The 144,179-nt window shown below is 41.3% G+C and overlaps 2 protein-coding genes across 14 annotated transcripts; one reads left to right on the top strand and one right to left on the bottom strand.

Moving 5' to 3' along the window:
* The first annotated feature begins 39,866 nt into the window (after positions 1-39,866).
* Positions 39,867-105,170, top strand: Fn1 (fibronectin 1). 12 transcript variants are annotated; one of them, XM_051190423.1, is made up of 46 exons: positions 39,867-40,253; positions 41,252-41,380; positions 42,262-42,399; positions 43,616-43,747; positions 44,765-44,902; positions 47,287-47,442; positions 49,758-49,949; positions 50,632-50,811; positions 51,401-51,577; positions 52,622-52,774; positions 53,729-53,857; positions 54,923-55,066; positions 59,523-59,644; positions 62,051-62,228; positions 62,429-62,605; positions 62,958-63,086; positions 63,299-63,388; positions 64,027-64,221; positions 65,102-65,374; positions 66,779-67,045; positions 71,235-71,329; positions 72,578-72,746; positions 73,486-73,572; positions 76,788-76,979; positions 78,226-78,498; positions 79,602-79,784; positions 81,347-81,436; positions 82,844-83,113; positions 84,345-84,461; positions 85,377-85,541; positions 86,153-86,308; positions 87,289-87,402; positions 88,241-88,510; positions 89,665-89,852; positions 91,058-91,145; positions 91,901-92,077; positions 92,830-92,919; positions 93,112-93,291; positions 94,062-94,151; positions 94,785-95,176; positions 96,113-96,251; positions 99,094-99,258; positions 100,655-100,780; positions 101,188-101,294; positions 103,288-103,398; positions 104,416-105,170. In XM_051190423.1, the coding sequence occupies exons 1-46, from the start codon at positions 40,118-40,120 to the stop codon at positions 104,485-104,487; spliced, it is 7,341 nt and encodes a 2,446-aa protein (XP_051046380.1). In that variant the 5' UTR covers positions 39,867-40,117; the 3' UTR covers positions 104,488-105,170. The 12 variants fall into 12 exon arrangements, with proteins under 12 accessions (XP_051046380.1, XP_051046385.1, XP_051046379.1 ...); XM_051190428.1 differs by having other exon boundaries at positions 39,868-40,253; positions 95,070-95,176; XM_051190422.1 differs by having other exon boundaries at positions 39,868-40,253; positions 94,710-95,176.
* An 8,131-nt stretch (positions 105,171-113,301) lies between these two features.
* Positions 113,302-132,036, bottom strand: Atic (5-aminoimidazole-4-carboxamide ribonucleotide formyltransferase/IMP cyclohydrolase). Of its 2 annotated transcripts, XM_051190421.1 has the most exons (16): positions 131,868-132,036; positions 131,542-131,668; positions 129,370-129,446; positions 127,760-127,826; positions 124,751-124,839; positions 124,194-124,345; positions 123,725-123,881; positions 123,177-123,302; positions 122,000-122,107; positions 121,143-121,228; positions 120,125-120,214; positions 118,816-118,944; positions 116,186-116,278; positions 115,334-115,516; positions 114,129-114,284; positions 113,302-113,506 (listed from the first exon to the last, which is right to left on the bottom strand). In XM_051190421.1, the coding sequence occupies exons 1-16, from the start codon at positions 131,884-131,886 to the stop codon at positions 113,387-113,389; spliced, it is 1,779 nt and encodes a 592-aa protein (XP_051046378.1). In that variant the 5' UTR covers positions 131,887-132,036; the 3' UTR covers positions 113,302-113,386. The 2 variants fall into 2 exon arrangements, with proteins under 2 accessions (XP_051046378.1, XP_051046377.1); XM_051190420.1 differs by lacking the exon at positions 131,868-132,036 and having other exon boundaries at positions 131,542-131,756.
* Positions 132,037-144,179: the final 12,143 nt, after the last annotated feature.

Below are 144,179 nucleotides of genomic sequence, written 5' to 3'. Positions count from 1 at the left end.
ATGAGTGTGTGTGAGTGTGTGTGGTGTGTGTGTATGTGTGTTTGTGTATGTGTAGTGTGTGTGTGTGAGTGTGGATGTATGTGTGTATATGTGTGTGTGTGATGTGTGTGTGTGTGTGTGTGAGTGTGTGTGTATGTGTGTATATGGGTGTGTGTGAGTGTGTGTGAGTGTGTGTGGTGTGTGTGTATGTGTGTTTGTGTATGTGTAGTGTGTGTGTGTGAGTGTGGATGTATGTGTGTATATGTGTGTGTGTGATGTGTGTGTGTGTGTGTGTGTGTGTGTGTGTGTGTGTGTGTGTGTGTGGTGTGCTAACAGTAATTGTAAGAAGGTGTTCGATGCCCTGGAGCTAGAGTGACAGATGGTTGGGTTTGTTTGATGTTGTATGTGAGTGCTGGGTGTTGAACTCTGGCCTTCTAGAAAACCAGCAGTGGTCTTCACTGCTGAACTACGTCTCTCCCCACCCCTACCCCCCCCCACACACACACGTTTCTGTCTCTCTCTCTCTCTTTTTTTATTTATTTACTGAGAAACATCTTGAGACCCGTGTGCCTCACTTTATAATAATCTGTGCTAACAAGAAATAATCCAGTCAGAGGAAGTCTGAGCCTCTGCAGACCCCAGGACAACATCTGACCATTCATGTAGGTGGCACCCTGTGACCTCATTAGCTCTCCCCAGGCCCTGGCTTTTAAACTACCTACCACACAGTAGGGATCATGCTTCTCACACATGACACTTGGGTAATGAATCACATTCAAGCTATATTGGCTTTTAATAATTTAGTAGTATAGAAATGCCTTCCTTTTACCCATTTTTCTGTATAATGCTAGATAATTATTAAAATAAACATTTTCTATCATATTTGGGAAATGTCTTTCTTTTTCTTTCTCTCTCTTTTTTAAAGGCAGGGTCTTACTGCAGCCTGGTTAGCCTGGAACTTGTTATGCAGAACAAGTTGGCCTTGAACTCTCAGAGATTTATCTGCCTCTGCTTTCCAAACTGCTGGAATTAAAGACCAGAATCCCAACTCCTGGCTGGGAAGTGCCCCTCTATTATTGTTAGGAGCCCCAGTCTTCTCTCTCTTCCTTCCTCCCTCCCTCCATCCCTCCCTCCCTCCCTCTCTCTCTCTGTCCTTCTCTCTCTCTAACAATTTGTATATTTTCCATCATCAAATACACTTTCCAAATTCCATTGCTATCTAGTATCAAAGACTTTATTCTTTTTATTTGCTGAAAATAATATGAAAAACATATTATTGAAATATGTTTACATTTTAGAAGAAGTTGTACCTTGTCATGGCATATTGCTACTTTACACAATACTAAATGAAAGCTACTATTATTTTAAACTTTTGTATCATGTTTAAATTGAGATCGGCTTGCAAAGCTTTGACATGCAAGGATGAGACAGTTCTTAAAGTGAAGTGGGGTACTTTAGATCTTTTCCTGCTCTGTAAACATCTTAAGTAAAATGAAAATTACTCATCTCTTCATAGAGTGTCAAGAACTCATCCATGAAACTGTTTTGACCCTGTGCCTTTCTTTTTATTTTTCTTTGCTTTTTTAATAAGCTCTCTGAGGAACAATATTTATTTTTAATAATTATATGAGAACATGTCCATTTATGCTCATTTATGGAAAAATTAAAGAATATACCACCATAAAGGTTATGAAATCATCTTATTACCGCTTTGAACAGTGTGTGTTAGCTTATGGCCTATTAGGCATTTGCATGGTGATTTTCCGTGTGTATCTGTCATTGCAAACCCTCAGTCCAGACTCCCCAACACAGAGTGCACGTTTGGTTCTCTCTCTCTCTCTCGTGTGTGTGTGTGTGTGTGTGTGTGTGTGTGTGTGTGTTTCCCTCTCCACCCCTTCTCCTTCATTTCTCTTGCTTTCTCTTTTCTCAGACTTAGTAATCTATCTTGATTTTTTTTTCATGTTTCCAATATTATCTTTCAATGGCCAACGCATTTTATTGTAGTTATATCTAATTCTATTTAATCAATTGCGGACAGCCATCACACTTTTTATAATCACAGATGTCTCGTCTCCGAATGTCCCGTTGCTCTCGAAGCCTGAGCTTTCTTCTCTACCCTGTGACCTATGTCTCACTGCTTATCCTTGTTTAAGGAGATAGGAGCTTGCCCAATGTGGTTAAAATGTTTGTCTGGGCCTCAGAACAAGACTCTGTCTCAAGAATACAAAAAGAAGGAAAGAAAAGGAAGGAGGGAGGAAGAAGAGAGAAGAAAGGAAATCACAAGTCCCTCTGATCAGTTTCGGCTGAGCCAACAACAAACTTGAAAAAGAAAGGCCAGACTGGTGACTCCCTCATTATCGGTGTCCACAACGGAAGTTCGTCCATATCCTTAACAGCTAACTTCTAGTTGCAAAAATTCTTTTTCTCCTTTGTTGTGGCAGCTAGCTAACCATCTAAACAACCATCACATTAGGGCCCAGCTAAGGAAATCTTGGCTCTTTGCCAGGGACCAGCCACTATGAGGTCACTTGAAAAGCCACAGGAGGAAACCTGCTGTGTGAGTCATTGACCACTGTCGTAGGTATGTCCACCTTTAAGACCTCCCAGAAATCTCTCATTCCTTCACCTGCTACCCTCAGGGACAAAGAGTGCTGGTGGGATTCATTATCTGCTTGTCTGTCCAGCTTCTGCAGTAAACTGCTAGTCATTTATCTATCACTCAACCCAGTCCCTCTGCTCAATATCCCTCATGACCGCTGCTGGTTTTGCCAGGTGGATGAACCGATTTCCTGGCCTCCCAAAGATTCAGAGCATTCCCAGTTTTTCCGGAGAACAAGGTAAAATAAAGTGTTCAATGTCTGACATTTGGCACCATAAAAGCTGAGGAGAAGATATTAATTAGACCAAAAGCACAAGATAGTCAGAGATTGTTTTCACAGCCTTGGAAATTTCCAAATAGTGGGTATCTATCTACATAATACCATCTTTTAGGAAATACAAACCCACTATAAACACGAACTCTCAGCATCTCTGGATAGCTCCACTGGGTCTGCACAAGGCTGGAGCCATCAAGCTAGGCGACAGTAGCACATGCCTTTAGTCCCAGCACTTGGGAGGCAGAGGCAGGCAGATCTCTGCGAGTTTGAGATCAATCTGGTCTACAGAGCAAGTTACAGGACAAGCTCCAAAGCTACACAGAAAAACCCTGTCTCAAAAAACAAAACCCAAAGAATGGAGCCTTCGATTGATGTCTTCTATATATACGTTTCTCTTATTGGTTGATAAATAAAACATTGTGGCCAATGAGGCAGGAAGTATAGGTAGAGCTAGGAGACAAGGAGAATTCTGGGAAGTGTAGGCAGACTGCAGACACCATGTGAGCCTGGGAAGGTAGGACATGCCAGGTGTTCTCCAGTAAGATAAGACTATATGGAAATACATAGATTAACAGAAATGTGTTAATGATTAAGACAGAGTGAGCCAATAAGAAGCCCTAGTAATTGGCCAACAGTTACATGATTAACTTAGCATCTATGTGTTTATTTGGGGTTCAAGGGTGGTGAGGCCCTGATGGGCCAGAAAACATCATAGCCAGACAAATATTCAGGAGAAGCTTAGGGGTCCTAGCCCTCACTGTTGAACTATTTCCTTTAAACAGACTATGAAAATGGAGAAGGCATTGCCTTCTGTTGTATACCTACTGGTAACAACAGCAGGTTCCAATGAAGAGTCCCAGTCTAGTGGTTACACACATGACCCTAATTAAACTAAACCAAAACTTGTGAATCTGGGAGGGAAACAAGTAGGGGGAGAGGGATAGGGGTCAGGAGATAGGAGAGGGTAGGAGGAAAGAATAACCAGAATTCAATATATATACATATATGTATGTATGTATGTATGTATGTAACTGTCAAAGAACTGACTCAGCAACAACAATAAAAGGTAAATAAATTTTCTAAAGTTACCTGAAGGAATATCTATAACAACAGCTGCTTTAGCGCCGAACAGCAGGCAAAATCCAAGACTAGGCGGGGGAGAGGGAGTGATACACTGTATGGACCAGACAGCAAGCGGAGTACCAGAAGCCCAACCACGGATGCCGATCATGAAGTGAAAACACATCATGGCCGATTCATAAAATCCAGTAAACAGTATGTTTTATCATGTTCTCAATTTGAAGAGAGGAGACTATGTGGTAGCAGAGAGCAAGACAAAAGGAGGGGGCATTCTGGAAGGGTTTATGTTCCCTAAATCTATAAGAAACATACTTTAGAATTCTCACCAGAAGGCTTTTGGTCCTTGCTTTCAAAGTTATGTGACTTCAGGAAGTTGCTGCTTAGCCAGGAATTTAAAGATTGCTTTCTTTATTAGGTAATGCCATAATGTTTGAATTTACTAATGCTTTTGGAATGCTAGTAGCTTTTGAAAATCTAAAACGTGAAATACTTTTCTTTTCCCATTTGAAGACATTTAAAACATGGGGGGGGTTTGAGTGAAACTGCTAATTCATCTGTATTAACTTTGTGCAATAAGATATAGAACACTGCCAACAGTCTCACATGTGGAAGTGCAGAAGAAACCCCTTAATATTAGGAAGAACAATTCCCCCATTTTTTATTATTTATTAATTTTTTTGAGGCTGAGTCTTATATAACTAAGGCCAGCAGAAGACTTGCAGTATCATCCATCCTCAAACTCACTAACTCCCTTCCTTAGCCTCCCCAGTGCTGGGATTAGGTGTGTGCCACCATGAGTAAACCTCAAAACCTTTAAAACATTTCATAAAATTAAAGAGAGCTCCAACCATGATATATTGCTGTTGATGGAAGGCAAATACATCCGCCATTAGGCAAATACATCCGCCATTAGGCAAATACATTTTGTGAATCTAGCATCCTGTAGGATGTTCTAATGTTGGAGGGTCTAATGACAAATAAAATACTTCCTGCTCTTATGAAGTTGACCTTTTACTAGGTAGAGGCAGAAAGTTAAAGGAATGGATGGGTAAAATCATGAATGTGTCATCTGAGAACAGTAAGGAAAGTAACCAGGCCAGAGGGTTGGGGGGCAGAGGTAGGCATTGCATTAGTTTCTATATTAGCTTACATTGTTTGTTTTTTCTTTTTACAATTTTCATAAACCTGACATAAGGCAAATTTTTCTTCTTACGTGTCTACAGGTTGTAAGTATAAAATGAGTCTCACTGGGTTGCAGTCAAGGTGTCAACACGATAAGTTCTTTTGGAAGGCTTGGAGGGGGCAACTATATTTTGCTGCCCTTTGCAGCTTCGAGAGGCTGCCCACATTTCTTGATGCATGGCCTCATCCCACTTCTGCCTCTGTTATTTGCTTTCTCTGAACTTCAACTTTCTTCTATAAGAAACGTTGCCATGATGCTCTTGAGTATGCTTAAGTTTTCCAGAGATATCTCCTCATTTTTTTGCAATGCATGACATAATCATAGGTTTGGGGGGGTAGGATATGAGCATCTCTGGAAACCAATTATTCTATCTACTACTGGGGGAAACTGCAATTATAATCAGAGTGATCAAAGGTGGGTTCACCAAAATGGTAACATCCGAGCAAAGACCAAGCAGGCCAATCAAGAAGATTTCTGGAGATAGGCGGTGGTGGCCCACACCTTAATCCCAGCACTTGGGAGGCAGAGGCTGGCAGATTTGGCTGTCCTGGGACTCATTATATAGACCAGGCTAAGATCCACCTGCCTCTGCCTCCCAAATGCTGGGATTAAAGGCATCTGCCACCACCACCCATCAAGAACTGACTATTTCTTTATTCCTTTTTAGTTAAACTCACACCGGGCCCGAGTTCCTATCTTGCCCATCAAGAATTGATTGTTTCTTTATTCTTTTTTAGTCAAACTCACACCAGGCCTATGCTCCTATCTTGCTTGGCTGGGGTCTTTTCCTACATAGATACAGGTCATCTGAGGACCAGCTGGGATGAAAGCGCACCGTTAGGGACTTCAAAACATTGGAGGGAGAATGTCTGTCCTATAAACCGCCAGGCAATTGAGCCTTGGGTAATTCAGAGTCCTTAAAGGTTTTACATGCAAGGTGTTTGCTTAGGAGTATGTGTTTAGCTGGGGATTTCTCTAGATCTTACCATTTGTGCCATCCTGTGGCCTCAGAAAGATGACACTGGGTAACTGTGGGCATCTTGTGGGTTAGGAAATAGACTAGGAAGTGAGTGTTCAAACCCTGGACACAAACATGTTGAAAGTGGTACCTCAGAGCTTTCTAGGTACCAACTGCAGTGTTCACTGGAGGTTCACAAGGATCCTCAGTGGAGTGGTGGCTAGTGTAGGTGGCCTCTAAAAGGAAGCAGTGAACTGTCCTTGAAGGGAGGGGCCCTCATCCATGGCTGCCCATGGTTTCAAAGATGAAATGGTTAATTTACTGTGCTAAGGTATAGCAAACAAAGACACACTCAGAAACTTAGACCCATGCCACTTATAGCTTCAACAGATGTGACAGCTCTGGATTTTTTTTTCACCTTCTACCCAGTCCTCAGGCAAGAGTGACTTATCTAATTGGTAAACAATAACTTGGGCACCTTCGCTTAGCCAAGCTGCTTAAACACATCCCTTTAGAGGCTTAATCCAGTATAGAACGACCTGGGTCCCTGAGTGAGCAGAGGGTCTGCCTACTTCTATGGTTCATACTGGGAAACCCATGTGGGGCCAGCTGATGCCTATGACAGATGGAGATTGCATCAGTCTCAAAGGTGGTATTCGAACCTGTGGTTGTTTTTCCTAGTTCTCAACTGGCTCTCAATTGACTTAGAATCTACATAGAAAATACTGTTACTATTTATTCAGCACATCAACAGGGAAAACAGGGTTTTCCCTACTGAAGCATCTAAATTAGCAGAGCAGCTGGAGCAGCTGGCAGACAAGTTTTCATTCTGCGTATCTGATAGTAAAGGAGTCCTGCCTGAAAACAAGCCAGTGCAAAGAAGGCGGTGCAGGGAGTTACCCAATCAAACATCTGTATCCAGATGTGTCTGACTTCTGTGTGCTTTTCAGTTACAGGAACTGACACATTTCCCCCTCTTTTAAAGAGAGATTTAGAGATTTATTTAGTTTTTCAACGTGTGTGTGTGTGTGTGTGTGTGTGTGTGTGTGTGGTTGTTCATGTGTGTGAGTGCAGGTGACCTCAGAATCCAGAAGGTGTCAGGAGTTGTGAGCTGCCTGATAAGAGTACTGGGAACTGAACTTGGGTCCTCAGCAAGTGTAGAGTTAGACTTAGAGATTTGCCAAACTGAAAGAGATCTGACCAATGCTGATCAGGGGTGAGCTGTTTCTCTTGAATCTCCGTCTTGGAAACAGCTACTTTTAAAAAAAAATTGCATCTCATTGGCATAAGAAACAAAAGGAAAGTTGCAAGACATTAACATGAGGTTATAAATTAGTTTCCAGGCAGTGGTGGGGAATGCTTTTAATCGCTGCAATCAGAGGCTGAAGCAGAAGAAGAGGCAGGCGGATCTCTTGAGTTTGAGGCCATCTTGGTCTACACAGTGAATTCCAGCACAGCCAGGGCTACACAAAAAAACCCTATGTTGAAAAAAAAAAAAAAAAAGAAAGTTAGTATCATTAGCCTGGAAAACTTACTAGCTCTTTCTATCTTGGCTGTCTTCAGAGATGTTCCTGCTATAAACAGGACAAGGTGTTGGTGTGGCTTAGGAACAGAATGTTACTTTTCCAAATAATGGAAGAGTGATTTGGTAATTAACTATATTATATTACTCACACCCTATCTCCACCCACCCCTACTGAGCTTTTGATAGTATCTTGGTTTATACTATCAAAACACAGACTGAGTAATTAACAGATTTATATCTCACAACTCTAGAGGCTGGGGATCCTAAGACCAATTTCAAGCAGCCAAGGAATTCTTCTGGCTGTACCAGCCCATGGCAGAAAGACCAAAAATAGCGAAACAGCAAATGCTGTTTATATCTTACCCACTCCCTTAACAATCGGCCCCCTTGTGTAATAAGGCATTAATCCACCTATTGGGGTAGAGTCAGGAAAACCTAGACACCTCCCACTGGGCCCTGTTCTTTTGTGATGTTAAATTAGATTTCCAATGTCTGAACTTTGGTGGACACCTTTAAACAAGAGAAGTAACACATTGGTTTTCTTCATGTTTGAATATATATATTTGACTTAAAATCTTTTTTTTAAAGGCTTTAACACTTATTTATCTGTGGGTGGAATGGGGAAGAATTTGTGCCATGGTGTACATGAAGAGTCAGAGGACAGCTTGCTGGAGTCTGTTCTTTCCCTTCAACCACATCAGCTCCAGGGACTGAACTTAGGCTACACGGACTTTACCAGCAGAGCCATCTCACTGGCCTCTTCACTTAGAAATCTTGCAATAATTCTAGTAGTTCATAATTGTAATTTTAGAAAGAATGGCTCCTTTTTTGGAGGAAGTCAATAGGAAATGAAAGATCATTATTTTGAAACAATTAAGTTTGGATCCGTGAAGGAGGTGTTAGAAGCAAAGCTGTGCTCATTAGAACTTAGAGACACATTGGCTGGCATGTTAATGGCCCTGTTCATGATCCCCAGCATAGGTTAAAAAAAAAAAAAAAAAAAAAAAAGAAGCAGGAAACAAAGGAGGAAGAGGAAGAATAGGAATTAATTACAGCATCGGGAATTGGGGAGCAGTTGGGGGTGTCAAGGTCATCACAACGGAACCCACAGAAACAACTAGGCCCTCTACAAATGTGTGATAATTGTGTAGCTTGGTCTATTTGTGGCACTCTTAGCAATGGGACCAGGACCTGTCCCTAAGGGTGCCTGGGATGGCTTTTGGGAACCTGTTCCCCATACTGGATTAATACAAAGGGAGGAGCTTAGTCTTACCTCAACTCAATGTGCCATGCTCTGTTGACACCATGGGAGGCCTGCCCCTTTCTGAACAGAAACAGAGGATTGGATGGGGGTACAGAGGGGAGGTGTGGGGCAGGAAGAGAGGAGGGAGGGGGAAGATGTGGTCAGTATGTAAAATAAATGAAAAAAATTGTAATTAATAAAAAGAAAAAAAAACTTAATTCACATTTGTCTCATTACCACCGGGCAGACCCTAAACATACCTGTCATTGCTGAATAATTTCTCAAAGATTCCCTCTCAAGACTCAATTGTAACACTGGGACAAGTCCTGAAGGGCAAAAGAGTCATGTGGACTGGTGGGGAAGGTGGAAATTCTAAGACTATTGTTCACAGATCAGAGCCACCAGCCCCCATCCCTGAAATAGGATGCCCACTGTGTAAACGATGTGGCCCACACAAGGGAAGAAGATAGCATTTAAGCGAACAACAGGAAACCTAAACACAGGTGACTAGCTTATCTACGAAACTGGCTGCTTAATGGCTGGGATGTCTAGACTAAGCCCGTAGGCAATCATGCATGGGAACAGCCACAATTTACAAAATATCATTGAAACAAGTTACTGGTGTCTGAATAGAGGATAAGAAACCAAGTGTAAACTAGATGACTCTGAGAGTCCACATTTCTTTATTTGCTTTTGTTTGTTTCCTTGTCTTAGGTTTTTTGTTTTTCTAACCTGGGAAGGAGTTTATTTCAGCTTACAAGTTACAGTCCAGGAATTCAATAGGAGCCTGGAGGCAGGAACTAAAGAGCAAACCTATTTGGTCTTAATAATAAAAACCCAGAGCCAGACATCAGAGTAAAAGGTCAGCGAAACAAAGGAGCAAGACACAGCTGCCTCTTTTTTTTAAATGATTTTTTTATATTTAATATTTTTTTTCTTATTTTACATATCGATTCCAGTTCCCTCTCCCTCCCATTTTCCCATGCTCTCCACAGAGTCCCCCATCCCATCCTCTGTTCGCTCCCCAGGGAGGGTGAAGCCTTTCAGGAGGGATCATCAAAATCTGTCAAGTCATTTGGGATAGGGTCTAGACCCTCCCTTGTGTCTCTAGGTTAAGGGAGTATCCCTCCATGGGGAATGTGCTCCCGAAGTCCGTTCGTGCACCAGGGATACATCCTGGTCCCGTTGTCAGAGGTCCCATAGACTGCCCTGGCCTTCTGAGACCCACATTCAGGGAATCTGGGCCAGTCCTGTGCTGGTTTCCCAGCTACCAGTCTGGGGTCCATGAGCTCCCCCTTGTTCAGGTCAGCTGTCTCTGTGTGTTTCTGTAGCCTGGTCTTGACCCCTTTGCTCATCATTCCTCCCTTTCTGCACCTGGATTCCAGGAGTTGGGCTGTGTCTGCTTCTGCTTCCATCAGCTACTAGATGAAGGCTCTAGGATGGCATATAAGGTAGTCATCAATCTCATTATCAGGAAGGTCATTGCTTGGATTGTTAGTTGGGGTAATTTCTCCCCAGAGTGTAGCTACTTTGTGCTTGATCCATGCCTATCAAATGTAAAGCTTTAGGTTTTCACTTTAAGATTTAGGTTCCTTCATGAGCTAATTATTTTCCTGTTGTTAAGAGAAAACATTCTGGCCAAAAGCAACTTGAGGGAGAGAGTATATCTACTTACAGGTCCATCTCTAAGGGAAGCTAGATAGAGGAGCTCATACAGGAACCTGGAGGCAGGAACTGAAGGCTAGACCATAATGAGTGTTGCTTACTGGCTTTTTCAGCGAACTATTTGATACAGAGCAGGCCACCTGCCCAGGAATGTACTGCCTATGGTTGTCTGGGCCCACTACATGAATTATCAGTCAAGAAAATGTCCCATAGGCATGGTCACAAGCCAATCTGATGACGTCAGTTCTTCACCTGAGGCTCCCTCTTTCTAGATGTATCAAGTTGACAATTAAGATTAGCTACCACATTAGCAGATGCAGAAAAACTTTTTTGTTGGCTATTCAAGTGAGACAAGGACAAGTAAGATGCCTCAGTGGGTACAGGCTCTTGCTGCCAAGTCTGATAATCTGAAATTCATTCCTGGGACCTACATGATGGAAGCCAATAACAGAAACCAAGAGTACCAGGGTCCTTCCCTTCCCCCATGCAAAGGCATCTCCTACTTAAAACCTACCACCATGGCTCCCCATTACCTTTAGCGTAGTCAAGTCAATTCAACAAAGCATCTTGGACCTTGGATAACCTTGAATGTGTCTCTTACACCAACTTTTTCCTTCCCTCTCACCACTATTACCCAATCCTTTCTAGTCTGACTCCTCTCTAATCATCAACACCCTCCTGCTCCCCATGCCAATTGATTTCTTGAATACTAAACTAGAGTTTTCTAACTAGTTGTCAAAACACCAAGACCTTTGGGGTGGCTGGAGGTAGAGCTGGTCAGTAAGCCCAAATTAGCAGTGAGAACAGAAGTATGAGGGAGTGCTATTCTTGTCATGCTGACCTGCAAAGCTCTCACCCTCTGCTCTGCTACTGGCCTCTCATTCAAGACACTACCCAGAATTCCCTGCTCAGCTCTTTACCTGCTTAGTGGCTGAGACTCAAATCTTCTCCAGTTCTTCTAGATCCTAGAATCAAAGAGGTCTCCTGTGACTTTCTCTATTTGGTTAATGCACCTAGCTCCACAAATTTCACTGCACCATTTGAAACAACTGTGGGCTTTGCAATCATTCTCCATGGTACCCATCTCTTCCTCTACATACCAAGTAGAGAAGCTACTAAAACTGCCTCATCCTTAGTCTCCAGTGTTGAGAACAATGCTGGCATATAAAGAATATTTGGCACATTTTTGTTGTTGAGTAATTATTGCCAATCGTGAATCCTCAGATTTAGATAATAAAAATAACAATAATTATTATATGTATGTACTCATTTTAAAAAAGTAAATAAACCCTTTCTTATTTGGAAATAAAGTTAAACACTGAAAACAAAAATCTGTAATTCAGAAAAAAAATGGCTCAGATCATAATGAGATTGCTGGTAACAATTCATGGCTGTAAATCCAGCACTAGAGAGGCTGAGGCAGGAGGATAAAGAGTTTGAGATCAGAGAGAGGGGGAGACAGAGACATAGATACAGTTAGAGACAGGGACAGAGACAGACAGAAGTCTGACTGACTGACTTCCCAATCTTTCCTCTTAATAGGATTTATGTTCTGTAGGAAGAGTAGGCTTCCACTCCCCCCGCCCGAAAACTCAGGCCAGCAGCATCAAAGGCAGACTTTGAGGTGGTGTTCAGTGCTGACCTAGCCCACTGCTGTGATCCCCACACACTTACATCATAGCCTGCTGATCACATATTAGAGGCGCTGTAGCCATGAAGCTTCTTGTTATCTGTCATGTATCCATTCTGTGCTTTGATGTAAAATTGCACAGAAAATGACAAAAGGAAGAGTTTTTAAAAATATGCCAGGGTAACAAAAGAATTATTTTTATTGCAAGTTTTTGAAATGTCTAAATCTCTTCCTGAGATTTTTTTTTCTATGACAACTCCACACAATTTACAGATATAACTGAAGAGAAGGGAATTGCTTCTGTTAAGAAACAGGAGGAGGCAAATGTACCAGCCTGTATAATTCTAATTTCTTGTTCGGGGCATCATGTGACATCGCTGATTATAAATCAATGGCGGACAAGCCTTGGTGTGCAAACTTCCCAGTTATGTAACACAGACCTGTTCTTGGTAATCATGTGCTGGGTAGAAACTGTGAGGCCCTGACTGGAGCGTGAACTATCTGTTCTATTTTGTGTAAATCTTCAAAGCATAAATTAAAACCAGAGGGTGTGCTTTATGGTTTCAAGATCTAAGAGCCTCAGCCACACTCTGTAAATCTGCCTGTAGTGTGAAGGGCAGCCTATTCGGTCGGCCATCCTTATCAATTCTCTTTGCCGTTATTCCACTCTGCGGTGACTGGGTGTTAAAGAAAAATGCACCCTGAAATGACTATTCCTGTCTCTAAATACGCAGCCCAAACCCTGAGGCCAGATGGAGTCTATTTTAGTGTCTGTTCGCAGTACCCTCTGTGGTACATCATGTTGAAAGTTTTCTTATTCAGAAAGGATTTCAATCTTTCATGGTTTGCAGGGCCTATATGAAAAAGGACTCGCTACACATAGAAACGATCTCTCAGATAGCACTTGAAATGTATTTATTTTCTTTTCATATTGCCTGAATAATTTATGTGGTATATTTTGCTAGTTACTGAGAGGAGGAACTTAAAAATCCATTTTCTCTTTTTTTAGTTCAGAAAGCTTCTCTTCTTCCATAAACATCACGCCAGCACTCAGAATGTCTTTAGGAACAGTACAGTAAATAAAGTATAGTTAATGTATAAGTAGAAAGACACACACACACACACACACACACACACACACACTATTTCCCTAGACCTTAATGAACTGAAATGGAAAGACAGCAAAAGCTCTCACGGGGGATATTCCCACTAACCCCAAATTCATGAATTATTTCTACCCTTGTATACTAGCAGGGGAAACCAAAAAGTGTATTTTAGACATGGAAAGTAGGAAGCAATTTCAAATAGCTCATGGGAAAGTGATAATGTGGAATAGGAAGGATTTAAACACTACCATTTCTCCCTTCCCTGCCCATGACCCAGTGAGTGCTGGTATACCCTTCTGTAGGCGCGTAAGGATATTCTCCAGGCTAACAAAAGCCTCAAAGCCTTCCTCATACCCATTACATAGTTCAAAAACTCTCAGTGCTTACTTTTTGAAGATAAATACTCAAGTGTTCATCAGTGAATGGAGACACAGACATCCATGGTGTGGGGTTTTGTTCTACAGTTTTTCTTACAGTGCTGGGGATCAAAGACATGATCCTGCTAGGCAAGTGTCTACCAGTGTGTGCTATAATCAGCCCAATGATATCACAGCCAGATTTTCTTTAAAATGATCTGGGGGGGCTGGGATGGGGAGGTGAGGATGGAAAGAGGGGTAACATGGACGGAAGAAGATTGGACATGCATTGATCATCATATGGGAGCTATATAAGATTATTGATTTTCTTCTCTCTCTCTGCTTTCTGTGTGTTTTACAAAGTTAAGAAAACAAAATAACCCTTTAAATCAGCTTTCATATCCTGCCTATATGCAAACAGGTAGCATGGATTGGATTCAGTGGATTAAAAAAATAAAATCAGCCCGTCAACACAAGAAGGATTTGAAGTTGGGAGGGGAATGTGATGGGGTTCTGGGGGTAGGTTGGAGAGGGGAGGATGGAGGGGGAGGGGTGGGTGTGATGAAGGTACATTGCACACATGTGTGACTTTTCCAAATAATTTTTAAAAAATGGAAATAAACGGAGTTCCAGTAACACCTGTAGCTGGGCATAGTGGTGCTTACCTGCACTCCTGTCATGCAGAAGGCTGAAGCACCTCAAGATGAAGATGGCTGGGGTCACAAGATGACATCCTGTTCTCAAAAGAGTAGAGGAAAGGCCATGTAATTTGAACTTAATAATTTACCTTCCAACTTTATGTCAACTTACAAACACTCTAAGTCACATCCAGATTTCATCCTTGGGTTTGTCTTTTCGTAACTCAATGCTTCTGTTGAAGCTATTTTTCCTCAATGGAATATTATGCCTCATCTTTGTGGACCCCGCTTTGTGCCATTTTCTGGGTCTGAGTTCACTGTGCTATACAATAATGGCTTTGGGTTGAATAACTTTCCAGACCCCTGGCAGCCTATAATTACTAAGGCCTTGGCCACTTATTTCTGAAGGCAAAGCTCTACTTGCCAACACTCTGTGAGCCAGAGAGCTTGACCACAGTCCGAGCAAAGATTGATAAGTGCCTACAATATCAAGTTGTTTTGTGGAGTTCTGCTAAAATTAGGTCCCACCTTTTTTATATTTCACTATTCGTGGCTTCTTGGAACCTTCTGTCAAATGAAAACTGATTTAAACAATCTGTACAGCCCACTTAGTGACTTTTCATTGGAAAAGTGTACCTTGGGGAGAGGTAGAAACTGAGAGCAGATTCGGGACTGATTGAAGGAATTTGGCTGAAGTGTTCTGAGTCTGGGAAGATAAATGACCAAATGCTTTTGGCTCTCTATACCACCCAAACACTATTCTCTGTTGTTTCAAATGACTACAGTAAATACTTTTGTTGCCTGGATTTCCATTATTCAATGTTAACTAAAGCTATTTGAAAAAACAAAGAAATCTTTTGGATATCACTGGATTTGACAAGAGTAACTGTTTCTTCCTTTTAAGAAAAAATGCCCTTATTCCCTGATGCTAAAAGTCAAATACATGAAGAAATTTGATGCAAGTGACTTTCAGTCTGCACCCCTGTCCCCTCCTTGCCCATTCACCATAGCAAGCCCCAACAATAGGCATGCTACACTCTGTGAGCCTCTGATACTAAATATAGTTGTTTGAATCAGGGTGGTGATTCTTGCAGGGCTCTACAGCTTGCATAAAAATCAATTAATCTGATGGCTAAAGTGAGATTAAACCCAAGGGTCTGTAGACTGACTTCATTAGAACTCTCTTGGTTGACAAAAGAAATGCAAACTCAATTGTGCTTGAACAAAATATAATGATTTGTTAAGTCGTTAAGTTAGAAGTCCAGAGAATGATGTTTCCAACTGGCTGACCATAGAACTCAGAGGCTAAATTCAGACTTGAGAATCTCTAGTTTCCAGTTGATTTTGTCTAGACTGTTTTCATTCTTATGCTAGGCTCTTTGCACACAGAAGCAAAGTATCTCCCAGTAGCCTGCCCCTAAATTACTTCATTTTACCAACCCCACATGGGAGTCACCTTATTTTTTAAATTTCATAAAAATCCCCAGGAAACATTTTTCACTGACCTAGTTTGGATTTGAGCCCATGTGTGATCTAATGACAAGAACTGCAAAGCTCTGATGGCCCAGCCTGAATCAAAATCCCACCCTTCCTTAGGTCAATGATGTCTGAGTTCATGTACCAAAAGAGAAGAATGAACGGTTCTTTACAGGGAAATTATGACATTCCTGTTCAGTAGATCATATATTAGAAGGGGAGGTGATAGCTAATTGGTTAATCATTGGCTACATATTTTTTTAAGTTTTTTTTTCTTTGTGCAGGGATTGAACCCAGGCTTTCTGTGTGCTAGGCAAGCATTCTACCACTCTTATATCCCTAGCCTATTACCTATTAATGAATCTGCTGTCTAAGGTCAAGCCTTGAATAGTTCTCCTTAAAGAACAACAAAGACAGTAGCAGAATGGACTCATGGGAACAGGGAGAGCCATAGATTGCCATGGTTGGAGAAGGTAGGCTATAAGGTAGGTGTTCTCATGGCCTATGTCTTGCTCTCACTCCTTTTTCCCTACTCCATGGGTACCATAATGTGAACTGATTTGATTGAACATGCCCTCCCTTGACTCTGATGAACTGTATGTATTCTGAGAAGATGTGAGCCCAGATGAACTATTTCTCCCATAAGTAATTTAAATAGGCTGTTTTGGTCACAATAAAAATAAGCTAACTAATGCAGAAAGTATATGCAGGGTTCCTTCTTACTCTCTATAAATGTTCAAAAACGTTGCCTGTCAGAATCCTGGAGTGAGCCTCATGTTTCAGAAACAAGCCTGCTTGTCTGTTTATCCCCCACAACTGTTGATGCAGCATGGCTTGTTCATCGCTTTGTTCATTTTCTTATCTTTGAAAAGCTGGAACTGTACAAAACACTGGTGTTCGCCAAAGGGAAGAACACATGAATTGTCATTCTCTATTTAAATAAATAAGCAGATGTAATAGGCATCTCATTTCAACAAAATAAAGGTGTTTTATTGTTGAATGTGATATCATTTAGGATAAGTACCTGGGGCTTCCCTGCTTATAAAAATCAATTTGACTTGATCAAACTGAAGCCTCACCTCCTTTATAAACCCTTGCTTCAGTACTCTGCAACAGTTTCCATTTCCTTCCTCTCACGTCCTTTGTTTTTCTCCAGAAATATCATTTCACTTATTGAGTCATTACTATATAGCCACTGTGTTAGCTGTTTCTCATGAGTTATCTTAGTCATTGAACTCTTCAAGTCAGGTCATTAAAAGTGATGCTAAGAAAATTTCCACTGTCGTATAACTAATAAATAAGTGTAGCTTTGAACTGAGTGTGATTCTCGAGCCCTTGCCCTTGGGCATCTTGGTGTACAGTCTCTTGTGGCAGTTTTGACTATGCTTTAGTATGTAGTAAAGGGCTTTTGTGGATGTAACTAATGCTATGACTTCAAGTTCACTACAAAACTGATGTATGGCTAAGTCAATATTATTGCATGATCCCTTAAAAAAAAAAAATGAAAACCTTCCTAAGGTTGGTGAGAAAGGAAAAGTCAAAAACATTCAAAGCACAAAGGTTCAGCATGACCTTTTCTGGCTTGAAGATGGAAGACACCACATGCAAAGGCCTGAGCGCAGCTCCTAGCTTCTCTGAACAAACTCCAACAACAAACAGAAGAAGCTGGGCTCTGCCTACAATCTGAAAGAGCTAAGAGTCAGAAACTTCACTGGAGACCAAGCCTGCCTGGATGTCAGTCTTTCATGACCCTAATCAGAAAACTCAGTGAAGCCTATCTGGACTTCTGACCTACTGAACTGTAAGATTTAAAAAGAAAAAAAGTGCTGTCTTTGCTGTTAAATTTGTAGCAATTTGTCATACAGCAATAGAACATTGATATAAGTCTTTTGCTGTTGAATCTAGAATAAGCCATGGGAAATTTCTAATGTCCACTGCTATGATCTACAAAAACAATTACTTCTTTAAGTTCCACCTCATATTATCAGGAGGTGTCCAATATAATATCGTTTGCTTTAATGCATTCTCCTGGACTTGACATCTTAGGAAGACACTGGACATGTCTGTGGACTACTCAATCCATTGTCCTTTACTCCCAAGAATGTATACACCAACAACTGTGCTGGCAGTTCATCTATCACACAGCAGAGACAGTGCTCTCTTCTCCTGATCCTGTTGCCTATTATGGTTTGGGTTTGTGCCCAAGGATGACTTGATGGTGTCTGAGGTCAGAATCATCAAGATAGCTTTTTTTTTTTTTACAGTAATAAGTAAACATTAACATTTATAATGTTAGTCCTTGGAGTGTATAAGGTTAATATTCATATGTATAAAATCTTATGTTTGATTTTGTTTTAGTATGAGCACTAGAGAGAAAAGGTATTTCTCAGTTTAAACTGTAGATCAAGATTTTAAATTTCTTTACTGTCAAAACTAAAAGAGCATTTGGAAGAAAGGAAAGAAGGAAGGAAGGAAGGAAAAAAAAGAGAAAGAGAGAAAGTGAATGAGTAGTTGAGAAGTATTAAAAAAATTCTCATGCAAAGAAACATGACTTAGTTGATGATGTGGGAATTCAAGTCATCTTTTCAAAACAGCTCACTCTAAACCTCTTTTAGACAAAGAATCTGGGCATGGTGACACACTGCATCATGCCACCACCTAGAAGGCAGAGACAGGCAGATTTCTGAATTCAAGGCCAGCCTGTTTACTTAGCAAATTCCGGGGCAGCTAAGCCCTGGAACAATTCTCATTGACATAAACTCTTAGTTATGTAAGAACCCAGAAGTTGTGCTTGTGTTTTCTTTACAAAACTTTTTTTTTAAGTTTGTTTGTTTTAATTTAACCTTTACAGTGAAGATCAAAAGCTACAAAAGATGAGCTCAATACAAGTTAGGTGCATATCTTGATCCCATGGATGAGGCTCTGATCCCATGGATGAGGCTTTGAGGCAGTCAACACCAAACAGCTCCTCCTAGTTGTCATGGAAGGAATGACACCATCAAATCAAGACTTTCGGTGAGCCTAACTGAAAGATGTTAAGAGCCAATCACCGGTCCTGATCATTGTTGACTGAAGGACTCTGCATGAAGGTCACACCATCCATGCAGATAACCAGAAGTTGTGGTTGGTTTATAAATTATGACCAGCTCACTATGTCCCATCAACTTAGCAGATACGATTATATTTCCTTTTTAATACTAGAGTCTATTCTTGGAGCAACTTTTGTTTACAGGTTTCCTTCAATAAGTTTTAGAAGCATACAAATCTTTTTTACCAACTAAATTTCAACCGAATGTGGTACTGTTTAAAGAGCAACTAGCAAAGGAATATTAACATGATAGTCAGAACACGTATTTTAGAAATACGTATAGAAAAGAGATGGTTGTCAATACTTTTCTTTGTAATAACATCCCAAGTGTTTCACCTCCTTTCTAATATATCTTAAAGGGTTTTCATTTCTTTCTATCATAAGCAGACCCAGCTGCATAGTTTTAGTTTATTCTATTAACTAAGAAGATACAGGAAAAAAATATTTTCAAAATGTTCCCTTTAGTAAGAGATTCTGTTCCTCTTACAGAATATAAGATTTGGAAGTGACATGGAAGTCACCCAGTAAAACCCAAGCATGGATGTGCTCCACTCTGGCAACATCACCAAATGCTTTTATAGCTTTTGTTTAACCTTGATAGTACACTGCAGTCTGAATAGGTCTTAACATTAGAAACTTCAACCTCATATTGAAATAAAATGTCCATTTCTACAATTGCCATCTACTGTCATGAAAGTCAAACTGAAGGGAATTGCTACTTTATTCTTATCATGCCAGTTATTATTTAGTTATAGGTCTTTAGTCACTGAAAATCGTCACTGAGGCTTCTCATTCTATATAATTAACATTCTACATTGCTCATCAGTTTGGATGTCCACAGAAGCAGTCCCTACAGTCAGAATTTTAATTCCCAAATGGGCTCAGTAGCTTCAAAGTTGTAGTGAAGGTAAACATGAATGGTCAACTTGACAGGATCTAGAATTATGTAGGAGATGAGATCTGCCTGTGAGAGATTACCTAAATTAAGTTATTTGAGGTGGGAAGGTGTTGTAAGATATTTTATTACACTGTGTAAAGATGTGTCACTCTGATTGGTTTAATCAAAAAGCTAAATGGCCAATAGCTAGGCAGGGAGAATAGGAGGGACTTCCAGGTAAAGAGAGGAACTGGGGATAAATCCAGGTATAGCAAAGAGATGCCAGGAAACACAGCACAAGTCAGAGGTACAGAATGATAGAAAGGTAAAAAGTCACATGGCAGAATGTAGATTTTTAAATGTGGGTTAATTTAAAATATAGTGCTAGTTAGGGACTGGCAATGGTGGTGCATGCCTTTAATCCTAGTACTCAGGAGGCAGAGATAGAAGGAGGCCAGGCCAGGCTCCAAAGCTACACAAAGAAACCATCTCTTGAAAAAAAGAAGAGAGCTAGTTAGGAACAAGCCTAAGCTATAGGCCCAACTTTCATAATTAATAAGAAGTCTCCGGGTGCTGGCAGGGCAGAGAAAGACTCCTTACAGGAAGGCTCTCCTTGTATATGGGTGACACCATCTCATGGATTGGGATCCCAGACTTCAAACAAAGAAAGTATAAGCATTCATCTCCCCTTGCTTCCTGATTGCAGATGCACTGTGAATGGCTGCCAAAAGCTCCCATTGCCATGATGTGTCCTCCCTGACAGAAAACACCCTGAACCTGGGAAACAAGAAAGAAATCCTTCCTTAAGTTGCCACTGCCAGGGTATTATGTCATAGCAATAAGACAAATAACACAGTTGCTTCTAAAGTTCTTTTTAAAGCAATTTCCATGGACTCAGATTACAGAAATGAGTTACACTATTTTGGAAGTATTTTTTTTTTATTCCTCCAAATATAAATGTAAAACTAAAATGTCAGAGTAAGCAACAGTAATATTAGCACAGTAATACTGCAGGAAAATGTTAAATGCATGCACACACATCTTTGCAAAGAGCACTTTTAGATGTAAAACCAAGAGTGGTTTTGTTATAGAAAAATCTACTTGAAAAGTTATATTAAATCACTTTATGTGAAGTGTCTTGGCATTTTCCTTTTTTAATTTGCAAAAATGTCTTTTTGGAGAATATGGCTAGTAGTGGTTATGACTGTACACTTAGACTCATCCTCTTTCCCTTGCTTCTGATGATTTCCTGTGAGCATGGTCTTGTACTTCTCCTGGCTCATTTTCTCACATTATATGTTCTCTGGGAAAGTGAAGGAATTTACTGGATTTTCTAGAAAGAACTATCGAACAAGACTGTTCAATTACACTGTCTTTTTCCACCTAGGAAGGGAGCTTGTTCACTGGGATCTTTGATGCCTTATTGTTCATCCATGAAGTTGCCCTTGCTAGAATGCCCACATGCTCAATGGAGCCATGACTACTCAAAAAAGGCATGCAACAGGCAGATGGCACTCCCTTGGTCATGCCCATTGATCTGACTTGCTTTATTTCTTCATGAAATCTCTTGGGCCCCACCCTTCCTTAACTTGGAACTCAGCCAAGTACTTGGCTATTTTAGGTGATATACCCTTCAATTCTATGGATATCAAAGTAAGAAAACAATGAAAATATTTTTCATTTACAAAGATGTGGGGTAGAATGGGGGGGGGGAATCAAAGACCTTCTTGCTAAAGATAAAATTTCAGCTAGAAACAAAAGTAAATAAATATAAGATACAAACCATATTCCTTGCTAAGGTATGTGCTCCAAAATATACCTTGCTAAGGTATGTGTAAACTGTGCACATGAGTGTTTAGCAAGAATAAATGTACCTATATTCTATTTTTGAGCATTTAAAAGATAACAAAGATAGGAATTATAATGAATAAGAGTCGGGGTGATTGTTTTGGTTATGGACTTTTGTTTTTTTGAGCTAGGGATTCTCTATATAGCCAGCCCTGACAATCCTGGAACTCATTATGTAGACCAGGTTGGCCTCTAACTCACTAAGTTCAATCTGCCTCCACCTCTGCCTCTTGAGTACTGTGATTATATGTTACGAGCAATTTTCCTGCCAGCCTGGTACCAGAGCCGCATCAGCCCCCAAATAACACACAGAGACGATGTAGTAGATATAAAGCTGTTGTCCAGTTACTAGCATTTCTTATTGGCTAGCTCTGTCTTAAATATTAACCCATTTCTATTAATCTAAGTGTTTCCTCGTGGTCTTATCTTACCGGAGAGAGGGTCCGGACTTCTTCCTCTGAAGTCCCTACATCTTTAATCCTCTCCTACCTATCCCTAAATCCTCCTTGTCTCCTAGTCCCACTTATCGTGTTTTCCTATTGGCCAACAGGGTTTTATTCATTAACCAATAAGAGAAACATATTTACAGAATGACATCTCCCACCTTCTCCTCTTGTCTGTCTAAAATAAAAAGAAGGGTTTTAACTTTAACATAGTAAAATATATAACAAAACAGTTATCAAATAAGAACTATTGTTAACAGTATTTAGTCCATTAACATTTAGCAAGATTTAAAAGAAAATATTTTATCATCTATCTTTGTGAGTCTAAAGTCTTATATGTAACTTATCTTTAATCCTAACTAAGGAAAACTATAACTATAACTATCTGTCTTTAACTACATCAAAGACCACAGAAGGATAATATATAAACTCTAAAAATGACAGAGACATCTCGCTACCTGGTCAGTCACCTGAAGTTCTCCTGTAATGTTCCCTCTTCAGCCTATAGGCCATAGTGTGTCTGGAAGACTCCTCAGCAAAGCAGGAAACTTTAAACTGTCTACCTGTTGTCAGTTTGTCAGTCACTTTTCTCTGTGTCCTGCGGAATGTCTGGCAGACTCTTCCATGAAGCAGGAACTCTGTAACAATGTCCATCTTGAATCAGCAGTTACTTTTCTATGGGTCCTGCATGTCCAGTTTATACAGCATAAAGTCAAACAGTCCAGACAAGAGCAGTATCTTGCCCAAATGGCTAGTTGCATACTGGAAGTAAACTCCATAGCGAGTTTCTTCCATGTCCATCTTCCTTTTTGGCATAGGTGGTGTTGGCAGGAGCAGCTATGCCTCATTGTTAAGAAAAACCCTAAACCATTTTAAATGCCGTATTCTGTAGGTCTTTGAAAGGTTTGAAGAATGCCTATCCATCTCAAATACATCTCTGTATATCTAGGAAACCTAACTAACACTATAAGTTTTGACTATCATAGGTAACTATCTACAATCTATACTTAATTATACATTACATTTTAAAATGAGCTATATAAACAATATACCTAAACAAGAGAAATATACTTATCACAAAATTGACCTCAAATTTGTATCAATAAGTGAAAATCCATTCCAAAACAAAGTATTCATTTTTATATCATAATCTGCTTTTTATCTTAAAAAGAGATTGGTTGTGATTATTAACCATTTATAACTAACCCCATTTAAATGAAAACAAACATTTATAGACAATATTTGGGAATGTGGGCGTGTTCTTTCCAAACTGCTTCCTGCTGGTAGGGGGCACTGGTTGTGGATCCTCAGACGCAGAAATCCTGACTGTAATGGTCTGCAAGGCTGCCTTGTCCCAGCTGTTTTGAATGTTAGATCACCTGCGACACTGCTTCAGGGGGTCTTGCTTGATTAAACCATGTTAGTCTGAAAGGAATCCACAGCTTTTCATTTTCTATGGAAATGAAAATAGAAATTCTTTTCCCCAGTAACCTGTCCTTAGACTTAAATTTGGAAGCTAAAGTATTTTAAAAATATATAAATTGTATTAATTTAGCAGCATTTCTTTTAACAGTTGTTGCTATTTTCTCAGCAGTCAAACAATACAAAGACAACACAATAGCATACAGTATTTCTATTAATCTAAGTGTTTCCTTGTGGTCTTACCTTTCTGGAGAGAAGGTTTGGACTTCTTCTCTTCCCAGTCTCTGCATCTTGAATCCTCTCCTATCTCTTCCCAAATCCTCCTTGTCTCTTAGTCCTGCCTATCTTGCTTTCCTGTTGGCCAACAGGGCTTTATTCATTAACCAATAAGAGAAACATATTTACAGAATGACATCTCCCATCAATTATAGGCATGTGTCACCAAAAAAGCTCTCCTGAGTCCTTTTTTAAGTTTTGCAATTTTTGAGGCCAAGGAATAAGAAATAATCTAATTCATCACATTTGGATTATAGATATAAAGATGGAGCACAAAGAGTTAAGCATAATCGAGTAAACACTAACATATCCCAGCAGAACATGGAACCAGAGTGCCAATTATGTAAGAAAGTCAATTGATGAATGTCATCTAACCCAAAACCACAGTGCCATTTAGCATCTTTGTAGTGTCCTACTGGTGTAAGTAAACCTAATGTAATTCCATTCAGCTTTGACCAAAGCAGGTAGCCACGTTTTCAAGAAGGACTTTTACTATAGTTATAAGGCAAACCAGGAAGATTAAGAAGCAAAGGGATTCCTGCCAGGTCTTCCTACAGGTAGCACATCTTCAGCATTTGATGGCAATGACAGCCCAAAATGTTTCCAAATATTGGGTTAATTTTCAGCCTCCTAACATCTTCCTCTTAGAATAACAAGGCAACTTGGACTTAACTGTACAACTTTTGGGTAGCTAAAAATGAGAATAAAGTGAAAATTATACAAGTTATATGCAACAATGGACGTCCTAAGACAGTCCCTATTATTTTTTGTTGTTAGTATTCTTCCAAGCTTAAGGCAAAGCCACATCTATTTGTGCATGACACACATTTTAGCCTTGGAGTAGGGGACAGCTTAAGGCATGTGCCATGAAATCTGTTCTCTCCTTCCACCATGTGGGTCCCAGGGATTGAATGCCAGTCTTCAGACTTGACAGCTGAAGCACCTTTACCCACTGAGCCATGTTACAAGCCCTGCTGTCACTATTAATGACATCCTTAACCCAGTCTCCAGCAAAGCCCTTGCATCTCATCAAAAATGGAGCCCAATCTGCTCACAACTTCATCTCTGTCTCAAAGATTAATAGTATTTGCCATTTCTGCCCACATTGCATTATGTGCTATGAGGGCCTTTGCCCCCTACAGCCTTCTTTCAAGTCGGCACCTCTTAAAGGTTCCTTTGAATTTTGCTGCCCAAGCCAAAAGTCTATGACTATAGCAGTAGGTGAGAAAACATAAAAATGAATCATGAAAGCTGATGTATCATTTGGGAGTATATTAAACAAAACAAAACAAAACTGAGCAACCCAAATCAAAGCAGAAGGGGGTTGGTGCTTAGGACTGAGGAAATCCTTGTGGGTGACTGATGCCTTGGGAGTCACCTCTGGCTTGTTGAAGCAGCAGCAGCATCCACTCTCAAAAGAGAAGCTTATTGGTATTCCGTGCTTGGGAGATGTACATGAAAGAAATGGAATGTCGAGCCCCACCCCCAGGGATTTCTTCTTTAGCGGAGGAGACAAAAGTGCAAATCCTAAGCAAATCAGACTACAAGCACAATGTCAGATCTCTTCAACAACCACCACTGGCTCTTCTGTCACAATAACTCTCTCTCTCTCTCTCTCTCTCTCTCTCTCTCTCTCTCTCTCTCTGAAATGGATTGATGATGCCTAGTGAGGGCCATCCAAATATGTTCTCAGAGCTGTTCTCAGAGCCTGTTCTCAGAGCTGAGTGATCATCATGAGTCAGTTATGAACTACCAATGTGTCTATCTTAATTTTACTTGATTTTAATTATGTAACTCAGGTCAATATTTTTGAACTTTTGAAATAGAAGTATGAAAAATGATTATTTTATGTGAAAGTCAGTTTGAATTTCTTTAGGAAAATAATAAAAACTATGACACTTAAAATATTACTATTGAATCATATCTTGGCAAGGCAAATATCAAACAGAAAACAATACTACCCGAATTTGAAGGGACGTTTCACTTTGGTGTTCTACACCAAAGGGCCAACAACTGTTCTTAAATGGACATTGTAAATATTTTCAGATTTGTGACCAATATGTCAACATGGATTCTGTCACAACTCTCAATGGTGCCATGAAAGCAAAAAGCCTTTAAATAAAATATTAACATGCATACATGCAGCTTCACCCTCAAGAGGCTGAAGCAGGAGGAGAGCAAGTCTGAGGTCATCCTGGTCTAGTAGAGACCCTTGGAAAGGAGGGGGGCAGGAGGAGAGGAGGGACAGAGAAAGAGAAGCCTGTGTTCATTTACATGGGATAGGGTGATGACTCAGTGGGTAAAGAACTTTCCACACAAATGGAGTCCTGACGGGTAGTGCTAACACAAAAAATGGGGTGGTAGCCTCCCTATAGTTCTAGCATTCAGAAAGTGAAGGCAGGGGATCCCCAGAACAAACTGAGTAGCTAGACTAAATGTATTGGTGAGCTTTGGGTTCAGTCAAGAGATCCTGCCTCAATGAACAAGGTTTAGAGTAATTGGGAAAGACTCCCGACATCAATCTCAGGTCTCTACATACATGGACACACACATACATGAACATCTACACACACACACACACACACACAGAGAGAGAGAGAGAGAGACACTCGCTAACAAAACCTTCATTTATGAACACGGAAATTTGAGTGTCAAACAATCTTCTCATGTAACAAAGTGTTATTCCTTTTTTGTTCCAACATTTAAAAAGTCTAAAATCAGACCTGGGTTTGTTGCGCAGTTGGTAGAATACTTACAAAGTATGCACAAAGCCCTGGGTCTTATCCAAATAAAGTTTGAATGAGAACATCCTCACATCCCCTAATAGGCTCTGGCATCTATCTGAATGTTTGGTTCCCAGTTGGTAGACCTATTTAGGGAGAACTAGGAGGTATGGCCTTGTGGGAAGAATTATGTCACTGGAGGTGGACTTTGAGAGTGTCAAAGCCTCTTGCCATCACTATTGTACTCTCTCTGTTTAGTATTTGAGGTTGAAGATATGCCCTCAGCTTCCTACTCCTTCAGCCATGACTTCATTCCCCAACTCTGGACTCTAACCCTCGGAAATTGTGAGCCCAAATAAACTCTGCCTTCTATAAGTTGCCTTGGTCATCAAAGCCATATACAATTAACTAACATGATTCCAAATAATGTATAAACCAAGAGTGCTGTTGTCTACCTTTAACCCCAACATTTAGGAAGTGGAAGCAGAAAGACTAAAAGTTCCCAGGTTATCCTCAGCTACTTGGCAAAGAAAAGACCAGCTTAAGATACAGGAGATGCATGAGATCCTGTCATTTAAAAAAAATCTAAAAATCTATGAACTGGAGACACACAGACATGTTACATACCTGTGATATACAATGGCATACAGTAAACAGTCTTACTGCAAATGAAAGCAATTAGAAAATAACATGGAAAGGTAGGACCACAGCAAGACTCAAACACTAAATTCTGGCATTCCATCACCAGAATCTGGACACATGATGCCATGATGTGAGCTCCAATGGGTTTGGGTAGAGTCCTACTTTTATGGCTTTGCAGTTTACAACCCATCCAATCTCTGGGTGCACTCTTTGTCTCCAGCTTCATTCAGCATATATTCATTCTCTAGGCATTCCAACACCTTGAAGTCTCTAATGCAGCTTGGGCTCCGTCTTAGTTACAGTTTTTATTGCTATGAAGAGACACCATGGCCATCACAACTCTAAATGAAAACATTTAATTGGAGTGGGTGGCTTGCTTACAGTTCCAGAAGCTTAACCCATTATTGTCATGGTGGGGAGCATGGTGACATGCAGGTATAGTACTAGAGTAGCTGAGAGTACTACATCTTGCAGGCATTGAGAAGTTGACTGAAAATAATACTGAGGGAATCTTGAGCAAAAGAGACCTCAAAAACCCACCCCTTCACCTGCAAACAATTGTCTGTTAGTCCGAATTTCTAGGTGCTAGGACTAAACAAATCCCTGAGAGAGACAACTTAAGGAAAGGAACACCGGCTTTGGCTCACAATTCCATAGTTTTCTAACCATTATGATGGGAGGCACGGCAGGGGCATTTACACCATAGTGCCACGCAGGAAGCAGAGACAGGGTGAGCACCATAGCCTGCTCTTCCTTTCCCCCATTTTGTTCCATGCAGGATCCCAGACTATTAGATGGTCCTGCTCACTCACAGTCAGGGTGAGTTTTCTCCTCTTACTGAATCGGCCCTGAAAATACGTTGTTTTCCTCCCACCCACCTAGCCAGAGTTGTGCTGTGTCCCGTCTACAAATACTTCTCAGTCCAATCGAGTTGGCAATAAAATTGACTTCAGGAAACCCCCTCTATCTCTCTCCAAAAATGACCACATTGAAGATCAGGCTTGAATATATAAAATTGAGAAGATGGCCAAACACAGTCCATTATAACAAATGTCTTCCCACAGTTTTGAACATATATATATATATATATATATATATATGAATGACATCAACACCTTGTAGAAATAACAATTAGCTATCACTTCTGATTTCTGGACTAATAACTATAATTTTCCCACCATCAGAACACATCAGTATATCTGAGCATTGAGGAATAAGTCTTGTTTATTTTCTCTTTTTCAAGCAAGTGAACAATTCTTGTTTGCTTATCACAACTTGGTAGTATAGTTTTCTCATCTGTCCTGGCTTTTCATTGTCCCCTTTAACTCAGAGATGTACCAAAAAGAGAAAAATCACAAAAATCTATCTTAGTTGAAGAATAATTAAGAACATTCAGTTTAAATTAACTATCTTGTAATTCTTGCTTCTCATTATTTTGGTTCTTAGATTTGACTTTTATCAAGAGTATAATAAAGAAAAAAGCTTATGTTTTATATTTAGGAATGATCACAAAATTTCTTCCTGTGCTTAGACATGAAATACCTTTTAATACAAGAGATATATCTTCAAAATAATGAAGACAAAAGCAGTTGTATGGTATAGACATCATGTTTGCTTTATTAAAATTGCTTTGAATCCTGATGCAATGGCCTTACTTTAAGATATTTTGAAGAATTCAGAATTCAAAGTCAAATGGCAGACATTCTTCTAAAAAGGCTTGTGCTCAGCAGTGAGTGTCCTGCTGTAATTACGATTCTACCCGAACTCTACAGGAGGAAGCCCAATCATCTTTATTACATAAACACCAGAAGAGCTGCAGACTACTGCTCCATCTGTCATTCCTGGGGGTGAGGAAAGTATCTTCTATCAGAAAGGGGCTCACTGACAAGTACAGTTCAGTCAGCTTATGGTAACATGTTCCTTTTAACCTGAAAGTTTCTGGATTGTAGTCCTGCCACCTTGTTTGCTAAATTGCATGTAGACCTAAAACATCTACCATGGAATAAAAGGCCAAGTTTCAAGATTCAGAAATTCAAAACAAACAGGCATAATCTTGAGTGCTAAGTAAAGTGATGGGGCATTTAAAAAGATTAATAAAAACATTTACACGGTTTGCAGAAGAACCTGAAGGTGAGAATTACGCTTTGACTATAAAAGGAGTATGCTATCATCAATAAACTTGGTTGCCTCTTCATGAGCAGAGCTGACATCAAAAGCCAATTCTATGGACAGTAATCAGCAGAAAACACAACAGAACAAAATGCATCAATTATTTCTTTTTGAAGATATGAGTACTAAAAATGAGCTCGAAGTTAGAGTTCTTCTTCCATGGTCTTTACTACTCAGTCATCCTGAGATTGAAGGTCCATCCATGAACAAGTGGCTATGAGTGGTGCATCAGAAGAAATGTCCATCACTTTGTTCCCATAACCAGGGAGTCTTCAGCGGCTACCAGCCTAGACTGGTCCATATCTTAGATATGTTATCACAGGTTATACTGAGTAAGTACTTTCTTAATAAGCTCAAACTGGGTACAAGTTTCTGAATTCTAAAGGGCAGAAGTGGTAAGGGTGCAGAGTCATGATCAAAGGTCCCATCTTTTGCAGATGTTGACACCACTGACATTTTGCAATTTGGTATCCATTAGGGGAGAAATTTACTCCACAAGTTTTCTTCAGGTGGCCTTCAAGGATCCTGCTACAAAATCTTGTGTACAGCCTCCAAACTCATTCAAATGAATTCAGGCAGAGTCATCTTGATAAAAGACAATGCCATATATACTTATCCTCTGGCCTTCCTCTTCAGCTGCAAAAATCCTGTAAGTGTCATGAATGAACAGTCATTACAGGTGGCACCTAGGGAACATCTTGATGAGTGACACATTGCTTGGACTTCATACGGTTTGACCTTCACTGTCTGCCACTAATTCACCACTGTCAAGACTTAAAACGGTAATAGAACCGTCATTAGCACAAGTGGCAAGGGCAACACCTTTTTGGGCTAATCTGGCAATGGACTTGGGGAGTAGACAGTTGTGCCTACATTTGTGTTACAGCCTCAAAGACTACAAACATGTCATTGCAACAAAACAGACAGCGCAGTGACAACAGAACAGAGGTTCATCATTGTCAATTTGACTTTAGAAATTACTCAAAGGCCAGAGAAATCTGTCTAGTCCTGGCATCTGAGAGGACCCACCTATTTCAGGGACCTCCTTATGGAGATGGGTGTCTTCCACTTGCGGGGAAAAGCAATCAATCCACACCAAGCCATCTTCACACTGTTTGGTTCTTCCTGGTACCAGGAATTACAGATACTCTTCTTCGAACTTTTTAAATTTCTCATGACCTATTTTTTATTTAGTTTTGTTTTGATTTCTCTTTGAAGCCATTAATACTGACCATTGATTTTTTTTTTCCCTTTGAGCAGAGTCTTCTCTAAGTAGTATTATGGAAGCTGAGTATGACTATGAATGCCTTTAATCTCAAGATCAGGAAGCTAGAGACAGGTGAGTCTCTTTTCTGAGTTCCAGGCCAGCCAGGGATACACAGTGAATTCCAGACCCACCATAACTGAATAGTGAGATTCTGTATCAAAAACCAAGTATTATGGCCTCCTCCAGGCTTAACCTCTTAGTCATCTGTGGAAACATTGACTCCTTCTTTCAAAGTCTGCCCGTACCTCTGTGTGTTACTCCCGCTACCCTATTTGACTTCAAATATGTCTTCTGAGTTTGTGTTACTATTTCCTACTGTAAACCCACCTTTCCCTGAAAATTCCAGACTCTCCTTTAGCCAGACATTCTTTCTCCTTTGTCAAACCTCAGTGTTTGATTTCATCACAGGTGGCATGACTAAGCCACCAGATGCTTTGGCTGTGGTTGTTGTGGAGGCTCGGGTAGCAGCATACTGGGGTCTGGAGTCATGAAGTCCCAGTCACCACCAAGCTGTACACTTCAGATTGCTCACTGCCATTTCTGCCCTTTTCATAAAGACAACAGTCACATAGAGTCAGGGCTAACCTTCATGAACTTGTACCTAAATTACTTCTTTAAAGGCTGTCACCCATTAAGGTCCCAGTGAGAGGTAAAGATTTCAATGGGTGGATCTGAGGGCAGGAAAACCTTTTGGCTTGTTCCAGTGCTCTTAGCAGGGACTTAAAACTAATCAATGGGTAATCTAAATTTACCATTCAGCAGTAAATAGCAAAACATTAGGGGAGTTTGGCATAGAAACTACAATTCTATGTATGTATAAGGAAAGCCAGAAAGAGAGGGCTGTGGTACAGAGGTGTCAACATCAAGGCAAATCTAGCAGATGAAAAGGACATTCCCAAAAGAAGGGAAGCTATGAAGGGCAACCAACAGTCTTCTGTAAAAGCACAACTCTGGGACAGATGCGCCTAGTAACATGGGGACTGCATGAATAAAAAGGATACTTCTGTCTCAGACAATAGTTCCAAACTGAATGACCCAGGTCACTAGTCAAGTTCTGTTCATCAGAGTGTTCCAGAGCCCAAAAATTTCCAAAACATTCTCATCATCTTTACGGTAAATGTTGGATGTCATCCACGCCTGCATTTCTGCTGGTGGGAATGAATGGGAGGAGGCACACTGCTCAATGAAGTTCCCACCCCAGATCTGAAACATGTCACTTCTCACATTCCACTGATGAAGCCAATGTCTACTGCGTATCTAAGCACCAGGGAGGCAGGCTGTAAATGCAGTCTACTGTGAGAAGACTAACCCAGAAGGGAATGCTCTCTGTAGACATCTGGCCGTCCTCACCATCCCCCCTAAAAATCTGCAATGTGAGGAAAAAAGATTTCCTAGTAAGAATGAAGTTAGTGTCCTCCATTAAAGAGAAGACAGTAGTGCTGTGTGGGAGAAAAGCGTCAGTGGAAATTTCAAGAACTACAGTAAGATGGGGCAGACAGGAGGGGAAGTTCATTCCAAGGACCAGAGTACTTGGCCATGGTCTTATCAGTTGTGACCCCATGTCAACCCTTATCAAAGTGTATGTCTCAAATGCAGTTGACATATGAAGGGAATATGCTAGAGAAAACAACAAACCATCTTTTAGAATGTCCTAATGCTCTCATCATGGTGCCTCTCCTCTCTAACATTCAGAATCACAATTTGCTGAACTATCTGAGTTGATTGTTTAAGTGGTAACACTATCTAAGCACTTTTAATTAGTTCAAACTTAAAACAACCAAACAAAACAACCCCCCCCCCCAAAAAAAATCAAGCCACGCTTGGAGAAAGAGCAGCTATAACAAAGATTTGCATTTACTGAAGAAAATTATCTCCCCATTTATGATGTTGCTGGCCTGCTAAAAAATTCAGTCACTTAAGACAAAATCAGAACAGGTGTGCTACCCAGAATTTCATACTGTATTTACTTTGATTCCCTAAGCTGAAGTGGTTTAATCATTTGGGTCCTTAACACTTGCACTGTTTTACTTGAAAGTTTGATGGGTGGAAGAATAGGCAGACAGGCTTACTGTGACAATTGGTGACATTGTGGGAATCTTGTAGAGCACTGTATCAACAGACAGAAACAGGACTGCTTTGTGATAGAGAACACATTATCAAATATCCATGAGATGGACTGCCGAGGAATTACTGCTCACACATAACTATGACATTGCAATTGCTGTTGGATTTCAACCTAACCCCCAACTAAGCAGATTCCGGTAGATAAGTAACAGAGTTGAAAAGTCTCTAGAACACTGAGAAGTTTCAAAGTACTGAAGAAAAGCTATGTTCTTAAACATCACATTGTGTTGTAACTATTGCATGATACAAGCAAAAAACATCCTTCACTTTTATGTGCATGATATCTGTAGATTTGTGAAGCACTTTTTAATTTTGTTTTTATTTTCTGAGACAGGGGTTCTCCATGTAGCTCTGGTTGTCCTGGAACTCGCTCTGTAGACAAGGCTGGCCTCACACACAGAAATCTGACTACCTCTTGCCTTCTGAATGCTAGGGTTAAAGAAAGTCATGTGCCACCACGCCCACCTGCTGATTCCTTCTTTGCATGAACCAAATGACTTGGTGGACACATCACTGTTTATGTTCTGTAGCTGTATCATCACCAGATTAAAACATTCTGCTCTGGGAAAGCTGTAGTGTTAGAGGGTATACCATCAGCAGATATGACAGCTACAAGCAGAAAAACCTATGTCCAGATACTAATTGTTCAGTTTGGAAGAGAATTCATGTGCCTTAAATATATTGCTGCCACATAAGATTAAACCATACATGTTTAGAGCCTGCTAGAATTTGGGTTGCCACTGTTTCCTCAGAACACAGAACTCAATAGGTTTTCATGGAAAGACCTTGAGGAAAGGTATATTACACAGGCTGCCTCAGTGGGTAAATCATCAGTGCTTAAGCCTCCAAGAATTAGCAACTGAGAACTTTTGTCTCAGCTGGAGCAGAAGAGATAGTTCAGCAGTTAGGAGCACATACTGCTCTTCCAGAGGATCAGAGTTCAGTTCCCAGTGCCCCGAGGCCCACACTCAGTGCTCACAGTCATCAGCAACTCCAGCTCAGGGGATTTCTTCTGGCCTCCGAGTGTCAGCACTCGAGTGCACGTTATCTACCCCAACCCCACACAAATATACAGGATTTTAATTCTTTAAAAAAGAGATACAGGAAAATGCTGTCACTCTAGGCCACCACGAGTGAGATGGAGCTCTTGAGGACCGGAGCCTCCTAAGAGAACACCGATGGAAATCTAATGTGGGTTAGAGTTCCCCATCTCTGAATGCCTTCTTGTTTATTATCTTGGACCCGCCCTATCCCCAGAGATAAATTAAATTTGGCTAGAACTCTTAAAGGGATAAATGAGCAACTAAAGATTGTCTTAGAAAAGTTCATTCCATATTCCCTCACCCCACCACCCTGCCCCTACACATATCCCAGAGCCAATCTTCATCATCATGGGGAAATATTGCCCCCCTCTGAAAACACAGGTTCTAGAAAGAGAGGGCTGCTGTCAGAAGGGTGGTGGGTTGGAGGTTAGGGAGAAGTTTCCTGATCTCCTCCATCCTGGCCTCATGCAAGCAGACAACTAGCTGAATAGTCCATAAGGTCAGGCCTTGGGCCCAGAGCAGAGCAAGAGGGTCTGTAGGAAGATTAAAAGGTAATGCCAGAGAGTTGCCCACATTTCTTGTAACTTATGTGGGGCAGAATAACTTCAGGGAAAGCCATGAATGTCTTGGTTAAGATCATGAATTTTATGTCATGGGCCTTAATTTAAATTCCAGCCCTATTTCTCTCACCTTTAAACCCCGAGCCTCAGAGAGTAAAACGAGGCTGTTAATATCTATTTCTGGCATTTGCTTTGAGGGCAAAGTTAAATAACACATGCAAAGTACTGAGTACGGTTCCTGGCTGTGGTCTCCCTGTGAACAGGAAAGTGCTCATCTTAGATTTTTATTTTTACTTTAAAAAAATTTTTTTTTTTTTTTTTTTTTTTTTTTGGTCCTGGAATGGGGCTTTTCAACCAGGCTGGCCTTGAACTCACAGAGATCCTCCTGCCTCTGGCTCTCAAGTGCTGGGCCCATCGTCATAAGCCACTATCACCTAGCTATCATCTAAGATTTTTTTTCTTCACTTCCAAGTACATTTATCAACTATTTACTCCAAGGGCACAATGAGGACAATGCTGAGCCTATAGACGCCAACTATAAAACAGACTGTCCCCATCAAACTTTCACGCATGAAGAGAGTCCTTAGGGACCATCTTTCACATTTGATTCAAAATGCTGAAACTAGGAGCTAGGGGTGTGTGGCTCAGTAGACTATTCTTAGTGTGTTCAAAGCCCTGAGTTAAATCCCATCCCCATCACTGTCTTCCCAGTCAAAAAGTAGTCGTCATTCTGCTACATGATTGAATAGCCCTTATACAACAAGCAGAGACCAGCAGTACAACAGTAACTTTACATGTGATCTCTCTTCGATGAATTAGCCTCATGTGGAAGACAACATCCCCCCAAATCTTGTAGTCAATTGCTTTGCCCATGCTTTTGCTGCAAGAATGAGATTATGAAGTAATACATCATTTCCTCAAGGCTGGTAACTTAGTGTCATTCTAGAGATTTTCTGAGCCATAGGTTCTTATTTGTCAGGATGAGAAGATGGTGGGACTTAGCTATAAGTTCTTGATGGGGACCGGTGCCATAGCTTAGTGGCGGAGCATTTGTTTAGCATACTCCAGGCTCTGTGTTCCATTCCCAGCTCTGCAAAACAAGACAGTTGTTGATAGGCAAGTGAGAAACCAGGTATGCTGTTTGTTAGCAAATCATCTGGCTTAGATTCTTGCTTAGTAAAATCTACTTGAGTAGTTTTTTTTTTTTCTGTTATTGAAATGTCAGGATTCTATGCATGGGAACCATGTCCCATTCCTTTTTCATGTTTAAAAAAAGCCCATTCCATGCTGGCAAACCTTTCATAGATAATAAAAGTATATATTAAATAAATATAGTTATGATTCGACCTAAATTTCAAGAGATGTGTATTTTTCACTTCATTTTTATAATTCAGCTGGATAGGTCCTCAATTTGCTACCACTAACTAGACACAATGAATGACTATTGCCACCTCTATCACAGTAGTCTAACCATTGGTATAGATATTTACATAAATTACAATGTTTGTGGATATTTTTATGCATCTGATTCTACCTTCCTGGCCAATTGCATATGAGAAATCTGAAATATGTCCTGAAAAAAAGAACTGAAAATAATAAATATTTTAAATATGAAAAACCTTTGAAGTTACTTTTTAAATGTCAATCACCCAGAATAGGTTGCCAACATAAAACAACATTGGGCATTAAATCATGCTGCCAATGTAAGATAAAGCCAAACTGGAAGAAGAATCAATGATTTATAGAAATAAAAATTCCCCCGCCGCATCTGCCTGTCTTGGAGAAGCAGAGCTGGGTTGGTGAGGTGGCTCAGCTGCACAGTAGTTCTTTCTGGTTTAAAGTCCACTCCCTTGCAAAGACTTTGGGAGGGGGTTAAGTCATTCTGATGAGAAAGGAGTATTCCCGCTAAGGCTTTTTAAAGTGCTGATTCAACAAACAAACAAACAAAAAGTAACTTTAAATATAAACAAAATGCTTATTAAGTTAAAAACTAGCTAGCTTTTTTTCATGGCGTAATTTAAAACCATTATCAAATACTTTCTCCCTGGTTGCAGCTGCCTGTCAATTGTGGACAAACTGCTCAGACAATCTTCACTCCGGCTGCCCATGGGGCAGTTTATGCTTCTCCGAACCTGTGCTTAATGAGCAGCATTTTTGCAGCCATGGCTGTTTTCAGGAGAAAAATAAGGAGATATTTCATGCAAAAACAAAAACAAAACCACGTGCACACACACACACACACACACACACAAAGACAGCACACAAATACACAGAGACACATATACACAAAGACAGCACACAGACACAGATAGACAGACATACAGACACACACAAAACCCAAAATGAACAAAAATGACTGTAATTTATGGCCACCCAACCTACCTATAGAAAATCAGGAAATTTATGAACATGCTACAGGATCTGGAGACAGTTTCAAGGTCACCCAGCCAAAGGCTTCCCCAGGCAGGACTGAGAGATGAACAGCAGGATAAAGGGCAAAGATTTTCAGGAAAAACAAAAACAAAAACAGCCACTGTCACCCAACTGTATCTTTTGAAGTCCAAGATATTCTTATCAGGGATTCTCCTCCCCCAATAGGCAAGCAATTTGGTCAGTAGGGATACTGCCAGTAATGTTTATTAGTCTTAAACAAACTCACACTTTCACCTGGAAAGTAAAAATTTACCCTCAAAACTTATCCTGCAAATTGTTTTTAATTTCAGTCCTGAATGAATGTGTCTGACAGATTATTTTTGCTCTTCACCCAGCTCCATCTCTGATTTTCAACTTGAAAGAAGTGGATCTTCTTCAGTTCTGTACCACACATGCTCTCATTTATCTCCTTCCAACAGCAAAACACAGATGTACGCATTCCCTTTTCTTTAGTGAAATTTTAAGTTGTCAGAAACACAGGGAAAACCCTGTTACCAGGGCCGTTACAGGAGGAAGCAAGGCCTAGTCCTTCATGGTTGGTTGTGTCTCTTGGCTACATCCAGGACACCAGGACATCACAATCACAGACAGCTAGCACCCTAACAAGCTACTGATGGGAAAGGAAAGCCACCTGTACACAAAAGGCCAACCTCCTTCCAGAAAAACTAAGAAATGAGGTCTCTTTGTGAACCCTGTTGCAACCCAGGATCAAGGTTTTGAAATGAAATCAGGAAATGCTAGAAGTACTACAAACACAGAAATAGTCCTAAAACATACAAATACAACTCCCCACTTTACTGAGGCATCATTTGCCTACTTTTGATGAGAGAGATTCCCTAGATGGTTGTGAGTAGTATGGTAATATAGGTGCTGTTCATGCTCATATGGGTGTTGAAAATGGAATCTGGGTTCTCTAGAGGAGCAGTCAGTGCTAAAGCTATCCCTACAGTTCACCACACCAAGTGTAGTCTTTAAGATTTAACTATCTCTAAATTGGAGATAATTTTGATTGAGGAGGGGTACTGTGGTAATGCAGGTCCATCTTAACTAAGAAAACATCTCCATCTCCCAAAGTAAAAACAAAAGCCAACTTTGAAGCAAAAGTGTGAAGTCCTAAGAATTCCTATAAAATTCAGTCCGATATTATTGTGGTTTTGCTTGTAGGCCACTAGAGATATTTTTATGGAACCAAAAGAGAAAACTTTCTTCTGAAATGTAAAGTGGGCGCCCTGCAAGGCTCTCACAGGTATATTATTCTAAAGTATTTTGAGTTCAGTAAATATCTGAACTATCATAGTTTTGTGACAAAATTTTTTTCTAACCGCTTATTTCCTTTCTCCAGAATCTACATATTTACAGAGAGCCTTTCCTACAGGTTTATCTTGCAAGTATCCCGATTTCCAGGTAGCCTTCCTCGCCCCCTGGAGGGAATGCTTCCCAGAAGTTCACTGTTCTACAAGGAGCCCTTTTATATTTGAAGGAGAAAACTGTTTTGTCAAGGGATGATGAGAAATTCCAAAAAAACTAACCCAGACGGGATTCTAAATTTGGGGCAATCTCTGGCATTCCTTCAACTCTGAGTGTTGGTCAGAAAGATCCCCAAGAGTTATTTTACACCACTTTATAAGAAACTGGTACTCACTGTGGTTTTTTGTTTTTAGTTCTTTACATCAATAAAAATAAATGTTAGTTTTGTATCTTTAATGTGTTGAAGATTTTATAGAGCATACTTTTCAAATTATCCTCATGGCAGTTACCGAAGGCAGAACTTTTGGCGAAAATAAGAACCTGGTAGAAATAACATATTTTGCCGGTAGCTTTAATATATTCTCAAAGCAAACGAGACCTCGTGCCTAACGGAAGGAGAAAGCCAAGTTTGGGGTGAGGGTGTGCTGCTTTGAAAACTGTGGACTTCTCATTTCTGAAGCCCTTCAAAAGCAACTGTGCTTGTGTGGGGGGGGGGGTGGAAGAGAGAGAGAACCAATATTTAGAACTGCTGACTGCAGGACAGAATGTCTCGGATCACCTTTACAACCTCAAGAGTGTAGAGAGTCAGGAGAATTTTCAGTGGAACTTTATACATTCTTGGAGCAAGTAATAATTGAAAAAAAAAAAATCTGGCGGCGGAGTGGGGGGGTAGATAGCGGAATTCTTCCGTGAAGTGAAGTCTACAAAAAAGAAAATGACCACGCAAAGGGATTGTGGGGAAGGATAGAGGAAGGCAAGACATAAAGGCTTTTCTGCCCATCCCCGCCCTAGCTCTTTTACAGAGGCCACCTAGGATTCTGCTCTGGGTGCAAATGGCCCAGTGAACGTGGCATGGACGGGTTCATCAGCCAGTTCAACTACTCCCCTTCTCAAACTGTTCACTCTCCTTCTAAAGGAACTCCATTCCCAGGAGAGGAAAACTTTGCTTCAGGACTTAGAAAAGAAACTGTTGCTTCATCTTTGCAGAGTCTGCCGAGCTCCACGGAGAGGCCCCGGGGCTGTAGACGCTCAGGCAAGGGTCACCTTTGTCACGCGCTCACTCTCTCCCAGCCAGCCCGCTCTTGTTGGAAATCAGGTTAGGTATTGCATGGAGGAGCTGGGGTCTGAGCCCAACAGTGTAAACCAAAGGGGACCCTAGGCGGCGCACAGGAGACCCAGGAAAAGCACCCAGAAGCAGCCGCCCCACCCCGGGGCTGCAAAAGTGAAGTCTGGATTCCTACAGCCACAAGGTGGTGGCCACTTTAGGACTTTTTCACTCCCCACAAAATACACTCCGGTGAGGGCAGACTTTTCTCAGAGGTGACGCAATGTCCTCAAACACCACCACAGCCACCAATTTAAAACAAAACAAAACCAAGAAAAAAAAAGAGAGAGAGAGAAAGAGGGAGCAAGCCTTGCCATCCCAGGCTTCATATAGCTCCAGCTCCTCCCTCCCTTCCCCCCGGGTCTATCTCACTTTACAGTCGTTTCCCATCCCTACCCCCAATCCTTCTCCAAAAAGTTTGACGACCGCAAAGGAAACCAAAGGCGGAAAAAAAAAGTTCTCTAGCCCCAGACCTGGCGGGAGATCAGCATCTCTTTTGTTCGGGGCGAACCCACCGTCCCCCGTGACGTCACTCGGACTCTCGGCCAATCGGAGTGTGGTCGGCGGCGGCTGCGGCGGCAGCAGGGGTGGGGGGAGTCGGGTCAGTCCCTCCTCCCCAGCCCGCAGGGCCTCGTGGGGGGCGGGAGGGGACTGTCCCATATAAGCCCCGGCTCTTGGGGCTCAGCCGCCCGCACCCGCTGCGCTGCACCAGGGGAGGAGAGGGAGCCCCGGGAGTGAGCGGGACCTGCGGCCACAACTTCTGGTCCTCTCCCGTCCTCTTTCCAGCCTCTGTTCCCCATCTTCTTACAGGCGTCCGCACCTCGGGACTTTCCTTCCCCCGCAGGCTGCGAAGGGACCCAGACTTCGAGGCCACTTGCCTCCTGGGGAGGGCGACTCTCCTCCCATCCTCTCAAGATGCTCAGGGGTCCGGGACCCGGGCGGCTGCTGCTGCTGGCCGTCCTGTGCCTGGGGACCGAAGCCGGGAAGAGCAAGAGGCAGACTCAGCAAATCGTGCAGCCTCAGTCCCCGGTGGCTGTCAGTCAAACCAAGCGTGAGTACCGACAGTCTGCCTGAAACCGGCCGGCTGCAGGGATGGGTCAGTCCTCAGCGCCCGCTGAAGTTGTAGCGAAAGTTTTGCGCGCGTGCGTGACTGGGAGAGCGTGTGTGAGTGCGCGCTTTACTGAGAGAAACCAGCTGTGGACACAAAAGGCTTAGGTTTGAACAGGCTGGTTGGGGGTGGAGGGCTCTGGAGAAGAGCCTGCTGTGGAGGTGGGGACCCCCCCCCCCCGTGCGCAAACCAATTCTATTTCCAAATGGGGATGAGGAAAGAATAAATAGGTAGTTTTGACCAGCTTGAAAGAGTTGGCTCAGTGCTGCTGTTGGGCTACCTCAAGATTCTTCACCAAGAACAAGGATTGGAATTTCTCTTGGAGTTTTTCAAAAGACACACCCTTCTTTTACTTTGGGCTAGAGGAAATTTTAAAAGATCCCCCCCCCTCGTTTTTTTTTTTTTTTTTTTTTTTTTTTTTGAGTTAGTCTCACACTGTAGCCTAAGCTCTAAGCTAGCCCGATAGTTTCCTGTGTAGCCCAGGCTTGTGTCCAACTTGGGGTAATTCTCCTGCCTCAGTTTCCACAGAGCTGGGGTTACAGGCATGGTCAGCAGCACACCCAACTTAGAGTTGTCTTGTCTTTTTTTTTTTTTTTTTTTTTTTTTTTTTTTTAACCAGGAGTATTGAAGGCTCTCACATGTTTTAAAAGTAATTTCTATTATTTGCTTATCATGTTTCCACACTGCTGATATAGTTCTCCTGACCAGATGGACATGACATCATTGTATAACTTTTAGCCAAGTTAAAAGATAAGAAAAAAAATTAGTAACTACCCACCTACATAAATAGGTCTTTAGATAGCTAGTTTCTACCTCTGTATTTTAGTGGAATATTGTTTTTAAGAGATGCCAATTCTGTTGTACAAAATTTGGTAATTTTGTACAGGAAATAAAGGAGGAGGGATGAGATTTTAATAACCTTTCCCTTCAATTCTTCACAGCTGGATGTTTTGACAATGGGAAACACTATCAGATAAACCAACAGTGGGAACGCACCTACCTAGGCAATGCCTTGGTTTGTACCTGCTATGGAGGAAGCAGAGGTTTTAACTGTGAGAGTAAACCTGAACGTAAGTGGAAGGCAGTCTGGCTACTGGCAAAAATGATGCTTCCTTATTAAAATTACCTTTCAATAAAAACAATTTGCCTCCTCTCTGCCCCACCCCTGTAGAACTACGGTAATTCCCTCTCTGTCAAACTGCCGGTATTGGCTTTCCACATGCTCTTCTCACCTCTAAAACAAATGTATTCCAAACTGGTTTCCAAAGCCTTCATTTTATTCTCTCAAAGAGTTTGATTAGAAAATGAAGGATTTTTGCCTGTCTTCAAAAAAAAAAAAAAAAAACTTAGAAAAGTTTGCTTATAAAAAGTTTAATTTATTAGAAAGTTATCTCAGATCTTTGGCTCTCACATTATGGGCCAAGAACTGCTTTGAAGCGCCTGTGTTGTAAAGTGATTTGTTAGCTGCAGTTCAATGAGGAACCACCACCACTTCTGAGACTTTGAAGGCCCTTGATATGTTTCTTGTGAATCACAGCAGTCCCTCCAGAGAAGCTGCTCAGGCTACAGGGGAAACAAGCCAGTCAGGCTGACAAAGGCCAGCGCCTGCTGAGAGGAAGGCAACCTTCAAACTGCCTGCCTCCCACGTGGCCCTTGAATTGATTTCCCCAGTTTGAGGTTGGAATTTGAAATCTTTCCTTTGCAGCTCAGCTGGTCCTAGGGTGTGGCTTCTTCCTGAGAATTCTTTACATTGTAAAGAGAGAACAAATTACAGAGCTTGCCAAAGGCCAAGAACTATTAAACTGTGACTTGAAAATTTTAAGTCTCACCTCAGTCACAGGCAGCCATACTGCTTGTGAAAGGGAAGAGGGGTGTCCCCTTCAGACAGATGGGAGGGATAGACACGTTTTTTACTTGTGTGAGGCTAACTCGGGCTTCTTCTTCTCCACAGCTGAAGAGACTTGCTTTGACAAATATACTGGGAACACTTACAAAGTGGGTGACACTTATGAGCGCCCTAAAGATTCCATGATCTGGGACTGTACCTGCATCGGGGCGGGTCGAGGGAGAATCAGCTGTACTATTGCAAGTAAGGAAGGCACTCTGCAATGAGGCGGAGCCCATAGACATATTTCTCTGTCCTGTCCCTGCCATTTTCTGTTGCCCGTGCCTGAATATTTCTTACTTTGGGATTTACCCCAGTGACCATATCCACATGTTTACCCACCTAGTTCTTGTACCTAAGGAGGCAAAGAAGGACCTGAGTAGAGGTGGGATCTCTCCACCCCCCCCCCCCCACTGTGTGTGTGTAGTGTGTACAGTGGAACCAGGTAGATCTCTAGAGTCTTTTCAATAAGGTATGCCCAGGGGATCTATTTACTTTACATGACCTGAGCATCATTAAGCCAGATTGATCATGGGGTCGTCTGTGAACCAGCCACACCCTTGTTCTTTGTCATGCAGTCTTGTTCTCTATGAGGAATAGGTTAGACTTAGGGAACCGATCTTTTTGTTCTCAAATACAACATAGATGATGAGCACGGTGTATTTCCAAGGAACTTGGGTGCTGGGCTTCATCAACTCTGAAGCTAAGGCAATCTTTCCATATGACTCACTGGGTTGCCAGTACTTTCTATTAATAAGGCACTTAAAAAAAAAGAAAAAAAAAAAAAAAAACTAGCTTTTAAATATAAGTCCTATGTCCAAAAGAACCAATCATATACCCAACCAGTATTCCCAACACTTAATGTTAGGGTTTTTCCAAGTTTCTTGGCAAAACCCAAGAGTCAATAGCATATGGTGTTTATAATTCTGTAGACAATTCAGCCATTGGCCTTAACAGCCTGAGAAAATATTGGGGCTTCCATACTTGTGAATATGTGTGCTTGCTTTCCACCAGAGTGGTATTTACATCCTAGAGTAAAATGTAGTCTGTCCCTACCCCAGGAACTGGAATGCTGTGCCCATGTAGACTATTTCCTGTATAAGAGGGGACTATTCCTCCCAGTCCTTTTCTGTCTTGGGAACAAATGATCTGTAATCTCTCTGGGGGAACCATTATTTATGACCCTTTTGCCATTCAGATTTCTCTGTGGCTTCCATTTGTGCTTTAACAATTGACCCAAAGTGAGCAGCTATGTCTTTCGCGTTTCTCCTGTCTCTGACAGGAAAGCTGTTCTCAGGTTGAGGGGGAGTGGTGTCATTTGGGCCCACGTGAGTACTTCTCTCTGGTGGAACACAAGCTCACCACCCCCCTTGATTCTAGGAATCACTTTCTCCTAACATTTGCTTTTTATCTGGAACAGATCGCTGCCACGAAGGGGGTCAGTCCTACAAGATCGGTGACAAATGGAGGCGGCCACATGAGACTGGTGGTTACATGTTAGAATGCTTGTGTCTGGGAAACGGAAAAGGGGAATGGACCTGCAAACCTATAGGTGAGTGGCTTGTAGGCCTGTGGGCAAGGTGGGTGCAGAGCTGTAATGTGTACAACTCAAATCGCTGGGCAAGAATTACAATGGAAGGGTCAGTGAAATGTTAATAGGATCCCCAGCCTTAACGAAATCAGATCCTGAAGTACAAACCATAGGTAAATCTTAATTATGTTTCAAAATCCCAAAACAGAGTTAAAAATATTGTAAGAAGATGTCATTTCTTTTGCTGTCTCCTTGGTGAAGACTTGTTATTTAAAGGGGAAAAATAACACTTAGACACATTTCTCTCTGCTGGAATGCAGAGGACTAACACAACATGGCCTGTGGCTCTGGTCACACCTTGGTAATCCCTTTGAAAACAAAACATTTTCTTTTTTGTGTCAGCCTCATTTGTACTCTGAATCCAGAAGTGTTGGATTCTGTTTCCTAGTTCTCCAAATCATTGTTGTTTTTCAAATTTGGTTTCGTCTTCGAATTTTATAGAGGTCTAAAATTGAAATAGCTTTCTTCTCGTTCTATTTAAAGTCATTTGTGATTCAGATTGGGATTTGGTTTAGGGACATAGCTTAGTGATGGAGAGAGTACTTGCTGAAGCAAACATAAGGTCCTGGGTTCGATCCCTAATACCACATTAATGAATTAAAGATTAAAAAAACAAGATTGGGATTTTGCACGGCATCGTCTCCCACGGGGTACATACATTGATTCTTTCCACTTGAAATGCTAGTGAGAAGCTTGGGAACTGGCAGCAGATGCAGTCTATGTACTCATTAGGGGAACAGAGTTTGCCTGCCAACTGGCCCTGGGCTTCCTTTTGCTTTGGCTACATGCTATGTGCTTAGCTGCAGGGTGTGCCTTCTTTTCTGAACAGAGTGCTACTTAAGGAAAAAAAAATGTGGCTGGATTTTCTGCTTACACGCTACACTTAGAATTACAGGGAGATGCTATAATTTTTAAATAGCTTTTTTTCCCCCTCCCCTTCCCTCTCTTACTCTTTCTGTTTTCTGATTTCTTCTGCAGCTGAGAAATGTTTTGATCATGCTGCTGGGACTTCCTATGTTGTGGGCGAGACCTGGGAAAAGCCCTACCAAGGCTGGATGATGGTGGACTGTACTTGTCTGGGCGAAGGCAGTGGGCGCATCACCTGTACCTCCAGAAGTAGGTTTTGGGTTTTTTTCTATTGAAAATGCGGCCTGCTGTTGGTTTCTGGATTCCTAGAGAGAGTTATAGTGATGTGTCACTTGGAAGAAACCCAACACACAACATGCTTTGGCAACTTTGAGATATCCAGAAAAATTGTAAAAACAACACGTTCTTTTTCAGAGTGCGCTAAATAAGTGGAAAAAGCAATTCTCCATTCAATGCTATCTTAGGCAGTTAGCTAGTAAAAAGAGCCTTACTCAAATGCTGAATGGGTCTTCTTAGACCTGGAGATTATCACAGGTATTTTCCCTAGTATTAAGGACAATGAAATCCCTAAAGTAGCATGAAAATAAATCCTTTGACATGGGGGAGCTATTGACATGGAAATAAAAGGCTCTAAAAGTTCAGATTTCCTCCTATGTTTGAAGTTTAAGGCTTATTTACAAAGCAAAAACCTAGTGAAAGTGAGGAGTGTTCAGTATTATCCTTCTAATAGGAAAGTGGAATCAATTTTTGTGTGTTCACTTACTGGGCTAACAGACTGTTTAAATTATAACCCATCTTTGCTCTTGAGCTACAATGTGACTATTAAGGGTCTCTCACTTCTTTGTGAATTAGATATTGCTGTATATGCTAAGTTAGGAAAAAAAAAAAAAAAAAAAAAAAACCTAACCATTGATGTAGGCAAACACAGCCACACACAAGAACAGAGGTCAAAGGAAGGTCTTTGCTGGTTGGTGCTTTCTGTCAAGACCCCAGCTAACAGTGTTGTCACACCTGTAACTTCCCAGTACTATTATCAGTGTCTTTGTTGACACTCTTCTCCTAATGCTGTGCTTTGTAAGTGACTAAGTATCAACAAACTTTGCCCATTTCTGGAGTTCTCTGGAGGCTGGCCTATTGTCCAGTTCATATTTCCCTCATTTTACCCCCTTATCCAAAGTGAGTGCTTATAAAATTTTCATGGAACAAATGATTTTTCTTTGAGGAACTTCTTAGCTTGCTATCCGAAGAGTTTTAAGTGGTAAGTAAAAGTCTGAATTAGATGCTTTCTAAATTTGCTTATTTTGTGTGTGGAGGTGGAAGGCACACATGCCACTGTGTGCACGGAGAGGTCAAAGGACAATTTGGAAGAATTGATTCTCTCTACTAAGCAGGTTCCAGTGAGCTCAGGTTGTCAGGTTTGGTGGCAAGTCCCATTACCCACTGAGCCATTTTGGTGGCTCAGAATTAGACGTCTAACTTGTCTTAAGCTAAAACATTGCTACAGAGGTCTTGCAAGACTAAAGATCATCACAGTTTTAAATGCTAAAGATCTAATGAACCAATACATTTGAGGGAAATATTTGATTCTTTTGCATAATCTATTTTTGTTTAGTACCTAAGTGGTACTCTTAACGATTTTAAGCTAAATAAATAAAATATGTGCGAGATATTTAAATTTGATTTTACATTCATTTTAAAACCATGCTTCAGCAAGTTCTAAGGCTGTTGTTTGTTTGAAATTCTACAGATGGAACTTTTAATGCAGAGGCAGCAATTAAGACTTCAATACAATAGAAGGGAAAATAAGGATGCATGAGGCCAGTTTTTTTTTTTTTTTTTTTTAATAGCAGTAATAAGGGACATCATCCTTAACTCCAGAGCAGATATTTTAACCATGGGATTAAAGGGCCATTTTTGTTGGTGATTTTTATATTTTGATGATGATGATGATGAGACATTCTTACAGAGCCCTGGCTGGCCTAGAACTTCTTATATTGCTAAGAAAGACCGTGAACTCCTAATCCTCCTGTCTCTATCCACCAGGTGCTGGGGTTAGAGAGAAGGTGACTTTGTGACTTCTAAAACAGGTATTTTAGGGTAGGGCAAGAAAAGAGAACCTTCTAGGCAAAGAAAGTGTTCCCAGAGTGTCCTTTACATAACAAGTGGAGGAAGGAATCCTTTAGTTGCTTCATGGCTTCCCTGGGATTGCTGGACAAGGCCTTTTGAGAATGGCCTGCCTCTCCAGTATTTCTAGAGTTGTGAGGAGAGTTTACCTTTGGAAGGAGGGCCATACACAACAATTACCAGGAAAGAGTCTGGAAGACATTGAGGACTGAAAGAATGCCAGAGATTGAATTGGGTCCAAGAAGCAGTGTAAAAAGTCTTCAAAAAAAAATTTCTTTTTAAAGCAATGAAAGACGCCAAACAAGTTTTTTTTTTGGCAAATTGAAGAGGTGGGAGCATACTGTAACAAACACATCTGAATTTTTAATATCTGCAGCAGCAGCACTGCATATGGTTAGGTTACACCAACAGCATCCAACTACAGCATTGCTGTTTTTGTTTGAGTGACTGCGTGCTTGTCCGTTACCACCAGAATCCTACATTCAGTGCTTGCTTTCTTTCTGAAACAGACCGGTGCAATGATCAGGACACCCGGACATCCTATAGAATTGGAGACACTTGGAGTAAGAAGGATAACAGAGGAAACCTGCTCCAGTGCGTCTGCACAGGCAACGGCAGAGGGGAATGGAAGTGTGAGCGGCATGCTCTCCAGAGCACTTCAGCTGGTAAGGCTCTGGGACCAGGGAATAGTCCGACGTACCGTTTGAAGATGATTTATAGCCTTTCAGCTAAGAAACTGAGCTCATTTACATAATTTCGTTTAAAACTGGTTAGTTGTACTGTATTTTGAATGGAATAAAAATGGATCTTGGAGTCTGGGAAATGGATTTAGCACTACAAGGTGGAACAGAGGTTTGGAAGCATACTGAGACCCAGGTAACACTTCCATCAGTACAGTGTGCTTTGTGCATGAAAAATAGTTCGGTGTCCAGACCAGCATACAAATTCAGGTGTGGTGGTGTTATCTCTGCACCAAGTAAGCAGAAGCTGGAGGATAGGGTCACTGGTTAGCCAGCCCGCCTTACTTGGTGGGCGTTTCCCAGGATCGTGAGAGGTGCTGTCTTAGAGAACAAGATGATTGGCTCTGGGCTTCCACATGCACATGCTCCCCACACACGTGTGCACATACATATGCACGTGTACTCTCACTCACATGCATGGATAATAGTGAATGAGTGTGCAGTATACACTTAGAATCCTAACTGCTCTGGGTTCAGTTCCCACCACGCAAACAAACAACAATTATTGTATAGAATTTAAAATGACAAAGAAATAAAGACATTTGTATCACAGGTGTTTCATAAGAGTCTGAAAAGGGGTTGAGAGTGTGTGCATAGAGTAGTTGCCGACCATGCATGAAGCCCTGGGTTTGATGTCCATCACCAAATGACATAGGGGTGTGGTGGCACCTATGATTCCAGGGATTAGGAAGTGGGCCTAGGAAGATCAGAAGTTCAAGGTCATCCTTGACTACTTAGTGAGTTCTAGTCAAGCCTGTTCAATGTAAGACCCTCTTTCTCTCTCATAGACACAAACCTCAAGAAAGCAAAAAATACAGTCTTTGAGGTATGCCTTCCTGTTAGTGTATGTGTATTTTCATCTAGTTTTTAACTATGTGATATCCTAGCCTTGTTACTTAGCCTCTTAGCAATCAATCATTGAGCTAATAGTAATTAGACTTTTTTTCCTTTTGATGAGTTTATCTTGACCTAATTACTTCTTGTGAAAGCAAACAAGGTTAGATTTGATGATCTCTACATTATCTAATTATCATCAATAAAATAGCTATTGGCCAAAGACAGAACAGTTACAAATGTCAGTTTACTAAACTATATTAATGATTAATTGGGAGTTAACTGGGATAAATAATACATATTAACTATTTTATGAGATTACTGAATTATGCTGAGGTATTTCATTATTAAAAGGTTTGAGAACAACCATTAAACAAAACAACCTATTCTATGTGGGCCTTGATGTTCTATGTGGTGGGCATCCTCTGTCTGAGGTATCTTGGGCTCTAGTGCTCAGCTGAGCTAAGGAGATGCTCATTCACTCTACTAGTCATTGCCCAGCCAGCTTGGCTGCTGCTATGGACTCTGGTCTTCAGAGGACAGATTTCTCAAAGCTCCAAGGGAAGAAAGCACATTCTGTTGTATTACTGTCTGAGTAAAACTTGTGAGGACCGATTGATTGGCTTTAGGAAAACACACACACCTCCTAAATAATTCTGCTGAGTAACAACACCAGGAAGAGGGGTTAACAGGGTACTCCCCCACTATGAGCACAATTTCAGACAGGGCAAGAAGTTGGCCATGAATTGGCAGGTTCTCACAGGAAGAGGAAGGCCCAGACACTGTGTATTTGACAACTGTGAGGGAGGAAGCAGGAGGCAGACCATTTCAGGTGAAGGGAGGGCAGGGGCATGGATGGCATCCAGGAATAATGAACAGGTCAGTGGGTTGAAGCTTAGAACCAGGAAGGGAATGGCTAGCAGCCAGGCAAGAGAGGAGCTATGGAGGAGTGTGGCGTTCACAGACGAGGTGCTTCCTGGCATGACTGAAGGTTCATTGAAGATAACTACTGTGTTGTGTGATGGAATAATGTTTGTCACTTAGATAATCTTATCCTGGTGGCTCAGGTGAGGTCATCTGGAGGGGTCTTATGGATCACTTCTTGGGGTGAATGCAAAAGCTAAAACTCAGAATGGGAGGGACATTTAATTCGAGTTCCAGGTCAGGCCAAGGCTCTGAACTCTTTTGTTGTTGCTTTGTTTTGTTTTCTGAGACACGGTTTCTCTGTTTATCTGTGGCTATCCTGGAACTCCCTCTGTAGACCAGGCTGGCCTCAAACTCACAGAGATTCATCTGCCTCTGCCTCCCGAGTGCTAGGATTAAAGGTGTGTACCACCATCTAGCTGTCTCTGGACTCTTTGATTTCTGTCTTTGAGTTTTAGAACTTTTCTTTCTCTTGCTCTTAGGCTCTGGCTCCCTCACAGATGTCCGAACGGCGATTTACCAACCCCAGACTCAGCTGCAGCCTGCTCCATATGGTCACTGTGTCACCGACAGTGGTGTGATCTACTCGGTGGGTATGCAGTGGCTGAAGTCACAAGGAAACAAACAGATGCTGTGCACTTGCCTGGGCAATGGAGTCAGCTGCCAGGAGACAGGTAGGCACCATCATTATACAGTAAGACCAGTGAACTTATGTTTAGTTTTTGCAGTATCTTTGTTTGTTTAAAAAAAAAAAAAAAAAGGTAAAACAATAAAACCAGGATAAAAATCATAGTGGTTTTCTTCCAGTCTTTTTACTTTGTGTGTATTTTCCTATGATGAGGATTAAACTGCTTTGTGTTCCCTGCATTTGTCAGAAGTGACTGCTGGAAGAGCACTGGTTTTCTGAATAGCTACTGATCTGTACTTTGAGATTTGAATTTGGAATTATAGATGTCTTTCAACAACTCATGGCCTCTTCTGGGTCACAAGAACATCTGTCTTTTAGTTCCCACCCCCACCCCAGAATAGCCTTGTAAGCTATTTCTTCTGACACGACTAATAACCATAACTCTCTCTCTGCCATCTTTGAACCATAATTAATAAAGCGTTCCAAATGGAGAAACTGAGTCACAGCAGCAGAGGTGGCTCCCAGGGACATTGACAGGCACTCTGGCCTGTGGCTCTATCCTAAATAATAATACATTTTGATTGCCATGTACCAGGTGACTCTCGCTTTGTTTCTTTAGTGGCACAAGCTCAACTTCCATTTAAATTAGAAATTTGCCACCACTGGGGTGAGTCGGGGTGGGAATGGGAAACAACTATACTGACCGAGACTCCTGGTTATGATTGTAGCTGTGACCCAGACTTACGGTGGCAATTCAAACGGGGAGCCCTGTGTCCTCCCATTCACCTACAACGGTAGGACCTTCTACTCCTGCACCACAGAAGGACGGCAGGATGGACACCTGTGGTGCAGCACAACTTCAAATTATGAGCAAGACCAGAAGTATTCTTTCTGTACAGACCATGCCGGTGAGTGTCCTGGGAGAAACCAGAGCAGGGAGGAGAAGCCAACAGTCAATCATCAATTGTGAGGCTGCATAAGAAACACTGTTTTGATCTGTTTGGATCCAGAGACAGCTAATTCCACAGCAGAGGCCCTTTTCCATGTCCCTTAGCACCACTGGGGAAATGACACCAAGGAATAAAGCCCCACGGTTTGATTATTTTGACACATAGGGATTATGATGTGATTAAAGACACTCGAGTGTTGAAATCAGTGAATGATCCCACAGAGCCGATGAACACACAGGATAAATGTCAAGGGCGCCTCTACTTATCTTCTGTTTAGAGCCATATTTTACACAAAGCTATCATTTAATCTCCTTTCCTTCTTGGCTGAGAAGACGAGAGAACGTGAGATTTAAATCTATTTTGGAAGTGAAGATGAAAATCCACTAAGGAGCTTAGGACTGTATTATCAGATATCTTTTCTTCTGTGATAGGCCCTCTGGGAATCAGCAGCCGGAACCTGGCTCTGTCTAAGCCTTTGGTAGTCTATCCTTGCTGTACACACCAAAGCTCAGCTGTAATTTTCCCGTTTGTGTGTTGTCCCTGGCAGTTTTGGTTCAGACGCGAGGCGGAAATTCCAATGGTGCCTTGTGCCACTTCCCCTTCCTATACAACAACCGAAATTACACTGACTGTACTTCTGAGGGCAGGAGGGACAACATGAAATGGTGTGGAACAACCCACAACTATGACGTTGACCAGAAGTTTGGATTCTGCCCTATGGCTGGTAAGATGAAGCCCAGTGTAGTCCTAGCAGCCTGTTGATTCCTTCTTTTCTCCCTAAGGCAATTTGGAAGAGTATGATGCGTGTGCACAAACACTCTCTCTCTCTCTCTCTCTCTCTATATATATATATATATATATATATATGTATATATATGTATATATATATGTATATATATTATAATATATGTATATATTATATCTTGTGTTTTCAAGTTGATAAGATCATCAATAGCAATGATTATTGATATGCTTTTAAAATCCCATTGACCAGATTAAATGTCAAGAACTAAACACAACACCAAATACTTTTAAAATTCTACAAGTCTTCAGCATAAATTCACAAGAATGTATCTTGTGAACAATCTGACCCATTGTCACAGACTAACAGTTATTGACACATGGCTGCTTGAATTGATATCACAGTTACTAAGAACCAAAGTGATCAAAGTAAGTCAGATTGTTTTCTGACAGATATAGAACGGTCCCTAGTTTGCCTAAATAAAGAAAGAGGATTTGGGTACTGGTTATTTTGCTTTTAAGTTTTGAGAGTCCTGTAGAAGGCATTTGATTTTCCAGTTGTGGAACCAGGAACCTGAGTGTCATGTAGTCATGCATGGTCAGAGACAAGGAAACGATTGATGCTTAGTTTTTCTCATTTCAGGAAAAGATGATGTTGGGTTTAAGAGGGAAAATCACTTTCCTGTGGGATTTTATTTATGTTCAGTTTTCCTTTGAACTGGAGTGAGCTGCAATAGGTGAAGTCACAAGGCTGTATGAAATCTAGCCTTCTAGACAATGAGACTCGGTTGAATGAGTATACAAAATTTCCCTAGTCTAACATTCTCCAGCACTTCTGTTATTTCTCTCAAGTCCCCTAGGGACTAGTTCTTTCCTGGAGAGTTCAAAACTCTCTACTTTCACCCATGCATGTCTTCTTCCCAAATGAGAATCCTTAGAATCATCAAACAAGACCCATCACTTCCTATGCATGCCATTTGTATCGTGTGGTCATTTATCAAGTATTTCTCGATCCATTTCCAAACAGCTCATGAGGAAATCTGCACAACCAATGAAGGGGTCATGTATCGCATTGGGGATCAGTGGGATAAGCAGCATGATTTGGGCCACATGATGAGGTGCACATGTGTTGGTAACGGTCGTGGAGAATGGGCCTGCATCCCCTACTCTCAGCTCCGAGGTATGCTGGTGTATTGATGAGCAAGGGTACAGAGAGACTGGTTGAAAACTTGTACCGACCAAAAGCAGAGAAGGAAGCCTGTAGTGCCAGGCTGTGCTGGAGAAGATTCTTGTTTCCAGCAGCAGGTTGAAAAAAGCTGGCAAGAGAATTTAGTTAGCTCTAGGGTTCTGGAAACAGTCCCAGAATGTAAGTACTTAGGTTGAGCCAGAAGGATGAGTTCCTAGGGGAGAGTCAGCATTTGATCATTTTAGCTCTAGACTATGCCTGTGTTTATGTCTAGAGAAGATAAGATCATTTCATTTCTTCCCCCCTTCTTTTTGGCAGTGAGGAGTTTTTCTGTGTAGCCCTGGTAGTTCTGGAACTCACTTTGTAGACTAGGCTGCCTAGAACTCACAGAGATCCACCTGCCTCTGCCTCCCAAGTTTTGGGATTAAAGATGTGCAATTCTACTACCCCGCAGCCTACAGGCATTTTCTCAGTTGAGATTCTCTCATCCCAGATATGTCTAGGTTTGTGTCAAGTTAGACAACCAACACACCCTCCTCTCCATTCCAAAAACCAAACCACAATATACAATATAGTATATGCTGAACAAATTTCTCTACTCATCTTATGATAACAATAAAAATTTAAATAAAATCATCACCTAAATGAGAATGTGAGAGGAACTAAGGCATGCACTTGCTGAAAAACTAGTTTCTTCACAGGAAGCTATAGTTTACCAGGCCTTGTAGATTAATGGACTCTGTAACCCGTGACAATTATAAATCTATTAGATGGAATAAAACTGGAGTAAACGTTATGTCATTAAGCATAAAGAAAACTTCTTCTATTCCAGTAGAACAGCTATTTTAGCAGGTTAATTCAGCAGTCAAATCTAATGCTTTGAAAAAGTATTATTTCTTATATTTCATTAGTTAAAGTTCACTACCTGTCTAACTGTTCCCTGAACAGACCAGTGCATCGTTGATGACATCACTTACAATGTGAATGACACATTCCACAAGCGTCACGAAGAGGGACATATGCTGAACTGTACCTGCTTTGGTCAGGGCCGGGGCAGATGGAAGTGTGATCCTATTGGTAAGTGGCTGCCTGTGACTGGATGGTTTTCACCAAAGAGCATCGTTAGCCAGTTGTGGGTAAGGACAGCTATTTGGTGTTACCAGATTGTATTCCCTCCACACCCAACTCAATGATCTGTAGAGAACTTAGCGTTCTTCTCATCATGAGCCGGCATGCAATCTGTTTTGCCACTCAGCTTTTTTGTTGTTGCTCAGTTTGGTGACAAGTGTCTCTTATCTTTGGTTGAGTGAAGTTAGCTTTTTTGGTTCTGAGTCATAAAAAGGAACTTACTTTTATGTTTCCGCAAACGTGGGTAAAGGGCTAAGCCAATAAATACCTCCCTTCAAAATACTCCATTTTTTGGCTTTCTGTATAATAGATAGGCCTGTGCTAACTAACAGTGAATGTTCAACCTTAGAAATAGCCCTATTCCAAAAATCCAAAGTTTAAGATAATCAATCCATATTCCTTTACTAAAGGAGTCAGGTTGCTTAAGTGAGACAACAAATTGATCCCAGCAGTTTGTTTGACCTGAGATTGAAAAGCTGAGAATCCCAAGAGACTTGCTTAGAAGCTGTTCATATTTAAAATTTAGCTTATTAATACAAAAACTAGCTCCTGAAGTTTGAAGAGGTATATAAAATGAAATCATTGCAAATTTAGAATTTTTAATTGATATATAATTTTTAAAAAATAATATTCAGATTATGACTATCTACTGAAATTTTAATCTTTACATTTTAAATTTAGCAATGTTTCCCTTTTAGAAAAAAGTTAAATTTCCTTCCTTTCCAATACATTTTAGTTTTTACTACTAATTTTCCTTTAAGGTAAATTATTTGAACAAAATTTTATTTTGGGGTTGAGGAAATGACTCCACACACATGCTCATACACTCACATGCACATGTGTATACATCACACACATACACAATACCACATACACCTATACGTGTACAACTATTATTTTACCTGTATTTGTAAGGAGAATTGCAAGGGTTTTTTCATATTTTAAGACTACATTTTATCATACTACAATGAAGTATTTAGGGCTGTTTTAATCTTTTCCTTGCATATATTCTAGACCAGTGCCAAGATTCAGAGACCCGGACATTTTACCAGATTGGTGATTCCTGGGAGAAGTTTGTGCATGGTGTCAGATACCAGTGCTATTGCTATGGTCGTGGCATTGGGGAGTGGCATTGTCAACCTCTGCAGACCTACCCAGGTAAGCAGGTCTGAGATTGACGTGACCCTTGGTCATGATAACATGATAGCACCAGTCTTCACTAATAATCGGAAGCCCAAATTGGGGGGCTTTTTCTATACTATTCTTTTTATAGTACTCTCCAATATTTTTTTACTTATTTTCCTCTCTTCACCTTTCATCAGGTAGAAAGCACCAGAGGCTATGAAAACGTGCATGCTACCGTTTACAGTGTAGAACATTCCACTGGTGAAAACATTGCATTTAATTTTATCTCATTCCTATGTGTGCACATGCCTCTCTGTGTGTGTGTGTGTGTGTGTGTAAATAGAAAACATACAGTGCTCTGGAAGTAAAAAGGAGTTTTACATTCTATTTCTAAAGGAGAAGTCACATAGATAGAGGCTAGGAAGCACAACGTGAGCTATAAATTTGTTCACTGCCATCTTTAACCTTTCTTTATATTAAATTATAAGATGCAGTGTGGAGCCAAGTATCTGGAGCCAAGAGTTGAGTAACTTGGTCAACTCCACCCACACAGTTCAAGTACCCCAAAATATTTATTGCTGATTTGTTGTCATGCCCAGCTGTAGGTGTTTATTAATTTTGAGAAAAAACATATTTAAAATCATTGAATGATTATGAGACATTGAATTTGTGATAGTGACCATTTCAGCAAAGTCTCCTAGATATCCACTGATTATTATTTATTTTACTTTGTTCTTATCCTCTGAGTATGTGTGGCAAAGGCAGTGTGCCATGGCATACAGGTGAAGGTCAGAGACAACTTTGTGACGTTCTCTCTTCACCTTTCTGGGAATCAGACTCGTGTCTGCAGGCTTGTGTGTGGCAGCACCTTCCACTGAGCTGTCTTGCTGGCACTTATTTTAGACATGAAACATGGCCTGTATTCAGAAACAAAAAGATTTGGGATAAGATAACAATCTGCACGTAATAGCAATTATGGTAATAAGTTAGCTCCATAAGAGTTAAGACTGAAAGTTCAGATTAAATTAATCTGCATAAGAGAGTCACCGCCTATGGGAGCCAAAGGCAATGCTAGCCTGTGAGCAAGCTTTGCATCCTAGCTCTGACTGCTGTGAGAGACACTAGTCAGCTTCATTCTTTCCTCTCATCTGTGCAAAAGGAGACTCCTTTAAAATTCCTTCCTGTGCCTCACACTAACAGGAAGCCATCCCGAAGCACTCATGCTTTGTTCTTGTGATCTGGGAACATCCTCCTCTGTCCATCCCTTAGCCATTTTCAGGGCTAGGGTAGGTGACTGCTTTCACGCATTTGTGACTGCCATCTCTTAACATGTATTTCTAGTTGGATTTAGGTTTGAGTCATTTAACAGTTTTTAAAATTTAATGTTACTGCTTTGTTTTGCTTTTTTGCGTCTCATCCATCACAGGCTTGCTTCAAACATGTTATGTAGCCATGAGAATCTTGAACTCCTGATTCTCCAGTCACCATCTCCTAAGTGCTGGGATTATAGGTGTGCTCTACTATGTACATGGTCAATTTAATACAGCTTAAAATCTGATTACACATATGCTATAAAGTCAGAAAATGCATACTTAGGAGGGTTGGTTTAAATGATATAATCCAAGGATAGCTTAATTTGGTGTTTTCAGCTGGTTCTGGCAGGGCGATTTTTTGAAATTTGTTTCTTTTGAGACCTTTTCTTTTAAAATAAGCCCACCCACATAGTCTTCCTGGCAGCATTGAGGTAGCCCAGTTGGTTGGGAAAGAATCACCTAGTTGGAGTTATACCTGCTGACTTTGTTCCTAGTCTCTAAAAGGGGCAACTTCAAAAGCCTATTGAACATAGAAGAGATTTCAGGGTACAGAGATGAGTGCTTGACCTTAGACACCATGTGGGGTTATCTCCATGTCAGCTTTGCTCAGTGGTTCATGCCTGGGGCCAGTGAGGCTCTGAAAATGTAGGAATCATTAAAAAAAAAAAAAAAAAAAAAAAAAAAAAAAAACCCGCAGATTGCTGAAAGATTGTGTCTGAGCCTTGCCCTGTTTGCTCTTCCTACTGAGTGGGTAGAGTTGTTCAAACTAACAAAAGATAACAGGAATTTGGTTTGTCAATAAGCAACTAGAAAAGCACAGCTCTCAGCAAATTAAGTAGAGAAAAAAAAAAAAAAAAAAAAAAAAAAAAAGGTTCCAGTAAAAAAAGAAAACACCATGAATGTTTAACTACTTCAGGGTCACCATTATCGGAAATCACTCATTCTGACCTTATTTTCAACTGATTTTGAGAGTGCATAACATGTCATCCTACAAGTGAAGATTTCACAGTGGGAATTGTTCATAGATGCCAGAAAGGTTCACTGGGGTGGAATCACACAAACCAACCAGTATCAAAAGGATTACAAAAACATTTCAATCTTAATAGTATAAATGGTAGCCAGGCTCTTAACTTTCCCGTTTCTGAATCATATGTGGTAGTGTACAGTGTAGGGATGAGCCAGAATTTAATTGACCTAAAAAAATAACTGTTTTTTTTTTTTTTTTTTTTTGCATTCATTGACAAAAATGCTCTGAATCCGATTTGCTGTTTAGGGCAGCCCCTTAAAGGTGGACCATGTTATGAGTTTATGGGGCTGGAGAGCAGGATAGCTCAGTGGTTGAGAGTGCATAACTCTTCAATTCCCAGTGCTCACACTGCACAGTACAATGCTGTAACTCCCATCCGGGGATCTCACTTTTCTGTCCTCTGTCAGCACCTATATTCACATACATGTACCTCACCCACAAGGGCATTTCAGAAATTACATTTAAATTAAAAATATTAGAATTCCAGACCTGTGCTGGAAGTCTGAGAAAAGAAAGCTTCAGTAGCTCTGCCTCCCTTGGGTTAACCATGACAACCATCCTTCATTCCCTTCCTTTTTCATCTTCCTCCCATCATCCTTGTGTATGGGAGCAGATTTTCGTGGGCAGTAAATGTCATTTTCATTGTCTTAATAGACTTACTTATCAGGAAGACTTAGTCATCACATATTTTCTCACTTCAAATTCACTATTGAATAAAATGCATGTGAAATGTCTCTACCTAATGCAGATTGTCACAAATCACATATGGACAAACGTCTCTTTTTTACTGATTTCTATGGAACCTCTTTAAGCAGTGTTGGAAAATTTGTTTTTTAATATATTTGCATTTGGGAGGCTCTTCATGCTTGGAAGGCCATAGAAATGACTTTTGTTAATTTGATCAAATGACCAACCTGTGACATTAAGTAAAATTAAGATTCAATGAATATTTGTTAGTCTTCAACAAACTGAATTATTCCCAGTGTGGAAATGAGTAGGTTATTCTAAAAGTTTTGGAGGTCACACAAGTATGTAAGTTACATATTGGTTCTGCTAAAAACAACTTTATGGTCTTAGCTTCTAAATTCTTTGAAAACAATTAAATCTGAAAGTCAATATATATATTTTTTCTTCTAGAGCATCCAGAAAACAGCTAATAGTGTAGAGTACTTTAACATGTAGAACTTTGTTCTGTTTCATAGAACATCAGTGAGAAAGTCTTACTCTAAATTTTATAAGGACTTTGTACAGATGACCTTTGACCAACAGTAGAGAATAGAGAAGTTAAATTTCCATTCTGTAAACATTTTTTTCAACAAAATTTTGTTATTATCCTGAAGGGAATCTACTATATTAAAAAATATGTCTTTTATTTTTCATACAAAAGAACTGAATCTATCCTAAATTTTGTTAGTAACATTCATATCAAGATGTGAAAATACTGAATTTTCAGTGTATGCTTCCAAATGTTATTTCACTTGGTAATTTGCTTTAAAAAACAAAGCAAAACAAAAAGCTTGATCTCTTAACAACTTAACCCACAGTGATCTTAGAGTATATATAGTTCTTAAGTAAAAGGAAAACTAGATCTCTTTTTCCAAATGGAGAGAAGGCTTAGCCGGATGGGGAAATGGATCCAGGTCTTTAATTATTACCTTTGTCTGTTTGTCCAGGATTCAACCCCATTTAGAAATGTTTGCTTTCCATCATGTCATGCGGCCTTGGGAATTTTGCTTCCTTCTTAGTAGATCCCTCTGTGTTCAAAGCTTCCACGGTTCAGTTTGTCTTAAAAGAGCCTGAGTAAAATCACATATGATGTCTACATACTGAACTATATTACTCATGTCATAGAAATTTCACAATTGTTTCTCGATTCTTACTTGAAAGCAAGCTGTGAGACATTGGAGTAGTTTTTATTTTTATTTATTTGAGAAAAAAATCCAATTGTGTTTCTTATGGAAAAGGCAATAATTTATCAGGTAAAATCAGACCTGTTTCTAAAGTCACTATGTAAAAAGTTTTCTAAATGCAATCATTTTCATTATGTCCATATTTTCTGAGAAGCAAGCAGTCTTTCAGGATGGATATCCATATATAATAAACTTTAAGAATACACAAGATAAAGAAATCACACATTTTTCATTTTCAGGCACATCTGGTCCTGTCCAAGTAATTATCACAGAGACACCCAGCCAGCCCAATTCCCACCCCATCCAGTGGAATGCACCGGAGCCATCTCATATCACCAAGTACATTCTCAGGTGGAGACCTGTGAGTATTTTAGCTAAGAAGCCTTGGGTTCGAACTTCTGACTTTCCTGGGTTAGGATGTGGTTCTTGGTGGGTTTGTTTCTGTTTCTGAGTCAACGGACCTGGTCCCTTGTCAGATAGTATTTATATTTTCTTGGTATCTAGCCAATCTGTGGTCAGCTAAATCAGCATGTCGATTTCAGATTCCTTTTAATGTCCAGAAGAAATTAGGACTTGGTGTTAGAAAAGTCTTAAGAGTCATATTCTCATACAATGTGGAAAGAAAATTTGAGATTTTGGTATGCTTTGCAACTGCGTTAAAGGTTAAGATTGCATTTTCAAATTATTTTCAGAGTTTGAAAGCCAGCTGAATGGATGTCATTCTTTTGACTCAAGTCAACTGGACTTTGGTCCTCTAAAGTTATTAGACAAAAGGGAATGAAGTCATGAGAGAAAGGAGGAGCAGGGAAGGGATTATAGTTGTTTTCTGAAAGGAAATGTACCCTGGAGTTTTCTCTAGATGCTGAAACCACACTTAAGAAGGTTATTAGTCTATTAAACTTTGATGTCTCTTTTCCTCTCAGACCTATCCTCTCCAAAGTTCCTGACATAATTTGAAAAGTGCTGTTTTTTTCAAAGGAGAAAAATATACTTTCTAAACTTAAATCTGTCCAAGTGTAAATAATCCATTTCTACAAAAAACATTTGACTTCTGACATGAACTCATGCAGCTGAACTTAAACTCTTTGGGGACAATCCATGCTGTTGAGATCATTCTTTTTCTTCACTTGCACTGTGTTGTTCATAGTCCTGAGTAGTCGGCCACCAACTTAACATCTGGCAATGTCTGCCAATCCTCGATGCTTTTTTTTCCTCTTCACAATCTCCCATCTCTCTTTTCACTCTATCACCATTTTTATTTGCTTTGACTTTAATTTTGAAGTGTTTGGCAAAGCCACTATAAAAGGGACATTTACAGATAGGTATGAAATATATATTGAGTTAAAGACATCTTCACATTGGATTAAATTCTTTGAGTATTTTTTCTGGTTTGGGTTTTGCTGTGTTTTGTTTTGAGACATGTCTCATTGGGCCAAGACTTGTTTCATATTTCTTATATAGCTGAAGATCTACCTGTTGAGTGCTAGAGAACAGGTGTGGTTTATCTCCCTCACTTTATGTGGAGCCAGAGGTTGAACGCAAGCCTCTGACCCTCTGACCATACCAAGCCAGCACTCTATCAACTGAGCCACACCCATGGGTCTCTTTGAAATTTTAAGGAAGAATTCTTGTTTGGGTTTTTTTTTTTTTTTTTTTTTTTTTTTTTTGGTTTTGTTTTTATGTAGGCAATCTGAGAGTTTACATTCTGCTATTTTCTTCAGATGGCCAAGAAAGCTTACACTGTATAAAAGTTTTTTTTTGCTAATTTTTAAACTAACATATGGGTTAATTTCACTTTCTTTCAGTATATTTGAGCTAAAACTTAAATTTAAAGAGTACTTGGATCACTTTCATTTATCTTCAAAATATAAACTGGCACTAGAACATTTGAAGTATGTACAAACTTGATTGGATAGCATTTTTTTTTTAATCTCTGGGCATTAAACATGTATTTGATATTTAAACCGCTTTAGAATATTTACACTTAAAAGGCCTTCTTGTTTGAAGTCTGGGTGTTTTTTCTCCACACAATCTATTGCAGTGAGTTTTGTGGTCCATGACATATTAATGAAGCTGGACAGGATATAAGAATGTAAACCGGAGGGAAAAGATTAAATAAACTGAATTATATTCTTCTGCAGTCTTTCCCAAAGTTGGCTAACCACTCTTGATGGGTTGTTCATTTCCAAGGATGAGTCACACAACCAGACAAGTTGAATCTTGTTTGTGATGGCCCCAGGATCTGAGTCAAGGCAATATTATGCTTTCCAGTGACTGTAAAACAAAAACTTGAACTGTATCCCACCAAGTTGAAAGATAGAGTGTGTGGCCTTCCCTCACTTCAGAGAGAAATGGGTCTTGGCTTACTGGAAAAGTTGAGAGAGGCTGAATTGAGGATGCTGGTATTAAATTATCCAATAATTGGCCATCAGGAAGGTATTCAGCACCTCCCTCCGCTGTGTGACTCTGTGAACAACATCATTTAACCGTTTCTCCACCTATACAGTGGGAGTAGTGGTGCTGGTCACTTCTGGCAGGGAGATGAAGATTAGTGGGAGAAACAAGCAAAACACCTTGGGCAACATGATACGAAGCTACTTGGCCTAGTGATTAATTAACGTCCACAAACTCAGTAGAGGCCCTTCAGAATAGTGTTTCCTGCCATTTTCTTCCAAAATGGAGCTTTACGCTATAACCTTACTGACCACCACCTTGGAATGTTTATCCTCATCCACACTTGTGCCGTGTGTTCTTCTTAAATTGTCAGAAAACCTCTGTGGGCCGCTGGAAGGAAGCCACCATTCCAGGCCACCTCAATTCCTATACCATCAAAGGCCTGACCCCAGGTGTGATCTATGAGGGTCAGCTCATCAGCATCCAGCAGTACGGGCACAGAGAAGTAACACGTTTTGACTTCACCACCAGTGCCAGCACACCTGTGACCAGTAAGTATCCAGTACCACCGGGGCTGTGCCATACGTGGGGCTGTGTCCATCGCTCACACATGGGCTCCGTACAGAAACGTCTCTCTTTCTCAGCTTCTTCCTTTTGTGAACGGCACTTGCATTTTCCCTTTCACATCCTCCGAGCTCAGAGAGGGTAAGCATTCTAGATAACCAAACCGGCTTGCGTTCCCTTTCCCTAGGCAACACAGTGACAGGAGAGACTGCGCCCTTTTCTCCCGTTGTGGCCACTTCTGAGTCTGTAACTGAAATCACAGCCAGCAGCTTTGTGGTCTCGTGGGTTTCAGCTTCCGACACTGTGTCAGGATTCCGGGTGGAGTATGAGCTGAGCGAGGAGGGAGACGAGCCACAGTACCTTGGTGAGTAGAATGTGTGGCTGGCTCAGCGCAGGTTAATAGATAATAAAAAGACACTGGGCATACTTGTGTGAATGGGATCCAGATCATAAAAATAAAAATGATCTTCCTTCCAACCCCCATCCCATCATCCTTCCACCCATGGCTACTACCCTCATTTTTAACAACTGTATTTTAAAAAAAAAAAAATTATACATCTTTAGGGGAAGAAATAGAAAATGAAGGAACACACACACTGGGAACTGCAGGGTATTCACTACAATTCCTTCTAGTCTTTCCCCCCATGAATATAGATTCTTAGAAGCCATGGAAGGTTGGTTTGCTCTGGCCGCTAACCTCTCCCTTTACTTCAAAGATCTTCCAAGCACAGCCACTTCCGTGAACATCCCTGACCTGCTCCCAGGCAGGAAGTACATTGTCAATGTCTATCAGATATCTGAAGAGGGAAAGCAAAGCTTGATCCTGTCTACATCCCAGACGACAGGTATGTGTGCATTAAACCATGTTCAAAGACTCTTTTTGCCGTGGGGTGTAGTGGGTAATACAATATGTATGTGTAATCCCAGGTTTGGGAGGCTGAGGCTGTTCTGGGCTAGTGTACAGTATGAGACACTAAAAACAAGTTTTGAAGTTTTTTTTTTTTTCACACTATAAAGCAAGGGCTGGTAGCAATACTGACTGACTTCTTTCTCTTAGCACCTGATGCCCCTCCAGACCCTACTGTGGACCAGGTTGATGACACTTCCATTGTCGTTCGGTGGAGCAGACCCCAGGCACCCATTACAGGTCATCTTTGGCTTCTGTGCTTATGTGGAAGGAGAAAATTCTACTATACTGGCATCACCTTTAAATCTCCCATTTACGTGTGTGTGTGTGTGTGTGTGTGTGTGTGTGTGTAGTCACTTCAAATTATGAATTATTTTCCCTCAAAACCATTTATCATCCCTAACCTGGACACATGTACATATGACCTGTGAAGCCAGCCCTGTGGCTCACTGAAGCAATTTCCAGGGCTTGTAGAAGTAGACTGTTCCTGAAAACCTGATGTTCACTGCTGAAGAGGGAGCTAACTTGCTGCTTTGCCTTCATCAGTGAAGGTCCCAAAAGGTGGAGCCAGTGCTTAGCCTAGGTCATTAGTTGCCTCCCTGTCCACAGCTCCAGTAAGAGATATCGGCACACAATCTTACCTCGAGGCTTCACTAATTGGCATTTATTAAGCATCTCCGTCTTCAAGGATATTTATTGTTAAAGGATTTGTATCACTGTTCTTATCTCTGCTCGTTACTCATTGTCATAGGAAATGATAACCCCGAAACACCCTGAAAGAATCGTTCAGAGGGCCACTGGAAAGGAGGGATATGTTATTTGTCTAGCCTCGGCTTCAAGAGACCATGTATCTAGACACTTTTTTCCTAAACCTGCAGGGTACAGAATTGTCTATTCACCGTCAGTAGAAGGCAGTAGCACAGAACTCAACCTTCCTGAAACCGCCAACTCTGTCACCCTCAGTGACCTACAGCCCGGTGTGCAGTACAATATCACCATCTATGCCGTGGAGGAAAACCAAGAGAGCACACCTGTGTTCATCCAACAAGAGACTACTGGCACCCCACGATCTGGTAACTTCAAAACATCACTTCTGCTGTCTGACCTTTTAGGACTTGACCAGACAGCAGCTCTAACATTCCAGGGGAAGATAAAGCCTACATGGATTATATTCATTCCCTTAGCTTCCAGGGAGGACTGAGGTGCAAGTCACATGAGTGACAGGTCCTTGAGAGTGAGCTATTTTTTTCTCTGTCAGCAGTTTCAACATTCCCATCACCTTAATCAGCAGCTCTCAAGCTTCCTAAAGTTGCGACTCTTTAATACAATTACTCATGTTGTGGGGACCCCCAACATAAAATTATTTTTGTTATTTCACAACTAATTTTGCTACTGTTATAAATCGTTAATATTTGCATTTTCTGATGGTCTTAGGTGACCCTGTGAAAGGGTTGTTCTACCCCAAAGGGGTCTGCACCTTCAGGTTGAGTACCACTGACCTAAATACTGAAATGTCAACCCTAGTAAGGAATTTACCAAAGACAACTATTAGGTTTTCTAGCTAAAAACTGGCAACATCTCATCTTATTTTTACCTAAGACACCTAAGAACTACCATAAAATGAGCCAATTAAACAAATGCACCTGTTTTTCTTTAGGTGACTTAAAGTGAAGGCCTTTTTATTTTTGTGTATTTATTTCAACTTCTTGCTTTTATGCTGTAAAATAATGACTACCTATAAACACTAGATAACGATACCAGCATTAGAATAACCATGAATATCTACACACAAAATAAGTATTATTATTAGTATTTGTATTATTATTAAGAGGACAAACCCAGTATTGACCAGGAATGAGCGGGCCTAAGAAATACCCCCTTTGGTCATGGTGTTGACTTTCAGTAACAACCTACAGTGGGAATTTGGAATGACACATTTCTCTTGTCTACTAGATAAAGTTCCGCCACCCAGGGACCTCCAGTTTGTGGAAGTGACAGATGTGAAAGTCACCATCATGTGGACACCTCCTGATAGTCCAGTGACTGGCTACCGAGTTGATGTCCTCCCTGTCAACCTGCCTGGGGAACACGGGCAAAGACTGCCTATCAGCAGGAACACCTTTGCCGAAATCACTGGGCTGACCCCTGGGGTGACATACCAATTCAGTGTCTTCGCTGTGAACCAGGGCCGGGAAAGCAAGCCTCTGACTGCACAGCAGACCACCAGTATGTCCTGTTTCTACCTGTCTGTCTGTTTGCCCTGCTTCCGAGCGCTACACCCTCAGTTCTACTGGGTACTCGGTTACAATGCGCTGCTTACTCCCAGGTTCACAGCTTAGCAGTATGAAATATCCAGCTGGAAGGAATGTTGACGGTGGAATGACAGACACTAGGGTCCCGAGGATGTTAACTCCAACATGCACACCACCTACCACATGCACACCACCTCCGGAGTGCACACAGCTGGAATGTACGAAGGAGAGCATTTAAGAGAGTTAGAAAAAGTTTTCACTGCTAATAGAGACATGGAGATGCAATTTCAGCGCCTCTCCATCTTCCTTCTTCCCTTCCTCCCTCTCTCTTTCCTTCCCTTTCCTCTCTTTCCTCCCTTCCTCCTTCTCTCCCTCCCTCCCTGTCTCTTTTTTTTCCTTGGTGCTGGGAATCAAAAATGTTCCACCACTATAGTATAGCCCTTAAGTGCATTGTGTTAATAATTTAAAAAATAAATCCTAAGCATTCCCTGATAGTGGGCACCAAGTTATCTGTTCAGTTCTTCCACAGCGAAACCTTATTAGGTCTTAAGTCTTGGTTGAAATATCATAAGGAAAATGTCACTTCTCTTGGCTATGGGAAGAAACTTAAGGTCCTTTTTAGCCCTGTGTCTAAGAAGTGGCAAAAGTGCCTCTAAAATGCCTTTTGGAGTCCATAGTTCATGCTCTTGTATTACACTTGGCTGTCTCTGGAAAGTTCTTAAAAGATGTTTTAACTTCCCATGGGAAACCCAGTTATCATCCTCAAAAAGAAAAGTGGTAATTTATGTGATTCCTTCTGGTGGTAAAAGTTCCCCCACCATCTCACTGTGAGACTGGGGTCCTGAATATCTATTTTAGTTGTTACAGTCAGGTCACTGAGAGAGGCCGTTTATTTCCCCAACAGAGGATTAGCGTATTGTCTGCAATACCAAGCTTTCCTTGTTCCGAGTCTCACCCTCCTTATCTTAAACTTTCTGGCGCAAAGCAAATTGTGGGTTTTGCAAAGTGTTTGTTTTGCTTTTTTTTTTTTTTTTTTTAAACTGTCACTATAGTGTAGCTATAAATTTCCAAGGGTGGTGGGTAAATCTTGCTGGGAAAATTAGCCTTTCTGAAGATGGCAGACAGGCCAGTGAAAAAGGTCAGCAAATTCTCATAACTGAGTTTTGGCAAATTCCTGCATCAGCCCCGAGTTCCCAAGAGCTTCAGTTTCCAGGGATGTGGCTCTGACTTCAGTGTCAACCTTGGGGCGTGAAAGCATGGAATATTTAATAAAGGGTTTCAGCGTGATAATTATGGATCTAAACATTTCTTGACACATTTCATCTTGTTTATTTTGTTTTTTGTTTGTTTGTTTTGTTTTGTTTTTTGTTTTTTTCAGAACTCGATGCACCCACCAACCTCCAGTTTGTCAATGAAAGTGACAGAACAGTTCTGGTGACCTGGACCCCACCTCGGGCCCGGATAGCAGGCTACCGACTGACTGTGGGTCTAACCCGAGGAGGCCAGCCCAAGCACTACAATGTGGGGCCCTCAGCCTCCAAGTATCCCCTGAGGAATCTGCAGCCTGGGTCTGAGTACACAGTGACCCTAGTGGCTGTGAAAGGCAACCAGCAGAGCCCGAAAGCCACTGGAGTCTTTACCACTCGTAAGTTGAAACTCGAATGCCTTTCTTTGGTGAAGCTGCACGTTCTTATATTGGCTTTTTGCATCCTTCCACTCTTTAAGAGTTAATTTAAAACCCATAGTGCATTATTTATATCAGTGCCACTGAAAGTGTATCCCGGGGGGTGGCTGGTCTGTGAATGCTTGGATACTTGGTACTGGTCTACAATAAGGACCACAGCTTTGTCAGAATAGGCTTCACAGCCCCGTGGCGTTTGCTCGGGCTGATAAATGTTTTGAAGCAAGATTTTCTCGCTGAAGGAAGCAGTGTGTGAATTTGCATGTACGTCCAAGTTCATTCTGTCCTCCCGGGCTAACACTGTGAGACAGGAGGACTTGGGAGATGGCTCAGTGGATAAAGTGCATGCTGCTTACATGTGAGGACCTAAGTTCAATTCCCCAGCACGGACATAAAAAGCCAGGTTCAGTGGTGCACACTTGTAATCCTAGCATTGGGAAACAGACAAGAGGATCTGGAGAGCTGTGCAGCCAGTCTTGCTAGTGGGGAACTTCAGGTTTTCAAAATGTACGTGGTGGAAACCGGGTGTGGTGGCGCATGACTTTCATCTTAGCACTCAGGAGGCAAAGCCAGGTTGATCTCTGTGAGTTCAAAGCAGCCTGGTGTACGTAGAGTTCCAGCACAGTCAGGACTTTGTAGAGAGACCCTGTTTCAAACACACACACACACACACACACACACACACACACACACACACACACGGTGGAGACTGATAGAGGAAGTTCCTTGATACTGACCTGTGACTTGCTCACAGACTTCAAGGACAAGTAGACCACATATACATGCAAACAGACAAAAAAGAAAATATTGACTAAATACTAGCATACAGAATGTAATCAGAATATAATCAGTATCATCGTATTATTCTGGACATCAAATGACTGTCACTTTTATAAACAAAAAACACCCAGGGATTGAACGGACATCTGCAAATAAGAGGTTAAGCAAATTATTTCTTTGAGAGCCTGGACTGCTGCAGGCTACAGAACTTCACAGAGAGGAGACCTGGTCTCCATCCTCTTCCCTAAACTTTACATTCCACAGAGAGGAAAAAAAATATAAGAAATTTTGGTCACGGTTATCCTTTCACTCAATATTTTAGAGGAAATGGCCTTAAGTTTCTTATTTAGCTACACCCCAATAGAGGCCTGTATTCACAAGCTGTTTTTCTACTAAGTATACTCCATTTACATGACAAAGAATTATGAGGCTGTTTTTTGCGGAACACTTGCTTGTTATTTTCTACTTGACACTTTGAATTATGGGAGCACCTCACACACAGCATGCTTTTGGCATTTATTGCCGTGGACCCCCTAGCTTTCCAGGAGCTTTCAATAAGTCTTTGATTTTAAAACATGGCTTCTCAAAAGCATTAAAATGTAATCTAAACCAGGTGTGGTGGCACATGCCTTTAATCCCAGCACTCAGTGGGTAGATGCAGGCAGATCTCTGTGAGTTCAAGGCCAGCCTGGTCTACATTAGCAAGATCCAGAAAAGCCAGCACTATATAGAGAGACCTTTTAAATTGTTATTTTATGTTGCCTAGTTTGAAGATAGTCTAAGATCCATTTTCATGCAGTTAATGGCTGCTTTTCTTGCAGATACCCACTTTTTAAAAAGATGTCCCCATCAAGGGAATGAGCTTGAAGGTGTCAGTTTACATAGTCTCTTAATAGATGGCTTCTGGGTGTAATAATAGTAAAGTTTGTATTAGCTGAAGATTAATTAATGTACTTCATTGTACGTAGTGTACTTTCCCAAAACTCACCTAGGCTCAGACTTAAATCAACCAACTTAAGGATGGGGTTACCCAAGTCCATTTGAACCACAAAGTCTTGGCTTTAAACAGCAGTTGGACCTATGAACTTTAGTTTTGGGAGCTTTAGTAAATCTGAATTTTGGAAACAACTTTTGTGACTTCTATATCTCATGTTAAATTCTTAAGAACAATCTTGAGTAAAGTGGGGAGAATAAGCTATTTCTGGGGAGAATAACCCAGCCTTTTCCTGTATTGAGGGCATAATTTTTATTTCTCAAGAGCCAGATTGTTCCTCACCTAACAGTCCCTGCCAGGACCCATAATTCATACTTACAGGCTCATCCTTTGTTTGACATCAGTTTGTGGGTTTGTGGTTTACTGATTTTCTTATAATGGTTTGCTTGGGCAAGAGAGTATAATCTCAAACCCAGTAAGATTTAGCTGCCTGGCTCTAGCAATCGAAAATACCTAGTTCAGGTGAAAGAAATTGACCATTATGGATTGATTTTGTTTGTTTGCTTTGGTTTGTTTTTTTGTTTGTTTGTTTTTCCAGACATGGCTTCTCTGTATAGACTTGGCTGTTCTGGACCTTGCTTTGTAGACCAGGCTGGCATTGAGCTCAGAGATCTGTCTACCTCTGCTTCCCGAGTGCTGGGGAGGGATTATTCATTCTATAGTGTTTCTTGTGGGCAGTTACAAATGGTCACCCAGGACTAGCTTGGGCATTTTGGAAAAGTTGGCATCAGGCAATTAGTGTATGATTTCAGGTCACCAACTTAAATAACGCCATCAAAATAACATACTTTGAGCCATCTATGATCACAGCAGGTAGTAAGTGCAATACTTCAATTCAATCACTACAGCAGTCTCTCAGTAAGTCTGTGCATACACATTTGACTTTTACTTCCACATCGCATTTTAAAATAAAAGTTAAAAATGAGACAATAAGTCCAAACTGAGAAGATTAACATGGAAGAATCATAATATTGGACCTGAGTTCTCATGTCATACACAAAAACATGGAGCTGAGTAGAGTGAAAGCTGAAAACATTTCCATCCATGTTTGGGGCAGTTGGAAGGGTACTTGCCTTCCTGGGTTTGATCTTTAGCACTTACAGTGTGGTGCACTCCCGGATTACAAGGAAGTGGGGGAGAGGAGGAGATCATCCTCCTGCATAGAAAGCTTGAGGCTAGCCTGAGACCCTGGCTAAACAAAGAGAAACAAACAAGAAAGTAATCCTTGTTTGTATTACTGGAAGGTAACTGGCCATTCATGATATGTAAGTGCATTCTGTGTGGTTTATCCCAGTAGCAAAAGATCTTGCCTGGAAAACGGAAGAAAGAATAAACAGGGCGGTTAACACACTTAGCAAACACCTTTGAATTTAACAGCTCAGATATCCAAATTTATAATCAAACCTGCAAGGTGATTGGGGATGTTTATCTTAATTCTGTGTACACATGTCTCTTTTAAGTTTTTATCTTTTAAAATACCCGGGCATTGGTGGTACACACTTTTAATCAGGAGGCAGATACATGTGGATCTTTGTGAGTCTACAGAAGAGAGTTCCAGGATGGCCAGGGCTATACAGAGAAACTCTGTCTCAACAAAAACAAAAAATAAAATAGTGGGGGGGGGGTGGGTGCTGAGTAAAACCTCATCTCTAGCCTGTGCGTTTTTAAAAATTAGTATTTTTCACTAAGAAAATGATGGTTGTGTAGGCATACCAAGAGATACCAAACATACCTCCATTGTAATTCCTGCTTCCAGTTGTTACATATCAAATGCCTGTAGCATTATTATTCTGAATGATCCATCACATGTTTGAGGGATGGATCTTTAGAAGTGTCTTAATAGTGTCAGGATTTCCAATTGCATCTAAAAGTGATTGTCCACTGTTGTGAGAAATAATTCGGCACAAAGCTACCCCTAGATTACACCTGTAATTTCGTCTTTGTTCGTAAGGATAAAGAAAGAAAACGACTACTCGTTTGCAGTGAGCAGTTGCATATTTTATAAGGGATTTAGTGCCGATGAAAAGATAGTAGACCACAAAAAACAAGAAATGGAAAGGGACTTAATTGGAGGTCACCTAGCCCCATGTTTTACTCACGTGTGAGTGACAGGTCCTTGCCAGAAATTCAAGCCCCAGCCCAATGTTGGACCTGCAGAATCACTTCCCATTGTCACCAGGTCCTGGGTGGGTGGCTTGATGCTGCACATTAGTGATTATGAGACAGTGATTTCACTGTGTCAGGCAATGAGGGAACCCGGGCCACATTCTCTGTGTATTTGCTGGTTAGACCAAAGTGGGTTAAAATGTTCGTTAATCTGCAGTCCTGGCCAACACCTATGAGCCCAGGGTTTTGAACCTTGTGTTGGTTACTTTGCAGTGCAGCCTACGCGCTCCATTCCATCTTACAACACCGAGGTGACAGAAACTACCATCGTGATCACCTGGACCCCCGCTCCAAGAATTGGCTTCAAGGTGAGTCACAGATGATTCTCATGAGATAGCCCAAGGTACTTTCTCTTGCTACTCCCTATGGGGAAAACAGCCACAACCACATTCTGGAGACTTGGGTTTTGTTAAGCCCTATGATTATACTACAGGGCCTTGTGAGAGCAAAGCTTTGCCTGCTTGGAGGCTTTTTTTTTTTTTAAATTCCTTGTTTTTCAAAGGAAGAAAGCCGTCAGCATGGAACTATAGTGCTTGTTGTTTTGTTTTGTTTTCTGTCCTTTTCCCTCAGGGAACTCCATTTTGAAAACAAAAATATAAGAAAACTTCATTTGATGTGTTGCTCTAAATGGGTGTCAAGAAGCTTACGAAAGCCAATTTGAGGAGACCAATTAAACTCAGAGTCACTTCAAAAATCACATTTTTACCCAATCAGTTTCCTCTCGACATATTCAAAGCCCCGTGGGTGAATTTCTTAATAGGAGTTAAAATTGAGGTCTCCGTCTTAGATATCTGGAGTCATGTTCTTTAAAGTGATGATATCAGGGAAGTGATGAATACAAATGAATACGTTTTAAAGAATCCTATCCTTTGGCATTCAAAGGATAAAGAAAGAAATGTTTATTATGCCAAGAAATCAAAGCCCGATAGTTTAAAAGAAAAAAAAAAAAAAAAACAGATTGAAGGTCACTTCCTTTTTTTAGTATGCAAATATCCGTATTGATGACTATGCTACCCAAACAGAGGAGCTCTTTATGAGTACTGCCAATGTACCTTTTTAGTTTCCCTTAATAATACCACTCAGCGTTCTAGAAGCCACATAGATGGTGAAGAATTTCTACTGAGTTGAATACTGTTTGATAATATTACCTAGGCTTTTGAAGTTATGAACACACTTCTTCATGGGAATGTGTTTTTCATTTCCGAGTGTCAAAGTGGCTGGTGTTAACTAGAAAGTTAACTGAATGTGAGTAACTCATTGAAGACAGAGCCTAGGGGATTTCTTCCTTGTGCACTGCTGGTATGTACCAGAAGGTTCTTTGTCAAACAGCTGTAATGACATCTCTTTGGAACGTTCTATTGTAAACGATCCTAGTGCCAAAGGAAGACATTCTCCAGTTAATTGCAGAATAACTAAAGTGAGCCCCCAACTTGTTACCCATCCAATAAAAAGCACAGGGTGGATTTTTAAGGGAGTTCTCACTGTGTTCGTATACCTGCAAACTCTTGGCAGCTCTGTAATCATCCTTCATGTTGATTTCGCTTTCCTCCATCTAGCTGGGGGTACGACCAAGCCAGGGAGGCGAAGCACCCCGAGAAGTGACTTCAGACTCCGGAAGCATTGTTGTGTCTGGTTTGACTCCAGGCGTAGAGTACACTTACACCATCCAGGTCCTGAGAGATGGCCAGGAGAAGGATGCACCAATTGTCAACAGAGTAGTGACACGTAAGAAGAACTTTCTCTTTTAACTTTGAAACTATTTAAAGAGACCATCAAAGCCAGGTATGGCGGTGCATGCCTTTAATCCTGGTGCTTGGGAGGTGAAGAAGGAGGATCATGAGTTCAAGGCCAGCCTCGCTGACACCAAAAGTTGAAGGCCAAAGAGCTGGTTGTCATAATACACACTTCTAATCCCAGAAATTTGGGAGGCAGAAAGAGGCAGATACCAGAGAGTTTGAGGCTAGTCTGGTCTATACAGTGAGTTCTAGGCCAACCAGGACTTCACAGTGAGGGTTTGTCTCAAACAAAGGAAATAGATTCCTCTAATAATTCTAATACAAGCATCGCAGCTTGCTTATTTGAGCAGAACAAGGGGAAGAGTCCATCCCCTATTTAAATCATTAGTGTCTTTAGAATTTGATGCAACTGGTTTAGCTGGTATCATGTAGTCCACTGCATTAGAAGTGTCCCTTCCTTGTCAAAAGTCCTCCAGATGGGAAAGATGAAGCAATTTCAATAGTGTTATAATCACATTAATCTTTAAAAAAGCAATCTTCTATCAGAGGGTCACTGACAACTGTGTTTTTATACTGTACTTTGTATATTAATGGTCCTAGAGGAAGGGATAGAAGACAGGGGGAAAAAAAGGAAGGAGAGAAGGATCGAGAAAGGGCAGTAAAGGAAATATTTCACAAACCAAATGTTTTGTGCTCACTTTAACTCTTTAATTTTCTTCTCTACGTAGCCTTGTCTCCACCAACGAACTTGCACCTGGAGGCAAACCCTGACACTGGAGTTCTTACAGTCTCCTGGGAGAGGAGCATCACCCCAGGTGAGCACTGCATGGATCTGAGGGCACGTGTACACGAGCTCTCCAAAACAGATTCCATTCAGACAAAAAGAGAAGCCAGCTTCTCGGCCCTCCACCGGTGGTGCAGCAGTATAAGGGGGTTCATGAAACACAGGGTGTGCACGACATGTAAACACGTTTGCATATTTCCTAAAGTCACAGGAATGAGAGAAATCAGGTGCTAGGTTGTGGGGGGAAAAGACGAAAGTCCACACTGCAGAGAATTATGGGGACTGGATGGAACCAAGGTTTTGTTCAATACATTAGAAATGGTTGAGCTTGGAGAAATGGCTCAGCGGTTGAGAGCACCGGCTCCTGGGTTCAATTCCCAGCACCCACATAGCAGCTCACAACTGCCTGTAACTACAGTTCCAGGGGATCTGACACCCTCACACAGACATACATGTAGGCAAAACACTAATGCACAAAGAATAAGTGATTAAAAAAAAAAAACCCAGACAAATGGCTAAGATCATACATATCACATAATTTCTCTGGTGTGAGTTACCATAAATCTTAAAAAGACTATTCACCGGAGTTTGGCAAATCCCTTGGTATCTGGGTGAGGCTTTTGAAATTTGCAGCTGCTCAGCCCATTACATAAAATGGCATTTTGCTTGCATATAACCTACACATTGTTCCTGTACTTCACTCCAACTGTAGACTGCTTATAGCCCAATATGCTGCCAATGCCATGGAAATAGTTGTCCTACTGCACTATTTAGGGGACAATAGCAAGAAAGTGCATGCACAGTACAGACCCAAATTATTTTCAGATGTTTTTATCCATGCCAGTTCCGTACGCAGATGTGTAACCTATGGGTATGTGATCAATTGCACTACAAAATGTGAGAGAGGCAGACTGGAGGGAAAGCTCCAGTATGTAACATCCAGTATGTAACAGCACTTGCCATGCAAGCATAAGGACAGGAGTTCATCTTCAGCACTGACACAGGAAGCTGGGCATGGCATGGCTGCGTGAGCACCTGCAAGAAGATTGCTGGGGTTTGCTGACTGCCAGCCTAGCTCCAAGTTCAGCGAGAGACCCTGACTCAAGGGAAGAGGTGGAGAGACTGCCAGCAAATGAAGCTGTAAATGGGTTCACACATACTGAAATGTACTTAGGGCCGGTGAGATGGCTTAGTGGGCATAGGTTCTTGTTGCCAAGTCTGAGTTAACCCCCAGGAGTCACATGATAGAAGGAAGGAAATGACTCCTGAAAATTGTTCTGTGACCTCCACAGGCAGGTAATGGCACATGTACATCCGTGCATTTGCACACTAAAGAAATGCAATGATTCGTGTACACACATACACACTCTACATGAATAAAAGTAATTTTGTGAAGGGGAGGGGATCAGACAGAGCTCATCAGGATAAGTGGCTTGCTGTCAAGCCCTACTGAGATCAATCCCAGGGGCCCATGTGGTAGAACTTGAGAACTGCCAGACATGTGCCATGGAGATGTAGAGCATGCCAGTGCACGTGCACACACAGGCTAAATAACTGTAACAAAAATAAACAGGATTAATAGTAACAAAAATATTTATAAGATCATAAGATGTATAAAGCATAACACTATTCAAGGAGAGTAATGCACCACAAGAATATTAACTTAGATATAATTCTATGATTAAATAATGAGCATGGGTGAGACAGTTGCTGAGACAACATGATACTCATTATTGAGGACATTCTAAATTAAATCAAACTAATTGGAGCTATACTTGATTAGAGAAATATATTTAGTGTATTATTTAATGCTTTTTAATTCTATTGGTGTTGATAACATTTTTATAAAAGTGAAAACTTTGCACCAACACTGAGGCTGAGGCAGAAGTATTAACATGTGTTCAAGGCTATAGTGAGTCTTAATGCAAGGCTAGGCCAGAGTGTGGGCCCAACTCCCTATAGCAGCAATGGATTGCAGACACATGCTATGGTATCTGGCTTTTTGTGGATTCTGAGGATATGAACTCAGGTCTTCAGGTTTGCATGGCAGGCATCTTACTCACTGAACCAAAATTTCAGTCTGTAATTTGTAGAAAAAAATTCTTACACAGTTTTTACTCTTGTTTGGGGAGATGTGTCAGGTGATTGTCTATAAATGTGTGTGTTTTACAGTCACACAAAATAAAACTAGCTTAAAATGTTCCTTTACATCTCCCTTTGAAAGGGACTGAATTCCACACCAAGTTTCCTTCTCTGTGGCAATGTATGTATGATGTGACAGCTACACTGTTTCCAGATAAGTTCCTTGGGCTTGGAAACCTGAAGCTGACAAGTTCCTTGCTTCTGGGCAGCTGGCTCTTTAATCTCTGGTCTTACTGGCCTGCCCATTCAGATGGGCAGTAGTAAAGGGAATGCCCTAAATGTTACTGATTTCCCATTGGGCTTCCCAGCACATACCACTTCAGAATATACCTTCATCTCCATGTCCTTACTGAGTCAACATCATCATGTTTTCTTCCAACCTGGACCTGCAGAGCTCTGGCCACAGCTAGATTTATTGACATCTCCCTCCCTTCATCATTTACCCTGCCCCATTTTCATAATTCTAATGTCCTCTATGATGAATATTCCTTTTCAAAGATGAGCATCTATACTTCTGTTTTCTACCTCCCCCAATTCTCTTCCTGAAAGTCCAAACCTTTACACTTTTGGGAAATGGTCTTAGGTGGAAATCAATCCCGTAGTAGCCAGAAGAAGTAGACTGTCGCTCAGCTTTCCTGCAGGTCACCCATTAAGGAAAAGCAGAATGGAGTATGGAAGGAGACTGGAATTTGCAGACAGTAAAGTCCCTTCTCTTTCTGACATTGCCTTATTTTTGTTAAAGCTACCATAATTTTATATTATAATAACAAATTTGTACATATGTAGGGGTACTATAAGATCATCTGGTGGATACAATGTAGAATGACCAAGTTTAGCATTTCCACCTCAAACATTCATTTCCATGAGCTGGAGACTGTCAGACTTGTCTAGTTATCATGAAATACATCATGAGTTGCTATGGACTAGTCTTCACTCTATAAAGTCAGAGAACTAAAAAACGAAATTCCTCCTTTCTTACGGTACAAGTTATTGCCCTGTCTCTTTTTCCCACCTATCCCTGTATGGGTGCATCATTCAGTGTATAGTTTAATACACTCCGGGTCATAAATGTTCTGCATGATAACTTCTCTCTATTTGCTCCAGGTATTACTGGCTACAGAATAACCACAACCCCCACAAACGGGCAGCAGGGTAGCTCTCTGGAAGAAGTGGTTCATGCCGACCAGAGCTCCTGCACTTTTGAAAACCTGAACCCTGGCTTGGAGTACAATGTCAGTGTTTACACTGTCAAAGATGACAAGGAAAGTGCCCCTATCTCTGATACCATCATCCCAGGTAATGGAAAAATAAGCTGTTATCCTCAGAGTGGCAGTTTCAGTAGCAGTGGGTATTAGCATCTTAATCCCAGATAGCTGAGTGTGTCAGATATAGTTGGGATTTAATGCCAACTCCCAGTGCACTCTCCAAAACCATGAAGCCAAAGCAGCTGTTTGGATGAAGGCTTTGCTGTTGCCTCTGCTTCAACTATCTGTGCTTCCCTGGGATGCTGTTTGTCGCCATGGGTATGTGACGAGTGCAGCCACGGCATTAACTCTGTACTGTTTGCTCACAAGAAAAGATTACTAAACAGTGTCGTGTGTCTGTACCCAGTGCTGACGGGCTGAAAGTAATGTGGTAAATGCATCCCCTCAGGGCATTTGTGCCTGGTTTTACAGTCCATATCCACCCCCAACAGTTATCTAGAAAACAGAAACACACATGGTTGACAATCCTTTTTAAACTTGGAAGGGGGATGAAAGAGACAGTCCTACAGGGCTGTCTTTCTTTGAAAAATGCCCTCACAAAGACCTGTTTAGGGATAGGTTCATAGTTTGCCCCAAGTCTTTGGTAGAATGAAAGCACTGGGCATACACATTCGGTTCCCCTCTGCAGTATTTTGGTATGCATTTATGAATACCAATTAAATTACATGGATTAAAATGTTAGCAGAGCCATGGGCTCAGGACCTATCTTTTGAGTGACACATTCACGACATGATGTTAATATGATGACCACGATGCTGTCGTGAGTATTGAACGTGTAAACATGTAAATTACATAAATTACATCAGTTAACCAGCCAGTTTTTTTTTTTTTTAAACCTTCTACTTTGTAAGATTTTACTTTCTTCCAAAATGTTTTGGATTCTTTCCCCTCAACATTGCTGGTCTCTCCTGCAGATATTTCATCTAAGTTCTGAGAATGGTTTTGACATTGTAAATGTGTTTATGATTTTTTGTTTTTCTTTTTAGAACGTAAGTTAAAACTGTACCATTCAGGGACATTTTCTAAATGCAGCGAAGTCCCTAAGAGAATGTGGTAACCTGCCTTATTCTCCCAGGGAAGCAAATTATTCATGATTCTTGGGAAGTCTTTTCAAATGATTTGGGACACATTGCATATTACCATCATTGCTTTACCATTCTGTCCATTTTACTACTGGTCACCTGACGTACACTGCTTTATTTTTTTTTTTTTTTTTTTTTTTTTTTTTTTTTGCCTCTACTTTCCTTTTGCCTCCTCTTTGCTTTGTAACTCAATAGAGGTGCCCCAGCTCACTGACCTAAGCTTTGTTGATATAACCGATTCAACCATCGGCCTGAGGTGGACCCCGCTAAACTCTCCCAGCATTATTGGGTACCGCATCACAGTAGTTGCAACAGGAGAAGGTATCCCTATTTTTGAAGATTTTGTGGACTCCTCAGTAGGATACTACACAGTTACAGGGCTGGAACCCGGCATTGACTATGACATCAGCGTTATCACTCTCATTAATGGCGGAGAGAGTGCCCCTACTACACTGACACAGCAAACGGGTGAATCTTGAAATCTTCTGTGTTTGAGACATGGATGGTGTTGCATGCTGCTCAGTCACTCTCGTTAAATCTGGATGTTTCCAGTGAGAAGCCAGATTGGCCACAGAGATGATGGGGCCATTTCAGAGATGAGGAATACTTTAACCTAATTGAATGAAAGCGTACGTAAGTAGCCTCATGCACTTTCATTCAAAAAACAAACAGATGTAAAGCTAGAGAAATCTAGATCACTGATCTATGAAATATAAAGTAGGTAAAATTTGCAGGCCTTGAGTTGTTTTTGTAAAGTATGAGTACCAAGCTTTATGGTGAGCACCAGTTAATACTAAGACACACCTCCAAAATGCATGATTGGGTGTCTCTTCTTACCTTTTGATAATCTCCTTTATAGCTAAATAAAACCTATCAAAAGTTAGGATGGAATGGAAGGAGGGTTTTAGAGGCAAGAAGACATAAACCATAAGGCCTTCTAGATTGTGCTGCTATGCAAGGTAAGGAAACTCCTCTTTAACCAGAGTCTGGAGACCAGCATGCAACATCGTAAAGGTTCTCTGGCCTGCATGGTAAGAAACATGCTGAGAACCACTGTGCATGAGTCCCTTCACTTGTAAGTAGAGTTCACTGCCTGAAATTAAGGCCATGTAGTAGTTTGTTAGATATCTCACTCTGGGAGACTGAGGACCGCTTGTCTTTTTTGTCTGTGTGCATGTGTTTCTTTGGAAAGTACTGCTATGTCTCTTTGCTGTGTGGCAACTTAAGCCTCTTCAGCCTGGGATAAAAATCTTTAGCGATATTAATGTACTACAATAAATAAATAAAGCCTATTTGAAAATAGGTTAAAATTATTAACATTCTTTAAAATGCATCGATGATGGCAGAAAGCTTAAAGGGGCCTAACAGTATTCTATATAGTGTTTTTTTTTTTTTTTTTTTTTTTTTAACAGTAGTGTGTCATGATTTAGATTAGAATTAGATTAGATTGTTTGCATGATATTGACTGTTTTCTTTTGTGCATGAAATTCTGGTTTTTATCTTTTCAGCTATTTCGTTAGCTTTAACTTTAGAATTACATTAATTTAATCTTCCCTCCTATTTGAAATCAGCTGTCCCTCCTCCCACTGATCTGCGATTCACCAACATTGGGCCAGACACTATTCGTGTCACTTGGGCCCCACCTCCATCCATCGAGCTAACCAACTTCTTGGTGCGCTACTCCCCGGTGAAGAATGAGGAGGATGTGGCGGAGCTGTCAGTCTCACCGTCAGACAATGCTGTGGTTCTAACAAGTAAGCACTCAAGCCTACACGTTTGGTAAATACTTACCTGGAGCAGGAGGAATGGACTGGTTCTCTCAGAGGAGCCTCTAAGAGAAGGAGGGCTGTAACAGTGACACACTATCCTGGCTTAATAGGCAGCCCTGTAAATTGTGACAGATGCAGCATTTCTGCGGGTGTGACAAACAGTTGATCTCTACAGATCGTCAGTGGGGTCCCAAGGTTTTGAACACATTCTACTTCCACATAAGTACACAAAAAAGTCAACAGCAAGCGAATTCTGTAAGTCGGGGAAGAGTAAGGAAGTTGGTGTCAGCAAGTCTATATTATTGTCCTTTCTTGTGACTGGTTACTTGGGCAAGGTAGAGCGTTAGGTCAGGATTTTGTATGGAAAGAGGCAGACGTTTAGTTTGTAACTCAGAAAACATATGTTTGCAGAATTTCTCAGAAGATTTAGAGTTTTTTAAATGTGCATTAGTGTTTTGCCATGGGAAATTTCAGGCCCCCTGAAACTGGAGTTACAGACGGTTGTGAGCTGCCATGTGGGTGCTGGGAGTTGAACCCAGGTCCTCTGGAAGAGTAGTCAGTGCTCTTAACTGCTGAGGCATCTCTCCAGCCCCTTAAATAGACAATTATAGAAGTTGTCATTTCCCATTCCCTGCCATTTAGGAAGAGTATTTTGTATTAAAGAAAACAAGAGGTTGCAACATGTTGTAATTTGTGTAAGGTTCCACACCAGAGGAAAATAGTTACATTTAGGTATATTCCTTGTAGTGACCAGAAAACATCCTTTCTTGTTCACATGTATCCTAGAGAGTGAAATACAAAAAAAGCAGCCAGGCAGACTTATCTTGCTTTCTCACTGAGAGCCAGAGCATCTAGATACGTGCTTGGCTATGGCCACAAGGTCATCGCAGTCACTGGGTACCACCATTACCTAGTATTCTAGACCCTGAATCACATGTTGGCTCCAATTTAGCCAAGCCCTGTCATATATTAATTGTGTATCTTGAGTCCTAATGCAATATGACCTTAAAGTAACTCTCTCCCTCTTAGATAAGTCATTATTATCCTGATTTAAACGTTAAACAGCTTGGTGCAGTGTACTGAGCCCAGGGGTACTGGATATGCTGATTGTCTTGAATACATTGATGGTCCCACAAGGACACGTGTCCAATTTTGTCCAACTGTACATTTAAATATATGCAACATTGTACAGCATGGAAGCTGCCAACTGCCTAATAACAGTTTTATGATGGATAAATGGTAATGCAGTCTCTCAAAAATTTTAGTCAGTTACCCTTAGTAGACGCCCTTTCAAATGGACAAAAGAGGTATTAATGCACCAGATCTACACTTGACTGAATTACATTTTTAAAGGCAGAACTGAGGGGCTTAAGAGGCCCAGGGAAACGTGGCCCTTAACTACTGATATTTCCAGGCATAGATGTTCACTTAGATACAAGTAGGCCATGGGACCGAATGCCTGGCTATTTCATCAGATGAAGTAACCCAGGGAGTGCTGTGGTTTCTCATGCTCTTAAGTTTAAAGCAGGTCCCGCTTGCCTCTGTAGATCTCCTGCCTGGGACGGAATACTTAGTCAGTGTCTCCAGTGTCTATGAACAACACGAGAGCACCCCTCTTCGAGGAAGACAGAAAACAGGTGAGTCGTGTTGGCAGCATGCCTATCAAGTAGCTCTCGCCTACCAGTTTTAAACAACGAGATGATACATTGAGTGAAAATATGTCTCCACCTTTTATGGTGTTGGTACATTACTTAAAATCTTTTTCTTTTCCTTTTTTGAGTTAGCATAAAGTAATGGGTTTCACTGTGGTGTTTTCACATGATCTGCTGACCGTCCTCATCCATTCCTCTCCCTTCTCCCCATGCCCCTCCTCCTGGTCTCCTTCCTCCCTGTGGTAACGTACAGCCCCTCTGTTCTTATGTCACCTTGTTAGCTCTATTCTTTGGCCCCTTTTCACCCTTCCCTATTAAGGCATCCTTTTCTCTTCTACTCTCCCTATTCTAGTTTCATGGCCTATGCTCCTCACACACGTGTGCATATATACATAGAAGAAAAAGAAAATTAATCCCAGCACTTGGGAGAGAGAGGCAGGTGGATGTCTGTGAGTTCTAGGCCAGTCTGGTCTACTGAGTGAGTTCCAGGATAGGGTCCAGAGCTACAGAGAAACCCTGTCTCAAATGACCAATAATAATAATAATAATAATCATCATCATCATCATCATCATCATCATCATCATCATCATCATCTATGGATCCACATAACAGAAAGCTGTCATTTGTCTTTCTAAGAGTGGATTGCTTTGCTTAACATGATAATTTCTAGTCCTATCCATTTTCCTTGTGTGTATATGTATCAAATTTTCTTTTTCTTCCTTCCTTTCTTCCTTCTTCCCATTTTTCCCCCCTGTCTTCCTTCTTTGTTTTTTGATTTTTTTTTTTTTTCAAGGAAGGGTTTCTCTGAACCCTGGCTGTCCTAGAACCAGGCTGGCCTCAAACTCAGAAATCCACCTGCCTCTGCCTCCTGACTGCTGGGATATAAGGTGGGAGCCACCACTCTCCTTGTATCATATTTTCATTGTCTGTTCATCTACTGATGCACGGCTAGGCTGGTTCCATTCCCTGGTTGGAGCAGTAGTGAGCATGGATGATCAAGTGTCTCTCTGTAGGATTTAGAGTGCTTTGGATGTGTGCTTAGCAGAGAGAGTCCCAGCCTTTTGAGAAACCGACCAGTTTGCATTCCCACCAACAGCGAAGAAGCAATCTTATTTCTTCCCACCGTTCCCACCGTTTGTTGCTTGTTTGATCTTAGCCATTCTGACTGGGATGAGATGGAATCCCAAAATAGTTTTACATTGCATTTCTCTAATAGTTAAGGATGTTGATCACTTTCTTTCTAAAATATTCATTATGCCATTTTTTTTTAATTACTGATCTTGATTCTGGGTGAGATGGATACTACATTATTAACTTAAAAAACAAAACAAACAAACAAGAAATGGTGGTTGTGTTGTCTTTTGTTCCCCTCCTTATGTGGGAAAAAACAGGTCTTGACTCCCCAACTGGTTTTGATTCTTCTGATATCACCGCCAACTCCTTCACCGTCCACTGGGTGGCCCCTCGAGCCCCCATCACCGGCTACATAATTCGCCATCATGCTGAGCAGTCTGTTGGAAGACCCAGACAAGACCGAGTGCCTCCCTCTCGGAATTCTATCACCCTCACCAACCTCAACCCTGGTACTGAGTACATTGTCAGCATCATTGCTGTTAATGGCAGAGAGGAGAGCTCCCCATTGGTTGGCCAGCAATCAACAGGTAATTTTATTGTCTTTTTTTTTCTTTTTTCGTTTAATCTACAAAGGAATTCTTTTGTATGGTTTGGTGTAGTCTGTGAAAAAGCTTCCTGTCACCTTAGTTGGCATTGACACAGAAAAAACAGTGACACATGCTTTTGATCCCAGCACTTGGGAGGCAGAGGCAGGAGGATCTCTGAGTTGGAGGTCAACAGAGCAAGTTGTAGACCAGCCAGAGCTTTGTAGTGAGAGCCCTTCTCAATAAAAAGGGAAAGGAGGTGGTGACGAGTATGTGACACTATCTACCTCTTAGAATACATTTAAAAAGATTTTTATTTTTTTATTTTTACCTGATTCAGTTATCTAGTTTTGGTGTTTCAGCGGGTCAGTTTTTTTTTTTTTTTTTTTTTTTTTGGTGTTTTGAGATAGTTTCATAGTCCAGATTGACCCAGAACTGACTCGGTAGCCTAGGCTTATCTAAGTAACATACTCCTGCCAGAACTTCTGAGTGCTGGAGTGACAGCCACAAGCTACTACTCCCAGCTTGGATGTTTATTAACTTTTTGTAAAGTTTCATTCAAAAACATATTTTGGTTCCAAAGTTACTGTAAACCTGATTTTCAGTTGGGCTTGGTAGCACAGATCTGAAATCTTAGATACTCAGGAGTCTGGGATAGGAAGATAGATAGGTCAAGCCCATTTTGGACTGATGTGAATTCAAAGTTAACCTGTGCAATTCAGTGAGACCTTGTCTCAAAATGAAAAGTTTTTAAAAGTGGTGCTCTGGCTGTAGTGTATCCGTAGAGTACTTTGTCTGGCATGAGTCAAGCCCTAGATCATACAGATGTCTGTACGCATAGATTGATTTATTTTCAGTGACAATGATTGGGAGACCTGTTATCATGATAATCTATAGCTTAGCTACAAATAGGGGAATGTCTGAGAACTACTTCCAAATAGCACATAGTTAAGAGTGCATGGGGAGTATCACTGCAGTTTTTGTAACTCTTCTGTGGTTTAAATTATTTTCCAAAGAGAATGTTGAAGAAAAGGAATTCACAATTTTATCACAATTTGAACAGTCTCCTTAACCCCCTTCCCTTGACTTCTTCATAGTTTTTAGTTCTGCTAATTTAGTGTCTATATCTTCATGTGAAGGAAATGGAACAGTTATATGTAGGAAAAGAACAGAGAGTGACTCTGAGCCTCTTTGGAAGTTACGGATGTAAAATACTTTCCTATGATTTTTCTAGTATCTGACATTCCAAGGGACCTGGAAGTCATTGCCTCCACCCCTACCAGCCTACTGATCAGCTGGGAACCTCCTGCCGTCTCCGTGCGCTATTACAGGATCACCTATGGAGAAACAGGTGTGTTCATTTTGTACAGTTTCACCCTGATGGGATCAGTCTGGCTGGGTAGCTTGGAAACCTGGCAGTCGGTATGAGATTAAATGCAAACAGGCCCATTTAGAAAGCCTCTTTTTTTTTTTCCCCCTGTCCAACAATATATGGGAACTATGTATAATCGATTGTCAAATGAAGTTTAAGAGTTGTTTATACACTACAGCTAGAGTTGGAGAGCAGAGCTGAGGGGGAAGTTTATATACTCACAAATATTATCATCAGTAATTCTTATATTTTCTCCTCTGTGTTCTCTAAATTTTACAAATATTCTGTTACCAGTTTTAAAAAGAATACAATTCATTCTATTTAAGGTTGAATGGGCCACATTCTTGCCCCCTTTTCAAATTAAAAATTAATTAAAATTATAATTACAGCATTTCCTCCTTCCCTTCTCCTCACCCAAACCCTCCCATGCCCTTCTTCCAGCACCCCCTTTCAATTTCTCTGCCTTTTTTCTTATTGTCTTACACACACACACACACACACACACACACACACAGAGCCCATGCACACCCACAAAAATGCATAAATACAACCTACCGAGTCTGTGTATTGTTGTTTATGAATACATGATACTACTTGATATTTTATAATCAACTATGGAGCTCATTCTTAGAAATTTCTTTAACTTTCACCTGTTAATCTACAACTTAGTGACATTTTAACCCAGGGATGTTAAAATGGCATTAGCTTGAGAGTGCTCCCGATTTTTCTATACTTATCAGGGCTTACTGTATGCCTGCCTGTTCTGGCTGTGTTAAGAGCAGCTCTCCTCAAAAGGCAAGTTACAAGCACTAATGATTTACATATTGCTTTCACTGTGTTAATATTGGAGCGACTCCTGGCTCTTCAAAGTTGCCACTAACTCTTTTCATACAGGCGGAAATAGCCCCGTCCAGGAGTTCACTGTGCCTGGGAGCAAATCCACAGCCACCATCAACAACATTAAACCCGGAGTAGATTATACCATCACCCTCTATGCTATCACTGGCCGTGGGGACAGTCCAGCCAGCAGCAAGCCAATTTCCATCAATTATCGAACAGGTACAAACTTCTCGTTCTCAAGGTTATTCATGAAGATGGTATCACAGTATTCTCCCAAGGTATTTTCTTCACGGTGAAGTGGATTTTCTTTTAGTTTTGTGTGGTGTTAGGAATCAAACCCAGCGTCTTATACATGTTAAACAAGTGTTCTCTCACTGAGCTACACCTTCAAACCTGATCCATTTTCTTAGTGAGACAAAAGCCTGTAGCTAGCAATACCTATAAGTGACAGAATTTTGAGGCAAACGTACGAAGACCCTAAGAGCAGACATCTTTGTCTTGTGTTTTTAACTGCTACACCCCATGCATCAGCAATAGACATACGACAGAGAGAGCATTCATAAATAACTCTAGAAGGTAGAGGACAGAGCCCTACCTGAGGTGTAGTATATTGTTTGTGGAATGAAACAATCTTGTTGAAAATAGTTATAGTAGTGTCTGGATGCGTGCCTTTCCTCCTTCAAGCTAACTTTATTTTTGTCAAGAGGAAGCTCTGCAGTACATTAACAGAAGCGAAAGACTGTTTGCATACACACAAGAACTAAAGACAAGGGCTTGTTCAGTCCTGCCCTCAAACCCTGGGACCTCACTGGTTTCTTTTTCACTTACAGAAATTGACAAGCCATCCCAGATGCAAGTGACTGACGTTCAGGACAACAGCATTAGTGTCAGGTGGCTGCCTTCAAGTTCTCCTGTGACAGGTTACAGAGTGACAACCACTCCCAAAAATGGCCCAGGACCATCAAAAACTAAAACTGCTGGCCCAGGTAAGAAAAACCAGTACATTGCATCTAGCACAATAAACCCAGAAGGAGCCCAGAAGGGTTTTTTTGTTTTGTTTTGTTTTTGTTTCTCAAGACAGGGTTTCTCTGTGTGACTTTAGAGCCTGTCCTGGCACTCACTCTATAGACTAGGCTGGCCTTAAACTCACAGAGATCCACCTGCCTCTGCCTCCCAACTGCTGGGAATAAAGGCCTGAGCCATCATGGCCCAGACCTCGAAGATTTCATTTTAAGTATTCTATGTGGTATATGCTGTAGTGTTACCATTCATAGACTGTTGCCAGCTCACTTCACAGGGCAAGTTTTAGTGTCCATATATTTCTGGTCTTTTAAATACTGTTTTGTATAGTCGTGTGGACACCTTAAATTCTTAGTCACCAGGAGAAGAAGGATGGATTGACATTGTAGAGCCTTCTAGATCTGATGTTTTTATTAGATAAAACAACTTCCAAAACTGTGATCTCAAGACAATTTCTTACGGTCAATTTAATTTCTTTCTTTCTTTTCCCCATGTAAATAGCCTCATTAATTTTGGGGGCATCATGTTAAACTGTAAAGTTTATCTTGAATATGATCTAACTGAAGTATGCTAAGCTTTTGTTTTGAGACAGGGTCTCATGAAGTCTGTGCTGGCCTTGAATGCACTGTGTAGCCAAGGATGACCTTAAATTTCTGATTCTCTTGTCTGTACCTCCTAAGTGCTAGGGCTATGGGCATACAGTTTACTGTGGATCTGGGTTTCAAAGCCTGGGTTTGTTCATAGGAGACAACACTCTACCAATTGAGCTGCATTCCCCAGCCCCAGTTACCAGTGGACAGGTTTGCCCAGGAGGAAATGAGTATCTGACTTTCCCGAGAGGGATAGGTGCTTCATGACTGTTGTGCACATCTGCTTTTCATTACGCTATCTCAGAAGTGGCTTGGGTGGCTTTCTAAACCTGCAAACGCCTGCCCTTCCTTTGCAGATCAAACAGAAATGACTATTGAAGGCCTGCAACCCACAGTGGAATACGTGGTTAGTGTCTATGCTCAGAATCGGGACGGAGAAAGCCAGCCCCTGGTTGAAACTGCAGTGACCAGTACGTAACCAATGCTTGGTTTCTACTTCCAAAGTCGTTTTGTGATTTGGGTGTTTGGAAGCCCCCTGAATGTCTTTTGCCATTATATACAGGGAAAGGCAACCTGTTGGCTGGTTCATATCTTGAGATGAGTCCTTGGCAAACAATTTTTTTTTTCTTCTTGCCACATAGTGAGTGAGCTTTCAGGGAAAACCATTGTTAGTGTTGCCACCAACAGCTGCTGTGCTTTCAATCTCCTTTGCTCAAACAGCCTCAGCAAAATCTTATTTGCCTTTAGCAAATCTATAGAAGATTTCTCTAGGACCGGCTTTTTCTATGACTGGGTGGTAAAGTTGATGGAAGTACCCCATGAAGTCGTTATGTTTGGAGGACTGTGGCTGGACCAGCGTTTTCCTATAAATACTTAATAAAGAGGGGATTAAAAAAAAAGAGACGCAGTTGAGAAAGATTATAGCAGTCTAACATTTAAAATCAACTTTACCATTTCCAAGATATAGAAAATCCAGGTCTATGAGACTAACATCACATTGCCAAATCAGATCTTGGTAGACTATCTTGAAATTAATAAAAATTTCCTTTGTGGGGACTTTCTTGGGTGTCTACACACCTCACACATACCTGTGTTTTAATGAGAAAGGTGACACTGAATACTCTAAACGCCTCCACCAAAGGCTCTTGAGCGAATCTCAAGTAACTTTCTATTTTAATAGTGTGATAATTAGAGTTTAATTCATCAAAGAAAATGGTGTCTGCAGAACTGCTTTGCACGGTATAAAAGATATGCTTGTTTCACAACTTGGCTTTTCACATAACCTCTTACCATTAATTTGCCTAACAGACATTGATCGCCCTAAAGGACTGGCATTCACTGATGTGGATGTTGATTCCATCAAAATTGCTTGGGAAAGCCCACAGGGGCAAGTTTCCAGGTACAGGGTGACCTACTCAAGCCCTGAGGATGGAATCCATGAGCTTTTCCCTGCACCTGACGGTGAAGAAGACACCGCAGAGCTGCAAGGCCTCAGGCCTGGCTCTGAGTACACAGTCAGTGTGGTTGCCTTGCACGATGATATGGAGAGCCAGCCCCTGATTGGAATCCAGTCCACAGGTATATCGTTTTAATGCACCACCTGGGTGCTCATGGGAGCAGAAGCTTGGCTTTACGCCTTGCTGGCATTATACTTCACGGGCTATTGATTCCCATGTTAGGGAGAGTAGAAAAATGCCCTCAAATTCGTAGGAAAGGTCCTCTTTATCGAGGAATGGTAACACACAATAAAGTTAGGGGATGTTTTATTACCTAAGCCTAGAAAAAGTAACTAGAAGTAGCGTAGCCTATATATGCAAATATACTAAATATACACATATTTGAAGACCATGAATCAAGACGTTCGAAGATGATACTAAACTATGGATTATTTCCTAAGTGACACACCTCTGTAGTTACTCTCCCTCTTCACACACGAAGGAAAGAAGTCTGGAATCATTGAGCTTACTCTGAGAAATGACCCTAAACCAGGCATTTCCTTGCAATGTGGGTAAGCTCTTCTCTGGCCAGATAGCCTGTGCCAGTGTGTCATTTGCTTAAAGTTCTCTGATGCAAACACACAGGACAGAGCCTTTAGGGCAAGTGCTTCCTCCAGTCCTTTGTCCTCTTGTGCTTTACTCCTGAATCAGGGTTGGAATGCTCAAAGCGTGTAGAGGTGACAGTCTGTGTTACTGCTCTTTGCTTCTCTTTCCTGCCTCTATTGTCAACCAATTTTCTTCTTATGCCGCACCGCAGAGAATACCTCAAATTTAGCAGTGATACTTGCCACAGGGTCCAAATAAAAGAGACAATAAAAATGTAATTCCATCTCCTGGATGGAATACTCGGTGAAATGGTTTAACATACAAAGATAAACTCATATAGAAAAGGGGCCATTGCTCATCTTTTTTTCATACAAAAGAAAAAATCAACTCTAATGACCAATAAGGCAATTCAATTCTTGGTTTTTGAAGGGGTGGGGAGATAAACCATTTTAAAACCCAAAGTCTATTAGAGTCCTGACATTTACCCAGGTGTTTCCAGCAACTCTGAGAATTGCTGGTACAAAACACACTTCCCTCTAGCGTATCCCTTCTTATTACCTGTTTGTGCTGAATCTCTGATGGGCCAGAGAGCCCTCCAGCCCCTACAAGAACAACCCATTCTACTTAAAATTTGCTTTATTTTCCCTTTTCCCTATAAGATAATCTTTTAACCAATGATCATCCTGACAGCCATTCCTGCTCCAACCAATCTGAAGTTCACTCAGGTGACACCCACCAGCTTCAGTGCCCAGTGGGTAGCACCCAATGTTCAGCTTACGGGCTATCGAGTGCGCGTGACCCCGAAGGAGAAGACAGGACCAATGAAGGAAATCAACCTTTCTCCAGACAGCACATCTGTGGTTGTATCTGGGCTCATGGTAAGATGTGAGCTTCCATCCCTGCGATAGGAAATAGGTCATTTCATTGCATTTATCAGTAGAAGTGTAACCTCATAATAAATATTCTTCCCTTATACCATCAAAGAATTTTGTTATAAATGTAGACAATGGAATTCTTTTATGTTGAGCCAAGGTTTTCTAGGTGGCTACTAAATTAGGATGGTATAAGTAGCATTGGATTTTGTTCAATTCTTATACAGATATTAATAAGTATTCTGCTTATTTTAAAAGGTTGTATTCCACAGGAATCAATTTATATATTCACTGGCTGAATTTATGGCTTTTATAGTACCATTCTTCAGTTAGTACCAACCTAACTTGACACTCCCCTCGTTAAAACATTTTAAAAAATCAGCTGAGTTTGGTAGCACATGCCTGGAATCCCAGCACTAGGGAGGAAGAGGCAGGTAAATCTCTGAGTTTGAGGCCAGTCTGATCTACAGGGTGACTTCCAGGACAATCAGAGATACATAGAGAGACCCTGTCTCAAACAAACAAATAACAAACACCATTTCAAACTCTTTCTAGATGTGCAAAAACTAACTAGGATTCTAAGGGGTTAATGCACATCTTTAGACAAGACCAGTTCTAGGGGAAGCCACAGAAGAGAGCTCAGAGACAGAATAGGAACTCTTTCTTGCCTCTTCACAACCAGAAAATACGTAAATAAATAAAGTGATGATTTACACCTGTCAGCCACCTCCTGTGATTCCTTTGTCTCCTGATGCACAGGGATCATGGATCATACCTGGTAGACTAAGCTGGCTCTAAGTTCACAGAGATCCATCTCGTTTGCTACTCAAGTGCTGGGATAAACGCCTGGCATTTTTATGTGAATGTTGGGGATTGGAACTCTGTGTCCCATAAAAGGAAAAAAACAAAAAACAAACAAACAAACAAAACCAAACAAAAGAAAAGCTAGTATTGATTTTTCTTTGTTACCACTTTAGTGTAAATATGTAATTTGTGGATTGCTTGGACTTAACCCCTGAGAACATTTTAAAATTCATCCAGTTTAAATCTGTTGGCAATCATAGGCAAAAGTGAAGTTAATCTGAGAATATGAAGTGTTGTGGGTTTCAAAGATTGCCTTTTATAGCGACTGCATTTCTCCAATCCTTTAGTAGAACTCTGTAGGCTTTACTCGACACTGTGGCTAATGCTTCTCATAAACTTATTTCTAGGTGGCCACCAAGTATGAAGTCAGTGTCTATGCTCTCAAGGACACACTGACAAGCAGACCAGCTCAGGGAGTCATCACAACTCTAGAGAGTGAGTAATCAAATGTTCTAATATTGATGATCCTTAGGTGTAAGTAAAAATTGAAGGTCAGTACGTGATCTCTTGGACTATACATTTAACAGTAGAATTTGGAGACTGGTATAATAGCATGCCATCCAGCTGGAACAAAATGGGAGTACTTCACTCTGGTGGGTTAAAACCCACAACTGGCTTACACTCCACTTGTGAGGATTTGTTTTTATAGAGTTCAGTTTAGCTTCTGCTGCAGGAAAGATGGGGCTAACTTAGGTCCATGTTTATTTCTGTGCTTTATCAATAACCCTGATGACCATTCTTTCAGCAATCATGTACAGTGCTGGTTTGATCATCTGTGGAATGACAGAGGGAGAAGTTGTGGAGCCTTTTAGAAATGACAGAGGACTTCTACCAGTGCTTGTGTTATTACTAATTAGCTATGTTATGGTTCCTACCACGAATTTTTACAGTACAGTAAATTAATCATTGTAACACTTGTTTGAAATATTTCTGGATACTCTAGAGTCATCCCTGGGAACCACTGGCAACATTGATAAATTGGCAGTTTTTTCCAAGGAAGGACATGAGAAGTGAATATTTTCATATTTCCTAAATACCGTTAACCTTCTTTCTGAATGCCCAAAGGGTGGATAACTTACACATTATTTATTAATCAGTATATCTCCTGAAGTGAATGCATCTGTAATGAGGAAGTGTTTTAAAACATCAAAACATTACATGCATTAATCTCCAGCTATGCTCCTCCACAGATGTCAGTCCTCCAAGAAGGGCCCGTGTCACAGATGCTACAGAGACCACCATCACTATTAGCTGGCGAACAAAGACTGAGACAATCACTGGCTTCCAAGTCGATGCCATCCCAGCTAATGGCCAGCCCCCGGTTCAGAGGACCATCAGCCCAGACGTCAGAACCTATACCATCACAGGTCAGTGTGCCCAGCAGTCTGACTGTGTTTCCCACAGCATAAACTGGCTGGTTAGTTATTCCAAGACCAGTGTTTTATGAGAACACAGTTTGAAAATGTGATTGCCATCCCATGATATTTTATTTCCTGGCTTTCATTTGACCTATAAATGTGACCTGTTTTGTTTTGTTTTCACAAAAAACTTTCACTAGTGTTTTTTGTTTTTTAAGTTAATTCAGAAAACAAAAAGATACAAAATAGTAGTGTATAGCTATTAGCATTAGCATGACTAGATTTTTCAAAGTATAATGAAATTTGTAATTACAAACACCACTACATGCCTGTCGGTGGTGGCACACTCCTTTAATCCCGACACTTGGGGGTCAGAGGCAGGTGGATCTCTATGAGTTTGTGGCCAGCTTGGTCTACAGAGGGAGTTCCTGGATAGCCAGGACTACACAGAGAAAGCCTCTCTTGAAAAACCAAAAAAGAAAAGAAATCCCCCCCAAAAAACACCAAACAGCACACACACTACATATAATAAAGGTCGATGTGTAACCAGATATGTCCCAGTATCAGGGACATACATGAATATCTTTTCAGATGTGTTTCTTATCAGTAGTGTCTACACCGTGTTATACTTTATTATGCCTCTGTGAACCGCTTCGGTAGCGTACAAAAAATATGGGTGGGAGTCAAGGAAATGGCAGGCAAGCTTGAGAACTCGCCAATAATATAAGAACAGATAAAAGGTGTGTCTTTTTAAATTCCAGGTTTACAACCAGGCACTGACTACAAGATCCACCTGTACACTCTGAATGACAATGCCCGGAGCTCCCCTGTCGTCATTGATGCCTCCACTGGTAACTACGCTTTCTATTAAGGAAACGTCAAGCTGATGCACATTGTAATCGTCCGCATAACCTTTAGGGCTAATTGGGAAGCTGGAATTTCCAGGACCCTCAAGTTCTCCCTACTTGGTTTGCTAGGACTGTGCAAGTGTGAGTGGCTTCATGGCTGTTTGTTTTCTAAGACATCATTTTCTTCGCTTTCAGCCATTGATGCACCATCCAACCTGCGCTTCCTGGCTACCACACCCAACTCCTTGCTGGTTTCATGGCAGGCGCCCCGTGCCAGGATTACTGGCTACATCATCAAATATGAGAAGCCTGGATCCCCTCCTAGAGAAGTGGTCCCTCGGTCCCGCCCTGGTGTCACGGAGGCTACCATTACTGGTATTGCTTCTATACTGTGATTTCCCCCCCACTCCCCAAGTCACTGTGTCTTTGATGCTATGTCATGAGAATGGGATGCCTGACAATCTAGAAGGCATTCTTTTCCTTAGGGACAAGAGTGTTCTTAAAAGGTGTGAGTGTCTGAGCATGTAATTTCAGTGCCATCATATGATACAGCTAGATGTAGTGCTCTCTGATCTAAATTCACCTATTTCTTCATTATTTTTGCCTCCCCCCCCCCATTAAGATAAATCATACCTATAATATCACCTGAGTGTTGAAGTCCCTGTAGAACACACAGAAATCAGGAAACACGGCTTGTTTGTTGCATTTGTGGAACAAGAAAGTAGAATCTGGTACGGGAAGACTTGAGCTAGGTTTTTGCACTGTCATTGAAGGCTGCCAGTGACCAGGTCTAAAAAGAAGTCTGAAGTCTGTGATGCTCTCTCCCAGAGGTATATTCCATTGGTGGCACACAGTCTGGATAGGTCATCTGCTATCGATACTGTCAATCCATACCATCCATAGTGAAAGGCTACTGCCGTGAGATGACGGTGGACCGCTTTTCTCAAGTGTCAGCTGTGATGGGAAGATGATTACCTGGCCAGGTGGCCTTTGTGTGCAGTCTCTGAGTGTAAAGATTTTTACCTTTCAAGGCTCCAGAGACAGCAGGGAGGAATCCTTGCTCCCCATTAGCCTCTGCTGATCAGTGACTCCTGCTTGACTGGCCAGGTCTGCTAGTGTAATGAAATGGCTGTGTTCTTTATCAGGTCTGGAGCCAGGAACCGAGTACACCATCTACGTCATTGCCCTGAAGAACAACCAGAAGAGCGAGCCTCTGATTGGGAGGAAAAAGACAGGTAAAGACTCATAACCGATGGTCAGTTTGCAGGACAATGTTCTCTACATTTCTCATGGATTATTTTTTCTAGCAATATGGCTTTGACAGGAATCACATCACATGCCCTGAAGATATCTGACTTATTTCTCTACAACTGAAACCCTTATTCACCTTTCAGAAATTCAAACTAGATAGTTTGAATTGGAGGAAAAACTTTTTAATGGCGGGAGTAAGACCTTTCCTGTTTGTCTTGGTTTATGACTTGGTTTCTGAAATTTCAAAGCTTAATTGGAGCAGAGGTGGCTTTCTGTGGGGGCTCAGCGGTTCAAAGCTTTGTCTGTATGAGAAGTTTGTACTAACATTTTTTTTTTTTTTTTTTCTGTCTGAACTATAAAGAAATCTGTGTGAGGAAAATCAAGATTTCTTTCTAGAAAGCGATTTGTGATCTGAGAACTGCTGACTGTCTAGGAGCCTTGATCGGGTTGACGAATAATTGTTGCTTGGATTGATGGTGATTGTTGCTTCTACCTTGAGCTTAACACGCTTTGCTTTTTTGGCTCTAACCTCTCTTGGCTAGATGAGCTTCCCCAACTGGTTACCCTTCCACACCCCAATCTTCATGGACCAGAGATCCTGGATGTTCCCTCCACAGTTCAAAAGACCCCCTTCATCACCAACCCTGGGTATGACACCGAGAATGGTATTCAGCTTCCTGGCACAACCCACCAGCAACCCAGTGTTGGGCAGCAAATGATCTTTGAGGAACATGGTTTTAGGCGGACCACTCCACCCACCGCGGCCACCCCCGTCAGGCTTAGGCCGAGACCATACTCGCCGAATGTAGATGAGGAGGTCCAAATCGGTCATGTTCCCAGGGGAGACGTAGACTACCACCTCTACCCTCACGTTCCGGGGCTCAATCCAAATGCCTCTACAGGACAAGAAGCTCTTTCTCAAACAACCATCTCTTGGACGCCATTCCAGGAGAGTTCTGAGTACATCATTTCATGCCATCCTGTCGGCACTGACGAGGAGCCCTTACAGGTAACTTTTTTTTTTCTGTTTGGAACTTTGTCACCCAGAAAGGGGTCAGCCAGAAAGCGCTTAAAGCCCTCATGTCAGATGTCTTCTTTCCCAGGACTCCTAGAAAGATGTCACAACTCTCGGAGTTGGGTTTTTGTTTTGTTTGCTGTTGTTGTTGTTGTTGTTTTCCTCCGCTTATTTCATTGTGGCTATGGAGGATAAGCCAGAGAGTAGCACTGAGTTTGACTCAGTAGAGAGAATGAAATGTTTTTATTATTGTCAGACACTGAAGTCTACTTAGGGAGGTGGATAAAAAGATGATTGTGGAAAAGAGGGAAAAACATCCTGCTTTTGTCTGAAATCAGAAATGCCACCCTCATCCTTGAAGAGTCAAATCTTTTAGGAAGGTTAGGTGAACCTTTGGGTACCAGCTGTTATGAGAGGCTGAGTCTCCAAAACTCTTTTCTTTAATTTGTCCCATTGGTGCTAGGATCAGTTTTTATTGTGTTATTTTTAGAAAGTGGCGGAAATGTAAAACCTGACTGTAGAGGAGGACATTTGTTCACTTAGAAACTTCAGCCTGGGGATGTGCCAGTGTTTTAGGAAAATCCAGGTTCTAGCTTAATGGCACCTTGCATGGCATGTGCTTATATCCCGCAGTGTCCAATAAAAGGGGGTTTTTCTAGGAGCTCTAGGGAGCCACAGGGTTCAGGGGAGACTGGTATAGCTGAGGGTCTCTGGTAATTTTGGATCACCTAAGTAGAAAAGTCTAACAGAATCTCATTTAACATCTTGTCTCGACAGGGTGGGACTCCTCTATACCCCCCCACCTTGATCTCCCTTTATTCTTGTAGGCAGGGAGGGTTACTAATAGAATAGGGAGGGTTACTAATAGAATAGGGGAGCTCATCTTTGTTTGTCACTGTAATGCTTTCTCTCCCCACTTTGAATGTACAGTTCCAAGTTCCTGGAACTTCTACTAGTGCCACTCTGACCGGCCTTACCAGAGGGGTCACCTACAACATCATAGTTGAGGCACTGCAAAACCAGAGGAGGCACAAGGTTCGGGAAGAGGTTGTCACCGTGGGCAACACTGGTATGTACACTGCTGTCATGTTAGGCACATCTAGCTTCTTGCTGGATCAACCTGGAGAAGGCTTCGACTATTGTTCCTTGTTATCTTTGAACTTAGGAAAGTTATGACTGCACAGCAGCAGGAAATTTCCCCTTGTGCAGTCCTATGTATGATTGACAGGTTTCAGTGACAGGATGACAGGCCTGTCCAATACTCTCTGTCCTTCCTATTGAGTATCTAGTTGATGGAGGCAATGGTTTCTGGGTACCTTTTACTATCTTCTTGTCCTTCACTGTGATCCTCTTAAATGTTTTTAACCTGAAACAGTATAACTATAAATAGTCTTCCTTGGCCACATTGACAACTTAGACTTTTGTTCCTAATCTAAAATGTTACCAACATTGTTCCTTTCTTCCCAAAGAGCTCCCAATTCCAAATTTCAATTTTATATACATCTTTGTTTTCGTCTTTTTAGATAAACTTATTTTAATTTTATGTCTATGGGTGTTTTGCCTGCATGTATGTCTGTTTGCCACATGCACGCAGTACCCATGGAGGCCAGAAGAGGGGGCCGGATCCTCTGAAACTGGAGTTACAGACATTTGTTAGTCACCATGTGGGTGCTAGAACCTATGCCAGGTCCTCTAGAAAGGCAGCCAGTGCTCTTAACTACTGATCCATCTATCCAGTCCCTTTATATGTGTTTTAATACCTTTTAATATATAAACTTAATGTTACATACATGCACGATCTTAATAAACGTTAAATAGCCATCATACAAACTTAATAAAGATTAAATGACCACCATGCAACATTTTAATAAAGATTAAATGATCACCATGAAACATCTTAATAAAGGTTAAATGATCACCATGAAACATCTTAATAAAAGTTGAATGGTCCCATGCACAACTTAATAAAGGTTGAGTGATCCCATGCAACAACTTAATAAAGGTTGAATGATCCCATGCAACATCTTAATGACCTTAATCATGAAAAATTTTAATGAAGGTTGAATGACCCTTGACTCTTCTGTGCATTCCCTGAAAAAAATGTTTTGAAACAGTAGTGTGCCATTTGGCTTTCCAAGTTGCAGTGTGTCATTTGGCTTTCCAAGTTGCAGTAGCTGAAGACTGGTCAAGGAACACAAGATAGTGAGTAACGGAAATTGTGAATCCCAAGTCTTCTTACACTGTAAGGAACGACTTCTAGGTGGCAGGACTTCTGTGTAGGCCCAGTTGCTTCTGAGAAAATGCTGTTTCCCTCGTAAATTAAGCAGCTGCCTGTCTGGCAATGCAGAAGTGGGCAGGTAGTTTTTATGACAGCACAGTAATGACTATTTGCCTTTTGTGGTTTCCCTAGTAAAATGCCACATGAAAGGCATTCACAAAAGCATAAGGTTTTCATGGTTTCCCACATTGTTCTCTTGAAGGTGGTGTGTGTTTCAGAAAGAATCTTACTATATAGTCTGTCCTGGACTGAAACCTGCTCTGTAGCTCTGGCTCCATAAACCTCGAGCAGCATTTTAAGTCCTGGGTATTCTTAAAATAGTGACTCCCCATTTAAGAATTTCAGTCTCTTCATTTTCTTTCCAACTCCATATTCCCTCAGTGTTCTCACCCACTGGGTTCTCTTGGTTTTAAAACATTTTAGATTTTTTTAGTTCTTCCAGGATGATGGCTTTTGAAATATTGGGCATTTCAAATATTGATTGCATTTGTTCTTTTGATTTAAAAGAACTATCCACATGGAGGATTTAAAAGTCATAGTAAATTAGTTTATTTAAGAGAATAATTTGAGGTGTGCTGTATTTATATATATATATATATATATATATATATATATATATGTATATATATCTTATTTATGCATTAAAAATGGGTATTGATGTTTTAGCTGCATATGTGTCTATGCACAATGTGCATGTTTGGCCATGGGACACAGAAGATGCATCATGTCTCCTGAGACTGGGATTAGAGACAGCATTGAGTCACCATGTAGGTGATGGGAACCCAAGCCAGGTCCTCTGGAAGAATAAATGGCGATCTCAATGCCCCCACCCCAAGCCACCTCTCCAGCCCCCTACACAGATTATTTTTTAATGATTTTTTTTTTTAAGTAAAAATGTCTAAAACAGAGAGACAGACCTTGGGAGGCCCACTGAGAGTTTACATTCCCCTAAGTTATCTGCGTCATGGCGGTTTCCTCTTAATTTGGAAAATCCAATGTTATCCACTTTCATAACTGCAAAAATCTAGGTATTCAAAACTATTTTGCAAAAGAAATGCTGCTATATAAGTATAAAGATTGTATTCTAATGTTACATAAAAATGTCAAAGACTTTTTTTTTTAGTATAAGCAAAAAATGGTGTCCAGCAATAGTTGTTCATTACTTATTAACAATAATTGTTAGCGAGTAATTTCTATATACTGATGAAGGGATTTCTTGGTATCATGTAGCTTCTATAAGAGCCTAAGGAAGTGGACTATTTATATTGCTATGCTTATGTAATAGATGTGGAAAGAGAGACAGAAAAATGTTGATTAGCTCAAAGAAAGTTGGTACCTTGGAGAAGTACCTCTGCCCATGTTTGTAGCTAAATTGTCTTAAGATCTGTTTAACTTATGTGAAGTAGATTTCCTAGAAAAAAAAAGTCATGTTTTGAAACTGAATGTGGGAATGAAGGAAGATGGCCTGCTGTGGCAAATGCCCATTGGCTACATCAAGGCATTGCTGATAGCTATTGTTAGTGCTACTAGAGTAGCTTGTTGGTACACAGTACATCTGTTTCTGTGTATGGTCTAAAACCATCAATAAGATGTCTTTTTCCTCCTCCCCCCTTTCTCCTCCTTTTCTTCATAGTCAGTGAAGGCCTGAACCAACCTACGGAAGACTCATGCTTTGACCCTTACACAGTTTCCCATTACGCCGTTGGAGAGGAATGGGAGCGATTATCTGAATCTGGCTTTAAGCTCACATGCCAGTGCTTGGGCTTTGGCAGTGGTCATTTCAGATGTGATTCATCTAGTGAGTAGCTTGCTTTGTCAACCAACTTATTCTTCCATCTCTTCTAGTCTCATGCATTTGCAGTAGTTGGCCACAGAAGCATGTTTGGCAGATGCAGGCTCTTCCAAACATGATGCAAACAAAAGTATACTGTTTGACTCAAAGTAACATTTTGCATCATAGAAGAATGATGGGAAATTTTACTTGTTGAATATTACTGCATTTCAAGATTCATGTGCTAATCCACTATTCATTAAAAGGTGTTTGTAGTAGTGATAAACTCTTTTTGAAATGTTTAGTTATGGGTAACTTGATGAAGTTAACTCACCAAATTACTTTTGATCTTTAGTGTTGAGTAAGGACAGAGGAGAACGCATTCACAAACACTATCTTTTCAATATAAGCAGACATGCATATATATATATATATATATATATATATATATGCATGTCTCTCTGTCTCTCACACACCCTCACCATATACCTACATACACACCCCACAGCCAGATATCCCAAACGTTGCTAGTAATATATGGAAAAATATCCATGTAATACATTTAACATTTAATGGTCAAGTTCAGGGATGGGGAGATAAGTGACCCTAGTTTCATCTCTAGAACCTACATGGTATCAGTTCCCACAAGTTGTCTTTTGACCTCTATATATGAACTGTGAGACATGAATTTACATATATACATATACAATTCATACACATGAAAATAAACAAACATAGTAAAACTTTCAAAGTCAACTTCTGCTGGAAAAATATTTGATTGTCAAATTTTAAAGAGGTTCATGTTTTGTTTTTTCAAATTATTGGTGGAAATGATCTTAAGAATTATCTACAGTGTCTAGAAATTTTAGTTTTGGAGTGTATAACCATTTATTTAGTCTTTGTTTTTGGAAGTATTATTATTGGTAGTTTTGTGGGGTTTTTTTTTAATGTGGTGATCATTCTGTCTTAAGTACAATCCTATGGGTAATTATAGAAACCATATTCCATGGATTTGCCATCGTTTTGTTAATTGTCACATTTGTTCTCTTCATTTATGTGAATCAGGTGGTAGCCAATAGACACCAGCTGATTTCTCTTTAATGTTTAATTAAACTTTTGTATCTAGGATCTCTGCAAACCACATAATACTTTTTTTTTTCCTCTAATACATTTTAGTTTTCCATAATTGTAAGGTGTAAAAAGAGTCAAATGAATCTATGAAATGGTTTTGGTAATAGTATTGTCTTAACACTGACCTGGAAAATATTAAATATTAAATGTTATCATGAATGTTTATCATAGGGAATGTGATCTTCGACTTTCCACTCTGGATTTATGTCCTGTCCCATGACATGACATGTTCTGCCTGTCATGGGAGTCAAAACACAAGTAACTCTTTGCCAATGGTGTCCCCACCTTACAGAGTGGTGCCATGACAATGGTGTGAACTACAAGATTGGAGAGAAGTGGGATCGCCAGGGAGAAAATGGCCAGCGGATGAGCTGCACGTGTCTTGGGAATGGAAAGGGAGAATTCAAGTGCGACCCCCGTACGTCATCCTAATGGTTTCTAGACACCTGAGTACTCTCACTTCCCTAACTTAGCCAAACACTCATTTACAGGACGGGCGGGAGACAGTGGGTTTGTCAATGTTGTGGTTGGGCAATCAGTAGCATGCTTCAAGAGAGTCATGACTGAATGTTATGTCCAAGCATTCTGGCACCTTCACAACCTGAGCACTTTGATCATCTGCAGTGAAGTGTTATAAGTAGACTCAGCATTTGAAATGTGAATTCCATCCTCCCATCAGGCCTACTGCTTTGAAACATCTCTCTCTGATTCACTTAAGTTGGTTGATGAGATTGGGCCTGTGCTCATGCAAGTCTATGGCAGGTCCATCAACTTGAACCTGCGTGGTTGTCATTGGTCTTACAACTGTTTCTTATTTGTGTGCAGATGAAGCAACGTGTTATGACGACGGGAAGACCTACCATGTAGGAGAACAGTGGCAGAAAGAGTATCTCGGGGCCATTTGCTCCTGCACATGTTTTGGGGGCCAGCGGGTAAGACTGGTGGTGTTTAGATATAAAACACAGAGGGGGGGGCCAACATGGATGTGCTGAGTGCATAGGGGCCTCTTTGAAGAGTCCCTAAGGTGAAGTCCTTCTTGTGAAGAGATCCCTCCCCACTTGTCCCTAAATTTTTCAGGCTGGCCTGTTTGTCCTCACCTGAACTGTAGCACTAAGCCTCCAGCGCTGGGCTGATGGTCTAGCATCTCAATACCTTATTCTAATAAAATGCCACTTTTTTTTTATGCCCTTGCTCACTCTAAAAATAAATCTCTTATCACTCCAAGGCTGAGCTGAGTAATAATGGACAAACAGGGAACAGGAAGTGCCTCTGGCTCTTAATGACATACTTGGAGACATTAAATTAGCATACCCTGTCAAGCCAAGCTAATCGCTAATTCTGCCTAATACAGCTCTAGTTGGGCTGGAATCAGCAAGAAGGCTTCATAGAAAAGAGAAACAAACCGCCTGGGGTGTAGGATGCTGTGTTAAGTAGGGAGGGAAGAGAGCAGAGATGTGAGCAAGCATACTCCCAGCCTAGGAAGAGCTGGTCCAGGGGGACCAGTGAGGCAATGATCCCCCTGGTGTCTTGTTAAGAAATTAGATTTGAGGAGGAAGAGAATCATGGAGGGCTGGGAAGTTCATTACTTAAGCTAGCACTTCTCAACCATTTCCAATATGTACCCTTCTTCTGTACGACAGTTTATATTCCATCTTTGAACAATTGAAGTTTCAAAATGGCTTCTAACTTAGAGTCAGGTGTGACGGCGCATGCCTTTAATCCCAGCACTGGGAAGGCAGAGGCAGGTGGATCTCTTGTGAGTTCAAAGCCACCCTGGTCTACAAAGCAAGTTCTAAGACAACCAGGGCTGTTACAGGGAGAAAAGGCCTGTCTTGAAAAACAAAAAGCAAGCAAATAAAATGGAGTGTAGTATGTATTCATTTATTTTTGAGGCGGGGCTCCCTCTCTGTTGTGTAGGTCTGGCTATCCTGGAACTCACTATTTAGACTGGGCTGACCTTAGCTCCCAGCAATCTGCCTGCCTCTGCCTCCTGAGTACTGGGATTAAAGACATGTGCCACCATTATGCCTGGCCTTATTTCTTAGTTTTTTTTTTTGTTTTTTTTTTTGTTTTTTTTTTTTGTTTTTTTTTTTTTAAATTATAAAAGGAAAGTCTTATTCAAGTTAGGCAAAAATGGCTGCTGAACTAAAGAATAGCGCCCCTGTCCGTGAGCTGCAGAGGCCACTCCAGCAGTGGAAGCCAGAGTCTGCGCCTCTCTTCATGTCTTCTTCAGTGTCTACTTCCCTTTCCCTAAGGTTTTGCAAATGGTAACATCTTTACCCCATCAGCTCTAGCTTTCCCTCATCTCAGCTCAATAACAATGAGGAAGTGAATCTATTTCCAGCAAAATGCAGGGAGAAGCACAGGCCCATTGTGGTTTCTTCCTGTATCCCATCCCATCTCTGGCCAGAGCTGAGGCTGCAACGCTATAGGCTAGGGAGGTTTTAGAAGGGACCACACAGAGAAAGAGCCCAGTTATCCAATTCCTCCTGAGGCTCATCGTGTCTTCTGGCTCCTTCCAAGTCATTCCTCTGCTCTGGGCCTGTTTCCTTCACTGGAAAATGGTGGAGTTTGTCTACACGTTCTCAAGTCACTGTTAGGAGTCATCCGGGCCTGGAAGACATCCTCTACTTAAAGCAGAAAGCCTACTGAGGGGGAAGGTAGATGAGCAGAGCTTGCACAGGAAAAGAATCGAATATTTCAGAAGAAAAGCATATGTAGATAGCTATGTTAAGTGTAAGATATAGCTACAAGCCAGCTATATTCTAAGAGTTGTAAATGCATGAAGGCATATTTGGAGCTTCCTGTTTGATTAATGGCTTAAGTTACCAATGCATAAGACCTGAAATTCTATAACTCAAGCACTAAATTATGATGCCGTCAGGTTATCACAAAGCCCATTTAACTTCATGTCTCTCTTCTCAGGGCTGGCGCTGTGACAACTGCCGCAGACCTGGGGGTGAACCCAGCCCCGACGGCACCACTGGCCACACCTACAACCAGTATACTCAGAGATACAACCGGAGAACAAACACTGTAAGTGTTCAAAACCACAGTGCCTTTCCTTGAATGCAGTAGTTAGGTGCATAGTAGGGAGTCTGTGTATAGATACTTTAGTTTTCTTTTTTTCTTTTTTTTTTTTTCTTTTCTTTTTTTTTTTTTTTTTTTTTTTTTAGGGAACCAAATGATTTTTGTTTTTTGAGATAGGGTTTCTCTGTGTAGCAGCTCTGGCTGGCCTGGAACTCACTTTGTAGACTAGGCTGGGCTTGAACTCACAGAGATCTACCTGCTTCTGTCTCCCGAGTGCTGGGACTAAAGGTGTGTGCTACTATTCCCAGCTTTTTTTTTTTGCTAAATGGTTTTTATTTGGAAGAAGTCTTTTGTGGCTGGGGAGGTAATTCAGTGCTGAAGACACAAGTTCAATTTCCAGAACCCATGTAAGAAAGCTGGGCACTGTGGCAAATCCTTGTAATCCCTTTCTTGAGGAGACAGAAATGGGAGGAGTCCTTGGGATCAGCCAGCCTAACCTAATTGAGGCTCATGAGACCCTGTCTCAAAAATCAAAGGGAGGCAACATCCTGCATGTCACCTAAAAGTTAACCTCTAGCCCCTTACATGCATACACACACACAGTCTTATGAATGACTTACATAGAATTCTGTACTCTAGAACAGAATTATAACTTGTTTTAAGTTACTAAATTCCTGAGCATTGTTTATTGCTCAGCACATTTTTTTTTTGTTTGTTTGTTTTGTTTTTTTTTTTTTTTTTTTTTTTTTTTTTTTTTTTTTTTTTGAGACAGGGTTTCTCTATGTAGCTTTGGAGCCTATTCTGGCACTCACTCTGTAGACCAGGCTGGCCTTGAACACAGAGATCTGCCTGCCTCTGCCTCCTAAGTGCTGGGATTAAAGGTGCGTGCCAACAATGCCCGGCATCCCTTGATTCATTCTTAACATCACAACAGCACATTATTAGTCTTTTGAGACAAATCTCCCCTCCACACTTTGGTTTTCCAGAGTATTTGCTATTGATGTTTTTCTTCTGTTTTGGCAGAATGTTAACTGCCCGATTGAGTGCTTCATGCCGTTAGACGTGCAAGCTGACAGAGACGACTCCAGAGAGTAACATTTTCAACCCGGAAGAAGAAGTGTCTCTCTGTCAAGGTCAATCCACACCTGAGTGATGTTAGCGGACCCTCCGTCTTTGAGTGTTCATTTCTCCCTTAAGTCTTCTGCTCTGGAGTCAAGTTCTCAGCTTCAGCTCACCTCACAGCTTCTCCAAGCATCATCATCCTGGGGGGGATGTTCTGAGACTTCTCTCACTAATAGCAGGTGGTTACTTGTTCTGCCTGTGAGTAGTTGGCACCACCCAGTATTGTTTAAGAAAATCAAAGATCCTTGTGATTGGTTTCCATAGGAAAACACTGGTAGCCAACATGAAAAATGTCTTGAATGGTAGTACCCCAAATCTGGAGTCAGCAAGTTCCCCAGACACTTCTGCTTTACTATAACCATATGGCCTGCAGCGTTGTCAGGAGGCATGTCCTGTAGCTGTGTGTTCAAACATCTCACTGTACTCACTCTGTCCCAACAATTCTAATTACCTAGAAATATCCTTCTCTTATCTGTTATTTATCAATTTTTCCCAGTATTTTTATACGGAAAAAATTGTATTGAAGACACTTAGTATGCAGTTGATGAGAGGAATTCAGTATAATTATGGTTGGTGATTATTTTTATACTGTACATGCCAACACTTTACTACTGTGGAAAGACAAGTGTTTTAATAAAAAGATTTACATTCCATCATGTGAAGGTCACTTTCTTTTTTTTAACATAAGGTGTTTGGGAAGAAAAATCACAATCTTTGTGAATTTGATTCAACAAACATTTGAAAAGCCACAGTGTGCTGGGTTTGGGTGACTTCTAAACATAGACATCTGCCTGTCCCTATAGAAGCACAGATGTAGTTTTTGTCATCTATATTCTTGACTGTGGTTCTGCCTTAACAGATTTAAGTGGATTCGAATATTTTTTAGCCTTGCTAGCTAGTAGTTCAGAGGTATAACTGAAGTAATTACCTTCATTACTAAAAGATTTGTTTCCAGTGTGTGTGTGTGTGTGCATGTGTACACACATGTATGTGTAGATGCCCATGGAGATCAGGAGGCCTGAAGGAGATGCTAGGTCCCTTGGAGCTGGATACAGAGGTGTTTGTGAGACACTGGGATTTGAACTCATGACTGAGCTTCACATTCGTTCTCTGATTTCTCCAAGCCCTGTAGTTCTTTTTTTAACTATCATAGACCTTTGCTTCTTTGTTGAATAAATACCTATTCAAGGAGATCACTTGCAAGGGAAACAGGATGGCTGAGCCATGACAATTACTTGAATGTCATATGTCGATCTCAGTCTAGCCTGTCTTGATTCAGGTCAACTGCCATTTTGAGTATGAGTTGATGAACTCCTAGCTCACAGATCGCCTACTCTTGGTCTGCAAAAGTCATTTCCTTTTCAATTTCACCTTGGAATAACAAGATTTAGGGATTTCCGAATTTCTGTTTTGAGAATGGGGCATGTGGCTCTCAATGGTGGAGCACTTACCTAGAATGTAGGGGGCTTTAGGTTCACTACCTAATATCTTATATCCATCCCACCTCAAAATCTGAGATTTGAAATAGGAAATAGTAGCATAGAAAACCAGTAAAAAGTTCATGATTGTCTTAGTGTTCTGTTGCTCCTCTTACAAAGGAGGTATTTAATTGGAGGCTTGCCTACAGTTTCAGAAAATGAGTCCCATGATCATGGCACACAAGCAGGCAGGCTCAGTGCTGGAGAAGTAACTGGGAATTCTACATCCTGACCTGCAGGTGGACAGATGGAGATACTGGGCCTATTGTAGGTTTTTGAGACCTCAAAGCCCAAACCCAGGGACAAATTGCCTCCAACAAAGACACCTAATGCTTCCCAAGCAGTTCACCAACTGGGACCTAAATATGCAAATATAGGCGCCTATGAGGGCCATTCTCATTCAAACCACTACAATTATTAATTAGTAAGATTCAGAAAATACTATTATATCATAATTCAGTAAAAAGAGTACTTCAGTAAACACCTGGCAAAGAAACAATTCATAAAGATGTCTTCTTGGTTCATTTGCTAGAAGACATCCTAGGGTTACTTTTGACTTGATATGTAGTTTGCAAAATGCCTTGACATTTACTTCTCATTGGGGGGGGGGGTGAGGTTTCAAAGCTTAATTTTTCAGAGAACCCAGCTCAGATGAGTTTCCTTACAAACCAGAGGCCCAGCCCCTGAGTTTTTGCTTAAGATTACTAAATCAGCTTTTCTAATCCAAGAGTCTGCAACCTAGCTGCAGTGAACCTATCAAAACAAAACAAAACAAAACAAAACAAAAAGAGTTAGGCCTGTTTAGCTTACTCCTCCAATCACATTGCTTAGAAGACTGAAGCAGGAATATTGTCATGCATCTGGGCTACACAGAAGTTTTGGGCTTGACAAGCAAGATCCTGCTTTAAAATAAAAGAAAGATATCAAAGGACAGCTCAGTGTGATGGCACACATGTGTAATGTCAGCACTTGGGAAGTGGGGACAGGAGAATGTTGGGTTTGAGCCCAACCTGCACTGGACTACCTGACCAAACTAGGCTACACGGAAGGCCATGTGTTAGAAAAAACAATATGACTGGGGAAGGGGCTGGGAGTGAGCACTTGCCAGATATATGAAGCCCTGTGTTCAATGATCGATGCATAAAATGGTATGGCACATTTGCAATCCTAGCACTATGGAGGTGAGGTTGAAGGATCAGAAGTTCAAGGCCATCATGAACTACATGGGGAGCTGGAGGCCACCCTGAGTTACAGAAGACCCTGCTTTCTCCCACTACTACACAAAAGTCCTAAGAAGTAGACTCAGGTGCTTATAATGGCTGTCTGCCATGGATGGGTCATAACTTCATCGAAGAGAGGATTGGCTCATACCAGTCTTCACCTAAAGCTCCCTGAAGCTGTGGGGTGTGAGCTGCAAGAAAGCCTGCAGCTTGACTTTGCTCAAAGGTCTTTGTAGTTAAAAACATGAAGATTAGCAGGGTGTGGAAGCTCATACCTGTAAGCCCATCACTGGGGAGGGAGAGCCAGCAAGATTCCCACAGGCACAAAGCCAGCCTGATCTACATAGCAAGACCCTGGCATAAAAGGCTACAAAGCAAACATGTGTGAAGAGCAGGTTTCTGGCTGATGCTACGCTCCAGACAGCCTGCAAACCACAAGCCAAAGCAGAGAGTCCCTGAAACACAGCTAATTGGACTGACTTAATTGGCTTTTGTGTGGAAACATACAAAAAAAAAAAAAAAAAAAAAAAAAAAAAAAAGCTTCATGGTTAAGATTAAAAAATACCAACAGGGGGTTGGCGAGAGCTCAACTGTTAAGGGCTCATCACTGCTCCTGCGGAGTCCAGTTCTAACACCATATCCAGTGGCTTACAGCTGCCTTTAACTCCAGCTCCTGGAGACCCAAAGCCTCTGGCTTCCAAAGGTCCCCGCATTCACAGGCTCATACTCATACAGACGCACATGTGGGTGCTGGTAACCAAACCCTGGTCCTCTGCAAAACTTTAACCACTGAACCATTTCTCCAGACCCCATAAAAAAAAAAAAAGGCTCAGCAGCAGCAACTTGGTCTTTCCTGTGGTACTCCTATTGCTTTTCCTTCTGACTCTTGAGACAGAATCTCACTGTATAGCCAAGCCTGGCCTCAAACTTGCGGTAGTCCTCTTTCACCTTCTCAGGTGCTAGGATGAATGGCCATGACCATCACGACCTAGTATTTGGCTGGACAGTCAAAGCAACACATTGGACTACGTGAATCCCTTTTTGGACAGCATAATGCAGGAAAGGTAAAGCTCTTTCCCACTGGTCCTTTCCCAGTAGAACAGCTGCTTAGTATTTCGGAAGACCTTTACATTCTTCACTGACTCGCGTTGCCGAGTCCCCCCTTGAACAAGGCAGATTGCCAAGGCCTAATTAAAACAGACTTGGTTGGGTTTGGGCTAGAGATAGATAATTCAAGATAACTCAGTTAAAACTAGTGAAAACTAGAATTTTAAAAGAAAATAACAGTTTTGAAATTTTACTCTGCCTGGCCAAAGTTGATTTGTAATGAATTATGTTGTTCTGTATTTATATTGTTTTCATCTCTAATGATCTGAATGAATTATGCAAATTAGTCTATAATAATGTCGCTATAAGCCTGTAGGGCACACTTTCTAGGGAGGTGAATGAATGAGGAGGTAGAAACCACAAGTATAGGAAATGGCTCTTCCTATTTAATTATATTTCCATGGAAAATTCTATTGCATTTCTATTCATATGAAACTCATTACGGTGATTAAGAAACATCACATCAGCACATTTAAGTGCAGCAATTGCCCTATTCAGTAAGTTCCCATTACCGCAGTAGGGAAATTGGCAGGCTACAATTTTTTTTTTTTTAAAAGTCTCACTCTCAGGGTTGCAGTGCAACTGTTGAAAAATAAAAGCATTGTTGGGGCTTCTGGTATTTGGAAAGAAGATCTAAAGATGACTTGAGGCTGTCAAATCAGAAGCAGCAGGAAAATCAGGAAGACAGCCTCGCACAGACTAACCAAGTTGTTGAAGAGTCTAGGACAGGCCCCAGGATCATTCAGTGACAAAAGGTGTTGGCTGCCAAGTCTGACGACCTGAGTTCAATCTTTTGGTGGAGGAATTGACTCCTGCAAGTGTCCTCTGACCTCCACACGAATGCTTTACACACACACACACTTTAAAGATTATTTGGTATTTTCATTTAAAATAGTTTTATTATCAGTACCATCCTACTCTATTTTCATTAAAAGATTCTATTTGAAGTAAAAAAAAAAAAAATACCTCCATAAATTACAAATGAAGAGAATACTGCTAAGAAATGAAAGAAAAGAGAAAGTGTTCTCCAGCTAAAATCCCTGACTGGGAAATTTCTCTCAACATTCCTCAGTGGAGTCAGATATGAGATATGAAATCATGTTCTACATTTCCTTAAAATCTCATTACTTACTCTTCAGAGACAGAGATTTTAACAACTTTAGGAGTCAAATCTACCTGTAAAATAGCGCTTGTGAGCCTCTTGGGGGAAGGTTCTACAGACAGGCAGTCTGGGGTCACTGTCAGCAGTCTGCACTGGCTTGGGTGGGTCTGGGTCTGTAGCCCCTGTGAAGCAGGCTGCACACCATGCAAGCTCCATCGGGTCAAATGTACAGGCCAAGTGTCCTACCAGTGAGCACCCGGCATCAGTGCTTTGAATTTTGTGTATGGTATGTGCTTATGTACAACTGGATGTGTGTGTTGGGAGTGCATGTACCTCTGTATTACACATATAAAACCAGAGGTTGTCTGGTGTCCTCTATCATTCCTGGCCTTATTCCATTGAGAAGGGGTATGCCATTGAAGCTACCATTTCTGGCCAGGTTGGTGACCTAAAAAACCCACAAATGCTCCCAAATGCTACAGTCCTGTCCCAGCACTCCACCCCTTTGTACACCAGACTGGCCTGGAACTGAGATCCACCTGCCTCTGCCTCCCAAGAGCCGGGAGCAAAGGTGTATGCCACCACTTCCTGGTACAAAAATTTAATATTAGCATTTTTCATGGTCATTTCCATCCATCGTTTTCTCCTACCAGTTCCCATACTTCCACATGCACAAAGATGTGAGAATAGCCAGCATTATTTCCTAAACAGTATTGAACATGTGACAGGTAGTACTTGGCATGTCCTTTAGTATTTTATCTCATCTATTCTTCAGAAAAAAATGTATTACTATATTGCTACATCATAGAGTTGAGCATGAGGCTACAGGAATCAGCAACATCACATATCTCACGCACGAGACTCGAACCAGAGGTTATCCTGCCTCTTTAAGGGGTCCATCTCCATTCTACAGTCCACAAAGTACACGTGTAAAGAAGCACGGTCATGATTACTCACCTGCTGAGTTATCCTAAAAGGCAGGTAGATCATCTCCTGGAGAAAAAGATGGGGCCATGATCAAGAACGGGGAGATGGTGTGTGTGTGTATGTGTATGTGTGTGTGCGCGCACGTGTGTGGTGGTGGTGGTGGTGCTGGAAAAGTTTTACCTTTGGGCCTCATTGTTGATGTTAGTAGATATCACAGATGGATGACTTCTTACAAGTTAAGATTAATCCCTGCCCAGCAGTGTTCAGCAAAAATAAGGTTTAAGAGTGTCCAAGAACAGAAGAATCTGGGCTGAGAGCTTTATAAGAGTAACCAGAAGGAAGCAAGAGTCAAGGGACCAGGCAACTAGTGAAGAGGCACCTCTCATGGGCCAGGGGTGGGTTTCTTCCCATGCCCAGCGGCTTCAACTTCAGCACACTCATTAATGATCCAGGTATTTTATGATCTGGGTCTTGTGAGCCAGATACATCTTTGAGTTTTTCATTTCAAGTTTTCATTTTTATTTATTCAAGGCAGTGTATAGTTACGAATTCTCCAGTTGCTTTAGGACTTAGCTGTTTTGCTGTCGAGACTCTCCCACAGTGATTAACTTCTTGACCTGGTTACCTCCACCAAGTTACCCCAAGCACAAAGTCACAGGCATCAGGGACATGGGCTTGTGAAGAGTGATGCTTTGGTCTGTTTGGCAGGGTGGTGGCAAGATAAGCCTGCTGACAGCCCTAAACTTACGGCATTTTGTAAGAACTTATCAACAGACGTTGTTGTATGGGGACACTGTCATGGGTTTACTCAAAACTCTTGTTCCTGAAGGGAGGACACATCAACTACCCTGCCTCAAGCTCTGCATGACTGTGGGCTAGGGCATGCAGAAGCAACCATGGTAAGCATTACACAGGTAATTCCTAGTAAGAGGGTATCTACATATGGGACAGAAGTATAAAGCAGATGATGCAGGAAGTCATGGAAACTCCTGCTCAAAGAGTTCAAGAATGCTATCAGAAGTTGGACATTACCTACATGGAAGATGACCTACCAAACATCATTGCAGGGGGTATTCACTGTCCACACCTAGGCATGTTTTTGCTGCTGTCTGACCTAAGCATCACTGGCAAGGAAAAAATAATCACAATTTAAAATTGAGCACAAGACTCTCTGGAATCAACTGTAAAACTGGGGATTCCCTTTTTAATCTTTTTTGAAGCATTGACAACATGGTCCAGATGGCTATTAATCTCCCCATCCTGTCCTAGCTTCCAAGGGCTGGAATTTGTGGTCTATGACATCATGGCAGGCAGGTTTTCTACTGGCCAACCAGGCTTATATACTGCTAAGAAAAAAAATGGTTCTACACAACATATTAAATTATTATTAAAAATATTACACTAATCCATTCTCCTAGCACTATTTTTATTTGCAGTGAGATTATGTGAAAGCTGGAATCCCACCTTCCCTTCCCAGGTGTGTGGACACAGTAGTTTAAATACTCTCATGGTTAGAATTACATGTGTAAACTTAAGGCAGTATAGGGTTAAGCAGACAAATGATTGCAATTACACTTTAATGTTCACTCTCAGTCAAGCACATTTAATAATTTATGAGCCAAAATCTGTACTCACTATTTATTACTACAAAAAAATGAATTTAAAAATGCTATGGCCAGCAGTACGTATGTGTCTGTGAACTGGGAATTAAAGAGTTCCTCAGAGGCTGAGATTACCATTTAGTGATAGAATGCTTGCTTAGCATGAAGGCCCTGGGTTCTGACCCCTAGTATGGCAACTGTACATCAACAAAGTTCCTTGGGACAGATAAGACCCAGATGGCTCTCAAGAGGTGACAGTCAAATGCTGGCAGAGAATGGAGCAGAAAAATCCATTTTCAGGGTGTCTCATTTGCAAGGCTGGCAGTTAGCATAAGCAAGATGGTTTATTTACTCCAGAGGGATCCCTGCCCGGTGACCTAACAGAAGCCACAGTATTTTAACGATTACTTAAGTCTGCCTCATTTCAATGGATTATTCCAAGAGCTGGGAAATCAGTCAGTATATAAATGACTCACAAAGGTGACCGTTTCTAAAAATTTCTGTGATGGGAGTGGTGATGTACCCTTTAATCCCAGTACTTAGAGGCAGAGGTAGGCAGATTTCAGATTTTGAGACCAGCCTGGTCTATAGACCAAGTTCCAGAGCAGCTAGAGCTAGAGAAAACTTGTCTCAAAAACCAAAATAACAACCACCAAAAACAAACAAACAAACAAACAAAAAAACCTTCTGAATTTTTTTATTTAGAGAAGGAGTGAAAAGAAGGCAGGGCTGAGGCTAACTGACCTGAGGTTACAGCTGACCACAGGCTTCCTCCATGTGAACACTAAGGACAGAACCACATAGACCCAGTTATGTCCTGCCTGACACAGGGAGGCACTGGCATCCCTATCCCGTACCCCCACATGCTCCCTAAAGCTCTAAGAACACTGGGTCTATTTGTAGGTACCAAACAAGCTACTCAACAGCTAATATAGGTTTTAAACAGTTCAGGAGGGAGGATCATGGCTGCTGAAATATGGATAACTTCACTCTTTAAGAAAGGAAGAGCAATTATCAGCATCTTCCAGATGTTGCTAAGGATCCAGTTCCCAGGGGATAACTGGCTGTTTGTCAAGGAGGCAAACAATCAAGCTTCTCAGAGGCATGATGAAAAGAGTCCTGCGGGGAGCAAACCCCAGTGGGGATGTGTCCACAAGGCAGCTTGGCTTCTCTGGCCAGCTTGCCCTTTTAGATGTCTTACAGGGACTGTCTCAAGCTGAGCGCCAAGAGGGAGAGATACTTTTAGGTTCTGTACACATAAACCTGTGTATGTGGTAACTTGGGCTAGAAGTCTATACCTTTCAGATAAGTAAGACCCAACTACCTAAAACCACAGACCCAATGGAAAGGACTCGTTTTTTAAAAGGGGTACTTTTAAAATTCCATACATGATTATTCACTGCACAGAAGCAAACTGGGAGATGATGGGAACTAAGATCAGTGGTGGAAGAGCCGGAGATCCGTGTGAGCCAAGACGATCCCCAGTTCATCACAGGCCTCGATCACAACCTTGTCTGCAGCGGATCCAGAGGGAGCGACAATGTAGGCCACACCACTCTGCAAAGGAAAACCCCAAAACCAATGCTGACTTTCAAAACACAATGACACGCACATCAGGAAAAAACAAGATTTCCCTCTAAACCCAGGGGTAGAAGAGTTGGTTCAGTGGTTCACAGCACTAGCTACTCTCTTCCAAAACAAAACAAACAAAACAGGAGTCTGGTTCCTAGCACCCACATAGCAACTCACACCCATCTCTAACTCCAGGTCTGTGGCTTCTGAAACTTCCTTCTGGCCTCCTTGGGCACCAGCCAGGTACACACACATATAGGAGCAGTCAAGGCAACCCCAACTGTATATGATAATATTAATCATAAATAAAAATAAGTACATCTTTTTTAAAAAGCACAAGCTAACAACAACATATTCAGGCAAAGCAACAGATTTTGGGTTACGCCTATATCACAAAGAAAAATGAAATAATTCTCCATTTGCATCAAATCAACACAGCTTTGATATACAACTCTAAGTAACCTAAAAGTACAACTAACTTCTTTTTTGTGGTGCTGGTACTGGACCTGAGGTCAGGTGCTCTATGTTGCATCCTCAGCATCAAAGGCAGATGGACCTGAAATTGTTTCTAAAATTGTGTCCCCAATGCACAGGAACCCTCACTCACCCTTTTGGCTCGGTCCACGTTGTCCCTGAAGGGAAAGAAGGCATCAGAGCTGACCGAAACATCTCTCAGTTTGTCGACCCATTCCTTCTTCTCTGTCTCAGTGAGTAACTCGGGGACTTCCTCGAACAGTGCCTTCCACTTCACCAGGTCATCTCCCTAGGGAGCCAGGGAGCAAGATGAGCTCAGTATCAACTGTAGCTTTATCCAGTGGCAAGTACAATGCCAGAAACCACTTGGGCATTTTCCTATGACTGTTCACTAAACAACGACACACCCAGTTCCTACTTTCAGAGGCCCTTCGATGCTGAAGAAAATCTAAGGCCATTCTTAGATTACCAAAGAAATTATATCCTACTTTTGTAACTCAGTTTAACCCAGACCTACTGAGTTCTCAAATCTCTAAGTCTGTGTATACACCTTCGAATTCATGTCCAATCTAGGAAGCAGATGATAACTGATGCTTGTGTAGATGAACTACACATACACAACTGTCTCAGGTATAAATCAGCTTATAGGCAAATCAAAACAAATTCATGGTGCTTACTAACTACTGCTTCGATGTTTGTGTTACTTCTGAAGTTTACACCGAAATGTAATCCCCAATACAATGGGATTAAGAAGCAAGGCCATCAGCAGGCCACAGTGGAACACATCTGTAATCCCAGCACTGGGAGCTGAGTTCCAGTCAGCCTGCACTACATAGAAGACCTCATCTCATACAAACAAGACTTAAAAAAAAAAAAACAGTCATCATGAGGAGACCGTGCCTCGAGAACACTCTTGTTGAAAAACAGAAAAAGTACTAAAACCACACTGAGTTGCTAATGTCCTTTTAAGTATGGTAAGAAGAGAATCCCTGGTGACCAGCTAGCAGGTCGTTTACAGTTTAAGTCTAATACACACTACAAGACAGCAAGCTCCTGCTGACACCAGGAGATGGTGAAAAACAGTCCTCGAAATGACAATATTATAACCCGAGGGGGAAGTATGGGCCTACAAAATTAATACAATATTCATAACCCAGAAGCAGAGACTTGTGGTTTCAGAAAAGGTGGAACAGTAAAGGTGTCAGGGATTAGAAGACATTTTAACGCTTCCAGACAATCCAGGATTTCAAGAAAGTCTCTCTGTAGTAGTACCGTGAAAGTCTGTCCCTAACAATGAATGAATCAACACAGCCCACCTGGAAGACAACCAGCCCGTACCTCACCAATGGTGTCTGTCACATACTGATCAATGGCGTTGGAGATTTCTGCTCTCTTCACCCCGCTTTTAAACTTCATGGAGAGCACTCGTGGATGGTGTCGGAGCCACCACGAGTTTGCCTTATCACCTGCAAGGCGTGTGCAGTGTATCCGAGACTGCTGTCCTGCTCCGATGCCAATAACCTAGGAACGCAGACATTTCTTTTTAAAGGATGCCAGTAGTGAGACATCCATTTTGAGAGGGGCTTCGCTGGCTCCTTGCAGACCCTGCCCGGGGATCAGTGGCCACAACCTGTCAGGATTCAGTGACTAAAAAGAACCAAGAACCTTACTATGAAAATCCCAAAAGGCAGGAACTGGAGAGATGGCTTGGAAGAAACACTGGCTGCTCTTCCAGAGGACCTACCTGCACCCAGGGTTCATTTCCCTGCACCACGTGGCAGCTCACAATTGTTCCAGGGGACCCACCACCCTCACACAGACATACATACCGGCAAAGCACACTGGAAAGGCTACAAAAAACTAAATATAGGGCTAGTTTCATGTCAATGGAAGTATCAGCAAGAGGTAGCAGTGGTTGGGAAGGGGGTTGTGAGTGAAGAAACCAGTTCCACAAATCCAAAATGAACCAGCTCACTCTAAGCAAGAGTCAATGTAACCAACCAACTTAATACTTGGCTGCTTAGTTTGTTCTCATTAGTTTTACGTCTACCCAGGTGCTGAGTAAATACTGACAAACCAGGAAAAGAAACTTGGCCAGTCTTCTCTTTCAAGTGCCTGGGACCTGAGGCAGGTGGGCTTTTGAATACTGTAAAACAACAACGCAGTGAGGTGGGCTGACAGTGTGGTTACCTGTCCATCCTTGGCGTAGCACACGGAGTTGGACTGAGTGTACTTAACAGCGACAGTGGCTACAATGAGGTCTCTGAGGGCAGACTCCGGCAGCTGAAACATAGAGGATGCTTAAAGTCTCACCAAGCTTTTGAAATCTCATTAGCTTTAAGTTATGGGTACACCAGTGTGACAGGACCTGTGATGCAGTTAGGGCCCTCAATGACAGCCAGAGTCATGCTGCATGCTTTACTAAAGACTGAAACACCTTAGCCTATCTGTAACTAATGTAGTACACCGTCACCTTCAAACTAATGGCAACTGTTTGTTCAGCAACAAGACATGAAATACTGAGTTTATTTTAAAATGACTTGAACAGAATATCCTTAATAACTGAGGATGTAAGATTCAGGATCAGAAATACTGAAACTAAATTTCATACATTGTACACTACTGTGATGTACACACACCAATGATGTTTCTGGAAAAGTTAAATGGTGCCATTTTTTCACCTTGCTGAAAACATTTTAACAAGCTATTTAAAAATATTCTACAATTTCTAAGCCAACATTCAGCCACAAGTCTGTAAGAGCCCCAAATGACACTTCTTTGATACAAATTAGAAAAGAAGATAATAACCCATGTATGCATGCTTAGTAGATAAAGGGTATAGGCTAACCAAAGAGAAGATACATGATGCTTGCATCCCAGCAATTTGCACCAAGAGGCTGATGATGCAGGAGGAGCAGCCTAGACTACACAGCAAGAGGAAGAATGGAGTTATGCTGCTTATGGGAAAATAGATGCAACTGAGGATTGTAGTAATATTGTTTGTGCAATATCGAATAAAGCTTGCCTGAAGATCAGAGGGTGGAGCTAGCCACTAGTTAGCCAGAGGCCAGGCAGTGGTGGCACATACCTTTAATTCTAGCACTTGGGAGTGGAAGCAGGAAGATAAGGAGTTCAAGACCACACTGGGCTACATAAAACCTAACCAGTCTAAAAGAGAAACAGAGCTTACACGTTTGATCCCAGCACTAGGGAGTTGGAGACAAGAAGTGATATGGCTGGCCAGAGAGGGAACTAAGCGGGAGGAGACAGGAGCCCCCTACATTTTTTTCCCTCTGAGGAATTCGTAGAGCTAAGAACTCTACTGTCTGGCTGCTCTGCTTGCCTACTCTTTCAACATTTACCCCGATATCTGACTAAGGGTTTCTATTAAGACCAATTAGAATTCACACAACAGAGGATAATCATACTTGGTGAATAATTAAGTCAGTCTCAGGAACACAAATGGTCTGTTTATGGTCCTTAGATTTATTGATATTTAAATCCATTTTATTGCACTGTGTACAGTATGTGCAATATGAAAGAAAAATGATCTAGGAGAACAAAGGGTTAATTGGAGTGGGAGGACTAAAAGGGAAGAGTCTGTGTGTGTGGTGGGTGATATGGTCAACATACAATACATACTGTGCGAAATGTCCGTATGTTACACACTAATATATGTAATGAATACATGCAATGAAAATTAAAAAACAAAAAGGTAAGTTTGGCTTCATCCAAATTAAGCTTCACCTCTGTAAAAGAGGGATGGAATAGAGTATAGGAGAACATGACAATTGCATGTGAACCTACACTTTTCAAATCTCAAAACTGGAAGCTTTGTTTTAAAAGATTTTTAAAAGAACTTATTCTAACACATTCATCTTTTGTTTGAGCCAACAATTACAATCGGACTCCACAGAAACCTAGCTTCTTCAAAGTCACCTTCAAATGTAGCTCTGGCATTCCCTGTTAGATCAAAGGAAATGTGCATGGGAGTGGAGGGAAGCTCAGCCAGCTGAAGCACTATTCTGAAAAAGGGTAAGACTTGTCGGGTGTCCAGCGTCCCCTGCCCAGCAATCAAGACCAGCCCATTGTCAGGTCTCCTCTATCTTCCAGTCTTGCTACAATGACCTGCTGCTGCAGAGATCAGTCTCCTTCCAGAAGCAGGCCCACAGCTAATGTCAATGGGCACAGGTCCAGAGAAAAAGCTACAAGATCCAGCGAGAAAGCTACACACACCTCTCATCCATTTCCCTAGTTTGTAACTCTAGGCATACTTATCTATTCTCCGTCCCAATTCTGTAATTTTTAGAATACAGAGGACAGTCCTCTCCCATAATGTACAGGGACTGAATGGAATACTGCATGTAAGCAATTCTTCCTAGGTCATCATTGTCCTAAGAATAGACCTCTTCTACAGGGTGACAAAAAAACCGAACACAAAACTTGTTCATATTAAAAACAATTATCAAGCACCGAAAAAGGAAACGACCTAAATACCCATTACAGCACAGATCTCTATACTTGGATTGTCATGTGGCTTTTTACTGATGTGAAACAACATTCATCAGTACAGAAAAACATCTGTAACCTAATGCATGCAGCTGCAGATGACACAATCCCACTTAGGTATGACTGAACATACATTTCTATGCATGTACGTATAAAAGATAAGCTTTTAATCTATCAGGCTTACCTGACAACTCAAAGATGAGCTAGCTCCTTGCATATCTACCATTTACAAATATGAATCTTAATAAATGATATGCTTATTTACACTGAAGATAGACATGTTACTAGCATTTGGTTATTTTCAGACTTACATCTTTATTCTTGGTGACAATATTGCTAAATAATGACTTGTCAATGACTCCATTATTTCTCTTCTGGCTTAAACGAAGACCAAAGAGTGTTCGAACTTCATTTTCATCCGGTTTGTAGGACTGGTCCATCTAGGATACCAAATTTAAAAGTTATAAGCATTTTATATCTACTGTCCCAAATTTTCCATAAAAATGTTTCATTCTTCCTGGGCATGGTGGTATATGCCTATCCCAGTACCTGGGAAGATAGGGTAAGTGGATGACAGTTAAGAGACCAGCCTGGGTCACAGCAAGTTGCAGGCCAGCTTGAGCTACACAGCCAAACTATGTTTCAGATAAGTGAGCTAGCTCAAGGCTAGCCTGGGCTAGCCTTGGTGAAACTGTCTTGTGATGAGTAACAGAAAAAGGGCTGGAGAGGTTGCTCAGTGGTAGAGTTTCTGTCTAACATGTACAAGGTTCCCCTGCTCAATTCCCAGCACAGCAAAAATAAATGGGAAAAAACAAGAATTATGGCTTGCATCTGAAAACCAGTCCCAAATGAAGAGGGTCGCTCTGTGAATGTGAGAAACCACTTTTATCTAACTGCAAAGATGCAGAGTTTAAAAACACCATGGCCACAAGGACATTGGGTTGCAGTCCATTTTCTACAGGGGCAGCACAAAGTCTCCGATACATACAGCCTGTGACTCGGCTCTATTTCTCTTGGGAAAACCATATAAAGACATGAGATAACCTGCATGGATGTGAAGCAAGGTACACGAGTAAGAAATGAAAACACTGGGGGATGGATATGTTCTATTTCTGGAAGGACAAAGGAGAAATATAGAGTAGTCACTTTAAAAGAGTAACGCGGCAGAAGACAAGGCTGGAGGCTTTCTACCACATCTGAACAAGGCATGTAAATAAAACTTAGGGAAAAAATGAAGCAAAGAATCTTAGACCCCATAAACCGCCTGTATAAGACAGTAATAAGATTAAGAACACTGCGGGGCAGAGGCAGGTGTATATCGAGTTCTCAGCCAGCCAAGGCTGAGATCCTATTTCATAAACAAACAATACGAATAGGACTTGGATGCTGCTCTAAGTGTCTAATCCCAGCACTTGGAGAGCTTTTTTTTTTTTTGAGGCCATCATGAGCTACATAATACAAATACAACCCTATCTCAGAAAGAAAAAGGACAAGAGTTGAAACAAGCACACTAAAGAGGGACAAATCTGAAAGCGGTCTCCATAAGAGGTACACAGAGAAAAAGAACACAAAATAAAACTGAAGACTAAGTTACCACCTAATGTAGGAATTACTACTGACCTGAAGAACACAGTAGTTTCCATTTTTCTTTTTAGAAAGTATTTTCAAGGCTTCTTCTTCATATCCTGGGGCAACAATACCATCCGACACCTATAAAAAATATACATTAGATGAAATTCTTCCTTTTAGAAATCAGAGAATAACTCCATAAGATATAGCAACAATTAGCTGTTCTAAGTAATATACCAATACTATCAACAGAATGAATTGTTTATGGCTACCATATTTTCTGTGGTTAATCTTAGTCTTAACTGAGAACAAATGGATAATTCACTTCAATACATGAGCCTCAGGGAAGAAAAACTCATTGTTACACTAGTCTCTTCATGAAGTGGGCTTAAGATGTGCACTGGAGGAACCATGCTCCAGTCTGGCTCAAGAGGACACACAGCTAGCTGATGAGATCCTAGAGGTTTGTCACCTTGCAACTAGAGACACAGATGTCTCAGTGTCAGCATGACCTGTGAGTAGCATGCCTGCCCAGCATGGTTGGGTTGGCTCAAGGCTATAGGCTTCCCTAAAGTAACTAAACACTGTCATGCACAGGCACCCCCAGCTACCTCTTCTGGTTCTGCCTCCCAGCACTAATGGTGGGATGCAAACCTGGTGCTAAGTGATGAAGGTTAGTTCATCAAGTGCTTCTAAGAGCCTCTGCCCTGGCCCTAGTCATTCAGATCTCTAAGGGTTTATATAGCATTGTCCATTATTATTTCCTCATTGTGCAAGATGGCTCTGCCTTACAGAACATTGGAATTAAGACACACCCAGCAGCCGGGTGGTGATGGTGCACACCTTTAATCCCAGCACTAGGGAGGCATGGGCAGGTGGATCTCTCTGAGTTCCAGGCCAGCCTGGTCTATAGATGGCTAGGAATGTTATAGAGAAACCCTGTCTTGAACTCAGGAAAAACAAAAATTTAAGAGAATTAAACAAACAACCACTGTCAGCTAGTTCCAATGATGCCTAGAAACAAGTTATTCAGTTACATCAGGATCAAAATACCTGAACCTCTACTCACTTCTCTGGAGATAATTTTTGCAGTTGGGACATCACAAACATCAGATAATGCAATAAAATCACCAAATGAAGACATCCTGTCGGCCCCTGTAAGCGAAAGTTAAGCCATAAAGTCTCCTTGCATAGAAAATCCATGTGATCAAATCCAGTATTAATTCTCTGACCCCTTTCAGGTTTCATAAACATGTTGGGGTGTGGCATGCACTTCCCCAAACTCTACTGCTAGGATGTGGGCACACTATATATGTGATGTGGAAACAAAACAATATAGTTTCCCTAAAGCTTACGTTATTACTCAGAGTTAATATGTCAGTCAAACAACTGGTGAGAAGGTAGTCATTAATTTTACCTTCTAAATTAGCACTTAGCTGAAGGTCAGCATGAGCTACTGAAGGAGGCTAGAGGCCTGCATCCACACAGAGTGTGTATACAGAAGCAGGAGGATGGAGGCCTTAGCACCAGCCTACAAGTTGCTGCCTCTGGCTGTAACTGATAAACTGTAGCAGGTTTCTCAAAACACCTCAGGAGCTAGTTAGTCATTGCGCCCTAGAATCTGGTATTTCTTAGTGTGTAAAATGCAAGTCAAACCAAACTCAGTGGTTAGAGTAACCATACAATTCTTCTCCTACTAAAAATGTACTCAAGGACCTACTCTGAAATAAAATGTACCAATCTCATTGTTTCATTGTTTCCATTTACCACATTCAAATACTAACATGTACTTTTGTACATATACTCTTCTCAAGTATTAATTAAAATCCATCAAAGGCAATTTCAGTATCATGGCGTAAGCCACAGGTAACACTGTTTTATCCTGTTACTGCTTTTTCCTCTCACTGACAAAACCCCTCCTCTGACCTCTTGCTCTGGCATATGCAGTGGCCACTGGCGTGAGGGTCGGATAGAGGTCGTAGACCATGCACACCCTGGCCTCGTCTTCACTGAGTGGAATCCCGACAGCAGCACCTGGCAAAGGAAGCAGAAAACAGGGCTGGCAATGGCAGCAGGCAGGGACAGCACCGGCCGAGCACCCCCACCACCAGGGGGAGCACTAACTGGGCACCCCAGCCCTACCACGGGCACCCCAACTCTACCACGCAAACACTCAATTTTTTTTTAAAAAGCCATAAAATGACCTAAAGCCTCAAATTGCTACTTTTCAAATTTGACATCAAATTTTCTTTTCAAAGGTCTATCTTAGCGGTAAAATGTGCCCAAGGATGGGGGTTCAATTCCCAGCACCACAAAACAGACTCTAAGAAAACAAAACAAACTTTAAAAATCCACATTTCTCAAAGACCTAGCCTGTATTTTTCAAACACCTATGCAGTATATTTCCTAGTTCTTGTGGCAACTTAAACAAAAACTACTTGACGACGTAATGAACACGCACCGCATACTGCAGGGGGCAGGGGCACTTTCTCTTTGGCCTCTGACAGCACAGCCCCAAAGTCTGACAGCACTGGCATGTGCAGGAAGCTAGACCGCTGCGTTCCTGACTCCGCTCTGCTCAGGGTGACATTCATTTCTTCCTCACTCATCTCACTTTCCCACCCAATAACTATTAGGAACAATTACGTCCTAGAGACTGCCAGCAGACCTAGTGACATTATGGGTAAGCAAGCTGTGGAATTTAAGGACTTGAGGGTAGAAGGAATATATCATCCAATAGAAATGGAGTGGGCTGGGTTAAGAACAGTCTCTGTGCTTACTCAGGTACACTTCTGACACAGAAGAGCAGTTACTCGGCACATTACATGATGTCACTTCATCTTTAGGTCTACACTTTTAGAGACATCACAAGAGCCAAGAGAGCAATGTCTCTGTCTCCTAATGATACCATGGAATTATGTACACACTTATTATACTTACATGTAAGTATACCGACACTATTACCAACAGACTTGCCGAGAGTGGCCTACGATGTCCCAGATTATAACTTAGCAATAATGGGAGAAAATTGGAGAAAAGAACAAAACAAAACCAAAGGCGGAGCTCTCCAGGGCGTTCTGCTCTGGAGCAGTGAGAGCCTCACCTGCTGGGCTGACGTGTTTGAAAGATGCCGCAGCTGGGATGTCCACTGCTTCCCTGAGCTCCTTCACCAGCTGCCAGGCATTCAAAGCATCACACAAGTTTATGAATCCAGGGGCTCCATTGAGAACTACACACAGAAACATACATGTACATTACAAGAAGGTTCAATAAGGCTACATATATGTACATTACTCAAAAAAAAAATTATATCTAGGTCACACAACTTGCATGTGATTTCAGCCAAAAGGCTGAGAATTCAGAGTCTGCAAAAAGTAATCAAAGGCCGAGGGCGGAGACAGAGGAAGGCAGATCTGTGTGACTTTGAGGCCAGCCTGGTCTACATAGTGAGTTCCAGGACCTGTGGTTTGCCAAGCAGTGCAAGATGTTGTGCCCCTCTGACACTCGGTGCAGAGTCAACCTGGCACCTCGGTTTTGGGTAGTTATGAGAGGTGTTAAGTAATTTAGTTTATATTCTGAATGGGAGTAACTTCAGATTCAACCCAGAGAAAGCCAGGTGTCTGGACACAGCACATACTCCTTATACTTTACCCGTGATGGGAAGCTTGGGCTTCAGCGTATAAAGCTGAGCAGGCGTCTGATGTGGGTTCATCCCATACCGCAAGGGCATCTGGGAAATTCCTTTACTGTATTGCTTTCTGAAGTAATCTGAAATCGCTTCATCATATTGTGCAGTATGAGTAAATGCCTACAAAAAGTTACAGTTCGTGAGATACTAGGAACACTTCCCAAGGATGCTTTTAGGTACATAGCCTTATCTCCACTTCCGTGCCCTTCCCCACCCCAAACTGACCCTAAATAACACAACTAACATTTCTGCCTTTGACTCTTGACAGAATATCCCTAATATTTGATCTCTCCATGTTTAACAAAAGGACAGAAGTCCCTAGCAGATTGCAGATTGTAGAAAGCTCACATATTTAGTAGCACTGAATATGACTTCCACTGCCACACGGACTCCATGGGCATTGCTAGACAGAATTACAGAAGTGTACCCTACCTTCAAGGCCAAGTGGCGCCTGGTCTCCAGGGAGGTGTCCTTATTATCAGAGTTCTGCATCTCTGCTGCCACCGTCACATAGTCTTCTGGTTCACACACAACTGTCACTCGAGCGTGGTTTTTGGCTGCAGCTCTCAGTAAGGTCACTCCGCCTTTGAAGAACAAATGTATTATTTTTCTTCGGCATTTTGCCATCAGTCAATGAGCTCTCTAGTCACTGTGCACAATACTTCTACTTTAATTTCTGACTTAAAAAAACAAGGGGAAATAGCCCACATATGTCCCTAAAACACACAAAATATTTAGTTTATGGTTCCCTTTAATATTCTCTAAGTAGTTTATAAAATATTTTCTAAGCTGGATGTGGTGACATACCGTCAGAACCATCAGAATTTATGCACTTTGAAGACCGAGGCAGAAGGATCAGCCTGGCAATGTAGTAAATCCCTGTCTTAACATGAAACAATACCACAAATTCTCAATAAGGAAAACAAAAACAAAACCTCAGAAAATTTCATCACTACCCCTGTCAGTTCTGAGATTTTTATTCAACTCACCAATATCAATCTGCTCAACAGCTGCCTCAACAGTCACATCTGGAGAAGCCACGGTCTTCACAAAGGGGTACAGGTTACAGGCAACAACTCTGACAACCAAGGAGAAGTAGCTGTCATTGTCAAATTCTTTTCTTAAAGAATGACTTTATGTTTACAAGGGTTTTCCCGCAAGTGTGCATGCACTCATACGTGCAGTGTCCTTGGAGGGCAAACAAACACAAACAAGAGCTAGCCTCAAACTGATTTGAGGGACCATGTGGGTGCTGGAACCCTAACCTGGGTCCTCTACAAGAACAGCAAGTGCTCTTAACCACTGAGCCACCTGTCCAGCCCCAACACTTTGGAATTGTTAGAAGTTACATAGGAAAGTGGTCTGGAGGCATTACACTAGCAGAGCACAGATGGAGTCAGCACACACTCTGGACAAGCCACACATCCTCCTCCCCAGAACATCCTGCAAGCCTGATGCTTGCCTGGCCTTAGGTAACCATGACTTTAAACCATTCAATTTTTAAAATTTGTTTTTTTTTTTGTTTTGTTTTGTTTTGTTTTGCTGGGAGTGATAATAATCCCAACAGTCAGAAGATAACAGAGTTTGAGGTCAACCTGGGCTACATGGCTAAGGCTAAACTCCCACCTCAAAACAAAATATTTTAAGGAGAAATAGAAACTGTAAGATTATAGAAAAATCTCATTTTATTAAGCCTTGGTGGCACATGCCTTTAATCCCAGCACTTGGGAGGCAGAGGCAGGCTGATTTGTGTGTCAGACGAGCATGCTCTACAAATCAATTTCTAAGACAGCCAGGACTCTTACACAGAAAGCCCTTATCTCAAAAAAAAAAAAAAAAAAAAAAAAAAAAAAAAAAAAGAAAAAGAAAAATCTCATTTAGACTGTGATTTTTTACCCAAGACATTCACATTTATACTTTTTTCCCAAAGGATTGTGTTCGTGATGGAAACCATTTTGCCTTCAAAGGATAAAATACTTGTTTTGCCTTCAAGGAAGTCGTAAGTGCGGTATAACATGAAGGCCAGAGACACACTGTGGTCCACTCCAGGACTGCTGAATGAGCCCGGCTGGTTAAAACCAGTACAACAGGAGGAGGACTTTCCAGTTCACTAGATCAGGCCTGCCATCCAATCCAGATCCCATCACAAGAAAACTACCAGGCTCCTGCTCCTAATGAATGCTGACACAAAAGCTAACCTGTCAGGTCAACACAAAAAGTGTGAAGAATGACACACCATGGCCAAGAGGACAGCATGCCAGCAAGGCAGGGTTAGCTTAGCACCTAAAAATTAACTAGGGGCCGGTAAGATGGTTCAGTGGATTAGGGTGCTTGCGGCCAAGAATGATGACTGAGTTTGATACCTAGAGCCCACATCTTGGAAGGAGATACAACTCTTGTGGGTTATCCTCAGACTGCCACAAGCCACTAAGGTATGTGTGTCCCACAAATAATTAAGATCTTTAAAAAGGAAATTAATGTAAAGTTAAGAGAAGGCAAAAGCCACAAGATTACTCCAATGTAAGAAAAGTGTAAAATATTCAGTATCTATCCATAATTAAAAAAAAAAGACATCAATAAATTGAGGATTGTAGAAGTACCTCAACGTGGTAAAATGTAATAAAAACCTAACATCGTAGCTATTGATTATCTTAGAGCCAATATTTTCCTCTTAAGATTCAGAAATAAGAATATTCACTCTCAACCATTTCTATTCAGTATGTTGCCATGTTTTAGCCAAAGAAATGTTTAAAGAGCATTAAAGGGTTGGGTTCAAGTGAGGTGATATTCATACACAGAGAAAAACCCTAAGCTGCTAAGAAAACCTACCAGCCTTAATAAATGAGTCTAGCAAGGCTGCAGGGCTTATGATCAATACACAGAAATCAATTGTAATAATACACGTTAGCAAACAACAATCGGAACAGGAAATTAAGAAAACAATGCAGTAATGACAACACTAAAGCAAATCAAATACTGAAGAACAAAATTACAAAAGTGCCAGACTGACACGCTGAAAAATACAAAACAATGTTAAAAGGAACTAAAGAAAATTAATGTTTCTCAAAAAGGAAGAAATCTCACATTCACGAGCTAGAAGACTTTTTGCTGCATCAGACAACAATCCCCTCATTTATCCACACACACCCTATATAAAAGGACCCCTGCCTTTCCTACAAGTGTTGCACAGCAATCCTAAACACAAGTGAGGAGGCAAGGGTCCCTGAACAGCTCAAATAGCGGAAGAACCCATGCTGTCTACTTATTCTGTCTAAATACAAACAAGCAAAACCCTAGAACCACAAAATCATAAGAAAAAAAAAAACCAAAAACAAAAAACCTTCATCAACATAATGAGGTGTCTTAGGTCTGACAGCAAAAGCATAAGCTACAAACAGCATCCAACCAAAAACCTGTGGCGGTCAAATGACACCACTGAGCAAGAAACAAGCCACAGGACAGGAGAGGGAGAATCGTGAGCATCGGTAACGAAGTTAAGGCTGAACACTGCCAGGTACAGGGTGTGTATAGATGTGGATGGGAGACAAGAATGTTCTAACAACGAATATGGTGGTTTCACAACTTCTTTTGAATATACTTAAGACCGTCAAGCTGCATCTTTTTAATAAGCTGAGTTGTATAATGAGCAAACAGCACCTCAATAAAGCTACTGTGGATGTTTAAAGAAAACATTAACTTCGTTGGTTTTATGCAGCGAAATTTAAATCTTAACTTTTGAAAAACAAAAGGGGCTAAAGGCTTAATTCAGTGGTGGGATGTTTGTTTGCTCCAAATGCGCGATAACAACAACGCAAAGGGTATTTTCAACTAAAATTACATGGCTTGGAAACATCAACTTGGCAGAATTAAAATGCTCACACATGTCATCACATAGGAGATGCAGGAAAGGGTTTATATAGTGAGGCCAGGAGACAACAGTTTAACACCACTTATCTTTGGTCTTTAACGCACTCAAAATTCAGCTCCCAACTTTTTACCTTATAAGGTTGAAATCAAGTCTGGCCATGTCAGCATTATCTTCTGGAATATTTCGCGCCAAGATTCCTAATGTGATTAAAGTGGAGATATATAATAAGGTCAGAAATGCAGATAGGCTGGGAAGTGGTGGCACATGCCTTTAATCCCAGCACTTTTGGGAGGCAGAGACAGGCAGATCTCGGTTAAGTTCAAGGCTAGCCTGGCTCCAAAGCTACACAGAGAAACCCTGTTGCTACAAACAAACAAAAGAAACAGATAGTTTGTACTGTATGATCCCATCAGCAACAAGGTAAACCTTCCAGTATTCTTATTTTTTTCCTGAGACAGGGTCTCACTCTATAGACAAGGCAAGCCTCAAACTTGCCTCTACCCCCCAAGTGCTGGGATGAAAGGTGTGTACCACTACACCAAATAGAGTTCCTAACATTATTGCAGAGGCTCCTGGGTTCAAATGGCCTTCCCATCAGCCTTTTAAATATTAGAATTATAGGCCTGTGCAAATGTACAAACACCTAATATTCTTAAAGAACATTGAAAACAGTTGAAAGAGTTCTGAGACAAAAAAGAGTTTTAACAATAAACATAGTAGTATAGGCCTGTACTCTATCTAAGCACCCAGGTCAAAGCAGGGGGATAACAGGTTTGATAGCAAGCCTGAGCTACACAGCAAGACCGTATTTCATTGAAATAACAAACCAAACGACAGAACACCTTTTCCCTCAAAAGGTAAGTCTTACCAGGCCTGGTGGCCCATGCCTGTGATTCCAGCATTGAGATAAGAGCTCCAGACCAGTTTTTAGGCAAGTCTTGCCTGAAAGTGAGATTGTCTCAAAAATCAAAACAAATCTGACGCCTTTTTCTTATACAAAACACAACCCCACACCCAGAAAACTGGGGAAGTTATTTTTACACAACCTGTCAGTCTTTCAAGCTAGATTCGTAGCATGAAACTGTTTCCCTTTCTTTCCCTGTTTTTTCTTTTCGATGTATTTATTTTTTGTGCATGATTGTTTGGCCTGTATTATCTGTATGTGCATCACCCATCTCTAGTATCCAAAGAAGTCAAAAGAAAGAACTGGATCCCCTGACAAAGGAGTTACATGGGGTCTTAAGCTGCCATGTTGGTGCCAGGAACCGAACTTGGGTCCCTTGCAAGATCAGCTAGTGATCTTAAGTGCTGAGACTAGGCCTTCCTTCCAGTGCTACCTTTCTGGCCTTCTTTTACAAGCTTGACTGTAGCTTGCAAGGCAGAAATACATTTCCTGCTGCTATTATTGTTTAGAGGGTTTTCTGTGCTAGCAGACAAGTGAACAAAAGTCATTCTTTTAGGAGTCAGTTACAGTGTAACACTGAACTACAGAAATGTACAATCAGATTGTAACATGGAAACACTGTAATCCAGATCAGCTAAACTATTATTAGGTCAAGATCAACAGCAACAGAGGACAACAACCTGAACTTGTCCTGTCATGAGGCCAGTTAATACTCAAAAGGGATTATAATGGACTAAAAAAATCAGAACGCAAAGTGACAAAACCAACCCAGCAGAAGCACACTTTATAAAACTTAACTAAGATATGTGCTATAAACCGAATTGACAATCACTTACCAGCGTGGACAGCAGGATGCAAGGTTTTCACACGCCCCCCTAACATTTCGGGAAAACCTGTTAGCTCAGACACATCTCTGAAAATAGAGTTATAAAGACTTTAGTAAATTGTCATTTCCCACTACTCAAATCATCTCCCACCAAGTCTACTAGATTCAGTTCAACAGATTTATTTTTCAAGTCCAACTTACAAGTATATCAAACCTTTACATTTCTTTTCACTATGCTGGACTTGCAAAATTTATTTTACCAAAAAAAAAAAAAAAAGTTGTTTTCTGAATGAAATGTTTTTGAGAATCAATTAGGTGATAAAACAGTGACTTTATAATTTCTAGAGGCATGTCATTATCTTTAATCAAGAAATAAATTCAGCCAGGCAGTAGTGGCGCACGCCTTTAATCCCAGCACTATGTAAGCAGAGGCATGTGGATCTCTGTGAGTTCAAGGCCAAGCTGGTCTACACAGCTAGTTCCAGGACAGAGCCAGGGCTGTAACACAGAGAAATCCCATCTCAAAAAAACAAAAGAGAAAAATAAAAAACAAGAAACTGAGAATCATTTATGGAGAATTTAACATCAATAGCAAAAAAAAAAAAAAAAAAAAAAAAAACAGATAATAAAGGCTGGGAATATTACTCTGTTGTGTAGCATTTGTCATTTGTCTTGGCTATGTGGGATCCTGGATTCAATTCTCAGTACTATGCGCAGGGGGTAGAGAATTTAGTGGCTAATGGGATGAAAGATCTTCGCTGGGCTTGGCCACACACACTTGAAATCCCAGTCCTCAGGAGGCTAAAGTCATGGATTCTGGACTTCTAGGTCAGTTGGGGATACATTGTGAGAAGTCTAAACTGAAGTTTCTGGTATGATCTCATTGGTTTGCTGCACAAGACAATAGTCAACTTCCCAGGAGAAAATCTTGACCTCTTAACTGCAGCATGGCCTTGGACAAGCTACCTCTTTGTGCCTGTGTTTCAAACATGCAGTTATCCAATATGGACCATCAAGAAAAGATGGTAAAACAACTATGTGAACTAATAATGGAACAAGCCTCCATTTGTGAACTTGACTAAGCCAGGTTCTAAGTAAGTAAGCCACTTAGATCTCACACACACACACACACACACACACACACACTTACTCACTCTGCAGGAAACACACTTTCGTTCTCAATTTGTAGAAGATATCTACAATCCAACACTCACTCAAGGAGGCTGAAGCAGGAGGATCACAAGTTCAAGGCCCTAAATTAAAGTTTGGTTCTAAATTTAAAGTTTCTAAGTTAAGCTGGGCAGTGGTGGTGCAAGCCTTTAATCCCAGCACTCCAGAGGCAGAGACACTATCTACAGCCTGGCCTACAGGGCAGTTCCAAGATAGGATCCAAGAACCTACAAAGAAACCCTGCCTCAGAGAAAAAAAAAAAAAAAAAAAAAAAAAAAGAAAAAAGCTTCCGGAAGAAAAAAATTAAAAGATGAGCTAGGGATACAGCCCAGTAGCTGACTGGGCAAGACACTGGGCCAACCCTCAATACTACCAAAAGAAGAATCAAAAAGCTACTGGCATAATGGGGGTAAGCAGGGATTGGGCAGTGGAAATATGAATGACCATCTTAAAAACATTTAAACCAGGTGATACACGATGTAAGAACGCCTTTTACTTTGTTTGAAATGTAACAGCAACAATGGTGGACACCAAGTTGGAACACAGGGCTCAACTGCACCTCACCGAAGCCTGTCTGCTGTCGTGGATACTCCTGATTCTTGTGAGAATTACAAGAGATGCCATACTAAGTAAGGACAACTCTTGTCAATCAATCATTCCCACCGCCCAGTCAGGTGATGAGCAGCTTGTGAGGGAGCCAGTGACTTGTACTTTCATAGGGTTATAAGAAGCTAACAGAAGAGGCAGAGATGTACATCTTCATGTTAAAGACAGGCCTTGGAAACTGAGAACCTGTGTTTGTTGTGCATAACAAATGTCCCGCCTTTCTGTTTGTTATGTTATGACCTGGAGTTTCCTCTTCCACAAATGAGCAGAGTCCTACGGCCTCACAGCGTGACTGTGAGTAGGTTATTTTTCTCACAGTGCCTGGATTACATCTCTTCCGGGTTAATGTGGTCACACCATTTTCCTCCATAGACTTACCTTTAACATTACCCACTCACTGCCTTACCTGACTGCCAGGCCAGCATCCCTGAGCGCTTTTGCCGTGCCTCCGGAAGCGACTAGACTCAAACCAAGAGATGCGAGGTTCCTGGCAAATTCCACTAGGCCAGTTTTGTCAGACACACTGAACAGGGCTGAAACAGAAGGCATTTTCTCATTATTCGCGGGCTTTTGCAAAGCGTTCTCCCGGATCTGGGGAGGGGACATGCGACTGCAGGCCCAGCACTGGGACACACAGTCTGCAGGCCCGGCTCGGGCCTTCCCCAGCTCGGCCACGGGCGGGTGGCGAGGCTGGGGCAGGCAGGACCCGGCCACGATCCGCGAGGGCCTCACCGAGCTGGCCGGGAGCCATGGCTGCAGCGCAGGGTCGTGGAGTAAGAAGACGAGCAAGCCACGTGCGTACGCAGGGAATCCGGACTCCACGGTTCAGGAAGCGGTGGGCGGGGCGTGCTGACCCCCACGTAACCGGAGGCCCCGCCCCACCCCGGCCCGCGAAACTGCAGCCTGGAGCGGGAGGCGCCGCTGGGCGGGGCTGCAGCTGATTCTGACCCGGGAATTTGCAGCCGCGGGCTTCCGGCTCACAACTCAGATCTGGGCGTGGACGCCAGAGGTTCGCGGTTTTTCTGGGGGTGCGGCTGAGGCCAGAGCACCGATTCGGGAAAAGTCAGAATTTGTGCAACCTTCTACCACGCTCCTTTCTTTTACAGGTTTGGGGAACAAGCGTGAGACTTACAGAAGTCATTGACTCCACAGTACAGTTGAGAGCCCAAAAGAAATGAAACTGACCATCACTTGAGGTTTTCATAACATATTATAAAATGGCCTGGAGTCTACATCAAGATCACCCACCATCTTGGAAAAATGTAGAATAATTTTTTCCTTCAAGCTCAGGTGAGAAGAGTGGTAATAATTACAAGGTTGCAGCAAGACTATCAAAAACAGGAATAGCAAAGTTGAACACGTAAGCTTCTTTTGTCACAAAAAATGGCCATTTCTGGGCAGGAGAGAGATGCCTTCCCCCACCTACCCACCTACCCATCAACACCTGGGGTGGTGGGAGAATTGGCCCTGAGGTCATGAGGGCAGGAGAGCCACCCCTGCCTACCACCAGTGGCAACACTCTGGAGAGCAGGCCCTGCACCTCACTTGAGCAACACAATACAGCCAATCCTGTTGGTAGAGGTGTGGGTGAGCCAGCCTTGAAGTTGTTAGCATAGGAGAGCTGTTCCCATTACTCATTTGTCATGTGGTGTCATGGATGGGGAGAGATTCCCCTCCCCTGCCATCAAGGCTTGAGGGTGGGAAAGCTGGTCCTGAGGGCATAAGAGAGGAAGATCTAGCTGCTGGTGGTGGCACACGCCTTTAATCCTAGCGCTGGAGAGGCACAGGCAGGCAGATCTCTGAGTTTGAGGCCAGCCTGGTTTACAGAATGAGTTACAGGACAGGCTCCAAAGCTACACAGAGAAGCCCTATCTCAACAAACAACCCCGAGAGTTGGGAGAGCTAGCCCTGTCCCTCATCTGCTGCAGCACTCAGGAGAGTGGCCTCTACCCCACGCCTGGACAACACAGTAGAACAGGTCCTGAAGGTGTAGGTGTGGAAAATCCAATCCTGACAACATGAGAGCAGGAGTACAGGAGAGCTCCCCCTGATGGTGAGGACAAGAGAGACCTGGCAGGCTGAGCAACCCTGCAACTAACTACCCAGGTCCAGAACCAAGGCTATGGGTTGGCCCACCCCAACCCATCTTCAGTCTGCTGGAGTTTGCGAAGGAACCAGTCCTGAAGATCCAAAGCTGCAGGATCCCCACAACGCAGAGCAACCGCAGGATAACCAAGAGTAGTTCCAGTGAGGGATAGCATCGCAGTGTAGCAGAAACCAGAGGCCTTGAACCAGAACAATGACTGCAATAAACACTTGCAAGTAAAGATAAATGGACAAAAGGGTTTACTGCCTGACTCACTGTGTCACACTACAGTTTCTATGATGAGATTTTACCCCTTGTTTGTTTTAAATTTTATTGGGGGGAGCTCCAAGGACAGAGTGCAGATACACAGGGGAGGGAAATAAAGGGGATCAAGATGCATGTTGTGAAAGACACAAAGAATAAATAAAAAGGAAGTTTTTTTTAAGTCGTTGAAATTTTTTTCTTTTTTTTTTTATTTAATTTTATATAACAAAGTCCAATTAAATGAAAACAAACATTTATACACAATATTTGGGAATTTGGGCGTCGTTCTTTCCAAACTACTTCCTGCTGGTAAGGGGCGCTGTCTTGGGGGATTCGAAGAAGATTCAGATATCCTGGCTGTAGTCTGTAGGGCTGTTTTGTCCAGCTGTTTTGAATGTAGGATCAGCTTGTACTCTGTTTCAGGAGGTCTGGCGTGATCAAACCACATTAGTCTGGAAGGAATCCACAGCTTTTCATTTTCTGTGGAAACAAAAATAGAAATCCTTTTCCCCAGTAACTTGTCCTTCAACTTAAATTTTGGAGTCAAAGCATTTTTTAATTTAATTTATTATTTTACATGTCGATCCCAGTTTCCACTCCCTCCCTCCCTCCACCCAGCCCTCCCTCCCTCCTTCCCTCCCTTTTACCCTCTCTGCCCTCTCACATGCACTCTAAACACCCTCCCCTCCCATCCCCCCACCCCAATTCCATATGTAGGGGAATGCCATCCAGTTGGGGTCATGTAGATCTGACAGGTCCTGTGAAGTAGGGACTAGGGCTTCTCTCCTGTCTCTAGATTAAGGCAGTTATCCCTCCATGGGGGGATATGTTTGCAAAGTCAAAAAGGAAGTTTTTTAAAAATGCCAATTCTTTGAATCTTTACATCTGACCTAACTTTTATATTACCTCTTGGAATATCACATTAATAGACCTCTTGTAGCCTTCACTAGCCCTAAGGCTCAAAATAACAAGGTAACATCTGAAACCATCCTTCTTTCCTACAGCCAGCCTAGACAATACCCACAAAAACTATGGCCTTCTTTGTTTCTCTGAGAGCAAAGGGTCATTCAAGATGTCTTGAATTTGAGCTTCCAAGTCAGCATCACTCATGTTTAGAATAAACACTTTCTTATTCCTTTAATGCAGAGTTGTTATTTTATCTCACTACCTTTCCTATTCTAAACCAAAGATTTGAAGCCATGGAAAAAGAAGGAGTCTGTGTGAGAGCTGGGGGAAGTGGCTAAGTGGTAGAATGCTTCCTTAGCAAGTGCAAAGCATTGGGTTCAACACACACCACAACAGAAATGAGACAATGAATGAATGAATGAATGAATGAGGAAAAAATAAATAGTCCATGAAAAACCAAATCAGAGGTAAAGAATAGGAGGACACAGAGATCTATGGGATGAAATCTATCCTTTCTACCTTGGTCATATGACTATATAATGAGGCAGGTAACCTGTACATTATTACATACCTATGCAAACATGAAAGTATAGTCTGAGTATATGTATATTTTGTAAGAAATCAATGTGAGTAGTTGTGCAAATTATTTGAGTTTCTAAAGGTTGATTTTGAAGTACAGATAACTGATAGACACAGTTTAAAATCATATGGGAGGGTATTTTAGGGTTTCTGTTGCTGCCACAAAACACCATGATCAAAAAGCAAGTTAGGAAAGAAAGGGTTTATTTGGTTTATACTTCCACATTGTAGATCGTCACTGTAGGAAGCTAAAATAGGAATTAAAATACAACAGAAACCTGGAGGGAAGAGCTGATGCAGAGGGCATGGAGGAGTGCTGCTTACTGGCTTGCTCCAGATGGCTTACTTAGCCTTCTTTCTTATAGAACCCAGCACCACCCACCCAGGGGCGGGACCACCCACAATGGCCTGGGCCCTCCCCTATTGACCACTAATTTAGGAAGTGCTCTACAGACTGACCCACAGCCCAGTGTTATGGAGACATTTTCTCAATTGAGGTCCTCTCCTCTCAGAGCACTATAGTTTGTATCAAGATGACATAAATCTAGCCAGCACAAAGGGTGTTGAGATTATGAATGCAAATTAGCAATGGAAGAAAGAAGCTAAAGGTAAACAAATTTGGAAAGTTAATGACACTGAAGGCCTAGAAGTCGATAAGCCTAGAAGAAGATAAGAGTACTTCATTAGGTTTAGCAAACAGACTGAGCAAGAAGGCAGTCCAAAAGCAGAAAATGTGTTCAAACAAGTATTTAATGCTCTGTACGTGTGGATGCAGTCAGTAGAATTCAAGCCTCAGAATTCAAACCATATGTTCATGATGATATTAAAACAAGTGCTTCTCTTATAAGTGTTTATTGATGATGCTGAACATTTACTTGTAGATTCATATATGCATATATACAAAGTGTTAGGTATCATGGCACATACTTGTAATCCCAGCACTTGGTGGGAAAGGGGGAAGGAGACTGTGAAGCCTGAGGCCAGCCTGGGCAACATAGTGAGATGTAAAATAAATTAAAAAAACAAACAAGCAAATAAATAAACAAGCAAAACCAAGTGCCAAACAAACAAAAATAATCTCTTCTGAGAGTCGTTAATGATCTGCATGAGAAATGTCACCCATAGTCTATGGCATTTGAATGCTTCATCTTTAGTTGGTGGCACTGTTTGGGGAGGCTTAGGAGGCGTGGACTTGTTGGAGTAAATAAAGCACTGGGTGTGGGCTTTGGGAGTGAAGGACCAGCACCATTTGTACTTCACTCTACTTGTCCTCTGCAGTTCAAGATGTGAGCTCTTAGCTTCTTGCACCTGCCACTGTGAACGCTTATCCCTCTGGAACCATAAGTCCAAATAAAGTCTTTCTTGTCTAAGTTGCCTTGGTTATGTTGTTTTATCACAGCAACAGAAAGGTAATCAACACCAGGATCTACTCTGTGGCAGTGGCGAAAGGCAATGGTTAAGGGAGAAATTTCTTATCTCAAAGAGTTGTTAGTCTTGACCTATAATAAATACTGACCTACCTGCACGATACATGGGTGCAAGCAATAATGGCACAAAGTTGTGGGAGTAACCAACCACTGTTTGATTGGAAATTAAAGACCACTTCATGGAACACATGCCTGACAAATGCCTGGGTGGCCACAAACATGAGATTAGATAGGGCATAGACCTAGGGGAAAATCAAATACTGCTCCTCTAAGTGAATGTAACAGTAAAATGATTCCTAACAACATTCTGCCATACATATATCTTTCTCAGCCATCATCAGAGAAGCTTCCTCCTGCAGTAGATGGGAACAAATATAGACAACCACAGCTGGACAATGTGTAGAGACCAACAGACCTTGGTGAGGTGTCACCATCAATCTTGCCCTCAGGATTCAGGGAACTCTGGAAGAAGAGGCAGAAAGAATGTAATGGAAGAGCCAGTAAAGATGGAAGACACCAAGGAAATTAACAGGACTGAATTCATGGAGACTGTGGCAGCATGTACAGGACCTGCTGAGGTTTACTCTAGAGTGTTATAGCACTGAGTGAGTAAGTGGACACGAATCCCCATCCTTAACCCAGAAGTTATCTCTAATTGTTAACTGTTCACAAAGGAAAAGTTAGGTTTCTCCAATGGAGTCTCACTGGGTATACAAACCACACTTAAGGGAGGTCCCATGCCCAGTCAACAAAAAATGAACTCAATGGTAGTTTTTGGAGTCATAGCATTTTGTCTGTTTTGTTTGTTTGGGATTTTTTGTTTGTTTGTTTGTTTTTTAATTTTATTTTACCTTACAGACCTTTTGCTTATCTGTTATGGTGTCTCATTTTGTTTTTATGGGTTTTCTTCGTGTGTGAGTGTGTTTGTGTGTCTCCTTGCCTGTTTGTTTTGTAAAAAAGAGAGAAAAGTTTGGATTTGGGTGGACAGGTAAGTCTGGGAGGAGCTGGGGTAGGGGAATCTGTAATCAGAATGTATTGTATGAACAGAACATTGAATTAAAAAAAAAACAAAAACAAACAAACAAAAACCTGGCAGTCTCAGAGAAGAAAAAAGTTAAGAAATAAAAGGAATTAATAAATGTTACAGGGTGTTAGATAAAGATACATCCCCATTATTGAAGACAATAGTGGGCCAGAAGAGAGCTGCCATAGTTTATGGGTCTGTCTCACCATGCTCAGGACGGAAAGCTGCAATTTTTTGAATATCTCTCAGCCTGGACAGCCATTTCCCTTCCCTCCTCCCCTCCAGCTCTCCCGCGCTTTCTCCTCTCCCCCAGATCTACTCCACCTCCGTTTCCCTTCAAAAGAGGGCATGCAGGAGATACAATTTTAAGCATGCCTGCCAGAGCAAACTGTTCACTGATCACAGGTAAGTAAAGAGCTGAGTACTGAGTCGGGGATAGTAAACTACAGGAAACGTTAGGGAGAGTGTTCCAGCCTGAGAGAAAACAGAAAATGCATAGGTCCTACATAGTGGGTGTGCTGGCAGCATTTTGGGAAGAACCCGAAGGGCAGAATGGTTGCAGCACGCAAAACTAAAGGAGGAAGCCTAGTGACAAGTGGAATTTAAGGCACCATGTGCCACTGTAAAGAATTGGGCTTTTATTCTAAATGAGAAGGAAGCTTTGGGAAACTTTGGGCAGAAGTGATGTGTAATCTCAGCTGGGTTATTTATTCTATTTGTGGAGAGCAAAGGGGAAAGGAGTAGGGGAATCCCAGGAGACTTGCAGTGTATGCCAGGGCGAGAGAGTGGTGTGGCTCAGAGCTTCCGCAGTAGGTGGACTAATGAGTGGGTGGACACATGCTCTGGGTACAGGTAGGGACCCTTCACAACCCAGGTGCCCCTGCTTTCCTCCCTCTTTCATGTTCTGGTGCTCCTGGTCAAGACAGTTGGTGAGAAAAGAGAAACAAGACAAGCCTAGGTCAAGTTAATCCCATGGTCTAGTTCTAGGCAAAATACTTCTCAAACAGTTAACGTGTCTACATGCAGAACATGTAGAAGAATCTGCCCACTAGGTCAACGTAACAAAGGAACTAGAAGCTACGTGAGCAAAGAGATGTCAGACCTCCTCAGCTTGTTCCAGCTGGACTTCTGTAAGCCCCTCCACGAAAGTCTGGCCTACACATAGCTTCAGCTGGGAGTCAAAAATTCTTGAACAGTTAACAGCATTTGGCACAAAGAAATAATATTCTTTGTATACAGAAAGATTTTAAAGAAAAGGTTAACAATGAACCATGCTCAAGGCATAGGTGTACACCATGTTCAAATATTTTCCTCCTATAAACCTGCTGTCTTCTGGGACTCTCAAAAACAAGACTGTAAACTTCATTTATAGTAAAAACATGTCTTAATTGCCTTGTTCAACTTTTGTGGCCTGGGATTTTATCGTCCAATGCACCCAAAGAACCACATTTAAATCCCTTAACAACCATTTGAGATATAACTGCAGAAGCCACCAAAATGATGCCTATAGTTATTATAGAGGTACTCAAGGGCATCTCTCTTAGTAAGCCTACTTTGTTGATCAGGTATGTACTATCTTTTCCTTAACCACTTTTCTTTCTATGAAGCCCAGGCTTGAATCTTCTTCATGATCTCTTCTTAATGACTCCAGTTCTAGGCTGGATAGCTCAGTGATTAAGAGTGTTTCCTGCTCTTCCAGAAGACCTGAGTTCCCAGAAATTACATCAGCCATTTCACAACTCTAGCTCCATCTCCAGGGCATCCAGTGCCCTGTATGTATAGACACACATATATACATGTATTGGTCAGGTTTCTCTGGAGAGAAAGAACTGATAGAATGATCTATATCGATACCTATACCTATATCTATATATCACTTTTACACACACACACACACACACACACACACACACACACACACGTCTTTATGTCTTGCTTAATTTACAAATTTATTAGCGTGGCTTGTAGGCTGTGGTCCACATAGTGCAACAATGGCTGTCTACCAATGGAAGTTCCAAGAATCCAGTTGCTGATCAATCCACAAGGCTGGATGTATCAGTTGGTCTTCAGTACATGCCAGAGTCCAAAGAAGTATGATCTAATGCCAGTGAAGGAATGGAATTAACAGCAGCATCAAGAACAAACAGACACAGAACAAAGCTTTCTTCTTCTATGTTCTTTATATAGGCTGCCAGCAGAAGTCAGGGCCCAGAATAAAGGTAGATCATCTCTCCTCAAAAGATCTAGATTAAAAGTGGGTCTTCTACTTTAAATGATTTAATTTAGAGAAAAATCCAGCACAGGTGTACCCAGCTGCTTGGGTTTTAGCTAATTCCAGATGTAGTCAATTTGACAATCAAGAATTGCCATCACAAGTCCACACTTTGTCAACTTTACACACAGTCAATGTATGTCATGCTTAATTTCCAAACAATAACCAGAGCCAGGTATGATGACATACATCTTTAATCCTAGCACTCCAGAGGCAGAGAAAGGTGGCTCTGTGAGTTCAAGGGTAGTCTGGTCTACAAAGAGAGTGCCAGGACAGCCACAGATGTTACACTGAGAAACCATGTCTAAAAACAACCAAACAAACAAATAAAACAATAACCAGGTCAAAATTATTCCTGCCATGATTTGACTATCCCAAATACATTTGCAAATGCATTATATATTTAGAATAGGTGGCAATGTTCCTTGAGGGACATTCTTTTGGTATTTCAAAACTTACATATAACCACTGATATCCTCTTAATTGATGTTATATTACATGATAAAGAAATAGAGGGAACAAAACACAAATATCTGTTCAAACACATTCTTAACAGAGCATGATGGAAACACTCATGTCAAGTATAGTCCTCGTTTCTGCAACTGGTCATGTGGCCTTAGCTGGTATTTATAACCACCTTCCTCTACAGCCCATTCTATATTTCCTCCACCTAGCAAGCACTTCATTGTGTCTTGGTTCTTTAACTGGAGGAGTGACACATATCTTAATTCCTGAAGGGTCTGTGCCCTTTGTCATCCTGCCTGGATTGGATAGCTGTCATTTCCCATTGACTTTACATCACAGGATACGGCAGCACCAAAAGATGCCCTAAAGGATCTCTTTCTTCATCATGGAGAAGCAATCCAATTTCCTCTTGGTAATATGGATCAATAACCCCTTCTGCCACTTCAATTCCCTTCTTAGTCTGTTGACTAAAGGGCACCAGAAGCCTAAAGTGGCCAGGGGGAAGTCTGAGCACTCTTTGGAATATCTGTGTGTCTTCTGGCAGGAGCACTCCCTACTCTGGAACAAAAACTTCTAGGCCAGCAGAACTTAAGGTCATGGGACAAGGAAGCAAAAATTTTCTTCATGGGTCACTTGGGGTGACCATGAGGTGATAGTGAGCAGAATCATTCTATTTTGATTCCTGGATCTGGCCTAGGAAGAAACTGTACCATATTTTGGATTCAAAGCATATACCACCATCTGGGGAGCCGTGCTCCAGCTCTCCAAGCTCCTGCCACCCAGATGGTAGGGTCAAGGTTTCTTCAAAAGGCCATTCTATCTTCCTATCAGGCCAGCTGCTTCAGGATGGTGGGAAAAATTTTAAGACCAGTGGATTCCATGTTCATGTGTCCACTGTCACACTTGCCTAGCTGTGAATTGCATTTCTTGGTCAAAAGGAATGCAGTGTGGTGATGGGAAATGTCATTCTGTAAATATGTTTCTCATACTGGTTAATGAATAAAGCATTAATCATATGTTGGCCAATAGGAAAGCAAGATAGGCGGGACTAGGAGACGAGGAGGAAAGAGGAAGTAGTAAGGAGGAGTCAACATGGAGAGTTTGGAGATAGCAGGATGCCAGTCAGCTCTTCGGTAAGAGGATCCCACGTGGAAATACATAGATTAATAGAAATGGGTTAATACTTAAGACAGAGCTAGCCGATAAGAAACTAATACCTGGCCAACAGCATTACATCAAATGCAGAGTCTCGGTGTGTTAATTGGGGCTGGCGCCACGGTGGGACAAGACCAGCAGCAGGAGGAAAAAAAACTTACTCCTTACATATGGTGCCCACGTGGCTAATAAGAACTTCCCTTAAAATTTAACAAAAGCTTAAAAAAGGGTTTTAGAAACAAAAGAACAGAGACAAGCAAGGTTTCTTGGTAGCAGCATTTTTCTGTGTTGTGAGAGACAAGCAGATATTTGTGCGGCTCCTTTAAAGGAGATTTCCTGACTCAGCATAAGCGGCAAAAAAAAAAAAAAAAAAAAAAAAAACCACATGGCTCTTAAGAAACTCTGCTAACAATTCATTGGTGTGTATCAGAGCTGGTAATGGCAGTGACCACATCTCCAAGCCGGCAACATGCTCCTGGATGGCAGGGCAAACCAAGGCGGTGATACAGCTCTCACTGCTGGTGGTAAAGGTATCCACTGCCATCTTTGGTAAACCATGGCTGACACAGCCATGACTTTCATTTTAGCAATGTTGTTGTTTACCAGATAAAAGACTCATGGCCAAAATAAATAAATAAATAAACATTTACAGTAAAGACAGATCCATATTTAAAAAATAAAACCTCTAAAGGTTTCCAGTATGTTTTAAAATATATGTAAACATGGGGGAAAAAGTATAATATGGTTTTAAAAATACAACAAACAGCTGGGTGTGATGGCACACACCTTTAATCCCAGCACTTGGGAGACAGAGGCAAAAAGATCTTGTGATTTCAAAGTAAACCTGGTATGCAGAGTGAATTCCAGGACAGATAAGAGTTACACAGAGAAACCCTGTCTCAAAAAAAAAAAAAAAAAAAAAAAAAAAAAAGAAAAAATAAAAAGTAAAATAAACAGAGTAATGAAAAAAGCCACATAAAGATGGAGAGAATCTGCATACTGTATGGCATTATATTGTCTTTGTATCATTTGATTGCTGAGGAAATAACTGTTAAAACAAATGCTGCTAGATCAATCCAATTTATATATTTTAAAAATGCATTGACTCCAAAATTTAAGTCTAAGGACAAGTTACTGGGGAAAAAGATTTCTATTTTTGTTTCCACAGAAAATGAAAAGCTGTGGATTCCTTCCAGACTAATGTGGTTTGATCAAGCCAGACCGCCTGAAACAGAGTACCAGGTGATCCTACATTCAAAACAGCTGGACAAAGCAGCCTTGCAGACCACATCCAGGATTTCTGCATCTTCTTAGGATCCCCCATGACATCGTCCTCTACCAGCAAGAAGTAGTTTGGAAAGAACGACGCCCAAATTCCCAAATATTGTCTGTAAATGTTTGTTTTCATTTAAATGGGGTTGGTTATAAATGGTTAGTGGTCACAGCCAATTATTTTTAAAGGTAAAAAGGGGATTATGGTATAGATATGAATACTTTGTTTTGGAATGGATTTTCATTTATTGATACAATTTAAGGTCAATTTTGTGATGTATATATTTCTCCTTTTCTTTAGGTATTGTGTTTATATAGCTCATTTAGAAATGTATAATGTAGATATTTACCAATGATAGTCAAAGCTTAGAGTTAAGTTAGTTAGGTTTTTCAAGATACACAGATATATTTGAGATAGATAGGAATTCTTCAAACCTTTCAAAAACCTACAGAATATGGCATTTAAAATGGTTTAGGGTTAGACATAAATGCTCCTGGCAACACCATCTGCATCAGAAAGGAAGATGGACATCAAAGAAACACGTTATAAAGTTTGCTTTCAATATGGCAAGACTAGCCATTTGGACACGATACTGCTCTTGTCTGGACTGTTCGAATTTATGCTGTATAAACTGGACATGCAGGACCCATAGAAAAGTGACTGTTGATTCAAGATGGACATTGCTACAGAGTTCCTGCTTCTTGGAAGAGTCTGCCAGACAATCTGTAGGACACAGAGAAAAATGACTGACAAACTGCCAATACAAAAAGACAGTTTAAACTTTCCTGCTTTGCTGAAGAGTCTGCCAGAGACACTATGGCATATGGGCTGAAGATGGAAGATTACAGAAGAACTTTGGGTGACTGACCAGGCAGTGAGTTGTCTCTGTCATTTCTAGAGTTTATATACTGTTCTTCTGTGGTTTTCGAGAGAGTTGAAGACAAATAGTTATGGTTATAGTTTTCCTTAGTTAGGATTAAAGATAAGTTACATATAGGACTTCACACAAAGATAGGATAGATGATGGAATATTTTCTTTAAATCTTGCTAAATGTTATTGGACTAAATATTGTTAATTGTGATTCTTACTTGATAACTGTTATATGATATACTAAGGTTAAAACCCTTCTTTTTATTTAGACAGAAAAGAGGAGATGATGGGAGATGTCATTCTGTAAATATGTTTCTCATACTGGTTAATGAATAAAGCACTGTTGGCCAATAGGAAAGCAAGATAGGCAGGACTAGGAGACGAGGAGGAAAGAGGAAGTAGTAAGGAGGAGTCAACATGGAGAGTCTGGAGATATCAGGATGCCAGCCCGCTCTCTGGTAAGAGGAGCCCACGTGGAAATACATAGATTAACAGAAATGGGTTCATACTTAGTACAGAGCCAGCCGATAAGAAACAAGTAACTGGCCAACAGCATTTTATCAAATACAGAGTCTCAGTGTGTTAATTGGGGCTGGTGCAGTGGTGGGACAAGACCAGCGGCAGGAGGAAAACCTTACTCCTTACAGTGTGGAATATCATGATGGAGGATCAGGCATTCTGTAAGTGCATGGATGGTGGTTCTGGTAGAAGCATTACATATA

Source organism: Phodopus roborovskii, unplaced genomic scaffold (genome assembly GCF_943737965.1).
Source record: "Phodopus roborovskii unplaced genomic scaffold, PHOROB, whole genome shotgun sequence".
In the NCBI taxonomy this organism is placed as follows: Eukaryota; Metazoa; Chordata; class Mammalia; order Rodentia; family Cricetidae; genus Phodopus; species Phodopus roborovskii.
The sequence above is the reverse complement of the archived record's forward strand: the minus strand, read 5'-3'. Positions and strand labels throughout refer to the sequence as shown.

Bases quoted from the DNA above. Each gene is read 5' to 3' on its own strand.
- Fn1 (XM_051190422.1), top strand. From the start codon at position 40,118: ATGCTCAGGGGTCCGGGACCCGGGCGGCTGCTGCTGCTGGCCGTCCTG. The intron at 62,606-62,957 runs GTGAGTAGAATG...TTTACTTCAAAG, and splicing joins AGACGAGCCACAGTACCTTG to ATCTTCCAAGCACAGCCACT. The intron at 94,152-94,709 runs GTAAAGACTCAT...TCTCTTGGCTAG, and splicing joins GATTGGGAGGAAAAAGACAG to ATGAGCTTCCCCAACTGGTT.
- Atic (XM_051190420.1), bottom strand. From the start codon at position 131,741: ATGTCCCCTCCCCAGATCCGGGAGAACGCTTTGCAAAAGCCCGCGAAT. The intron at 120,215-121,142 runs GTGAGTAGAGGT...TATTTTTTATAG, and splicing joins CAAAAATTATCTCCAGAGAA to GTGTCGGATGGTATTGTTGC. The intron at 116,279-118,815 runs GTAAGTCTGAAA...TCTATGTTTCAG, and splicing joins TTGTCACCAAGAATAAAGAT to CTGCCGGAGTCTGCCCTCAG.